Source organism: Pelecanus crispus, chromosome 10 (assembly GCF_030463565.1).
Source record: "Pelecanus crispus isolate bPelCri1 chromosome 10, bPelCri1.pri, whole genome shotgun sequence".
In the NCBI taxonomy this organism is placed as follows: Eukaryota; Metazoa; Chordata; class Aves; order Pelecaniformes; family Pelecanidae; genus Pelecanus; species Pelecanus crispus.
Window position 1 is genome coordinate 4104079 of NC_134652.1, and position 144179 is coordinate 4248257.

At 40.2% G+C, this 144179-nt stretch overlaps 5 protein-coding genes across 6 annotated transcripts; 3 read left to right on the forward strand and 2 right to left on the reverse strand.

Moving 5' to 3' along the window:
- Positions 1–661: 661 nt before the first annotated feature.
- Positions 662–27550, forward strand: DHX32 (DEAH-box helicase 32 (putative)). The gene is made up of 11 exons (XM_075717771.1): positions 662–931; positions 3735–3928; positions 5588–5960; positions 8672–8917; positions 11189–11288; positions 11402–11560; positions 21655–21846; positions 23533–23682; positions 24784–24974; positions 25869–26050; positions 27358–27550. The coding sequence occupies exons 1-11, from the start codon at positions 662–664 to the stop codon at positions 27548–27550; spliced, it is 2250 nt and encodes a 749-aa protein (XP_075573886.1).
- Positions 27551–27621: 71 nt separating this feature from the next.
- Positions 27622–40428, reverse strand: BCCIP (BRCA2 and CDKN1A interacting protein). The gene is made up of 7 exons (XM_075717930.1): positions 40276–40428; positions 36102–36176; positions 35342–35422; positions 34121–34219; positions 33392–33579; positions 31870–32047; positions 27622–28193 (listed from the first exon to the last, which is right to left on the reverse strand). The coding sequence occupies exons 1-7, from the start codon at positions 40411–40413 to the stop codon at positions 28023–28025; spliced, it is 930 nt and encodes a 309-aa protein (XP_075574045.1). The 5' UTR covers positions 40414–40428; the 3' UTR covers positions 27622–28022.
- Positions 40429–40769: 341 nt separating this feature from the next.
- Positions 40770–65535, forward strand: UROS (uroporphyrinogen III synthase). 2 transcript variants are annotated; one of them, XM_009485873.2, is made up of 11 exons: positions 40770–40936; positions 46471–46560; positions 47372–47455; positions 48424–48520; positions 50273–50347; positions 51613–51687; positions 57753–57836; positions 58330–58415; positions 60447–60545; positions 61180–62613; positions 65512–65535. In XM_009485873.2, the coding sequence occupies exons 2-10, from the start codon at positions 46498–46500 to the stop codon at positions 61324–61326; spliced, it is 810 nt and encodes a 269-aa protein (XP_009484148.2). In that variant the 5' UTR covers positions 40770–40936; positions 46471–46497; the 3' UTR covers positions 61327–62613; positions 65512–65535. The 2 variants fall into 2 exon arrangements, with proteins under 2 accessions (XP_009484148.2, XP_075574043.1); XM_075717928.1 differs by having other exon boundaries at positions 57756–57836.
- On the reverse strand, positions 65454–95085 carry EDRF1 (erythroid differentiation regulatory factor 1). Its single transcript, XM_075717927.1, has 25 exons — positions 95023–95085; positions 93134–93342; positions 91603–91669; positions 90591–90716; positions 89951–90075; positions 89327–89486; positions 87951–88052; positions 87538–87659; positions 86415–86526; positions 85536–85683; positions 85353–85461; positions 84906–85017; positions 80450–80710; positions 78940–79011; positions 78674–78824; positions 76208–76396; positions 74967–75167; positions 74358–74576; positions 72984–73207; positions 71931–72089; positions 71493–71642; positions 70682–70835; positions 70284–70399; positions 69368–69531; positions 65454–66281 (listed from the first exon to the last, which is right to left on the reverse strand). The coding sequence occupies exons 1-25, from the start codon at positions 95083–95085 to the stop codon at positions 66110–66112; spliced, it is 3687 nt and encodes a 1228-aa protein (XP_075574042.1). The 3' UTR covers positions 65454–66109.
- A 3751-nt stretch (positions 95086–98836) lies between these two features.
- On the forward strand, positions 98837–104050 carry TEX36 (testis expressed 36). Its single transcript, XM_009481160.2, is given in 5 exon segments — positions 98837–98887; positions 99668–99799; positions 102408–102488; positions 103804–104024; positions 104026–104050. Coding segments are annotated over 5 exon segments (510 nt in total).
- Positions 104051–144179: the final 40129 nt, after the last annotated feature.

Sequence of the window (144179 nt, forward strand, 5' to 3'; positions counted from 1 at the left end):
CTGCAAATAACGTAAAATAAAACCACCGGCCCTTCCTGACGGCCGCTTTCACGCAGCAGTTACCTCCCGTTAACTGCACGCGCGCAGCCCCTGCGCTGGTTTTGCTGCACCCAGGGGTGAAGCCCACGGTGCTGGGATTAGCCGGCCACATGATTGCTCTGCAATCACAATAATCGCCCTGGAGCCTCCTATTCACGGCCGCTGGGGCACAGGCGGGAGCGATAAAGGTCAGGCTCAGCGTGCTCTTTCCCAATTATTCTCCAGCCCGGCCGAGCAGTAGCAGACAAGAGCACGAGCAAACTCACCGGCTGCTACTCATGGTCTGCCTTTAACGTGCTACTAAAGTGCGAGAGCTACTCAGCTTCTGTTGAGCATCTTTTGGTTTCATCACCTCTGCTTTGAAGAGTTTGGATGATTATTTTAAATATATTTTCTCGAGGCTCATTCAGGTTATTAAGCCACCTGAAGTGTGACAAACAGACCACAAAGGCGGCAGCTGGAGCCCAAGACTGAACTTTTAAACTGAAGAGCTGGGAAATACTAATCCTGAAGCAAGCAGAAATGGATTTCCTCAGGGCTAGGGGGCCTGAATCATCAAGCAGCACAAAGGACCCCTTCCATTACTAATGCGTTTTTGCTAGGAATAATATACGTAAGAAAAATGGAGTTTTTAACCTTTTCTCCAGAGATCCACTGCTTTTCAGAATTACTTGACTGCAGCGATGGTGATGAAGAGGAAATAATAGTATGTGGAGAAGATTTAGAGCTTAATCCTTTCGATGGCTTGCCTTACTCTTCCCGTTATTATAAACTTATGAAGGAAAGAGAAGAACTTCCAGTATGGAAAGAGAAATATACTTTTATGGAAAGTTTGCTTCATAATCAAATTGTGGTTGTGTCGGGAGATGCTAAGACTGGCAAGAGCTCCCAGGTGAGTACAACATACTTGGTTGGGGTTTTTTTAATTATTTTTAGAACATTTAATGTTGTACACTTTTCAGACCTACCACTACTATTTTACTAATATTACATTTTTAAAACAGAAAAAACTTTTAGCAATTAATTTACTATTCACTGCTGTTGGACTTTATTTACATTAGGCACATCAATATCCAGATTTATATTACACTAGTATCTGGTTTCTGTTAGTAGTGGACTGCTGCTATGCTGAGTGCTGTACGGTATTGCAATATAATAACATCCAGTCCTGAAGAGTTCAGCTGCGGTGTATGCACACATAGTTGTATTGAGTTTACCAGTTCTCAGTGTAGAAACAGACGTGCAGCCACCTATTCTAATCTGAGGTATGAAGCCCAGAGAGGGAAAGTGAAATACAGAAGGTGTCAAAAGATAAATGCAGTCAAATATAGATTTTAAAAATATATATATAAGCATACATTTAAATAACTTTCTTCAAATATTCACAAACAATTGACACTTACTTTATGTTTGTCCATTACAAGCCATTTTTACTCGGTTGATGATGTCTTTTGGGCTTCAGGGTAAATTGAATACTGAAGAGTAACACTTCTCAGACTGTGATTGTCTGACACAGTCTCATAAACAACTAACAAATATCTCAAACTACAACTTATTTTTGTACTAAATACTAAATTTAAAAATATCAAGCCCCTTCTGAACACTGAAGACCACATGCATTAACTACTACAGTTTAAATTTCAGAACCAAATGTACACATAACCTTAGAAAAATTCTGTATAAAATTTTCTTGTATCTATCAGTATGTGCACGGTAAATTATTGCTTTGTTTGTGTATCAGAACATCACACATCATCTTGAAAAACTATCAACTATATACTTGAAAATGTATTACAGAATGTATCAGGTAAATCCTTCCCTACTGAAATCACAGGTGTATTTCTACTGTCTTCAGAGAAGCCAAGCCTGAGTGTAAAATACTTGAGGACCTATTTCAGATTGCTTTAGTATTTTATCAATAAATCATTCCTTCTGCATATGGCTGGCCGCTATTTTGTTCCACTAGAAAATTTTGTTGCCTCCTCCCTAATATTGACTAAACATGTCATTTTATTCTCCTTTTGTTCATCATCACATTGAATGCCCAGGGGAGATGGTAGACTCTGTGATGCCTGTGTTGGATTCAACGTGTATTTGTACTTGCAAAGCATGTTTTGGTTCTGATCAGTGTTATATCAGGAAAGATATACAGTGGATTTGCAGGCAGGTCGCAAGAGAAGGTGAAAAAGTTCTCAGCAAATGACGGACTGAGATCAGTAGGGCTGTTTCTTAGGGAGAAGTAATGGTCTTTTCCTCACTTCAGCCAAGAGCAAATGCTTTTTCCAAGAATACACAACTACTTTGCAGAACTCGTGTTAAAAGACATCACTGAAGCCAAGATCTCAGTTGACTCTAAGCACATAAATATCCACTAGGACTATCCAATTCTGGTGTAATAATACATAACAGCCTAAGTCTGTTACCACAGTAAGCAGAGAAGAATTTTCAAGCAAGTGTTATAATCCAAGACGTGATTGTTTATGACTGGGATCAGAAGAAAACTTTCCTGCAGGTAAAGCTGTAGGATAATTACTGTTGCAGGGCACCTCACATCTGCCAGGCTCTTTGATGCTGGACACTGCTAGAGATTACGTATTGAACTAGAGACAACATACTTCTAATTGAAAATTCCTATGTTCCTATAAAAAGGATACACACCCACCTGGTGCCTGGAATATTTTTTGGAGTGCAAAGTCTTTACCCCTTGTTGTTGACTGCAATTTATACAAAACAAACTTTGTATAACAACAAACTACCTGCTAAGAAATATTAGCTTTTTAAATTGTCCTTAAACAAGTTTAATAAGATGTAACACATTGCTGGCTGTTTTTTAAACATTTTTAGAAACACAAATAACTATACAGAAATAAACGATATGTGGTTGATGCACCTAGTTTATATATGTTGATTAAGTAAAGGATTTCAAACCTAATACTTTCACTAAAATAATATTTATAATGTAATTTCACTTTCTCATGACAATATTTTCTAGTGTTGATTTTCTACTGTAAATACATAAATTAGAGAGCTACTGCATAAGTTTCTGGAGCAGTTCAGTTTCAGTTATCTTTGCTTACAGAGTAATTAATCTGAAATTACATATATTTGCTGTGGCATTTGTCAGTTGGAAATCCTCCTCTTCCTGGGACATGTTTCTCGCTTCAAGCACCTGAGTAGCACGGGCAGGTTTACCACCGAGCCAGCTGAGAAGCCCCTGACAACAACTGCACTAACACTGTTGGATCATTCAGGAGATACTTAAGAACGATACTGCCGGTGTTGCCTGTCCCTTCTGCAATATATTTTAGTCTAGTCTACCCTTGATTGGCTTAGAGTAGACTTGGTAGTGTAGGTTAATGGTTGGACTGGATGATCTTAAAGGTCTTTTCCAACCTAAACGATTCTATGATTCTATGATATTCAAATTAATCTGAGTCCAGTTGAGAAATTCCCAGGCAAACCTCCCAGCCCATGTCACTCCACCTCTTGACTACTTAAGAGATTCAGTGTCTTGACTTTTACCAAGGCAGATAATTTCTGTGTCAGGTGCAGCTCATCCATCAGTAGTCAGTCAGACAGTAAGGAGCAGAAGCTCAGGTTGATTTAGTTCTTCCACACTGCCTACTTCTTTTGCATTTCAGTAGCTGCTAAATGTGTTAAATACCAAATACATCTGTTTTCTTATTTACTTACAGATTCCTCAGTGGTGTGCCGAGTATTGCCTTTCTGTCCACTACCAACACGGTGTAGTTGTATGCACGCAGGTACACAAGCAGACAGCGGTGTGGCTGGCACTGCGCGTAGCCGATGAAATGGACGTCAACATTGGCCACGAAGTGGGGTATTTTGTCCCATTTGAAACCTGCTGCGCAACAGAAACTATCCTGAGGTTTGTGTGTTTGGTTTTTAATGCCTTCAAGCTAACACGTAGCTTACAGTTCTTTGCAAGTGCAAAAGTTTGCAGCTGACAGCACTCCAGTCCTTAGGCTCTTCACTGCATCGCTCCACTAACGCAGTCAGGGCAGACAGCCTAACAACCGTGGGGGAACATTGCTATAGACTCATGGAATCATGGAATGGTTTGGGTGGGAAGGGCCCTTCAGAGCCCCCCCAGCCCAGCCCCTGCAGTGCCAGGGACAGCTTTAACCAGCCCAGGGTGCTCAGAGCCCCGTCCAGCCTGGCCTGGGATGGTTCTGGGGATGGGGCCTCCACCGCCTCTCTGGGCAACCCCTTCCAGTGCTTCACCACCCTCACTGTAAAAAATTGCAAAAGTTGCAAAAGATTTTTGCATACAGTATGAAAACAAAAAAACCCACACTGCTTTATAAAGTTGTGTATAATATTTAAAAAATATTTTAAAATGCAGATACTGGAGATTTTGTGGTTAATCAATAAGCTGTAAAAGGCTTGAAGGAGGTATCTGGTGCTAAACTGTAGTAGATATTTAAGTGGGCAAGCACCTCAGTAACCTCCATATCATTCTACTTTTTCTTTCCCTGTTTTCCAGTACAGGAGTGTTCATTACCATAAAAGAACATGGGATAATCTGTTACAAAGTAAAGCTGGAATTTAAAAGCAATCACAAATCAGGGCTAGAAAAGGGTATACTCAGTTACAAGAGAAAAAAGCATTTAGGAGGATTTTTAAGAGATAAGAAATGCGTTTAGTGTATTAAATATAGGCAGGTGACAGCAGCAACACAGGGATTCAGATTTTGAGCCTCTCTGAAATTTAGGAGAGTTATTGTCTCTGTTTCCTTAATATGGCAGGCACAAAGTATAAAATCTAGATCATAAGCCTTTTTCCCAGCCACTGATTTCCAGTGGAGAAGAGGATACTCACCACTTCTGAAACTCAAGTTCAACCGCTCTTCCTTTTGCGTGTCCTTTCTCTTTCATGGAGAACTCTGTAAACTTCATCCGGCAGCACATCTTCGTGCAGCTGCTCCTGATGTGAAAGGGAGATGAATCCTAGCCTCTCACACATTGAAACCTGGCTCAAGAATTCAAAGTCCTGCTGAGCAACACAGCAAAAAAATAATTTCCTTTAAAAAACTTTCAGTAGCAGGAATAATAGGAAGGAAGGAAGTAGCAGGAAAAGTGAGGAGGGCCTTACGGTATGAATTAATCTCTCACCTTGGTTCTGCCACCGCCTCAAGTGCACATGTACACCTTCTTTTCCTCATCTAAAAGTATTAGTTCCTAGCTCAAGAATTGGTTATGGCATGCAATATGCTTAGCTAGTTTGGAAGATGAAAGGCAATATAAGTTATGATTTTAGGGTAGAACTTCTTCTTTTGCCTAGAGCATCCTTTCAACCACATTGCCACTTAGTGTCATTGAATTACACTGAGTTTCTAGCTACTTAAGGATTTAAACATGTTGTTGAGACTGTGATACTGTCTACAAAATAGACTCTCTGTTCTTGTCAAATCTTTCTTGTTAGAACAGAAAGAACCAAGCTGTCCCCAAGACCCTGAATTAATTTCTTACAATCAAATCTGAATATTCCAAGAAACTTTGTAGACTTTTCTGTTTGCACGTTGCAGATACTGTACAGACGATATGCTACAAAGGGAAATGATGTCTACGCCTCTTCTGAACTATTATGGTGTTATCATCTTGGATGACGTGCACGAAAGATCTGTTGCAACAGATGCGTTACTTGGCCTTCTTAAAGATGTCTTGATATCAAGACCAGGACTGCGGCTGGTAATACTCACTGCACCTCATATGTCCAGCCAGCTGCAGAATTATTATGGCAGCGTCCCCTTTGTAAGGGTGGAAAACAAACACCATGCAGAGGTTGTATACTCTTGCAGCGTTCAGAAAGACCACTTTCTGTCTGCACTAAGGCTGCTCTTTGAGATACACCATACAAAGGAGAAGGGTGACATTGTGATCTTTCTGGCATGTGAACAAGTAAGTTAGTAACCGATTCCAATATTTCTGATTTTAATCAAGAAACAATTTACATCTGTGTTTTTATATGACCTATAAATACCTTGTTGACAGTATCTAAAACACTGGACATTGCCAACAGTTTTTAATCAATTCAGGTTTTTCCTACAAAGAAGTTATGGTATAAATAATGCTGTATTTATATATATATATGTATATCATAAACTAATACAAGGAACTATCAGATTTTCTGTAGGCTTAAAGAAAGGCCATCATCCTTCTGTGTGATGCAAAAAGTAGCGAAAGCAGCATACAGGGACAAAGGCCATAGATGCAGGGAGTTAATACATTGCAGGCTATGTTGGCATTGGGTATATCGCACTTGGTGTTATCCCTGTTTTGCAGGAATGGACACGTATTGAGTTTGCATAAATGTCCTACTTCACATGTTTTTATCTTAAACCTGTTTACAAGGTGTTTCCATTTGCATTCTCCTTTACGGCTGCAAACTTCCCAACCGTTTGTGTACACAACAGCAGGAGGCAAATATCGCTCCAGAGGTGCAATGGTAATCCAGGAATCTGCATGGGCTTGGCTATTCTAAATAGAGGCATCTCTGAATCCCTGAAGACAGCAGAGATGACCTAAATTCACTGCTGCCAGGATTGCATGGTCATGTCCCTCTTGGAAACATTTCACACTACTTTATAGCTGTCAAAGCAATCGCCCATCAAATAAACTTTTTAAGACTTGAAATTCTTATAAATTATTATTATTACTTATTTCCCAATAGTGATCTGCAGCCTTCCACTCTGTATCATTAATTCTGCTTTAGAAGAACAAATTCGCCTTAGTAGCTCCAGGAGATAATGACTTTTCACACGCAAAGCTAAATTACCATAAACTACCCAGGTAGTATTCCTTTTCACTGTAAAAAGGGGGATGGATATGTAACACTTTTAATAATGCTAATAGTCAGTTGTAAACTTTATAGACAAAAATTTTACAAATGATGAATTAATGAATTCTCTGTATCAGTTCCCGTATTTACAATAGGTAATGTTAGAGAGAAAACACGTAGTCTTTCCATTTCAAAGGATTGGGAACAAAGTTTTATTTCTGCTTAAAAGTTTTTTTTTGATGGGCAAGTCCCACACAATACTAAAATAGTAATTTCTTTCTTGCCGAGAAGAGATTACTTAGTTTTCTCTCTCGTGATGAACAAACACTCCTTATGAACTGTTACCGCACCGTTCACATTCCATGCGTTCTTGCTTAACTGTGATTTAAAGTTTCATATTGCTAATGGCTCACTGTTCCCTAGCACTCAACTGTCTTTTAAACTGAACAAAAATATGAATAAACTAAGAACATTAAGATTACGTGTTGTCTTGGTGACAGCCTTGCTATTAGATGCCACTTCATATCTTTATAAGAATTTTTATGGAACACTTTCAACCTATTACTACTATGAATGTAGTGGCACTCTCAAATAGAAACTCAGTCTGGTTTTTCAATTTTCAAAAATGTTCTCTAATAAAAATGCTTTAGAAAAAAAAAAAATCCCTTTCAAACTGAGCAAGTCTATGAATGATTTTTGTATACCTTAAAAAAAAAAAATTTACAATCCAAATGATTTTATATTTTCAAAAGACTAAAACAACAAAAAAAAAAAAACCCAAACCCTTTTACAATTTATATTTGACCTCTGAATTTGTGGACTGTTTTAAAGGAGATGTTCCGTTAACACAGCTTATGGACATTTTATGGACTTTATGAAGTTTTTATAGAGTTCATTAATCATTAGGGAAAAAAAAAACCTCAATAAAAACCTTTACAATACTTACATCTTCTTAAACATAATAATTAAGGTAAAGTAGGGAGGTTTCTGCATACTTTGATCTTTTTATGTATTGTAGTTGGCCTAAGAACATAACAGCAGTTTCCAAAGTGACACAAACAGGGGCTGTGCTATGTTAGCCCTTCCAGCGATGGGGACAGTAGGGACTGGAGAGGGTTGGAGCAGTGACCTGCTGTCATCTCTTCTGACTCCAGGAGCACCCGTGCACATTGCACCGTGGCCAGCAGCGCAGGTCACCCCGCTGCCAGCCCCGGGGTGCACCCTGCCCACCTAGAGAGCTGTTTCCCAGGGGACACTGGCACTCAGGGCACCCACGTGCGTAACTTTGGTTCCAGCGGAAGAGAAAAAATTTGGGGACACCAGTGGGGTACCTCAGTATCTGCTACAGCACTACCAGCCTATGACAAATTTGCACCAAACTCTTCGGCACTAAATGAATGATGTGGATACATCCTACCTGTCCTAAATACATAAAGTTTAGTGACCGTTTCATAATTTCGCAGCCTTGTTATTCCTGTACTACATTTTTGCACATCTGTCTTCCTCTGGTGGTTGCTTTGGGTATGATTAAAGCCAGAGAAGACTATTTTGAAAATTGCAGAGGAAAAAAAGACATTTCAAAAAACAGCCCAACCTTTTCCTGGCCTATGGTTAGTGGATACAGTTGGTAAATTCTCATACATAGTTCTTGTCTCTTTTTTTCCCTTAAATTATTAATCATGTAAGATTTAAATGTTGTTATACTTTGATGCATAGTTAAAATTCATTTTAGAATAAAAAAAGTTGCTTTAAAATTAAATATCAATATTTCTTTTTCATACCCATGAGAAAACAGGGGGGAAAAAAAAAAAAATCTTTCTCCTGATTACAGGAAATTGAAAAAGCTTATCAAATGATCAGACAGGAACAGTCTAATTTAAATCCTGACCTTGGAGAACTCATCCCAGTTCCTTTATATCCCACAAAACAAGACCTAATTCCCAAGCCAAATCAAGACAAACAGCAATCCTGCAAAAAATACAGAAGAAAAGTGCTACTCACCACAAGCTTTGGAGAATCTTTGATTTGGATTAAAAACGTAACCTTTGTCATTGATGTCGGCGTTGAGAGAAGAAAGGTTAGTAAAGTTAACCAAAATCAGTATGCAAGAATGAACTATGCATAACCTCTTTTCCAGGGTGGGGGAAAGGGAAATGTGCAGCTAATAGATTGGTGCAAATGGTTTCTGAAGGATCAAATATCCTTCCATTCTTTCATAAGTCAGATTCTGTAACATTTTTAACATTCAAATTACCAACTTTCATAGACATGGGATAACCAAGCAAGAAACCACAATTACTTCCTAAATGCAGTCAGAAAACAAAATTTTCCAAGTTTCTAAAGCCTAATTAACCCTCCCAGCTGAAACTGCCAGTCATTTGGACACCAAACTAATCACATTCCATTTGCAAACTACGTCTCACCTTAATTTTGGCCTATCATTCCTAATTATGTCTTCAGTATCTTATAGACAGAGCGAAATACAATCAGTTCTTGGCTACCTATTGGCAGATTACCTGGTTTAGTAGATTAACCTCATCCATTGCTCAACGTCTTTGTAGTTAGTGTAGCGCCGCAGATCATATAACGCCAAGGGACGCTCACACAGGGAACCACTTCTTTTTAAAGTTGCTTGTGCTCCTGCCGGATACATGCTTCCCTCTAAGTACCTCAAAATGCTGCATTTTATCAAATTAATCTTTGACCTTTTACAGTTCATTCTAAGTATGTCCTCAGTTCTTGTTTTCCACCCCATCTGGGGAAGGACTAGTGCAGCTGCAAACACATCTCTTGTTTCTTTCATTTATATAAAACTGATGTCCTAAAGAATGAGCAACTATGTAGGAACAAGTCATTACATGATTTGGAAAGCTGCACTGCACTACAGGCTTTGTAATTGTTCAATGCGCTCTGCTAGTCAAAATAAATATTTCAGTAATAGGCAAAAGAAACAATACAGTACAGTTCCTTTATATAACCCAGAACTGAATCACCAAAATGGAAGTTAAGTGTTCCTAAAATTTTGGAAGGATGATCATTAATCCTGATTAGCCTTGAGAGCAGTTCAGTACCAGTACCTCTCATTTTCATGGCAAAAAACTGTGTCTAACTGTCATTTTTAACGGTTCTCATTTGGAGGTTATAAACTAACTCAGCCTCAAGTCAAGGGTAAAAAAAAATAGTCATGTTTTTGTGTGAAATGAACAAAAGCCTAAAAGCAGCTTTCAATTAGACCATGCATAACCCAACTTATTTCTGAAACTACAGTTGTCCTGGATGACAGAAATTAATCTCACTTCCACAGTAATCTGAAGCCCGAAGTAAAATTCAGTGCTTCCAGACTTCTGTGAATCAGAAATACAAAGTGATAGGAAAAAATAATTTTCAACACAGTCCTGATGGCCATCGAATCACCAATAGAGGTTGCACAATTTTTATCCTTTAATTCAATTATTTTGTCCTAATAGCTGATGTTTAGTCCTCTAATATTCATTCCTCAGCAGTTCAATTACACATTCAATCCATATTGCTGGAAGTCAGTTGAACATGGAGGCAACACTCAAAGCTTTGTGCAGAACAAAATCCCATGTAAGTCTTGCAGTTGGGATATATAATAAATTTACCTGGAGGAAAAGAAATTTCTCCCCTGCACTGAGGCATATTTTATCTTTTTTATTAAAGCCCTGCTTAAAGTAGACAAGGTCAATTCAGATGACATGACTAGAAAGTTGCCTTATCCAGATATTGCCTGTCTTGCCATATACTACAGAAGCTTATGGACATCATCTGGTGGTCAGAACAGTGAGTGAATCTGCTCCTCAGTTTAATCAAAATAAAGTACAATTAAGAAAAAAATAAAATAAAATGGGGCATTGTACATCTTTGTTGCAGTCCTTGTCTCCTGTACTGAATTGACAGGTTTATATATATATATTTATATATATATATATATAAAAACAATACTGAAGTATTAAGACAAAAATCTGGAGTTACAGAACAAAATGTTGTCAGACAATGTTGGGATTCTGTCACTGGAAAAAATAAATCATCTTTTTTTGATGCTTTTCTCGATGATGCCATAGATGTACATTTTGTGCTTTAGTAAGGTACATTTCTTCAGAAAAAGACATTTATCTTAGAGTATACTTACAGAGTTATTGCAAAACCTAAGTGTCTGTCTTAAAGCGCTGACTGCTCTCATTTCCACACTGGTAAAATACGCAGGATAAAAATGAAAATGTTACTACACTTTCTGTAAAATGACCTAAACAAAAATTCAATGCAGACTATTAATATCTGTGTAGTCTTCTCTTACTTATCTGATGCTTATTATCTCTTTCATTTAAAGGTGTACAATCCTAGAATCAGAGCAGACTCTGTTATAACGCAGCCTATCAGCAAAAGTCAAGCAGAGATGCATAAACAAATTCTGGGCATGTCTTCTTCAGGTAGAATTATTAGCTCAAATCCATTAGCTCAAATTATTAATGGAATTGATGTAGCGATGAAAAAAAAAAAAGAAAGAAAAAAAAAAAGGTAATTTTCCTGAAATCTCTTCCAGGAAAACTCTTCTGCTTGTATCCTGAAGAATTTACGTACAAAGAAATGAAACCACATCTACCAGCCAAAATACAGGAATCAAAGCTAACTAGCATGGTTCTCTTCCTGAAGAGGATGGATATAGCAGGCTTCAGACACTGTGACTTCATAACCAGGCCAGGTAATGAAGATGCACCAATTTTCCATATTTTTATTATTATTTTTGCAGTTATTTAAAGATTAATTTTGTCCTGTTATTCACAGTACAGTTTTTTATTGAAGTACTTGTAATAATATTGCCACTGCTTTTACCACTTACTTGCTAGAACAGTTCACAATGCAATAGTTGCACTTAGAAAAATGGTACCGTGTATGAACTGTTTGCTCTGAAAAAGACCATAAAGAATCTGGATGGAATTGGAAAAAAAAAAAACCCACCAAACAAAAAACCCCCACCCAAAAACCCAATATTCCAAATATCTTCTCATCTAGGTTTCATATTGTTTTCCTGGAACCCACAAAGAAAATTTGTGTCCCATTGTACAGATATCTAACAAAATATATTCCTTTAATCAAAAGTTTACAACCCAAATAAACTACTGTTGTTACCTAGGAGATATATTTGGAGGAAATCAACTTTCTTCTTATCCTCCTGCATCTCCCACCTCAAATTTACAAGAAGCTGTTACTTAAGGACCGTATTATTTATAAAATAAACTCAAACTTTCAATACTAGACAGGGAATACTCTGAATTTTGAGGTAAGAGTGTGAAGAAATTGGTTTCTTTTTTTTAATTTATTTTTCTGGCTTCATATTTTAGGTCTTTTTCTATACGAGGATATTTTCCTCTGTTCTGACCTACTACAAAACCCAAGTACCACTGCAAATTCTGCTGTTGATTTGAAGCCAATTAAAGTGAGGGAAATAGCACTGATTTCATTGGTTTGGGGATCATGTTAGCTATTGCCAGCTTCATTTATTATAATTTTCCAGTGCAAACAGGAACAATTCTTATATTATCCCTCCCTTTCCTCATGCACATACATGAAATTAGAACGATCAGTTGTCTTCTACACGTTGTGCACTGTCATTAACCAGTAATAAAGAGTTTAATTCCCACTGTGGGATGTTGTGATAGATTGTAAGTGGAATTATAAAGTAGAATTTATTCTACTTTTCCCTTGTCTGCCCGTTTAGCAGAAACATGCCTAAAAGAAATGGGGAAAAACATTGCCAGTCTGAGTGGTAACTAATTCAAGACTGATGAGAATCAGAGTATTTTGGCCTTACGAATGTCACCTCCTGTGTTGAATCTAGAAAACCTTCATGGAAAATGGTTATGGAATACAGTTGGCTTCCACTCAAGTTTAGAAAGTATTTTACTAAAAAAAAAAAATATTCTAAAACATATTAGTGCTTTTACTGGATATGAAGAAAGTTGTTCTTGAACTGTAGAATGAATTAGTAAACTTACATTAGGAGAAGCATTCAGTATTTTCTGATTTAAAGGCACAATGGAGACGGTATTCAGAGAGAATGAAATGCTAGAGGCATTTAAGGATTTCACAGATGTAGGAATTCTAAGTTTTGTCTGTATTTTTGTGATAATGCAGCTGAAGAAAGCATCTTGCTGATGCGTCCAAAATTGTAAAGGCATTTGATGAATGCATCAGCTTTACTTGGACGGGCATCAAATACGAAAAAGTTTTTGCTAACTAGATCAAAAATGTGAGGTCAAGGTATTGAAAAGTTTGAGGAATTACTGAAACAGTGCGAGGAATGTTAGACAAACTATTTGAACAAAGAAAAAATCCCACGAACACTGTAGGAGTCCACTGAAAGGAGATGAGAAAGTCTGCACGATTTCCTGGTTTCCTTCCTGTCTTAAGGCCCCACACAATTAAACATTTGAAACATTGCTTTAATTGTCTCGTACAACTCTTCCTTTACCCTAGGATAGATCACACACTGGCTTTCTTTGCCTTGGGGCTTTCTTCTTCCCACTTCTGAGCGGGCAACGAACCTCTTTCCTACTAACAAGTTATATCCCTACCACAATTCTCCAGAGACGACTATAAAGTTCACACTATCAGAACACAGACAGTTTGAAGCACCTGGTGTGAAATACATTTGTCTGAAAGAAACAGGAATTCTGAAGTAAGCAAATTCGTAAGGGGAGTTAGTTATTGTATTGGACCAACTTACAGAACTCAAAACAGATGTCCAGATTTAAGCACATAAAACCTTCTTTTGGGCCCTTCATCCTCCCGAGAGCTTCAGGTCAATGATCTCAGCCTGTGAAAGCCCGAGTTTTCTCATTCTGTGCTGAGACAGCCCCAACCTGCCATGCACGCTCAATGCCACACTGGTCTCCAGTGGCTTAAGAAGCAGGACGTCCTCCAGCAGAAGCAGAGACTGACCTTAAAGTCACACCACGGAGTCCTTGCTGCCCAGCTCCAACTACCTCTGGTTCCCAGTTAAAGGGTAGCCCTGAAGGTTTTTCATTGCGAGTCAAGGTCAAATAGATGTTAGACCTTTCTGGATTATGTACTGCAGGAGAGTGTTGCAGAGGAGGCAAAGAGAAGAGCTGTCAGAGATGGAAAGCGTCCTCTCTTGAGCAAGAGATTTCAGCTTCCCCAAAAGGTTTCATTGTCTTTGCTGCAGTCAGTTTAGTTGCATAAGCCTTCTGTAACCTGAAGTGATGAGAAAGGCTGAGGAAGAGGAGGAAGGGTCTCTGAGATGGTATACAGACCTAAGTGATGAGCAGCAAAGCTCCGAAAAAAAGCAGCGTGGCTTTTCTGACCCTAAGAAAACTCCTGGGTATGACAGTTCTTATTCACACCTACCACCAATGTATACAAAGCCAATTTGCCCACCCGCAACCAAACACGGCACAAGATCAACTGGACCAAAAAAACCCCCTCACAAACAAGCAAACAAAAAGACATGGCAGAGTTTGTATATGCTCTCATTTGGCCTGGCCAAATCAAGAGCTGTTCAGAGCATACAGGTACTAAAACACAAATAGCCTTTCTGTTTCTCCCCAGCACAGTTTGTCCTGGGCTTGACTATTCCCTGTCTCTTCACCTCCTCGGATTTGATTTCCCTTTGAGCAAAGGGAGTCAAGACACGGCAGCATCCCCCGTGTGCCACACATGCCACAGGCTTCCCTATGCACCGCTTCTGTTCAGCTAACATTCTCAAGTTTTCTTTGCAATTGAAACAGATGGAGGCTTTGGGGTTTTTTAACCCAAGGTGAATTTCTCCTAAACAAAATAATGTTTTCACTGAGATGACAGAGTAACTTATGGGCATGAACTGGTGAACAAACAAATCAAAAGTACACCAAAATTCATAGCAAGAATTCAGAGAGAAGTACTTCACAGTCCACTCCCTGTACCTGAAGTAGAGAACATATAGCAGATAAGTAAAGAAACAAAAATTACATCAGTAAAACATTTTATTTCTGCTCAACAACAATGTGAACAAGTTTTTTTTTTCTGCAACTCTTTGAGGAAAAATAAAAGCCTGGATTAACTCTGACTCATTACTGCATTATGAAAGCAACAAACATGTCAGGCTTACAGATGCTGCATTTAATTCACGCTATAATCGAGATGAGCAAATGCAGCAGACTTGTTACCCTTTTTAGAATTCATGAGCCATGTGAAAATGTATTTGGCACTGCAGTTCTGAAGTGCATTATTTGAATTCCTGTGCCACTATAATAGGGATGTGTTTACATTTTTATCAGTTAATCAGCTAGTTCTTTACTGTGTTATATAATGGGACAAAAGAACTCCGTTCCCACAGATTGCAGCAACATTATGTATTTTTGTAAATGACTGGAAAATCCTTATTTAAACTAGCAAATCAGTATAAAGATGAAGTCTTGTAAAATTTCCGTAAGAAATCAAGGTGAAAGCAGTTTGCAGATTCTGCATTCATGCAGAATTACCATAAACAATTGTTAGATTAAAATATTTGTTGATGGTCATGGATACCATGAGATTTGAGAGCTATGCTATTATAACCCCACTGAGAATATATTTCTAGAATATCCATAATAACAAGAGTTGTATAAATGCATAGAATTTCAAATTGTTTCAGAAACAAAATCTGTTTGTGTATTTTTTCATTAGAAACAGACTGGCAAAGACAGAAACTCAATATGTGATGTAAGGTCTGCTCAACAGAGATCACTTCATGGCAGATTTATTATCTTAAGTTCACTTGTTGATTCTTTAATGTTTTAATTTCTGATTTTCATTGATTAAATAGTATTATATATCTCCTAATGAAAAGCTTTCTGATAGCATAGACATGGCCACATACTTCATAGTCTGTAGCGCACATACCAGTGGAAAAGCATAAAAGGAACTGGAGGAGGTAAGGACCAGACAGCAAACAACCACAGGAAGCAAAGTATGGACTGGACAACCTGACCCTTAGCAGCAGCCCCATATCCATGGGACAAGAGGCATCGGGAATGGGAGTCAGGGCAGTATGAGAGCAGCCCTGCGGAGAAGGACTTGGGGGTGCTGGGGGATGAAAAGCCGGACATGAGCCGGCAATGTGCGCTGGCAGCCCAGAAAGCCAACCCCACCCTGGGCTGCATCCCCACAGTGTGGGCAGCGGGGCGAGGGAGGGGATTCTGCCCCTCTGCCCCGCTCTGGGCAGACCCCCCCTGCAGCCCTGCGCCCAGCTCTGGGCCCTCGGCACAAGGACACGGAGCTGCTGGGGCGGGTCCGGAGGAGGCCACAGAAATGCCCCGAGGGCCGGAGCCCCTCTGCTGCGGGGCCAGGCTGGGGGGGCTGGGGGTGCTCAGCCTGGAGAGGAGGGGGCTGCGGGGAGGCCTGAGTGCGGCCTGGCAGTGCTGACAGGGGCTGCAGGAAGGGGGGGAGCAAGCTTTTTAGCAAGGCCTGTTGGGACAGGACAGGGAGTGATGGGTTTGAACTACAGAAGAACAGATTTAGACTGGCCATAAGGAAGAAATGTTTTACAGTGAGGGCGGTGAGGCACTGGAAGGGGTTGCCCAGAGAGGCGGTGGAGGCCCCATCCCCAGAACCATCCCAGGCCAGGCTGGACGGGGCTCTGAGCACCCTGGGCTGGTTAAAGCTGTCCCTGGCACTGCAGGGGCTGGGCTGGGGGGGCTCTGAAGGGCCCTTCCCACCCAAAGCGTTCTGTGATTCTGTGATTCTATGTATAGCCCAATAACTGAGCACATCCCACGCTGAATGTAGCCAATTGCTTAGAATAGGGAGCTGGTATCACAAAGGGCATCCCAAAAATGAGAAGGGGCAGCCCAGTACTGTTAAAGCTGGACCACTCTCATGTCATTTACTAGAGAGTAACAAAAGAAACCAAAGTGATTAAAAATATTTTTTATGCCATTGTAAAATATTCTTTAAATTATACTCTGTTGCACAGTCGTGTGTGTGCTTTCAGGATGACACAAAACTGATAGAAAACCAACTTCACTACACAGTCAGTGCTGCCCCTGGTGTGCAGATACTACTTGCTGTATTTATGTTATTATGTATTGCCTCTGTCCTGGCTGTCCCTGCGGGCAGAAAATCACAGTAGGGACCATTACCAGCCAGCCTGGAGGAGTAAAGAAGCAGTGTAAGGGAGAACGGAAAGACTGCAAAGTATGAGTTTAGAAAAGTAATTTTTAATGATCAACTATAATTTCAAAATAATAGTTCTAGAATTGGTGGCTTCAGAGCATGACAGACTCAAAAAAATCGTACTCTCAGAAATTATAGGGGAAAAAAGAGAATCAAGATTCTGCACACAGAAACTTGTCCTTGCAGAAGAAAAATCTTTCCATTATTTGAAGAAAACTTGGCACTAGATTTCTCCATATCTTCAGTCTGCTATCCAAGGAGCAATGTTAAAAAACAATAACAGAAAACACCATTCCCCAGAACTATTCTCCCTGCAGTAATTAGTTTGGCAGTTCTTCATGCTGTTAAGCCTAACAGAAGCTGGAAAAACTTGTGGTTTGCCAGGCAGTGAATCAGCTTTTTAAAGACAACATCCCTTCACCTGGCATTCCTGTCAGCTCTAACTTTATAAGTTATTTCTGTGAAAAGAGAAGATCTATCAAGAAAAAGGTATTTTACATACTCAACACTTTCATAGACTAGGAGACCAGAACGCAGGACCTGTAGATCCTCCAGATAAGCACAATATAGTAGTTAAATGGACTATTAAAACCCAGGAAATTTATGCTTCATTCCTATCTCTAATATTCACTTATGACAGAACTTTGGGCAAATCAGTAAGTCACTTACTTCCTTATGCAACAAGAATAATACTTTTGTATTTATTTTATCACACCTTATGCACTTCAATTTCAGCCATGGAGGATGTGCTACTGAAAAGATTAAAGGCACAGCTACCTTTAGAAACATAACTTACTCTGTTCACGTCAAAGTTACAAAAAAACTGTGAAATGAAGAATATCATTTTAAGTCAGCCTGAAACTCTCAAATAAACAATTTCACTGCTAACAATAACATTTAGTTACATATTTTATGATATTTGCTTTACTAAGCCTAAGTATGATCAAGAGTAGGATCTGGATTTATATAAAACTGGTCAGTCCAGAGCAACCCAGTCTTAAGTACCCAGAGAACACAGGCAAGGGAAAGAAAATATCAGATAAGGAAATACCTGTTAAACTTCCAGGGATGTGACAGGTTCTCGCTGAAAGCACAGGACACATCTTGAGAGCTTCTTTTTAACTTTGCTCCTGTGAAAGCAGCAGTCAAGTCACAAAGCCTTGCGGTTTGCCTCGATGGCAGCAGTAGTTGGCGTTGGCAAGCAGCCCTGAAAATAATGACGCTTGCTAGAAATCATTATAAGACAAGGCAGGTTTCTGTTCTTTAAAGAAGAGCTTTCCATATCTAAACATTTACACTACTTTTGTTTTATCACAGTTTTTATTTAAATAGGAACCATATCATAAAGAACTCTCAAATGAGCATTTGCTCTTCTTACAATGGCTTTTTATTGATCGAGTTTGTGCCTCAAAATGCAGACCCATATCTGAAAGCCCTGTTGTTTTGTTTTTTTTTTTACTGTTCCTTCACCTGCTCTCATCTACCTTTACTATCTTGTCATCTTGTCCCTTCTAGCACAATAAAACTCCAGGAGTCTTCTTTCTCTTTTTTTTATTTTCTTTTTTTTTTTTTTTTTGGTAACACTCATAGCAAAATAGGAAAGTAAATTGTGCTTATAAATCTCAAGGCAACTAACTCTAGGGCATAAAAATGCAAATTACTGATGCTATCAGAGGATTGAAATTGGCTGCCATATAACCATATATTTTGTAAGTTCTAGCACAAACTACTTTGCTGATTTCTGGAAATCAGCTTTCATGATCTCCTAGTAATTACTATATGTCTGAATGACTATTTTACTCTCCCTGTATTTTCAGTCACTGATCTCTATTTCCTGTCACTGACTCTTATTCTTCATAAGCTGTTACTTTTCATTTCTTTAAACTTCCTAAGTATTTTCTTCTCAGACACTTTAGCTTTTGCAAGGGCTCATCTTTTATCCCATGAAATCTCGTATATCTGATAACAAATGTTCTCTCTAGACAGAAAGCCCTCATGTTGTACAGGCAGAGATATGAACCCTAATACTGAAATGAAACAGGTCTACAGTTTTAACAGGAGTTTACAGATTCCTGAGAGAATGTCTCTGAAAACTAATAGTGTTTTAAAATTAAGTGAAGACACAACACTAACAGATTTACATGCTGGAGAAGTTCTGCAAAAGCTCATGTAAGGGGAATTAATAAACTATTTTTCCCTTCAGATATTAGTAACAGAAAACGGTTAAAAACAACAGGTGCTTGCTTGCTTCCCATTTTACTTTTTTGTTTACTTCATTATAACTAGTTAATTACAGAGTGGTGGCAATAAACTAACAGTTCACTGCCAACGAAGTAAAAACCCAAACTCAAGATTTTCTTGCAGAAAGGCAGGGTGCCTGCAGTGCGGCGGTATGGCTAAAGGTGACCCACCAGCTCCTTACAGGCTGGCTTTGCTTTTAATCTTCGTGATGCAGAAGTAGCCTGCCAAAGACAAGTTCCCATTCATAATGAATTCAATCAAGAAATTATTTCTAGTCATCTACTAATGAAGATTACAAGAACAAATACACACCCTGCCTGTGTGGGTAGCTGTGGTTGTGTTTTGGTTTTTTTATTTAGAGATTTTTTCGACATTAATATGCAAACTGACAGCAGCCCACAGAAGCCTGAAAAATTGCCAGTGCAGTCATTAGTTTCCCAGTGCTGGGTACGCTTGGCTGGGGATGAGGCCAAGTCCTGCTGTAGCGGAATTTTTGCCACCAGCTTCAATGGGACTAGAATTTAACTTGTTATCCATAAAACAGAGATAAAATATCAAACAGTTCCTTCAACTGGAATAAGGAGAAAGTTGCTGCAGTGATAGGAAAGCAGTTATGAATTTAAATGACCTGGCACTCATAAAAGATATTGACCATCACAATAAGACCTGGAATAGAAATCTACCTTGAAAAGAGCTGGGAGGAAAGAGCCTTCACACCTCAAGAGTTCCCAAATTTCCACCAATGTCTTTCACGCTCTAGCAACTACTTTCTGGAGAGTGTAGGCTTGATAATTTCTACTCAGCCTTCAGGTTCACCCTCTCGAGCCCCAGAACTGTAGACTCCATGGTTGTACATAAAGCTCTTCTATGCTTGTTTTGCCAAAGGGACCTACCTTCATCAACAGCAGATTTCCTACAGACCTGCTCAAGTTCTCATTTGAAGTACTTATTTGCTTAATCCTGTCCTTTCAGACGTGTTTTCTTATCACTGCAACTGCGAGGGTCTGAATTCATTACACCATTCTTTTAGCAGAACAACGTGTCACTGAGAAAACACTTGACTAATTTTTTCAAAATCTGAAAAAAATGTCAGAATAACATTTCATATTCTTCTGACACCATCCATCAAAAGAAAAACCAGCCAATAATAGTAAAAGGGCTAGGTTATGCATAAGCTGATTCTGTCTTCCACTGCCTCAGATGCAGAAAAGCAAGAGAAAAATAGTGAAAAAAAGGTAAAGGAGAAATTCAGCAAGATACTTAATGAGAAAGGAGAGTCTTGGTCAAACTTCTTCGTTATTTACTCCCATCCAGCTGAGAGGTTCAGAAGAGCTACTGCAAATGCCACCTTTTGGGCTACTGAGAAATAACTGAGATGTAATGATAACTGATGAAAAAGACGTATTTGTGTCTGTGTGTATAAGCCATTTTCTGTATCTTCGAATCTTGTATCGCTGATTGATTTCAATTCCCTCTCATCCATGAAAGAGGAGGATACACCTATGATTTGTGGAGGTACTCCTCGTAGACTAAGCTTAATATGCTATTGACCAAAACTGAATTAATTGAACAATTAACTGAATTAATTGTTGATACTCCAGCAGTCTTCAGAAAAAGCACCTGTGGGCCACTTTAGCCTGAAAGCTTGGTGTTCAACACATGCAGAAGCAAACCTCCCTACCGAACGCTCCCGGCAGGGTTTCACTTGTGTTTATCTAAGACACAAAACTTACCACTTCAGTCTTCATTCTCTTCATTGATTTAATTTAGTGCAGTGAGAAAGTACAGCCAATTGCTGGGGAGACATTTTCTTTTAGTATGTTACATTTTTCTTCTGACATCATGAGAAACTATGTAAAAACATAATAATAATTAAAAAAAAAAAAACCAAAGCAACGAAGAGAACTCCAAATACCTGCAAGAATAAAACAGCTACAACTTCTGTAAATGCTTGTCTTTTGGTTATAATCCTGTTTCCTAGAGCTGTTGTGTATCTCTCAACACCCCTCAAATGTGACCACCCCTCTTCAAAAAGAATGAACATGCACCCAATTACCTGAAGACTGCCAGTAGTGGAAGTTTTTGACATAGTCTTGGTGCAATACATTACTCAGCACTCACCATGTCGTAACTTTTGACAAAAACTGCTCTGACAGAAAAAATACCAACAAAGTTATTTGCAGCCCTGTAATTGTTATCCCTTATTTTCTTCCTCCAGAATGTTCTCAACCTTCCGTTCATCTCATCTATTACTTTTTCTTCTGATGCGCTGTCAAATGATAGAAGCTGACTTCTATCATTTTCACATAGGAAATACACAACTGAAATCTTAAAATGAGAATTAAGGCATTCATTTATATGTAGCTGTTCTCAAGAATTTGAATTATCTTTCCTTTTTATTAGCTCCTGAAAGCCTGATGCAGGCTTTGGAAGATCTCGATTATCTAGCAGCCCTGGATAATGATGGAAACCTTTCTGAATTTGGAATTATTATGTCAGAATTTCCCCTGGATCCACAACTGTCGAAGTCAATTCTGGCTTCATGTGAATTTGAGTGCGTTGATGAAATGCTCACCGTTGCGGCCATGGTAACAGGTACTCATAAATAACGTCTTCCCGCATGGTTTGTGTCACCTGCCAAATCCACGTAGACTCTTTCAGTCTATTCACAAGGGCAACGCAAAGGCAAACTTCTGTTATTCCCATCCTGCTTATTTCAAGTAAATGAGTATATTTGGCTGTTTAAGTCTTTACTTTAAGTATGCAATGAAACACAAGTAATGAATTCATAAGTAGCACTCCAATTCCATGCTTCAGACGCCCCATTAACTTCCAACCTTTTGTCAGAAAGCATACACAGAACATCCCTTCAAAATGAACTTTCTTATTTCATATTCATGTACATGTTACAGAATGAAGCAGCAAATTAGGGGAAGTTCTAATTACAAACAATATTGAACTGTTGACCTACGAAGAATTACTTTGTGATCTTGTTTCTCCACTTTAAATATTTTATAAAACTAACTAACCTGAAGTATCCATACCATTCTGTTCTGATGTGCCTGCTCCTCCATGGCACTGTGAGACAAACCAGCTGGCCCCAAATACTGGACACGTGGACTCTGGAGCAAGAATATTTACATTAGGTGGTTGATAACTATAGAACTTCCTTCATTTGATGTGACAGAGCTTTCAAACCAACACGTAAACCCCAGATATTTAAAACCTATTCATTTGGCAAAAGCTGCTATTGAAATCTTAATACATCAAAGATGCAAAAACCTGAAGATTTCGGGATAACTAAGAGGAGGGTGACTCTAGAAGCAGTTCAAATAGCAAATAATGACAATGACTTCTCAGGATCCTACCAGACAGTGCAGGACAGGGCTAGACTTAGATTCTTTCAGGTCTCAGTGTTACACAGTGATGTTGGCTCCAGCAGCATTTAGCTGTCTCATTTCTCTCCACAGCAGCCTCCTAACCATATAGCACTATGCTGTTGGTTTTATGGCATAACCCTAGCACAGAAGCAATGCTTGAGAGCTATCTACTGCTCAACAGCCGCAGCTTAACCTTGCCTGTACAGAGTGTTTTGGCATGGCATTATTGTGCTCCACCCAGAAGCAATATCCTAGGCCCAGAAATCGGTGAGGAGTCTTAGGCAGCAAGAACATGAACCCACAGGACACCAAGCTGCATTAGTTCTTCTCCTTATGGAACAGCTTCGGTTTATGATCAAGCTGGCTTCATTTTTTAATAGTGGGCCTAAACTTGTGATAAAATTTTTAAGTACATAAACCAAATGTAAACAATTGAGCATAGGCACATTAGTTTTTAAAAAGCTCAACCATCTCAAAAGACACAATTATGTAGCACAGCACGGCAACAGAAGTAAAATGCACTGCAAGGCACAAATTTAAGCATATATGAGCAAATTAAGGCATTACATCCATACATTTAGTTTCTTTCTGTATTAAAGAAACCATATGCTTGGATTCTGGATAAACTGGATCATGCCATTATGAAACATTTTTGGCATCAGTCTAGGAGAAAGCTTCTCACCTTATTTTGTGTTTACAGCACAAATTAACTAAACAAGAGATTGAAAGAACATCCACATAAATAAAACCTTAGTGAATGCAATACATTCTTCAGCAGCAATTCAACACTGAAGATTAAAGGGGACTGAGAAAGGGAAAAAAAAAGAAAAATATCAGTGGAGTTACTATTTGTGCATGCACCTACATGTCTTAATAACCACTGGCTTGATTTTTTTCTAAGCTCCTAATTGCTTCTTACACGCACCTCCTGGAACAGAAGAGATTGCTCTTACTTGCTGGCGAAAATTCTCACACCCTGCAGGAGATCACTTTACTCTTATCAATGTCTTCAATGCCTTCAAGGAAGCCAGTGCAAACACTGCAAGTCAATGTAAGTGTACCCATACCAGACAAAATGAAGCACATTGTTACCAATTTGGAAAAAAACAAAACAAAAAAACCCTGAACGTTGTTGGCATTTCGTTCATAAACCCTTTTTGAATGATTCTTTCTAGAATTGCTCCTTTGCAGAGAGAACAGAAACCTGATCGTAGCCATTACAAACAAATATTAGTTTTAGTTTATTAACTGGAAGTGACCTAGGACAGGGTACCACATTGAACAAGGATATGGCAGCACTATCACTATTGTCATTTGAAGTGATATTGCTCAAAAACAGAAAGATGGTTCCTCCTGTAAGAGCGCATAATCCAGGTTTAAGATGTGAAACGACACAAACGCAGTCGAAAAGGGATTTGATTCCCCCAGCAGCCCAACAATTCTGGCATTTTACTGATAGCTGTCAACTAAAAGGAAAGTTTAAGGGAAAAAATCGAAAGTAGTAAAGTTCACATTTACAGGAAACCAAATGAAAGCCAGGGGACTGCACAGCAGACAGAAGCTCTTCGCAGTATTTTCCTGTGCTCAAGCACCTTGCTCAGGTTCATTTAGCCCAACTCCAGTACTTTGACACTGGAGTGACAGATTTGCATATACTAAATAAAAACTTAGGACAGGACAGTAGGATTGTTTCACATTCAGTCATACTGAATGCTGGAGAGAGGTCCAAGAGAACCTGTCCTTTACCAGCATGCAGGATCATCACCAGCACTGCAAATGTGATTTCAGTTCCATATCCTGGCCTGAATCCAGAAAGCCTAAAAATAGAGTTGCCACTCATTCTATTCGAAGCTATTACTTTTTACAGACCAAATAAGGGATTCTGAATTTTTTTAAAGTATAGCTAAAATTCCATAAAATTAAGTAAGGATATCATGAATGGCCCACTCACTTTACAAGCAAGATCTAGGAGCCTAAGCTGTCCATACGGTTCTTGTAATCAGAATTTTGGACAGCTCTGACACAGCTACTCACTCCAAAATGTTTTTAATCTATTGCACCAGTCAAAGAGCATTTTATAGAGCAGTATCTGTGGATAGTACCTATCAGTAAGACTTTGCCTTAAGCCAAACCACTGTTTTTTCCTCCACAGACTACAGTAATGAGAAATGGTGTCGTGATTACTTTCTAAGCTGTTCTGCACTGCGGGTGGCAGAAATTATCAGAGCCGAACTAGTAGAGATTATGAAGCGTATTGAACTTCCCATTTCAGACCCGGACTTTGGATCAAAAGAAAATATACTAAGCATTAAGAAGTCTCTCTTATCCGGTTACTTTATGCACGTAAGGAAAAATATCGTGGTTTCATCTTACTGCATTGTTAACTTATATAGAATGCTTCCAGAGAACTTAAGGTAGGTGGTGAAATCTTTTGATCATCAGAAAGGATAAAAGCCATGTTTTTCCACAGTGTATCAGACAAACACTTCTGCCAATTCCAATCTTCTCTCTGGGGTTCAGCTAATACAGCATGAATTCCACACAATTCACTGCAAGAGGAAAACTGTCACTATGCCTTTCACTCAAAGAACTCTTTTACCTCAAAAACCTCTTTAACTTGTAATATTCTCTCAGACATTATTTCCTTTTTGAAGATGTTTCTTGTGCAAATACTCTGGAAACAGAGAACTGACTTATTGAATATGTTTAGGTATATATAACACACAGCTTGCTTCATCTCAACCAAATGAGGTACTCTAGCTGTAATTGTAAACATAAACAATAAAGATTAATTTATTCCCGCTTGAAAACATGCTTTCCTTCATATCACTATGCTCCATCTAAACACAAGAATGACCCCTCCAAACTACACTACTTCAAGTGCCCAGCCACGCATTGTATTCTAAAGTCTTCTAGTTCTTTAAGAATACATGTTTTCATACAGACTCTTCAAAGCCCACCGCCAAATTCAGATATTTACTGTGTAAGCCTGCCCTCATTTGTTGCAGACAGTTTCCTTTCAAACATAGAGACGGACATTTGCTTTAAGCCTCGTATCATAGTATTCTATCCAGTCCCTAGGTTTCCCACAGAAATTTGGGAAGAGTTTTAGGCTCTCCAGTTTGAAGTATCTGAATACAAGTTTAATTCCTGGTTTTAATATAATAGGCAAACACTGATCTATGCATCTTGTACATTCAATTAAGTAATGGATAACCCTCTGCATTTTTTTTTTAGATTGCTCGTGATGTAGATGGCTCAGGTAACTACTTAATGTTAACACACAGACAAGTGGCCCAGCTTCACCCCTTCTCATCATATTGTAACACCAGAAGGATTCCTGAGTGGGTTTTATTCCACGAGTTTAGTGTATCGGAATACAATTCCATCAGAGTCGTCTCTGAGATATCACCCGATCTGTGAGTTAACAATGATGAAACTATTTCTTCACTCATACCTCTAGCACAAAAACATAACTTAAGGCACAGACAGGGTGAGGATGTGTGTGTACATTGAGAGCAATGCTTGGAAAAGTCAACTCTGGTTGTCATCTCCATTTCCTTTATCTCTGTCATAAAAATAGCTCACCTTCTGGTTCTGTTGAGAAAACATTCCAAGCATAACTGATTCACTCTAGGTAGGGATGTTGGTTTACCAAAAAAAAAAAAAAAAAAAAAAAAAAAATTAAAAAAAATCAGTAAAATAGACATAAGAGAAAAGGACAATCTTCATACCCAATCAAGCAAGAGCCGTTGGCATCACCGGAAGGGTGAAGAAATTGTTGGTTTTCACACTTTTTATATTCACTAGTGAATATATGTGGAATAAATTTTATTTCTTTGTTGCCAGTATTGTTCGTCACCATGTGTAGCTTTGCTATATGACTTCATTTTCATTCAGAATACTCACTGATTTAGAACTCAGAACTATTAAAAAAGGGAGGAACTGTGATCTCATGCCCTTACCATTCTTTTCACGCCAAACACAGCATCATTTAAGTCAGCCTTTTGTATTTCCTAAATGTGTGCTGATCTGTCCAGGTACGGAAGTAAGTCTCAATGTCTGCCACTGTAACTAATCAATTCATCCATTGAAAAAACACCTTACAAGTAGCCAAAGTTTCTGACAAGGTAAAATATACGGGGGGGTGGGGGGGGCAGGGGGGGGGGGGTGGAATCAAGGAAGAGAACACAGCAGTGTACTCATAGATTAATCTACCTGGAAATTTCTTTGTTCCCTGAAAAGCTATCTTCCAGCAAATATTTTCCTCGAGATGTTTTATGTACTCAGCCAGCTAAATCACCCCATATCAACTGTTCATGGATTCAAGAAAGGACTACAGTCTTCCTTCTGCAAAAATTTCTTTACACTGAGAACGTACTTCTCACTGTTCTCTTTTCTATTTTCAGTGTTTATAAGAAAGCCTTTTTTATACTTTTATTGAACCAAAAATATGTTCAAATTCAGAAAAATTACTATTTAATGCAATCTGCAGCATTGAGAACTGAACGACAATCACCTGAAGTGTAGACTGAGTGCATTAAGTAGAAGTCTACTGAAAGCACAAACTACTACCACATCTTGCAGAGTTTTGGTTTTGAGTTGAAATACCAGCTTTGTAGCTGTATGCATCAGCATGTTGCTGGTGTCTTTTGTACAAGCCTGGAAATAGCTATGCAAACATTTCAAGTTAAAAAAATAATATTTTGTCTTATTTCCTCACCAGATTCGTGGAGCTGGTACCTCAGTATTATTTTAGCAATCTTCCTCCTAGTGAAAGTAAAGATATTCTGCAGGAAGTGATCAATCACTTGTCACCTGTTTCAGCCATGAAGGAGGAACAGAAAATGAACAGTGACAGCAAAGAAAATGAAAAATTTCCCCAAACTCCCACTAAACAAAGATGTATTATTCAGTGATTTTAGACTGAACTATCGTATATTGGACAAATATAAATAAAAACAGACCATACAATATACATCCTCATCTTAACCCGTGTAGTTATTTTGAATTTTTGACATAAACGTATTTAACAGAAGAAACATATAAAAAAGGCACTTTTCTTAACAAAAGGAGTTGCATGCATTGTTTTGTAACAAAAATGTACGACCTAGGTTTGGTTATAAACATATTGAGCAGATCTTCAAGTTTCTTTGTAACACTGGGTTTTTATTGACTGCTTAACAATGATACCAAAGTATAATAAGATACAATATTGAAAAATATTGATTTGATGGATATTTTCAGTTGTACCACCTACTTGTCTTCTAAGCGTACAGAGGAAGCATTTGAGCAGTACAAAACCACTAGCCCAATGGCAGTCTTCTGAAAATATTGTGATGTCATAGTTCTGCATGGCTGCTTTATAAAAAACGGTGTTTATAAGAAAGTTCAGAGTGAGAGATAGTCTTTGAGTTTATCCATAATTACATTAATCCCATCAGCTGGAACTATCATAACAGTCCGCAAAGGTTTCATTGGTACGTCATCAAAGGACCATCTGCCGCCCAAACAGGTGTCACTTTCCTCTTGCACAGAGTAGCTGAACTTCAGAAGGGCTTTCTAAACAGCAGAAATAAATGCATTAGGATTAAAATTTTTAATTAGGATGAAGATAATACATCATCTAAACAAAGTAAAGATAATGACCCTATTATGCACATGCTTATTAAGAAGTTATTTTCTTCCCTCTGAAAAGGTCCACAAAAAAAACCTACAAGAGAATCTACTATGAAGTGTTTTAAAGTATTTGCTTTTCACAGAATTTATATAATTCATACTAAATTCTAAAATGATTGCTATCATTATAGTTAGGTATCAGAAAAAAGACCTAAGAGGACCAAAAAAAAAAACCAAAACAAAACCAATACCCCCTTTATATGCTTACTGTGCCTCATTTTAGATGGTTTTAACACAGCACCTCGTTCCGTATTATCACATTAAGAAATGCCGACTCTTAGAAGCTATTGTGCCAGTTAGTAGGGATCCTTGACCAATAACAGGAATATCAGGCTCTTAATAGACCTTCAACCCCGGAACAAGAGCAAACCACTATATATATTTATATATATATATATATATATATATAAAAAAAAAAAAAAATATATATATATATATATAAAACCACTGTATAATTTTGAGAACTAGCAGATCAGCCAAAACCCGGATAAAAGGAACAGCGAGAGTGTGCAGGTAGACTAGAGCCTGCATTCAAGACGATACCTCGATGTGGGCAACATGTGGAAGGCCTGTAGCAATGAACAGGCTCTGCTCTTTTCGTGGCCTACTCTAAAGCTGCTCAGAGTCCTAAACATTAACATATCTATAAGAATATGTAGTACAGTAATCCCCTCTTTCAAACTGCCAGTAGAAATTAAATATTAAGGGAACAGGCATTAATATGAATCCTGAGCAGAATTTCAAAAAGCTCTTGGGAAGTCTCTAGATGGCTGGAACCACCGAAAGACATATTTATAAAGGATGCTGCTTCAAATAGGTAGGTGTCCATAATGTGTGTTATTTCTTTTCAGTGATATATACTGCACAGAGATAGAACAGTCCTTTTTTATTAGCTTTCCCAGACAAAATGCCTGATGGGTAAGAAAAACTTCCCTAACAAATGTTTCCAGTTCTCACACAAGTCGGACTAAGAAGTATGACCTGAACTCCTAAGTAGAAAAACTTACCTAACCTCTTCCTTTGCAGGGAAAGTTAAGATCCAGTCTCCTTTTAGGATTGCTATTTACTAACACTATCTCAAGGCTGTAAATTTAATTTTGGAAGAACCATCAAATTAATTGAGTGGCTTTGCTCAAGAACAAACAATTTGAGCAATGGAGGCCCTAAACCTTTTATCAATTCCAAGTCTGGTTATAATAGAGCTTTTCTTCTGTTCCCTCAATAACATTTTAAGGAACAGAATGAAGCACAGCAAACTGACAAGTGCAAAAAGGCTTCTCTCTGTTTTATATGGCTCTAAGCGTCTGCCTCGCCGCATTTAATACTATTCTATGGCAATCTAATTAATGTTATGTGTGATTGGGGGGTTATACTCTCCAACACTAATTTAACATATATACACTAAGCAGAGAGACCCACTTAATCTAATATCTTCCATAATGCTTATAATGAATTCGTTAAAAACGCTAGAAATACTGTTAAAAAGAAACTCACGTTTAGTTTGAATCTATCCACTTGAGTTGAAAGTTATTGCAATTTAGATAGAAGCACACAATTAGTCTTTAAAATGCCACTCAAAATAACAAAACAGAGATAAATACAAAACAGGCCTTCTAGAACATAACACCCGTGGACACATGCGCATCACAGGCTGCTCCCCTTCAGTTTTTCAATAACATGTTTACACAGAGTTCAAGTTCAGTTAGTAAAGCTACTGTGGCAGAAACACAAAAAGAAAATCCCAAACTCATTACTGCACAGAGGCTACAACAGTATTCCCTATCATTAACAATGAATTCACCCACTTACATTTTCCTTCTTCCCAAGAAATAAAATTACAGCCGTATCATAGCCTCTAACAGAGAATGTCATGAATGATTACAAACAGGAACCTTTGCCATTAACTATATGATGCATGCGCAAGCACTTTATCCTGTAGGCGCTGCCAGAAATGAAAAATAATGGGCTCTCAACAAAGCAGCAATATGGTAGAATAATATTTTTAAAGCTTTGGAAGAAAAAAAAAAAAAGAACAATGAAAAAGTCTTTGCATTTCAAAGTGCATTTTTAATTTCATTTCCTGCATCTTCCCCTCTCCTGATTTGGCTTGGGACCAGCAGAATTGTGTAGACTGGTTGCCTTAGGAAATAGTATTTTCACCTCAGTAGTTTAGCACTGTTTACTAATATACTTGTCCTGAGTGGAATAGAGACAGAAAAGGGAAGTGACAGGTACTTGTATGGATCTTCAATAGTTTTTTATTCTGAGCATTTTTTGAAAGTAACAGGTATCCGAAAGGAAACAGATAGATCAGCTTTCCATATAACACCAACAACGACGACACAAATGCAGAGCTTTGCATGTGGTAAGTTTCTTGGGAAGAGATCTCAGAGAAATGCATTTAACTGCATTACCAAATCCAAACAAAGCCTCAACAGCTGCTTTTTCTGACACCGGACCAGCTATGTAGGGGCAAGAAAAAGAGATCTGTGCATTGAAGTATTAACACTCATTGTAGCTGTATTTAAGTATTAACACTCATTGCAGATGCCGATTGAGACTCTAACAACAGAGATGCCTCTGCATTTCTTTGAACCTTTATTTTTCTAAGTGCTTAAAGCTGTGACACATGACTAAGTTAGAGCACCCTTGCAAGCTACTACAGGTTGTCTGAGCTGCCAATCTTAAACACCACTTGTGATGTAAATCATGTTAGCTTGAATCTCACTGACAGATATTCAAGCTAACCTGCTCCTCCTGCAGTTCACACAGCCACAGTCAGTCTTCTCTGTTCAGCTGACACTGCAATTTAACAAGTCTTTCACATTTCTTATTCCTGAGGATTAGAGACGACAACTGCGCTGTTCCCAAACAAAAGGAATTTCAAACTTTTGTAAAGTCAGAAAGCCTGGGACATGCTGCTAAATTCAATAGCCAGATTTATTACCGTTTGTTTGTCCTAAAAATGTGGACATTCCATTCACAGTATTTCAACAAGTCTGACAATTATTACATTCAATTCAATCTCTTCAGCATTGCTATATAAGTAAAGAGATGAAGTTTGTTAATTCTCTGAGGCCAAGGTACTGGCCTCAAGAGAAAGTAACACCTGATTTTTCTCTTAAAGTCTCTGCTTATTTCAGGTGTTCTTTGAATTTTTCCATTATCCTCATAGCACTGGAGACCCTATCAGGTAGCAGCAACGCTGCCACAGGCAGTCTACGCCATACCATGTTATGGTCAGGTTAATTGTGTTACAAATAACATATTAGTAAATTCATGCCACTACAGAGGATTAATTTAATAACTTGGACTTATGGATAGCACACCTCTCCATGATTCTCTAAATATGAAAGGTGTTGTGTTCAATACTCAAAAATAGGTTGCTCGCTCATCTCTCGACACCACTCTAAAAAAAAAAAAACCCCACTGGATTTAATTTAGAAGATACGTGACCATATCTTTTTAAAAGCCTCCCTTGAATTTAAGGTGAAACACCTTTTTTGCTGATATGTAAAGAAAAGTAAACATTTTAAATTAAAAGAATCACATATGTTACCTCATAAAAGAACTCCTCCTCTGCATTTGCAAACATTAATTCTTCCTTTTGCTGATTCCTCCCTTCCCTCCTCTTAGAATTGCTCTTTGTGGCTTCTGTAAAGGTCTTGCTGATAAGAAGATAGTAGTGGCACTTTCCACAAGGTTTGTTTGTTCTCTGTGCCTCAGTCAGCTCTTTCCTAAAGATAAATAAATGTTTACACATGCAGTTTAAATCCTCAACAAGTGTATAAGTAAACCTTATAATATATTAGTATAGAAAGGATATTCATAGTGCAGCCTATTCTTTTACGAGTGCCTCAGAAAATGAATTTTGGATACGTATTCCTAGTACTTGAACATACTGTTTGCACTTTAAAACAATAGAAGTATGGATGTCTTTCCACATCTCACAATATAACCCTTTTTTTCCCCAGAAACTTGATCATGGTAGAGAGTTGTGAAATTATTCTAAGTGCAACTCTCCTGAAAATACATCACGTTATCACTTCCATGAGGAACTATATAACTGAAGAGCCAGAAGATACTCTTGCTCACCCTGTGTTAAACATGTTGTCACTGCAACACTCCAAAACCTTTAAGACAAACAGGCTGAGACCGGATTTGAGTTGTGACAAGTGCTAAACCTCAAAGCCAGGCCTTCAAGCACCTCATTTCTTTCTTTAAAAACCTTCCTGACCAACCCTATCAGCACAGTTTCTTTCATATCAAAGTAGTAATTCCTTAAAGGTCTATTTTATTGTTTAAATGAGCCACGACAGCAGTCCACTTAATCTGACTTCTAATCTCACCTCACATGAGAGAAAAGAAATAACCAAAAATCCCTTCATTTGATTACTGGAGTTCCTTATCCAACATAATTTCCTGATTCTCAACATGGCACTAAAACGATATACCACTGTATCTCAGTGGATTCATTTACCTACTGTCACCCAGCCTATTATACAAATCCATGAACTGGTAGAGTTCAGCCACCACTTAACCTGCTTCATTCATTTACTTGAAACTAATCAAAACACTGCATATGGTTTTCATGGTCCAGAACTCATCCACTTTATAAGCCTGTCCCTCAATCCAAATCTTCCATTCCAGAGCCAGACATTAACACACAAACAGAAACACCCAAGCTGTTCATTATCAGCATGCTATAAAAAAGTTCTCATTTTTAAATTTTCCTAGATCAATATGAAAATAATCCGCAATACAAAGATAAACTACAATATACACACAGCTATTTCTGCAGTAGAACAGTACATATTCTTAAATTATTTCCTCTACCTTAAAGCATAGAGTGTGAAAAGCCTAAAGATATAAAAAAAATTAAAAAATTAACTGAAGACCTTATATGAGATGAAAATAATTTTTTCTGTTCATGTCTGTCTTAGTTCTACAGTATCACCTGTCTTAACATAGTTCTAGATACATATGATTTCTGAAAAAATATGAAGAAAACAACATCACATCAAAAAATTCAATGTCAAAAAATTCAACATAAGGTCAAAAAAACCCCCAAACAAACTTACTGAAGCTGCTGGTGCATGGGTAGAGCAATCTGCGGTGGTACATTAATGAACCTTTCACTTAGTAGAAGACCCACAGGCTTAGTATTGTCATTTAGGAGCTTATTCAGTTGTTCAACTACATGCTGTTCACAGCTCTTCTCACACCGACTTAGAATCAGCTCTTTGATCTGTTCAGCACACTGCGTACCCTAGAATCAAAAGGTATGTTTTCTTTCCATCATAAAACAATTATTTACAGAAGAAAACCTTGAATGTGAACTTCAAGGGAATATTCTACAGGCCTATTGGCAATTTCCTTAAGTGGTCTCTAAAGCACTGGACAATTTCTCTGAAATTATTTACCAATCCTGAAGCTGAGGGCAAACAAAGGTTCTTCACTGATGGGAACGCAGCTAGGCGCTGCAGCACCAGTACACTCAACAGAAAAACTCAAAAGCTGCGAAAGATGAAAGTGAAGAAATACAACAGGCCAACAGCTCAGTTACCCTGGAACTACTTATTAGACCTCGCTTTAACTCTCTGTTCCACTCTTCGCATTATGTTTGACCTTCAGCAAGTTACGCAGGACTAAATCGAACAGAAAGCTAAGTGATGTGCAACTTTTAAGACCATAGTCCTCCATGGTGGAATTCAAAATCCTGATCTGTCTGTCTAGGCTTGTTATACAAGGCAGACAAGCAGGACACAGTCTCACTTATTACTGCCTAGATGTTACTGAGGAATACCAACCTTCCTTTCCGTTAAGTTTAAGCAGCTTATAAAACCGAAGACTTCATCCTCATCATCATCATCATCATCGTCACTACTGTCTTCTTGGACTTCTGCTTGCTATTTAACGAAAGAAAAATCAACAACTAGTATTGACATTCTATTTCCACTCTCTGCAGCAGGAAATGTTTTTCTTTCCAGAAGATGCTCAGCACCTGACAACCATCTAGGTAATCTGTACAAACACACAACCTACAAATTCTGGTTACGGTTATGAAAGTGCCGCATCATTGAATGTCTCTGTGTACTTAGAGCTAGCTATACAGAGAGCCAGGTCATATATCTTCTACAGCAGGATCTTTTGAAAGGCACTAAAATTTGATAGCTCACATATAATAAGCAGCATCATGGTACAAGGGATGGCAGTATCTTAAGAAAAAACAATTTTCTTCAGTTTCTAACGTAGAGAAATAAACCTGCAAAGTCTTAAAAACCACAGAGCAGCAGAGCTTTGATAGAGCGTGAAACAAAAAATGCAACAAAACTCCGCAATGAAAAATTTGGGGAAAGAACTGGGGGTTGTGCAGTTGTAATATAAGGATCATATTAAACTTGGGCAGAAAAACTCTTGGCACAGGAGAAAAAGGGAATGTATAGCATGCAACATGGTACAACAGCACAACTGGGGCATGGGGGCAGCTTGTTTGGGTTTGAAAGCAACGTGGCCATGACATCTTGAGCACTATGCAGTACTGAACAGCTTCCTTAGCCAGGAGTAACTCAGGAGCCTCTGCAGAGTGCTCCACTGCCGTAGAAGACTCATTTTCAGGATCCTTTCCTATGCCCAAAGAACTCTGCACAAAAGGAAACTGCATGCGGGTTATTTTTGGTCTGTATCTCTGTACTTCCTGAGAACGGAGGGAAATCACAAGGTCCTACTTCTTATGGAGATGGTAACAAACTTCTTCACAGCATTTTTACTCTACTACACCAAAATTCAGAGAGGAAAGTGAAGCACCTTCCATATATAAAAAGAAACCAACCAAAATAATCAATCAAATTCCTTGCTTGCTTCAAAGTAGGCATGGAAAATTTCAGCTCCCATAGAAGAATTATTGTCAAAGCAAAAAAGCCAGAAAGCCTATAAATTACAAAGACAGGATCCTCTTCTGAAAGTCTGTTATGTCATTTCAACATAAAAAGTATTGTACACTTCATTTACAAATGTAAATTCTGTCTTACCTTGATAATACTTCCAATATGATTCTGTTGTATTAATATATCAGTTAATTCAGCAGTGTTAACAGGAGCTTTTAGAAACAACTGGAAAATAAGAAAAACGTATTAAGTTTTAGGCCTGATGATATATCATAGGCCCCTTAGTAGAAAACAAAGTCAGTAACTTCTCTAAGTTGTCATGCAATACTCTGTTGCATGTTTAATTTCCATTTAGTGAGTTTGTTTGTTTAACTTCCTTTGATATAATGCTGTAAAGACTGAAAATAAGCTTCTTGAAGCGCTTGCTTCTCGACTCTCCACAAGCTGGCATTTTGCATACCTGGTATCCTTTTGGGTTTGGTATGATCTGAATGCTTGCTGAGCACAGCTTCACAACAGAAACAGCCAAAAGATGACTGGAAGCTGCCATGTTGAACGGACACATTGCTTGTTTATCTGGTTTTTAAGGGCTGTAAGTTACAGAAAAAACCTCCAGGAAGCTGATTAACATCAAATGAGGTTTTCTGGGCAGCAACTAACACAATGAAGATGGAAAGATTATACACACTGTGGAAGAACAGCCCTACAGTTCATTGGGTAAAGTTCTCGAAACCATGGGTTAGGAGACACAGTTTGCTGTGGCTGTAATGATTTAATCTTCATGAGCTGAAGCACAGCAAAACTATGAATCAATACAGATAATGTGAACTGATGACTTTGCATAACTCTTTAGATATTATTTATTAATGGACATATCAACCAAGCTAACAAGAATTCAAAGTACCTGTTGTAGTAATTTCTTTATCCCGTTATAGTCATTGTCCGATATGGAATGTGCTTCGAATTCCACATTCACTTCCTATGAAGAAGTAAAATAGAGAATATCAAACACACCTGGCAAGAAGCTATATCAAAACAAAGCTAAACTATAAGAAACCTGAAGACAAATAATGGTAAGCATCAGAAATGCAACTTATTTCCGTATTTCAGTAAGTAATCTCAGCAATTGTTACACTTATAATTTCTTCTGTAATCTTTAGAGAGCATCTGCAAAAGTAACTTTTTAAAACTATCTTAGAAGTTGTGTTGTGAACAAACCTTTAATGCTTTGCTCCTGCAATCTGGTTCACACAATTACGTTTACTGTAGCCACACAGACTCTAACTGTAGAGAAGCTTGATCCAGGCAGTTAACTCTTAAAACCACAGGACTGGAGCATAATGCCTTGGCTGAAGACGAAGCTTGCTGCAGACATTTAAATAAATACATCCAAAACCAAACTTCTATCTCCTCCGAATCCTAACGGTATCATTAACCCCATTCTGGAAGTCTGCTCAGTAAGCACATAATGAGACCCAGTCACAGCACAAACTGAACGTGAACTCCTGCTTCTTGGAGAACAAGTCTGATGAGGAGCAGCTGAGGGAACTGGGGTTGTTCAGCCTGGAGAAGAGGAGGCTAAGGGGAGACCTTATCGCTCTCTACAACTACCTGAAAGGAGGGTGTAGTGAGGGGGGTGTTTGTCTTTTCTCCCAAGTAACAAGCAATAGGACAAGAGGAAGTGGCCTCAAGCTGCATCAGGGGAGGTTTAGATTGGATATTAGGAAAAATTTCTTCACGGAAGGGGTAGTCAAGCATTGGAACAGGCTGCCCAGAGAGGGGGTGGAGTCACCATCCCTGGAAGTGTTCAGAAAACGGGCAGACGTGGCACTTTGGGACATGGTTTCGTGGGCATGGTGGTGTTGGGTTGGTGGTTGGACTGATGATCTTAGAGATCCTTTCCAACCTTAATGATTCCTAGTTTTACTTTCATTAAAAAATAATCTAGCCACCAAGCCAGGAAACATGGAATTAATTATGACTCTTCCCTTAATTGGTTTAATGGTGGACTTGGCAGTGTTAGGTTAATGGTTGGGCTGGATGATCTTAAAGGTCTTTTCCAACCTAAATGATTCTGTGATTCTCCTTCCAGAACAAATGCTGTGTGCCTACCAAATGTTTTTACTGGTATTCTATATTAATAGTACTGCCTGCCAAGGTTGCCTTGCCTACCTATTCTGTGAACCAGTGTTCAAGATCATCCGAATTTACTTTGCCTTTTAATTGTCAATTTGGATTCCACTTTCTGAAAAATCTGAACAACTGAGCCTTACTTTTGTCACCAATTAAGACTCATAACTCTCTCCAATCCCATATCGAGGTCATGGTCTTTATTGTCCCCTGGGAGAACAGCATTAAAGGCCTGTTAACAATGTAGAAAACAGGTATACAACCCCTTGGGGGTGGGGTAATAAAAATCAGGAGACATGCTCAGATGTTCTTCTATGGTCTAGTAAAGCAAGGAAGATATATAGCTATAGAGATAGAGGTAACTGAGAGCACATTATTTACTTGAGAAGCTACCTATATAAGAAAATAGATTGTATCTTTGCTGTATACAGCATTCACTCCTGGCATCCAGGAACCTTCTGACTGCTTTAAAATTCAAGGATCTCACTGAATGATTAAGCCAGTAAATTTTGAACAAAACACAGTTTACAGTGGTTCTGAATGTTGTGCAAATCACAGCCATAAAATTGATCTAAACCACAGGAGCACTGGATGTTCTAACACTAGTTTTGCTTCATGGCTTTTCCACTACCCAAAATAATAGCCTGGTACGAGAGAGTTTACAAACCCTCCATCTTTCATCTATTAAAAAAAAAAAAAACAAACAAGGCAAATAAAGACTCATCATATATTTTGGTGTGTCCTGCCTCACTACTGTGCACTCATTCTCTTCCCCTTGCACTGCATCCAAAACAAAGCAAGAGCCCACAGAGCAAGCTGTTACATGCAACAATGCTCTGCTACATACAACAATACATCAGCGAGCAAAGCTCCTTCTCAGCAACCAGGCCCCATTTGGTGACCAGATTGTTGTTCTCAGACTGACAGAACTAACAGATGCTCCTTCGTATGAAGCAAATATCTGCGTAAAGGAAGAGGTGGTTCTTTTTCCACCTGAAGTGGGAAGAGGCAAAGGGAAAGGCTGATATGGCAAAAATAAAAATGCTGAGAATTACAGGCAAATACCCTTTAAGTACATGACTGTACAAATTTCTAAGTTCGTACAGTTACAAATGTTCAGTACATTTCTTCAGTATCAGCAATGCACACCTTGATGTCTTATACAAGAATTGAGGGAAACTCAGTATATCTATCAAGACTTCCAAATCGAAATAGATGCAATAGTGATAGATCATCCTCAAATTCTGCACTACTAAATTAAAATAAGCATCATGATGCAAATTTTATCCAGTGCACAAACAACTGCAAAGAAAACAAAGTAGTGCACAGCAGTGCAGGATGCACAGAAACCATCCTCAAAAGCCATCACTGAAGTCTCAATAAACTTCATCCACAAACACCACAATAAAAAACACTGGCCTACCTACATTATGCAGGAATGCTGAACATTTAAAAAAAAATGAAAAAAAAAAAGTATTATTGCCATTAGCTTTAATTTCATAGTGTCTAGACACTAGTACAACATCTTGTATCAGTTTACAAACACTAAACAGTACACAAAACACTAGCAGTGCTATTCAAGAACTTCACAGATGTATGAGGTCAAACTAAGTCAGTACCGATTCACCGTGTGTCAGATTAAATACGCTTTTCCATCATGTTATTATGCCTGACGACACAATTAAACCTGTCCTTTTTAATCGTGACATAGTTTTTAAAAAAAGATACTTTTTTTTTTAATTTGCTAACAAGCTGAGGCCTCATCTAAGAAAGGGAAAGGAAGATAATTAACTCAAAGTGAAATTCTAGTGAAGACAATGAAGTTACCAAAATATTTAATCTGAAATGTACTCCCTGCAAGTGTTCAAAAAACGGGCAGAGGTGGCACTTTGGGACATGGTTTAGTGGGCATGGTGGTGTTGGGTTGATGGTTGGACTGATGATCTTAGAGGTCCTTTCCAACCTTAATGATTCCCAGTTTTTACTTTCATTAAAAAGTAATCCAGCCACCAAGTCAGGAAACATACCCTAAATTGTTTTAGTGGTGGACTTGGTAGTGTTAGGTTAATGGTTGGACTGGGTGATCTTAAAGGTCTTTTCCAACCTAAACGATTCGATGATTCTAAGTTAAATATCACAGACGTTTCTGTTTTTTCACTCCTTTAAGCCCTGTTAAAATGACGGATTGCCTTACATTCTAAGATTGTAATAAGAGTTCAAAGTCAGTACATATCTCTTCCTTTCCTAGAAAGGGGGACATCCCCCCAGTGCTGTGTTTCACCACTAAATGCATTTTCACATCTATCCAGGTGCAGGTATATACACAGAGAGCGAGCTCAGAACATAAATTAAAATTTGTTTTCTGTGAGGCCGGCTGTTTCTTCTTCCCCGCCCCCTCTTTCTTATAGAAAAAGGAAACTAAAGGGAATCTTCTGCGCTGAAGGCATCATTTTCAAGCGCTGCCTCCAGTCCCACGCAAGCACAGATGCAGACGGGCTACACGCAAGGGCCAAGTCCGAACAACTGACTGCGGCCTCAGCGATTCCAACGTTAAAAAAAGAAGAAAACAAAAAAAATTGAGACTCCCAAGGACAATTAACCGAGCACATCACCGATTACGGACACACGCGAACGAGTCACCGCCGCCTTCCCACAGGCGCTGGAGCCCACGGCCCCACGCTGGGCCCCGGCCGGCGGCTGCCTCGCAAGGGGCGGCACAGGGGCCCTTCGCCCCTCCCCGGCAGCGCCCGGTCGCGGCTGCCCCAGCCCGCTCCTTATTTCCAGCGTTTTACAACCGACTGTAGCCACGGGGAACCGGGGGAGGCTCTGGAGGAGGGCGGGGGTGGCCCTGGGCGGGGGGGGGGGGGGCACCGCGGGCCGTGAGGGGAGGGCGGGCGCGGGCCCTGCGTGAAGGCCGCGAGTGCGGGGGGGGGGGGGGGGGCGCTCACCTCATCGATCCTCTCCTCCTCCTCTTCTTCCTCTTCCTCCTCCTCCTCGGAGTCCTCCTCGGAGTCTGAGTCCGGCTCCGGGCCGCTGTCCCCGGCGAGGGGCCGGGCCCGGGCCCGCCGCTTGGCCGGCGTGGCCATGGTGCCGCGGCGCGCAGGCGCTGCGCAGCCGGAAGGCCGCGGCTCAGGCAGCGGCCTCAGGCAGGCGCGGTGCCCGCTGAGGGCGGCCCGGCCGCCGGCCCTGCGCCCAGGTGAGCGCCGGGGCGGGCTCGGCCCTGCTGCTCCCCGCGGGAGGGGCCGTGGGTCCGGTCGGGCCGGGGTGGCGTGGGGTGTGGGCTTGCACCGCCTCCGCCTGTGTGGTGAGCGTAGTGCGGCAAAGCTCTCCAGGCGGGAGTCGGGATATGTCGTGCCTGTCGGCGGTGAATCGCAGGGAGAGGTTGTGTTAAAGTGCGAAGGGACGAGGGTTCTGGGGAGGGCACCCGGGCCCGCCGGGACGTGTGGGGAGGGACACGTCCCGGGCCGCCCCCTTCGCTCCTAAAACACCCCGGGATTCCCTCTTGGTGCTGCTGCTGTCGCCTGCTTTAAAAGAAATATTCTGGGAAAGTCATCCGGACTCTGCCGGGACTCAAAATACCGCTTGAACACCCTGCGTGGAGAAGCCTAGGTGCGTGTCAGTGGTTGCTGCTCCCTGCCCTGCTGAAGCACCGTCTGCGGAAAGGCAAGCAAAATCACCGTCCTGGGCAAAAAATGCCCTCCCGTCCCCTCTGCCCTCAGCACCTCTGGCCTTGGCCTGCTTCTGTTGCACCTCTTTACGCTGTTGTGAAGAAAAGCAAGCCAAGCAGGCTGAAATACAGCGCTGGGGCCTGTAAGTCTGTCCTGAGCATCTATGACAGTCAAATTACGGAAAGCCAAATTAAAAAAGGAATTGGGTGCTTACTGCTTACTTAAAAAAAAATAATTCCCAGGCTAGTTACAGATTATTCCAGGCAAACGAAGAGAAAAGGCAGTGAGGTAGAATACAATAAACACAATGTAAATGTGTTCTTTATAAAAATACCGATCAGGAAAATGCGTTGAAAAATCCTGAGCTCTAAAAGTATGGAAGTGGTCATTAATGTTTGAGCTCGTTCATGCGGACCATGCTCCATTTAAGTCTTCATGTGTAGTTAATGAAGAAAGGGAGGTGTTGAAAGGTAGGTGTTAATGAGCTCAGTGTTAATGAGGTCAGTTGCAGAGGACTGGGCAGGCGTTCCCTGTTGCCAGCCAGAAGAAATGCAAGGCACAGGGCCTGGGCTGTAATTTTGGCTTTATAAATACAATCCAAATAGGTTAGAATTTGCATGTCTCTTTAAAGTATCAAATGTGTCTGTGTTTATTTTTTTTTATTATTTTTTGAGAGCTGTGTCTGCTCTGGGAGCACTTAGGTCATTGCCAAAATATGAATACTGATACACAGGGAAAGAGCACAGTGTGGCGAAAGATGTATTGGCAAAGCCCTTTACTGCTGCAGTAAAACTGCCTCTGTCGGGACGCAATCTGCATCTATATACAGTTTTCCATTTTATTTTTGACACTATATCAGTCAAGAATGACACTGATTGCTAACATTGCTTTTGGTAAAAATCCATGATGTAGTAGAAAGGTCTGAGTCCTTTGCTGCTCCTCTGGATTGCCATGTCAAAGAACTAGTTTTGTCATTGAGTTTTGTGACATAGATGCCCAAATAGCAGGAATTATTCTCAAATCTTTTTTTGTTGTTGTTCCTTGATGATCTATGTATTACATTATCTGTGAATCTGGTAGATTTCTGAACCATACTTCATGGCAGCCTTACAGGTAGGCTTTTTTTCTTCTCTGGTTATTAAACCCGTCTAATTATAGTAAAAGAATATTGGTAAGAAATGCATAGCATCAAAAATCCTAGCCCAGGGATTTTTAGAGGTTTTTTAAAAATCATATCTCAGTAGTGTCTTATAATTCATCTCCATTTATTTTTATGATGGAACAGACAATTCCCTTTGCACTGGGCAATCAAACCTTATTGTGTGACCCATACAGTTGCTTATAATCAGAATAGTATTAGAGAAGTTTAATATGTTTTGCAGTCACTGAGCAGCACGAAACAAAAGGACCCATTTATTTCTTTTTACAAGTTGTCGTCTGTATTAAAGATAGTTCGCCATTAGTTTGGGGACAGCTTTTGAAATCAAAGTTGAGTGATCCACAGAGATGTTCTTTCTGTACAATGTTTTATATAAAAAGTCTGCAAAGGTTTTTTTAATAGGAGACAGTATTGCTCATTTTTACTGTACTAATACCAGGGATACACATTCTAATCAGCTTTATATTTTAATTGAAGGCACAGGGATGTTGAATTTTACTGTGTGATGCTGTGAATGGGAAACATTTCAATTATGTCTGTAAGCATAATATTCTGAATACGCAATGTGACCTAAATTAAGTAAGGTGGACTTAAAATTAAGTAATGTGGACTCAGAGAAATAGCACCAAGCTGGTTTTAGCCTTCAGTCATGATGTAGTGCTTCAGACACTCCAGTTGCTCTTGTAGTTAATTGTCGGAGCTAACTGGGTGGTTCCCAAACCTCAGGCTGACTAATACAAGTTTTTCTTCATCTTTGTGTCTGTGTGCTCAAGAGAGAAAATCTGTTGTCCTCTTTTTAGCTGTTTGCAACCATAATGGGTTTTAAATGGTATTTTTTTAACATTTGAAGAACAATCTTTTTAGGGTTGTTACTGGTGCTTGGCACAAAGTGCTTGTTTAGTGAGCCAAAAGTGGGTGGCCAGCATCATCCTATAAACAAAGACTTGGCAGTGGAAAACTTATTAAGGTTATTCGTACACATTCTGGTTTCCAGATGTAGATTGAGCACTGCTGGACTCTGCTAAATCCATTCATTGTTCTAAATAGAAACTTTTCATGGTTGTTTAGAAGTTTGTGCATACCTCTCTTCATTAAATACACAATATAGAAGATATAACTTACAGATAAAATAGATAAGACAGATAAAATATATCTTTGTATTTTAAGTTCTTACCTCAGAATACATCAAAAATTACCAAAGATGCTGCATGTCTTATTTATGTGCTTTCTCGTAATGCTCTCTCAATAGGAATGTTTGTCAAGAGTTCTTGACTCTTATTTAGCAGAAAGCTAGCTGTTTGGAAAATTGTATTTCAGTCATTTGTAGGGCACTTCTTAGTAACAGCTCAAGGACACAAGTAAACCAGTAAAAATACTGTATTTCTCTTACCGTTCCCAGTGCAGCGGGACCCTTGCATCACTGCAGCAAGTCATAAAAACTTATTTGTATGGTTTTTCCCCAGAAGAAGAATCCATCATGGAGTTTGAACTTCTTCACCCCTTTAATGTATATTGGTGTATTTTTGGTTTGAAAATGTGCTCACGTGTGCTTGTCCCTCTTTGGGATCTTGTCTGCCTTCTCTCCTGCCGGCCTGTTAAGATGGCATTTTGCCCCAATTCGCAGTGATGTGGTGGTGGTGGGGCACACTTGCTAAGGAAGTGGGTTTGGGTGGGTTGCACCCATAGTGTTGGATGTGCTGACGTGGCGTTTGGAAATGGGTGTATTCCACCAGTTTTCATTTGGTCACACCTGTCACCACATCTGTGTGAACCTGCCTGAACTACACAGGCAGAAAAAACAGAACAGTCTGAGAGGTTTATGGCTGCGGAAAGAGAGACTGATTTTTTTCAGCAGTAAAACCAAAAGCAGTCAGAGGGTAGGTAGTTGCAGATGAAAATACATGTTAGTCATGAATGCACAAACTTGCAGATTCCCTAGGTCAAATTTGTCTTCTGTTGGACACTTGCAGCCCCTTTTTGGAATCAATAAACGAGCTGCCTTCTGGCAGCATTGCAAATAAGCCAGTGGCTTCTAGGAGCACCTGGGCTCTATGAAGAAATCGTACAAGCAGTCCAAAATACAGCTTGCATGATCTCTTCGTAGAGGAGACAGCTAGGTAATTGCATCTTGCAGTTCATGATATTTTATGAGTCTGTAATTATTCTTTGGTTTCAGTATATATTTTGTATGCAGGATCTAAACAAAATAATTAATTCGATTATCGTAAGTCACCTTGTTAAGCATGGATGTTTACCCGTTTCTTATTGTTATTCATTACTTGACACAGTAATAAGGCATAGGATGGGAAGTTAATTCGTTTCTAACTATCTAAAGTAATTAATTAGAAATCTGCTTTCCCCAGGTGTACCTGAATTAACTCTCTCATGTCGTCTGGGGTTTTTGTTAACAATACTTTTGGAAATTGCTCTTTCCAAAAAGTAGTATTTTCTTGTATTATAAAGTTTGGAAGGACTCTTTTTTTCCCCCTTACATTCACATTTTGATGACTTCGTAATGTTATTAAATGTTACTTATTTTGGAAATAGGAAGGTACAGTAGGTTAGAGTTAACATCATTTTTCTTGGTGCTGTTAGACTTTAAGAGTACTAGTAGAAATGTAAGTGTATCATACTTGGAGCATAAGCACTAAAGGTGGTTATAGTAAATATTGTTAGTAACTTCGGTATCAGAACAACAAACTACTACAAAGAACTGTGTGCAAACTAGATTTTTACAAGAATGTTGGATTTTTAAAGACTGTTACAGTGTTAAAGTGACTGAGAAAAGTCACTTAGCCCTACCTCCTTCAAGGTACCGGCAACTGGGTACTCAAGAGTATTTGGGAGTCTAACTCTTGAAAGCTGTGGATGGGATCTGCTGTGGCATTTGCTCTAGTTTGAAATCAGCAAGAATTGCAATTTTTGAGAATATGGCCATTGACAAAGTCCTTGTTTCTTCTTCTGTGCGTGTTTTAGTCATTCCCTTTGACTTCACTGGCCTTGGTATTTCAGAACTGCAAAGCCCTACCAGTTCCCATTGTGTCAATTTTGGGTGCTGGAAGTCTTGTGGAAATGACCACTTCCATGTCTAATGGTGAGACATTCAGAATCAAACACCTAAATTATGACACCACATTTTAAAACCTAGATTAAAAAAATGAAGTTTGAAATCCACAAATTTAACGTAGTATCACAGTCGGATATTGAGTTTGTGGGGGTGGTGCGTTGGGTGCCCGTTTCAACCCCTGCATTTTGCAGTGCTTCTGGCTACAGATCAGTGCGTGACACTGAGCTCTCGTTACTTGTACCAGATCATGTTTTGTCCGCTGTTGTCTAAAGCTGCCTTTTCTCTTTTCTCTTTCCATTTTTGTCTGAACAGGTTTTTTTGTCTTTGATGAAGTTTTGAGGATTTCAACGCATGTCGTGCAAATTAATAAATTTTAAAAAGTTCTGTAAGTTTGGATATTCATAATTACTCATTTGAAAGAGAATTTACTAGTATGTCATCTGTCAGGAAAGTAACACGTAGGTAATTAAGGTAAATGTGCAGTTAGAGAATGGATTTCTGTTTGTATTATTGCATTTGTTTACTTTGGTGCTTGGTATATTTGCTTATGTCTTGTAACAGGCTTTGGATTCAGCACCAAAGTCAACTTTTAAGGAACCAAGAACTATCATCTTCCATTTTAATGGCAGAATATATTTTTTCAGTCTTGCCTTGTTTACTATAGATATATCAAAGAAAGCATATGAATATCATATATATATTATATTCAGATGTATAAATGTGTGTATATATACACACATAGGTTTGTATTTTTTAAAAAAATTTTGTGAATGCTCCCCTGCATGTGTTTTCCCCCATGAAAAGGGTTAGACTCCAAACGCATCAAATTAAATCACTTGATACGTAACCCCTTGCATACACGTTAGGATGAGCACAGGGTGGAAACTAGCATGGAAAGGAATTGAATAGAAGACGTTTTTATAGATAGGACCTTGTTAGGTTGCTGAACTTGACTGCGTTGTAGGGGTTGTTACTTCTACAAAATACTCTCCTTTAAAATGTATTCTTCTTGATGACTTTCATTCTAGTTTCTCCCTTAAGCAGTATTATCTAAAGAGAGCAGGTTATTTGGTGACCTTATCAGGGTGGATATGCATGCCCGGAGAATGTACGTTAACTGCTTACTCATTGTGTAGAGAGCAGTGCAACTGTTAGCAACCCAGTTTCTTTGAAGCTGAGCTATTAAAGTCGCTGTTCAGCAGAAAGTCCTCTAGATCTAATTTAGATAAATCCCATTACTGTATTTCAGAGTTCTTCTGCAGTTATTTGGTAAACAATGAAGGTTCTGTTGCTGAAGGATCCCAAAGACAAAGATTCAGGACCAGATCCGTATATTAAAGTGAGTAAACTTTGAAGCAATTGTGTCATTTCACTATTAAATTATAGGATCATGCGTTCAGCAAGATAGACGAGTTTAACTGTTCCAAGTGAAAAATGTGCTTAATCAAAATTACGAGTGCATATCTGAAATTATGGTATTTTCTAAGAAAAATAATCAAAATCAGGAATGCATGTCTGAAGTTATGCTAAGAAAAAAAGTATGCTAGAAAATGTGCTGTTACTGAAAAAATTCTTTTAGTTATGGGGCATTCGTACTGAATTCACCGTTAAAGCTCTCAGCAAAGTACTGATATTAAAACAATTTCATTTAAATTAATTAATACTGATTACATTCATATGGATAGAATTAAGATTACAAAAAATGTTAGTAGTCTTACTGGGAAATGTAATGTGAAAAAGAGGTTACCTGTTGCTGTGGTCCTTTCTGCTGTTGCCTTTAGTCATGTGAGTAGGTCTTACTCATAAGAGCAGTTCTATTGACTTGAAACAATTACAGAGATGTAGAAGAATATTTGCGGGACTAAGTGATCATTTGTCACTGAGGGAGTTCAGGGTTATGTGCTGCTGTATAGTGCAACTCTTCAGTAGCTATGTAGGAGGCCTCAGTTCCACAGCTGTTTGTTTAGTATTATGCTCTAATACTAAATAACTAACAAAACCAAACTGGACTCCCTAGTAAAAGCAAATAAGATGCCTTCATATTTTACTTTAGTAAAAAGAAATATTTGTGCCGACTTAGTCAATTCTTTGAAAAAGAAAAAACTGCTGTTTGAAATCTCTTTCAAGAGCTGTAAACCTCTTTTTGATAGGAATTAGGATTATATGGATTTGAAGCAACTTTGGTTCCAGTTTTGTCATTTGAATTCATATCTCTTGAAACCTTATTTGAAAAGGTAAGTTTTAAATTATTTCAGTTGTCTTACTTTCAACAGAATTTAGGCCATGCTTGCCAAGATGCCGTGTCTTATCTTGATTTAATAACGCCCTTTGTAGTACCTCTTTTTGTGTTTCCACACACACCGTTGTATACAATACCATATTGTATACAACACAATATGATATTGTATACAACATCAAGTATGTTGCCCATACTTGTTAAAGAATTAAGTTGGTCAGATAGAATTCACATTTAGGCTGACGGACTGCAGATGGTCCACAGGTATTGGGGCATTTTGTCACAACAAAAAATGAGAAGACTGCAGTGACAACTAAAGGTTACCTGAGGTTCACCATTACGTTGTGCTGAAATTGTGTACTGCATCTCCTAATTACATGGAATAAAATTGCATAATTGGTGTTCTCTTTCTTCAATGTATCTATTTAATTTTAAAATGTTGAAAAGGTTTTCTGAGGGAGGTTCCCTGTATTGACAATCTCCAACAGCACTGAACTTTGTTAGGTGTTTGAATGTATCACAGTCTGCATTTACAAGTGATCCAAGAACATTTTTGCTTTTTTTGTACTGATCTTTGAGAGTCCATTAGTATTCTTAACTGTTCTTTGAGGAGGCAGGGGGCAAGGGGCTGCCTGGGTAGTAGCCTCTGTGTTACTGCTTTGTTCTGTTGTATGAATTTGTAAGTACCTCATATGTTGTGACAGGAATCCTTGTCTGTTCCTACAGATTCTCAGAATTAATATAATCTGTGCAAGTTTTGTCCTGAATTTGAGATTTGTTATACATTTCCCTTATAAATACCCTGGATAGTGATTGTAATGAAATGTTTGGCCATGTTAGACATTTATTCAAGCTGTTCTGTTCTTCACAAGATTATGAAGAAGTGATCAAGTTAATTTTTTAATTTATTTACTGGTTTGGTTTTTTTTTTTTTTTTTACTTCTTTAATTTACTGTTTGTAAGTAGCTCTCTCATCCAGAATGTTATGGAGGCCTAGTCTTCACCAGTCCAAGAGCATTAGAAGCCATCAAGATATGTTTAAAAGACAACAGTAAAAATGAAGGTAAGTGCATGTTTATATTCCTTGGTCTTTCTATTTCAGTATTTTGTGAAGTTTGTAACTTTATTTCACCCACCCGTAGGTGTTTGGAGTATCCCTTTTTCAAAAAAGCTTTATCTCATATCTCTGTTGGCATCATAAAGGCATCATGCTAAATTGAGCTCTAAGGGTTGGGTTTTCCGCACTTACGCTGTTGTTAAAAATGAAAGGACAGAGCTTTTGGTGCAAATTACGAATTAGCGTGAGCTCTTTCAGTTGTGGTTATCTCACTCATAAGGAATATTTTGCTGCAGTGCCTGGTTTTGCTTACTACTTTCCTCCCTTAAAGAGAGGAGCATGTTATAGAAACTGGCCACTGCTACTTCTGTGCCTATATAATTCATATGAAGTCCTTACAGACAAAGAGATTTCTCTGTCTTGAATATAAAATTTCTCAAGTGAATTAAGTATTGGCTAAAAAGCAGTGAAGAAATGGTGATACATAAAAGCCAACAGATTAATTCTAAATAAGAATCCTGTGGAGTGCTAAACAGAAATTACCATACCAAATCCTTGTAAACTCTTCTACTAAGTCATAACTTCTGCCTTTGAGTTTCTATGTACACTGAAATTGTTTTATTACTTTATCTGCTCTGTATTTGGGCTGTAGTCATACTAATCAACGTACAGTGAGTAAGGTTACACTCTTGAGGAAGCAGTAAATACACTGAGACTGTTAGCTTATTTTAGCATTTTCAACAGCAGAGGACTATATTCTAGGACTTTTGGTCAAATGCAAGCTTTTTATCTAGAGTTCATTCCTAATCTTGATGAGCTGCTGCAATACATATTTTAATCAATAAAATGAGTCTTTAGGTCCTGTTTGGGTTCCTTGCAAAGGTAACAAATCCTTATCATTTTCCTTCTTTAGAATAATTTCCTCTGATTCTTTTTTCTACTGTTGCAGTTTCTATTTCTAATTTTTTTTTTTCCCCCAAGAACACTAGGAAGGGACTCAATGTCCTATGCTGTACTGTTTTAAGACAAGATTGTAAAAGACTTAGTGTATCTATTTGTGATCCATTAGGATTTCAGACATAGGGATCAGGTAGCTGGAACCAAGAGGTGTAATCTATAACCTACTTGCTGCCTGAAGGAGGAAAACCATTTCCTAGTAATTTTGTTTTGGTCTCTGGTATGTTTTATTTCTGAGCTGATAACTTTTTTTTGGTGTATGTTTAAAATATAATGAGTTTCTACATTTTTGTAGAAAATTGTGTAAGAAGGAGTTGTGTTATAGAGTATTGTAGTGCATGGGTATAGATTTTTACCCTTTTATTTGTTGTCATAGAAGATTATATTTGGTTTTTGCCTAAGACTTCCCGTTTTAAACCACTAGTTTGTATGTCAAAATCTCCCTTTGTACTATGTGCTGTCTTTTCCTGTGAGTTTTGATGCTTTTTTAAATTCTTAATGCCAAAATGTAAATGAACATTGTGAGTTGCATGTGATCTGGCATGAGGCAAGTGTGCATTAAAAATGCTACTTAACAAAAGCGGCTAAGAGCTATTTACTCAAATTGAGCTTTTAAAAACACATTGTAGACTGCTGTTTACACAATGAAAAAATACATTAAAAATTAATTTTGTACATCCAGATTTGCTGAAATATGTAGTGGAGTATTAGTTATTATTATTTTGTTGTATTTGTAGATTAAACAGAAGTCTAAATATTCATTTATCATTCATATGTTGTTGCCATGTGCTTAAATTTCAGCCTGGTCAAAATCTCTTAAACAAAGATGGAATACCAAACCAGCATACGTGGTAGGAAAAGCTACAGCTTCTCTAGGTAAGCTGGGGTTTAAAAAAAGAAATCTTAGATAAATCTGTCTTGTAAGTACAATTTTTGGAGTATTAGCTGCTATTCAGGGGTGCTTAGAAAAAAATATAGGTAAGTTTTATAAATGGATAATTTTGAAAGTGGGTAATGGTATACATATTAGAACTATACGTGCTTACTTCATCTAAGGATCTAGCTTCTGGTTTTTCATTACTTTTATTGCAGTGTGGTGGTAACGACTTTAAAAATTTGGTCAAAAAAGAAAAAAACCCTTTGTTCTTAATTTACATTTTTTTTCATTCACTTTGCAAATTAAATTACATGAAAGGGTTTATAACATGATTTTCTGAGATTGTGTGAAGTGTGATGCACCGGCCCTTCATTCCCTCAGTGTTCCTGTGAGGCATTTGCCAAAGAGAAGTCAGCACTATAGATCCCATTGTCTTCGGTGGGTCAGCTGCTTTATTTGTCTTGACACTGGTTTTAATCTGATGCAATACATATTTACGTGCATAACAAAAATGCAATGTAGATTTTAGTTTCTGAAAGCCTTTCTTATTGTAAAATTGCATTGTAGCTTTAGCTTCCACTGAACCACATAGGAAATATTATGAAAAGACTAACATTAGAGAATTTTAAAAGTCTTGATATTTTTCTGCTTCTAGCCCAAAAAGAATTTGGGTAAGGACTGGCTACCTCTATAAAAAGCGTATTTTTTCAGGCAGGCTGCTAACAAACAACACTGGATCACCAACTGGTGGCACCTAACGAGCATCTTGAATCAGTAAAGTCCCAAATTGGTTAACTTCTTGGGGATTCATCTTATCCCTCCTTACTTGCTTAAATAAGAGCAGCATTGTACTCTCAGATTTTCCGATAGGATTTCAGCCTTCACTAGAAGGAACAGTGATACGCTCACTGGGAAGCGAGCTGCAATCAAACCGTGCCAGGAACCGCAGCCCGTTCAGCATAGTCAGACAGTGCTTTCTGTTTCACCGCTTCAGGTACAAGAGTTTAAAAAAAATCTCCCAAAACACCTTAGCTATCCCCATAATTCTTCATTTGTACTATTTTCATGTATGTCTTTCTAGAGCCAAAATCGAGTTTTTCATGACACGTTACTACTTCAAGGGCTCTAATTTTTTTGCTTTTCAAAGAAGTATTTGTGTGCGTGGATCAAGTTGTGTCTCCCTTTTCAACCCATGTTTCTGTGGCAGTAAATTGGAATTGTTCTCATTGATTTAAATGTTTTCCTTTGCTACTTTTGATTATAGTGGAAGAAATTGGCCTTATTCCACAAGGAGAAAAGTCTGGAAATGCTGAAAAATTAGCTGGATATATTTGCTCAAGTAAGTATCTAAAATCTGCTACTTAAATTAAGCTAATGAACCTTCCATTGTTTCAGAATTTCCTGTGAATAAAATCGAGTGTACACTGAAGCAGAGAAGTAAATGCTGCATACATCTCGTATGTAGAACCCGTGAATTCAATTTCTGGGAATGCAGGCGAGATCTCTAAAAGATGATAAAAAATACTTTGAAATACCTATACTAAATATTAATTTACATGAAATCTTAGACTCTGTAATTGATTAATAATACTTTTTGACCCAGTGGACAAAGTATTTTTTTACTAAAAGATCAGAGCTGTAAGGATCGGACTTGCTGCTTAATCATAAGATTCAAATGCTTGTGACTATACGTGTGCTGGTCCTCTGGGAATTTCAGGTGACCTGACTTTCCTTGCTTCAAACCAGTTGATGCTGAGGATTTTTCAGCATGCCATAGTTCAAATTAGATAAGGGGAACTCTTTTCCTCAGAATGAACACGTGGTTTCAGAGGAATGTATTTTTCAGCACCAAAGGAGAGTGGTTTTGAAGAAATTGCGGAAGGGGTTAGTTAAAATGATGGTTTATGTTTTGTTGAACCATTTCATGGAATCATAGAATCGTTTAGGTTGGAAAAGACCTTTAAGATCATCCAGTCCAACCATTAACCTACACTATCAAGTCCACCACTAAACCAATTAAGGGTAGACTAGACTTAACCATGTCCCCAAGTGCCACCTCTGCCCGTTTTTTTAACACTTCCAGGAACGGTGACTCCACCACCTCTCTGGACAGCCTGTTCCAACTCTTGACCACCCTTTCCGTGAAGAAATTTTTCCTAATTTCCAATCTAAACCTCCCCTGGCGCAGCTTAAGCCCATTTCCTCTCGTCCTATTGCTAACTACATGGGAGAAGAGCCCAACACCCACCTCACTACCCCCTCCTTTCAGGCAGTTGTAGAGAGTGATAAGGTCTCCCCTCAGCCTCCTCTTCTCTAAGCTAAACAATCCCTTTTTTTTTTTTTGTTATGGTTAAACCTGTAATGCTGATCTGGTTGCTGCTTCTAAATGTATTTTCAGATTGTTGGGTAATTTTAAAAGTAGTTAGTCTACTTCCTCATTTTTTTTTACTGTAATTTGTTAACATTTCCAGTAGTATTAAGAAACATTTTTAGGCTTAGGGGCTGATTATTTTTTGAGTGGACAGGTCAGTACAAGCTGTGGAAAAAAAAGAGGCTGTGTTTTTGTACAGCCTGGGCTGTAGAACGTGGGTGAAGGATAATGTCATAAGCAGGAGCTGCCAGTGCAGCGAGCTTGATCTCGGAGCTTCTGACAGACGTGGTGGTGTTCCAGGGGATCCACGACTGAGGTCCGTGCTGCCTTCAAAGTGGCCGTCTGAGTATCGGCTGGGAGGAATCGCTATCAAAAGAAGTCAGCAGAATTAGTCCCCAAGCTCTCTGAAACTCACTGCTAAAATAATCTCTGTACCAGCTGAAAATCACCCCCAAGGTTCAGTATCTCAGCAGCAACCTGTTAGCTGGCAGATCCTTCTCTGTATTTTTAGACGACCTGGGGGACATCCCTGCTCATGTGAGAAAGCGGGGAGCTGTATCGTGGAGCCTCGGAGTGCAATTAGAGGGTGGCTTTCAGTCTGATACTGATGGTATCAGAAGGTATGGCATTTGCTGCAGCACTTTCTGCCCCAAATTTAAAAAGGGAAACAGAAACCTTCATCTAGAGGCTCATGCAGCGTCCGCTAATTGAACAGAGAATGACCAGTGCTTTGAAAAGCCGTGTTATTCAGCCGGTCAAGGTAAATAGTCTGCCGTTGGCTAACCCTAGTCAGAGAAACAAATGGCAATCAGTGCAATTATTCGAGATGTTGGGTGGATTATTGTATCTGCTGTTTAAAAGCCCTACTGCTGACCACACTTCATGAACTTGCTGAATAAGGTGCTAGGTGCTTCAGTGGTAGAAATGATGTTAAGAACCCTGACACGTTATTTTTGGCTGTTAGGCGTGACATTAGATATGAAAGAGCGTGTTGATTAGCAAAGCCCATGTAGTAGCAGAGATTTATAGGTAAAAGCACAATTGATTGGAGCTGGCAAGTATTGTTTTTTATGGGTAGAGCACTCTGTAATTCATTGGCAAATAAAATATTTTAACTATATGGAATATTTTATGATAAAAATGATAGTTGTCAACACAAAATTAAATAATAAATTCTGAAAATTAAAAATGAAATTGTCAATGCAAAAGTGTCATAAGTGAAGAATAACCTGTATCTACTGTTCAGATATTTTAAAACAAAGACAGGTTTTAGTTGATTTTTTTAGTGCTAGGAAATCTAGTTTTGGTAATGAATTAATGTTTGCCTGTTTGCAGAGGGAGGTTTTTTTGAGAAGGAAGATGAGAAAAATACCTGTCTCTTCTGTTGTATGAATGTGGGGGGGAAAAAAAAAAATAGGATCAGGTCTAAAGGAAACAGGGCATCTAATATCAGGGGGTGGAAAAATTCGTCGATGGTGAGCCTGTGGCTGGCACAGTTACTGCATCGTAACCTCTTCTTGGTAATTTTCTCAGTCCAGCTGAGGATCATCCTGGCTCTTCCTCCTCCCTCGGGAGCTGCTTGGTTCACAGACCCTGTTGCTTCTGAGCGTGTTTGATCCCGTGGCCCGTTCCCCACTTGGCACGCACGCTCCTGCGGAGTTAGGAGCTGGCAGCCACGGAGGGAGAGAACAGGGGACAGCACTTTCCGGTGACAGCAGAGTTCAGTCCAGAGCCAGCAGCAGCTTCTGATAGCCACCACAGGGGAAGAGAGATTGAGTGTTTTACAGCCTTTTACACAGAGTATCCTGAGGGCGGTTTCACACCTGAACAGCAGCAGGCTATTTAAATTAACACAATGCTGCAATGCTTCCATTAACCTTGCAAAAATGACTGCCTTTGAATACCCTTCAGTTTTGATAACCGACCAGTGAATTTCAGTCATTGGAGACCGCTTGTTGTTGATACTGTCCTGGTTCAGCCCCAGCCCGAGCTCAGCACCACGCAGCAGCTCAGCACCACGCAGCCGCTCGCTCACTGCCCCTGCCCCGCTGGGATGGGGGAGAGAATCGGAGGAGCGAGAGTGAGAAACACTCCTGGGGTGAGATAAGAACAGTTTAATAATTGAAACAAAATGAAGTACGATAGTAGTAGTAATAATAACAATATAAAAATAACAATAATAGTAATATACAAAGCAAGTGATATACCATGCAATTGCTCACCACCTGCCAACCGATGCCCAGCCCGTGTGCGAGCAGCAATTGCTGCTCCCCAGCCAACCCCCCCCAGTTTCTATACTGGGCATGAATGCCGTATGGTATGGAATAGCCCTTGGGGCAGTTGGGATCAACTATTCTGGCTGTGCCCCCTCCCAGCTCCTTGTGCCCCTGGCAGAGCATGGGAAGCTGAAAAGTCCTTGCCTGGCATAAGCAGTGCTGAGCAACAACTCAAACATCAGTGTGTTATCAGCGTTATTCTCCTCCTAAATCCAAACCACAGCACTGTGCCTGCTACTAGGAAGAAAATTAACTCTATCCCAGCTAAAACCAGGACAGATACGTATAATCATACTCGGGGATTTATTGGATTGTGCATATTCATGCGCTCTCAGTTTATCAAGTGGTTTATAACAACCTCTGAAGTCCAGACTGAATTACATCATGTTTCCCTATTATGTGTATATTTATTTTCGTTCATGCATAAAACGATAGGTAAATGAAAAGAATAGCTCTGAATTTTTTTTTATCATTAGAATTTATTGTCAGAATAAAAATCTGAAGCAGTGATACTTCTTTTGTTATTCACCTTTTTGCTTTGGTACCCACTTCAACTGAAGTGAATGGGAAAATAAAGGAATTTACTCCTTAACAAGCTAGGTAGCTTTACTCTCTATTCAAGGCAAGTATTTTTTTAGTTTTATTACAGTGTAATATTTGTGTGGGTTACAGAAGTAGGGGATACCATTAGGGCCAATGCTTGTTGTGTTGTTCAGGCCTACTAAGGAATTTCTCTGTGCTTTGTAAAGACAAGTCAAAAAGGATTAGTGTTTCTTTACAGATATCACATTGACATTTCATTTAACTGACATGAGTTGTAGGAGGATTACTGCTGAAATATTTGGGTTTTATCTTATTATTTCAAAATCTCTTTTACATTCTGTCCCAAGTTCATTCTTCCTTCCTGTAATTTATTACAAGCATATCTGTGGCTTCTAATAAAACTTCAGTGCGCATTTAGGAAGTCAGATACATCTGTGTTGACTCCTGCTAGGGTCTTTCCATTTGATTTTTACTATGCTGTCCTTTTTTTTTTTTTTTTTTCTTCCCCCGAGGCATCTCTGATGCTTACTGTTAAAAACCAAGAATCTATTTCCAGCACTTAAGAAGAAAGCATTTCGTTTTCTAGTAGTTGTCGCTTAAAGATATGTATTAACATATCTGAATTTGTGATAAAATAATGGGTTGAAGAACTCTCATTTATTTTGGAAGATGAATGCCAAGTTGTGTGCAGCTGTGTAGAATTTCATCTTGAAATTTTCTGTGTTATTTCTAGAAAAAGCAAACTCTGCAAGTCTGCCCTTAAATTCCTATCAAAAATCGAATTCTTCCTCGATTAAAATGTGAATATTCACTTTTCATTAGACAAAATCTAGTAGTGAAAAACTTTCCAAAACAATTAGTTTAAGTCCTAAACCCAGCAAATTATTGAGAATCTCAGATAGACAGCGGTATCTCCTTCTTCCCGAGCCAGGTGTTTGTATTCACAATGTGATGATTATTGTCAGTGTTTGCGCTTTCCCGTCTCGGGCGCGTGGGCGTACGCGGACAGGGCGGCTGCCCGGGTGGAGGAGGTGTAACCCAAGGGATGGCAGCATGAATACGGTCACCTGGTGGTATTTATTTAAGCAGAATTTGTTTACTCCTCTGATAATGTATTAGAAACTTACCAAACGTGCATCCCAGGTGTATCGTGTCCTACAAGAGGTAAGTTATAAACAGCCATGTATCAGAAAGGTGCTTCCAGAATCTCCAAGGGGCTTTCAGGTGTTGGCAGTGTAATGATAATTAAGGTTGGAGGTCACTTCCATTTTAAAGGACAAGAGCAAGTGAGGCTATCCACTTCCACCCTAGCAATGGAAGTAAATAATTTTTCCTTGGGGAAGCAAGAAAATCACAGAATCATGGAATGCTTTGGGTGGGCAGGGCCCTTCAGAGCCCCCCCAGCCCAGCCCCTGCAGTGCCAGGGACAGCTTTAACCAGCCCAGGGTGCTCAGAGCCCCGTCCAGCCTGGCCTGGGATGGTTCTGGGGATGGGGCCTCCACCGCCTCTCTGGGCAACCCCTTCCAGTGCCTCACCGCCCTCACTGTAAAACATTTCTTCCTTATGGCCAGTCTAAATCTGTTCTTCTGTAGTTTAAACCCATCACTCCCTGTCCTGTCCCAACAGGCCTTGCTAAAAAGCTTGCCCCCCCCCTTCCTGCAGCCCCTGTCAGCACTGCCAGGCCGCACTCAGGCCTCCCCGCAGCCCCCTCCTCTCCAGGCTGAAAATAAAGACTTTCAGATAGATTGAAACTTTTCGGCAAAGTATTTCTGTCCTCTTCTTTGTCTGCCTGAACATTCTTTTATATAGAGCACACTGTCACATATTGCATGGGACTAAGATTTTTAAGTATCAAATTGAGGAAGATTGTGTTTCTGAGGAGGAGGAGAGAAAACAAGTACTGTGCAAGTTGCTTTGTAGAATGGCAAGGGGAATAGAAGCACAGTTTATCTTTCGTGAGATCTTTTTAGCCAATGTATTCATACTATAGTTATGGAATATTTTTTAATTTACATGCTAAGTAGCCTTTGTCCTCTTGTGGATGCAGTTGCACTGCAGATGTTTTCAGTTATCTTAGGGCTGCGTCTGCAGTGGAGCGTGCGGCATTTACTGCAGCGTTCAACATTTGATACCTTTTAAAGTGTATTAATTGTATCATGTTTGCTCTTTAATAAAGACGTAAGTTAATTAAAGTTCTTGTTTGTGTGTTTACAGGAGAGAAACCTAATTCCTCAGCTCTTCTTTTTCCTTGTGGAGCCCTGAAAAGAGAAGTACTTCCTACAGTCCTTAGAGAAAAAGGTTGAACTTCCCTTGGAGCCTCATTTTAATTAGTCACTTATGAGAGAAGTTGTATGTAAAGCTTGTGAACCAAATTTGAATAAGTAAAAATTGAATTTGCTATTACGTTGGTGAGAAGTTAGAGGATGGGAGTAAAAACTGTGAGGTCGCATTGCTGCCCACAGCCCTGGGACCGAGCTGTAGCGTGACCTGAGCAAGGTTATTTGCCTTGTTCTTCACTTGCGTTCCCTTCTGTGGGATGGAAGGTAACTTATTCACAGAAATGTTGCCAAAGTCACCAGTTCTCCAGTGTGCTTCAAGGTCCTCTGATTACAGATGCTTTAGTATATCTTGCAACTCTAGAAATACCTACAAATCCTTCACAGAATTTTTTCTGTACCTATTTAACTTAAAATAGTACACTTAAGTGCAAGTAGTATGTTGAGAGTGTTTTACTGAAATAGTAGAAATTAATGAAACCCTGTTTAATTAGGAATGTGTATTCTGATTCCAGGTATACCTCTGGAAAGCCTTACTGTTTATCAAACAACCCAACACACTGACCTGCAAGAATCCTTGAGCAGTTATTTCTCACAACAGGTATTGGACACTGATGTAATTTGAGAGTTTTTGAGGTATATGATAATACCTAGCAGAATATACTTTTTTTTTCAGCTGTCTGTAAAGGATACTTGTGGTGATACAAGAATATCCTGTATAGGTTTCTTGTTTTGTTTCCATGTCTACCAAGAAAATCCTGTAGCAAAAGTTTCAGACAGAGAGTGTGAATCCCTCGGTTATCTGTTATGGCAATTGTGAAGAAGCCTAAAAGACACGGTGCCTCCGTCTGAAGAAGAAAACAAAACCTTTCACGTTTTGTCTAACTTTCAAAACATATGTATGTTTCAGAACCACTGGGAGATAACTGCATAAATAATTGCATATTCGGTGTATTCCTTTGAGCTGGACAAGAGCGCTTTTTATGTAATACGGTGTCAGAAATTACATTCAGCGAGGACACTTATTAAACAGCTTCATTATTAATTTTTATTAGTGGAATTGAAGTATCACTGGATATCTTTGCTATATATTACAAATCAGAATCCAGTAGTATTTACCTGCCCTACAGAGTTTCTGTGTTCCTTCTCTGATTATCCAATTTATGAATGTAGTAATCTCGTTTTAAGTGTTAGAATTCGAAGTGACATGCTGTTGACAAGTGTATTGAGATATATTTGCTAGAATTGTTATTAATGTTTTTCTCTTTTTAAAACCATCTAGTAAATGTCATTAATTCAGGAGCAGGGCGTAGTAAAAGATTGTAAGGTAGTAATAATTGATTTTATTTTTTCACCTGGCTTTCTTCAAGGTCTTTTCCAGCCTAAATGATTCTATGATTCTGAGTTTTCCATTTGTAGGAGCCTATGTCGTATGTAGGATTAATTTTATTCCAAATGCAGTCTTTCCTTCTCACAGAAACTTGGCCTCCTTGAGCATGTTGCACTTCTTTTTAAAATCCGTGCATTAATGTCTTGTTAAATTACATATTGATTTTTAAAGTTCTTTTTCAAGAGGTCCTAAAAGATTATGGCATGGGCAGTCTGACTGATACATTGCGGTATCCTGGCGTTCCCAGGTGGATGTTGCAGCTCCGAACGCCACCGTATTTAGTTTACAGCAGTTACAAAAGTGAGCCAGTAGTACATCCGCCTTTTGTAACTTTCTGAACTCTTTTTATGGAGCTCCTTGCTTGCTGCAATTAGATGTTAGTTTCAGCGTGAAGCTGTTGAAATGTGTTTCCCATGCACTTTTTAGTTGTTCTTAACTGATGATATTGTGGTTATATATTCAGTGCATGGAGAGCTGACATCAAATGACAAGTGTTTAGCACTTTGTGAGACAATGAACAGCGCTCCGTTAAACTGTCATTCTGGCCTCCATGAGCTAAGGCTAGCTTCCAAGTCATGCACTATAAAATAACAACAGATGTCGTTCGAGTAGAACTAGTGTATCTTGTCAGACAGAAAATCGTGATAAAGAAAGCATGTTCTTTGTGTCTGCAGCTCAAGAGCTTGGGACCTTCACTCCAGACAGAATTTTGCAATTTTATTTGGCTACAGAAGATTGCTGCTGCTATCTTAAGGCAGGCTTATTCTGAGAGAGAAAGCCCTTCCAGGCGTCTGCAGTTTTAAGGCATCGCCTCATCTTTGCCAGAGCATCTCGGGGCGGGCAGAACTTAGGGTAAACCACATGAGCTGGGAAACAGAGAGTATGTGCAGACCTGAGATAGATGGGAATGGATTTAGGGAAATAACGTGCTGAGTTTTCTTGCTAAACAGGAAAAGGAGCACAGCTCCGGAACACTTTCGGTACATTTATCAGCAAGTGCTTGTTTGACAAAGTATTTGTTTAAAGTCATACCTGAATTTCAGCATTCTGTGGCAGAATGGGGGTTTGGCAGGCTGTCTGCACCACCAGAAACCCTTTCTGTTGGCTTAACTGCTGTTTCTCATCAGAAAAAAACACTTCATGTCCATATAGAGACAGCTGAAGGGACTTAACATGAATGTGTACTGATACGCTGCTGGAATAGTGAGTAACCTATGCCAACCTGTGGTTACTTTTACTCAGGGAATTCCAGCAAGCATCGTGTTCTTCAGCCCATCTGGTGTCAAATTTTGCCTCCAGCACATTCAGAAGCTTTCGGGGGATTTTATCAACCATATCAAGGTATCTTCTCTTTAAAAGTGCAGAAATACAACAGGGAGTAAGTTTGGGGTGGGCGAATGAGAGATAGGAAAGCTGTTACAGCCATTACAAACCTTCATGTTCTCTTTTGTTTGTGTTTATTTCTCTGAAAAAACAGGTCATAGCAAATATGTAGATAGCAAATACCAATGTTATTTTATAGCTGAGAGCCTTTTTTAAAAAAAAGAAAAAGGAATTGTTTTCACCTCTCATTTTTTTCCGCAAGTAACTTGCTCAGTCTCCACTGGGTATAGGCTTTATTTTCTCGTAGCGATGCAAAGGTGTGAGTAGTTCTTGCTTGAATCAGCAATTACAGGCTGAGGCGTATTAAAATTCCTCTTGCTTGTCCTGTTTTGTGGGACTAAGAGCTTTAAATGTTTGTAATGGCGAGATAAATAATCCTTCCTAAGTAATTTCTAAGTAGCTCGATTGATAGGCGATTTTTAATACTGAAAAGCTTCGTCCTGAAATGGTTAGTACAGTTCAGTAAGCTCAGCCATGCAAGGCGATACGCCGACACTGTCGGCGAAGAAGGAAGGCTGTGTACCTAAGTAACTAGGAAGAGCTGATGCCCTACCCAGCTGCGCTGTTATAACTGTAAATAATGGCCTTTCAGTTTGCTGCTATCGGCCCAACGACTGCTGAAGCCATGGAAGCAGCAGGAATCCCGGTTAGCTGTACTGCCGAGAATCCGACTCCCCAAGACCTCGCTGCTGGGATCCAAAAAGCACTTCACTTACAGAACTGCTCTTTATCTAAATAAGAGCGCAGCGTGCATTTGAAGGTGAATACGGTGCCGTAGAAAGTTTTTCCATTTTGCAGACCTGTTTTACTGCAAGAAAGTATTTTTGAGGAATGTGCAACACTGTCCTTGTCAGGGCCTGGCATGAGAAGCTTGCATCTAAGTAAGAAATCTAGAATTTGTCCCGCGTCTCTTAAAGCATCTAGCTGTTTCCCTTTTCTTATGTGTGCAGTGCAAATGTTTTATGTGGACATCCCTTGAAAACTAGTTGCAAGAGGCTGATCTGCGTCAGAGTAGTACATTGAAATAAGTCCGGTGTATCACCTCAGGTACCGCCTAGCACACAAGGTCAGGTTTTCGTGTGTCTGTATAATCAGCTTTATACGCACATCTTCATCTTTTGTAGAAGAAAAGCATGTTTTGAATGAAGTATTTTCTGTTGTAAAGCTTAACTGGTTTATTGTTCTGCTTTTGAAATATTTCTGTTAAAATGGCGATTGTAGATTCTCAATGGAACAGGATAGTTCTTGCAGTGAAGTTGCGCTGTGTGGAGTTAATAGCAGGTCAGCTATTCCTGCTAAATATCCTTACAGTACAGGGTCTTAAAATACTAGGTTTTGGTTTCTGTTCTGTAACGAAGGAGGATTTATTAACAGAGAAATAAACTGGCTTATCATCATTAAGAATGGCGTTAGAGTTGCCTGGTTTGCATGTGGTTTATGTTTTCAGTGTTTATCTGTGGAAGGAGAAAAAGTAATCCTGTTTAGCACTAATGCTACCTTTGCTAATGCTAAGAAATTCATAGAAGATTTAAATCATAATATACTCAATTATAATCCTCCTGAAAGTCATTCATGTTGTTAGTATGGTGCTGAGGTTCACAGAATCCTTATTTGCTCTAAGTTCCTATTAGCTTAATTCTGAGTATGTGACCTGAATTTCCAATTGGGTAAGATGCTCCGTACCTAGAGTAAGAGTTATCGGAACCCAATTATGTTAACATAAACTGAAGGAATTTAAAATTGTGTATTTGGATGTCAGTCACACTGGGCACAATAAGACGACTGTTTTGTCTTATAAAGCAGCTCCATTTCTTGAGATGAAATAGAATCTCGCAAGTATACTAATTGCTGGAGGATAATGTCGAACAGTGGGAGGAATACTTCATCGCTGAAGAAGAACATCCTCTGGGATCCTAGAATCGCCATGGTAACTGGATGTAGCTGCCGGACCGTGGAGACACACCCCAGGGAAAGAAGGAAGAGAATGAGTACGCAGCAATTGTTGACTTTGCCCCCACCCCTTTGGGTTTGTTGGTTTTTTTTTTTTTTTAAAGATGATTGAAGTTGGTTTAGTGTGGACTTGGTAATGTTAGGTTAATGGTTGGACTGGATGATCTTGAAGGTCTTTTCCAACCTAAATGATTCTGTGATTCTATGATTCTAAGTTAAACTGTTGGACATTCAGATTGAGCTGGGTATGTTTGAGTTAGTCCTGACACCGCTTCAGCCCTTCTAGTACATCCTGCTTCCCCTCAGAGATCCGAAAGGGACTGAGGTAGCCCACTTGCCAAGTTCCCCAGAGGCCCTTTCCCTTCCGTAAGCGGAGAGGGGGTTCTCCCAAGGGATGCCTTCCAAGCCATATACGGCACAGCCTACAGGCACCGACTACGGGCAGAAATGATGGTGTTGCACGGTCCCCAGTGACAGGCCAGCCCCTCCACCAGCTTCTTTGAAAAGCTCTGCACCCCCTGAACGACCACGCTTCACGTGGAGCCACTCTAACAGATGCTCCCACTTTTCTCCTTCCGCTGCTGCTGCTGTCGGAGCTCAGCGCGTTAGCGAATCTACTTGCTTATTCCGAATGGGGGCTGGGTGATCCCCCTTTCGATGTGCAGCCACCCGTCCCACCAGAAAGGTCCCCTGTTTAGCAATGTTGAAGATTTCCTCCAATTTTTCTCGCTGCCGCACCGATATGCAATTAACTTCCCACTGGTTTTGGTTCCAAAAACGGGAGCCATTCGGGACACCCCTTGAACACAGTGTATGAATCGGTGTAAATAAAGACAGGTTCTTCTTCCTCAGCACAGGGACACGGAGCTGTTGGGGCGGGTCCGGAGGAGGCCACAGAAATGCCCCGAGGGCCGGAGCCCCTCTGCTGCGGGGCCAGGCTGGGGGGGCTGGGGGTGCTCAGCCTGGAGAGGAGGGGGCTGCGGGGAGGCCTGAGTGCGGCCTGGCAGTGCTGACAGGGGCTGCAGGAAGGGGGGGGCAAGCTTTTTAGCAAGGCCTGCTGGGACAGGACAGGGAGTGATGGGTTTAAACTACAGAAGAATAGATTTAGACTGGCCATAAGGAAGAAATGTTTTACAGTGAGGGCGGTGAGGCACTGGAAGGGGTTGCCCAGAGAGGCGGTGGAGGCCCCATCCCCAGAACCATCCCAGGCCAGGCTGGACGGGGCTCTGAGCACCCTGGGCTGGTTAAAGCTGTCCCTGGCACTGCAGGGGCTGGGCTGGGGGGGCTCTGAAGGGCCCTGCCCACCCAAACCATTCTGTGATTCTGCAATTCTTTGTTCTCTGCTTCCTTAATAATTGCGCTCCATACGGCTACCAGTTCTCCCACTTGAGCGCTTCCCTTCCGTTACAATTGCCTCTTCCAAATCAGCATGTAAAGCTACAGCTCGGTATTTCCATACCTTCCCTTCTTGAGGAGGCATCGGTAAACCACACATTTTTCAGGTGAGGTTTGAAGGGAGGAGCACTATACCACAGAGTTCCTCTCTTCATTCAAAAATAAATCCGTGGTGGAGTGGGGATTTGGAAGTCTGTTCAGGTCCCCTGCAGCGCTACTTGCGTCTCTAGTCTGGCACAGAAGGGAGCTGGGAGAAGATTTGTGTGAGCCGGTGCCCGAGGAGGAGGAGGAAGGGGAGACAGGCGCGAGAGAAGAAGAGAGCAAGAACTGGCAGCAGACACCAGCTGCGGGCTTGTGCTGTACAGCATTCGTTTGCTAGCCGGAGTTACGTCTGGTTGGTTGTCTTGCTCCTCAGCTCAGGCCAAGTTCTGCATGTCTTTCCAGCAGAAGCGATCGGTAGCCACTGTTGTCAAGTAACGTGTACTTAGCACATTTAATAGAACGATATAAACCCAAGACGGAAAAGGGCTCTGGTGGGAAATCAGGTTGCCCTGTGTTGGCCACAGCAGCCAGCGTGCTCCTCCTTGGCCGGCAGCAGACCGTGGTGGTTCAGCCCGGCAGGCAGCGAAACACCGCAGAGCTGCTCGCTCCGCTTCCCCTCCCCAGGGGGATGGGGGGAGAATCAGGGAAAAAAAAAAATGTAAAACCCGTGGGTTGAGATAAAGGCAGTTTAATATGACAGCAGAGGAAGAGAAAGTAATAATCATGATAAAAGAATACACAAAGCAAGCGATGCATGTTGCAACTGCTCACCACCCGCCAACCGATGCCCAGCCAGTTCCCAGCAGCGATCGCTGCTCCCTGGCCACCCCCCCCAGTTTCTATACTGGGCATGACACCATATGGTATGGAATGGCCCTTGGGGCAGTTGGGGTCAACTCTTCTGGCTGTGCCCCCTCCCCGCTTCTTGTGCCCCTGGCAGAGCAGGGGAAGCTGAAAAGTCCTTGACTGGCATAAGCAGTACTGAGCGACAACTAAACCATCAGCGTGTTATCAGCATTCTTCTCCTCCTAAATCCAAACCACAGCACTGTGCCTGCTACTAGGAAGAAAATTAACTCTATCCCAGCCCAAACCAGGGCACAGACAGAAGGTGACTCACTCTGCAAGGGAAGGGGTTAACCGAAGGGAGCAGTAGCTGGCGTTTGCTGCGGCACGCAGAGGCCACACAAAGAGTTGCTGCGACTCCACTGATGCCACATCTGAGACTGAAATTTGGCCGTGCTGTTTGTCAATGAAAACCACCAGCTTGAAAAGTACCGAGTTGAAAATACCAGCTCTGAAAATGAGGCTCTGCTCATTAAGGGAGATGAAGACTACACACAGTTGTTAGGTCCCATTTTACACGTTTTTTTTCCAGCCCCCACTCCCTTTCAAATAGTTTTAGTTCTGTGGAGCAGTTTGCTTCTCTGCTGAGGGACATTAACAGTCATAACCAATAAAACCAAAGCAGACCCATTCATGAGTTTATATTCAATAAATAAAGTTTTATTTAAAAATACACTCTCATTTATTCACAGTTTCAAGTCTGAAAAAGATACTCTCCTCGATCAATTCAAGCACAGCTAAAACCATTCACTTTTGGGGGGAAATGCAATCCCAGTGATGGCCAACATCTGCAAGAGCCTTGCACCAAAGCTAGGAAGGCACACGGTTTTGTGCAGGACAGCAGCTGTGACAGGGGCAGCGCGTCCGTGTGTCCACGCAGTCAACAGAAATTTCCTTCTACGACTTCGGTTCACGTTACCAGTTAAAGTGTTCCAGTGAAGCCTTGCTTACAAAATATATTTCACTAAATATGAAACCAGAGCAACTGTGAGATTACATTTTTTTTTTTATGCAAAATGTTTATAACCCTGCAAAGCCCATTACCTGTAAGAGAAAAACGGTTCATTTCTCCAAGGCAGAACATGGTTCTCCAGAACCCCCAACTGGAATTTCAAACACTCGTAACCGAACCGCTACAGAGTCATGGCAGGATAAAAAGGAATCCCTGTTCTTTCCCAGACGTACAGCGTAGGCGATATTATCGCCTTCAATACGAATATCACATGGGAAGACACGCCACTGATCCCACGCGTCGCAAGGCACCGCTGCGGCTGTTTTGCAGCATTTCGGTCACTGAATTCCTCCGTTCCCAGCTTCGTTATTTTGAGTCAGCTGGTCCAGTAAATTCAAGATTACCTCTATTCGTTCTGGCAGAGTCAGGCTTTTGTTAGCAGTCGCTCGCAACAGCAGGGAGTACACTTGCTTGTTTGTTTTAAGAACAACTTCTTCTTCATTAATGCCCCTGGAAAGAAAACAGATAATACAAACTACTAACCCAACTGCGATATTTTATTCTGCAAATTATCAAAACTGTTATTAAATAACAATGTTGGTGACTATCCCCCTGAAACCACACGGCTGGTGTTTTGATTCCAGTCTCTTATTTCCTTAGCTCCCATTTCCCACCATTTCATGGCACTGCAGTCAGAGCCGCTGTTTATTCCGCGGGAGGGATGTTTCCGATTTTTATTCGGCTCCAGTCTGGCCATTTTATTAACTCCTGATCCCAAGTCACATCGTAAACCCTCTGAAATCCAGGTCTCCGTGCCAGAACTCCATACTTTTGTGTAAGCTGGCATCTAATCTGATCGTGCCAAATGCAAGCGGACACCTGAGCCCTTGGGAGACGCCGTCAATTTGCTCCCGTGCCGCTGCCCGCCATTCCATCTCCCCTCCAAACCACTACGGACGTCATTTTCCCGTTCAAGTCTGACGCCCGCAATCTGCCCTCGGTCTCTCAATTCCGCACATCCACGCTGTTTCCCTACAATAGAGACTTTTCCACGCCTTTTCCAAGACCTCCACGCAAAAGAGCTTTTCCTCCTTCGCCAGTCTGCTGTCTCAGCTCCCACCAATTTTCTCAATTTGACAAATACCATTGTAAATCACTTCTCACCCACATGCGGGCATTGTGCTGCAGTGCCGTCACCCCTCCTCTGCTACACTTAATGCCCAAGACTAATAAATAAGTGACCCAAACTAGAAGAAAATAAAAATAAAAAATGCTGCCATTGGCATTATAAATAAATTAAGCGTGTATGCGTGCGAGCAGGAGTCAGTTTAATTGCAAATGCTTTGGGAATTGCCAAGAGATGGTGAAGCAAATTAAATTCATAACACTTGGCAGAAATCAGACAGGTTTGTTTATTAAACAGAACAGGTAGTCAATAAAAAGCCACTGAAATGCAAAGTATTTCCAGGATAATTTACAGGAATTCCCAGAACGAAGTATTACTTTCAATTACTTCTTCCCTCTGATTTACATAGCCAAGTTCGGTTACGCTCACACATTTCACTTCCAGAGGGTCAGACTCTGATTTCATCCAGCTTTATTGCTGCTCTGCAAGTTTCACCATCAAACAGGAATTTTACCACGTTCTCTGCCAAAGTGCAGCTGAGACCCCAGAACAGCGTTTGCGAGCTCCCATTTCCTCCCTTTTCAGCCCATTATTAAAACCAAAGGCAGGTGTTATCTTCGCCTTCTACAAAGCAAAACTAAGGAAACGTACGGACGATGCACACGAGGTACGCGCAAGGTGAAGCGAAAGGTGGTTTTCAGCTTAGCCTCGATCCACCGTTGTTTAAAAACGTTTAATGCGTTACAGGAACGCTCCCGTCTCACAGCGTTCAAACCGTTAACGGGTTCCCTGCATGGAATCCTCGGTGCAAAACCCCATCCAAGAGGTAACATGAGGTAACAGAACTAAAGCAATTTACTCGGTTACTTGGACATCTACTTGGTTCCATACAAATCACACTTTAATCCCTTGCATTTCACATATTCAGATTGCCACCTTGTGGAAGCTCATTTTTAAAGAGCGAAAGCGCTGAACAACACGTCTAAACCTAAACACGCGGGCTTTCTTCTCTCGTGTTTTTCTATTACCAGTCTCCTATCAGCACACAAGTTACTGCGCAGAATGAATTCATTTCACCGTTTACTTTTAGCAAAACGGCACTTGCCTCAGCAGTGCTTTGATCTGAAAAACTAGTAACAACAGCTTCCAACAATAAAAGAAGTCTCTAGAACTATATACTAGAACTAATGACATTTTCTTAAATTAAGAACTAATGACACATTTTCATAAATTAACTTTGTATGGCATTAGAAACAGCAATAGTATGCTGCTGTAGCTTCTGCAATCAAACATATTTGCTGCCGAGGGAACAAAAAGTATTTTCCGGATCCCAAAAGCAACAGCACACACACTCAAATCTAATGCAGCAGCAGTGGTGTAAGGGATGACGCCGCCACACCTAATCCCAGCAACACTTCAGGGTCAACACGAAAGGGAGAAGCCACACTTGTTCTGAATCTCAGCAGCAAGACAGATTATTTCTTCGCTGCGCTCCGTTAGACGTTAGAAAATTCATGAACACCAGCGAGCGTCTTCCCCACACACATCCCTCTCCATTTACAGCATTACTGCTGTGCCTATACTGACTCTTAAGTATTTCGCTTGCTAAACTACGCTGTCTCATATATTTTCTCATCAAGATACTCCAAAAGATCAGCAGTACACAGTAGTTTCTCCCCCCGTAACTTTCAAGTGCTCTGTCACTGATGAAGGCCAACGTTGGTTAAGATAAAGGACACCGTACGCATGTACCTCATTCCCTGAGCAAACTGTTCAATTAAAAGGAAAAAAAAAAAAAAGAGAATGAGAAGTATGCCAGCAAAATGATGGCAGTACAAGTCAGACTGCTTTATGTGTGAATTTCTACCTATGGAGGACACAGGATTCGTATCCTCCAAAGGGTAAGTTAGGTATCACAGAGCACGAAGAAGCACCAGTGATTCATAACTGTACCACCCATTTCCGACGATGATTACAAACTATTATCTTCCTATTTGAATACAGCCATTCATGTCTTGACTTTTTTGTCCTTGCTCAGCCCTGCACTACTATCAGGAAAGAGGAGAGAAAAAAGCTGCCTAGACACGCTCAGTAAAGACGTTTCTTGGTCATTCCCTCAATTACACACAACCCCACAGAAAACATGCAAAAGTTAGACATCAAGGCGTATCTCTGCTGTTCCTCCACACAGAAGCGTCACCTCCATAACAGAATAAATCTCACGCTTTCTTGCATGCTTCAGAGTACGTAGTTTGTATGGATTTGTATGTTCAAAAAACGGGCAGACGTGGCACTTCGGGACATGGTTTAGTCTAGTCTACCCTTGATTGGCTTAGAGTAGACTTGGTAATGTTAGGTTAATGGTTGGACTGGATGATCTTAAAGGTCTTTTCCAACCTAAACAATTCTATGATTCTATGATTTATGGATGAGAATCACATCTACGCACGCATACCAAGGTTCAACTTACCCAATTTTTTTTTTGGCTGAAGTTAACAATTTAATGGATTGGAGGAGAAGGAATGACATTCTGGACTCAAAAATACTAAGCAGTTTCAATACTTCTTCTTTGTTAAGACCAGTAGCGGAATCACTAGGTGACATATTCTCAGCACTACTTTTATCCTTGCTTGTCTACAAGAAGAGAAAAAACAAGAACCATTTCACTGAACGCACTTCAGCTACGTCAGACAACCACGCTTGCAGGTTAGCTTACTCCTTACAGGAGTGGCACCAAGACCACAATTGCTGCGACGCCCGGTTTACGAGGCTTCAGTAATTAGCTCATGTCCACACTGTACACAAGTTATGCTGACTGCCTATGTTGCACATTTATATAAATATAGTAACTTTTAATTATTAAAAAAATATCAGGAAAATACGGACTCAACTACTCAATCTGTCGCTCAAATTGTCAGCAAGGGATGAATGTATATATTGCAAGTAATTATTTATTTAGGCATCAAAAACCTATTAACACTAGCTACAGATAAACTTCCACACTTTAAATATTGAAATATTTAATATACTATATACAGAGAATTCCCATTTATATTGTACATGCATTCTTAAGTTCTTAAAGGCAGCTGTTAAGGGATAATAGAGAGTTGCACAGACCCCCATTCACTTAGTCAGCCTACATCCATACATGAGCATGTTTTAATCCATCTCTGGATGAAAGGTTTGTTCTAAATTTTTTTTTTAAATCCACTTTCACTTAACAGCCAGAAGTGAACCGCAACAGGTTCAAACCCTGTCCACACTATTTAAGCAACTAGCTCTACTGAAAAGTAACCAAGCAATATCTTAATTGCCAAACGAGCAGTTTTATGTCAATGCAAAAGATACAGCAGAGCAGATAACCAGACCACTTGACTTTTGTTTACCTGTTCGCTTTCTGCCACGAGCTCTTTTCTGATGAGCTGGAATGCACCCTTGGTTTTGGCCATTATATCTAGGGCCCCAAACAAAGTCTTTAATTTCCCAGCACTGCTGTTCTGACCTAAAAAACAAAACAACCCACGCAAAGGTAAAAATCAAGGACAGAAATGGCTTATGTTACGGATTGCACATTTTGTTCCATCTTCAAGAGTTCTTACAAGGAAACTGTACTGTCCTAATCAACTGAAAACCATTAAGATAAAAATGTCTCTTTTCTCTTGAAAAAGATTCTATTCTGTGAAGCAGATTACTCCTACTCTTGTATACGAAGTCATCTAAAAATGAAATTAAATAGGTAAAGGTAGTTTGGAAAGCTGTCGTAGTAAGAGAGAGCTAGACTTACTCGCCATCTGGAATTCTGCAAACGCCACTCTTTCCAGCTGCACACGGAGGAACTCACAGGGTGCATCCTTCAAGAGTTGGAAGAGTCGAACTGCTTTACTATAATGAAGATCAGCAAGTACACGGTGTTGTTTCCTTAAGTGTTCATCACCAACCTGCAAAGTAGGGTACATAGTAAATCCCAGACAATGTCTATGTTCATGAGGTAACCATTAGAAAAAAAAACCTGCTTGTGGACTACACGAGCTACCAACAATCATTCCCCAGCTCATTTCATAATGGTTCAGCTGAATGTCTGCACATTTCTAGAATACATCACCAGCCTGTCATCTTTGAAGCTACTGTAATTTCATAGCTAACAAATTCCCATCAAGTAGAACTAAGTTAATCATAAAGAATAATAATTTCAAAAAAAAAAATCAGAAAGCAACAAACAAGTCTACACTGAGGCTTTAATAAATCATATGCTAGTGTTCTAGCAGAAGGCTGCCTGCTTAAGTATCAGAAGTGTGTCTTGGAAGCAAAACCGAAGAAAATATTTGTCATCAATAGCTTCTGTTACGACAGCATGGAACTACTTAGAACAGACAGAACCATAAAGCTCAATCCACTCTATAAAGGACAGACTGCTCTTAAAAGTAACATTGTATTTCACAATGATTTGCAAATAAAGCACCGCACATTTCTTTGGTTAAATCATTTAAATAAATCTATCCCAACTCCAGGTAGAAGGATGAATATCAACCTCCCCGCACACTGGACATGTTAAGTGTGGAACCTATACAGAAAAAGAAAACAGTCTGTACTAGTACCTGGTTTCTCAGGCAGCTGTGGTACATGGAAGCGAGCCTGTGGTGGATGGTTGCAGCCCGGTACTGGCAGAGCGGCTGTCGTGCAGACACTGTATCAACATCACAGTACTTCAAGGACTTCATCATGGCTTCACTGACTTCCTTCTCTATCTACAAGAAAAAACAAGAAGATGTTGTGTGATTACTTTGAAACTAGAACACCACTGTGTGCAAGTGTAAGGGTCAAATCTCGATTTGTGGCACTATCTTTTCATTAAGCAAAACCTTAAAAATGCAAGTGACTAAACATTTTATGGTTTGCAAGAACTACTTCACAAAAGTTCTTCAATCTAATAAAGGTTTACAAGTTATTCCAATACCAGTTTTGCTCACTGTGTATTTTTTTCAGGAAGACAATAGCTTATTTTACCACATGTTGTCAAAAATGCTCTCCATTACCTGTTCCTGAGCCTTCCGAGACAGTGGAGCATAATCCTGCTGTAGAGTTGCCATAGTGAAATATGTAGTAGACAGCTCCCAGTTCACAGAATCCCAAACAGCTGGATGCACATCTCTCTTACCTAGTGATCTTAATGCCTTCAGGTAGTAGTCAATAGCCTACAGATTATAAAAATAATACACGTACATGGTTACTGCTTCACTTGATCTCAAGGAAGCATTCAAAACAGTTTGTCTGAGCCTTCTTCAGTATTTTCCTTACACCCGTTTCGGTCATAACTTTAGTCCTGACCATGCACACATTGAGGTGCTGGAGCGTGTCCAGAGAAGGGCAACTGAGCTGGGGAAGGGTCTGGAGCACAGGGCTGGTGGGGAGCGGCTGAGGGAGCTGGGGGTGTTCAGCCTGGAGAAGAGGAGGCTGAGGGGAGACCTGATCGCTCTCTACAGCTGCCTGACAGGAGGGGGCAGGGAGGGGGTGTTGGGCTCTTCTCCCAAGTAACTACCGATAGGACAAGAGGAAATGGCCTCAAACTGCGCCAGGGGAGGTTTAGATTGGAAATTAGGAAAAATTTCTTCACGGAAGGGGTAGTCAAGCATTGGAACAGGCTGCCCAGAGAGGTGGTGGAGTCCCCATCCCTGGAAGTGCTCAAAAAACGGGCAGACGTGGCACTTGGGGACATGGTTTAGTCTACTCTACCCTTAATTGGTTTAGTGGTAGACTTGGTAATGTTAGGTTCATGGTTGGACTGGATGATCTTAAAGGTCTTTTCCAACCTAAACGATTCTATGATTCTGTCTCCCTTGTGTGTGATACTGCTGTCTGTTAAACATCAAGATCTGAATGTCACAGCACTTCATGTATCAGAGCAATGGAATCACACCTCAACAACAATACTGAAGCCTATACAGCGAGGATTAGGATACTAAGAAAGCAGGAGCGGTATCCCAAGTTATTACATCAAGACTTACAGATATTTACAAAGACATTTACAAATATTCTACACTAAAAGGCATATTAGGGTATGTGCCATTCTAAAAATAATACGATGTTACCTTATTATAATAAAGGGCCTCTTCTGGGGAAAACTCTCTTTTGAAGTCGCCTTCAGCTGCACAGTGCGCTTGGGCACAAATTCGCATCAGCCTTCCTGTATTGCACAGCAGAAGAGCAGCATTGGTTGCATCATTGATTGACTCAAAATTCTGAATTCCTTCTTCAAAGCAAGAGAAGCTTTTCTTCCAGAGTTGCTGCTCTGTCGTCGATACGTTTTTACTCACTAGGGTTAAGACACAAGGCTTACCATCTCATTCACATTCTTGAAAGATACTGAACAAACGTTTCCATTATGTTCTTTTTCTTGTAAACCACATTCTAGAATTTAGAAGACCCAATTCATGGAAAATACTCTTAAGAAAACCTCAAACATATGGAAGTCCTAATACCTAAAGTGCACTATTACACATACCACACTTTCAAAATTGTGATAACATGACACACAAAAAGCAGGGGAAATAACAGGACAGAGCACAGATCTCCCCCCCCCGCCCCCCAGTAATATTCAGGGTATTGCAGTTACTTCTATAAACTTACAGCATGAAACAAGTAAAAAGTGACTTTTACAGACAAGTGAAATTCAGTATTTGAGCTTAGACTTCGGCTAAATAGCAGTTCTGTAAAAACATGGAGATTATGAAAAAGTACAAAATTAAAAGTCCAAAAATCTTTCAAATATTAATTGGACAAAGGTCACAGAAAACAGACAGTATCTGGGAGACTGGAGCTGTTTACACTGAACCACCACCATTTAATTTGTTCTACTGTATATAACTCGTACCGGTAGACAAGACACTATTGGTTTTGCTTTCAAAAGCAAAATCCCACCAAACACCTAACCCTACAAGGAAGCTTAGGCAACCTCCATTTCCTCAAAAAAAACCCCACCGAAAGTAAACCAGAAGCAAAGCTTCCAAGGATTTATTTACCAAAAACTTCATAGGCTGACTTCACTGAAACTATTTGTACACTTAAATTAAGCTTACACTTGTTCACACTGTGCTAAACCAAACACATCATGAATGCAACACACCCTCCCTTTTATAACAGAGCTGGTTTAAGGTTTCCATCATGTGTTTTGAGGCCATTCTACACACTTTAAAAGAACTTCTCCAAAGCTATAGATTCCATTATTCAGTTTAGGCTCAATTAAGTACAGTGTGCAAGCCACAGTAATCTACTGTGGACAAATACTTACAATGGACATTAAAGTTACGTAACATCAATTACAGAAAAGTATTTACTATGAAGTTCTTTAAATGTCTTCTTTATAATCAGAAATACTCAAGATTTCTCCCACTGTTAGTGAACATGATCATTGTTGTAGCTCTGTGATATAGTAAGAAGTGGAAGAAAAAAATAAAAATACTTGCCCACTCGCTCAGTCTGCACTGCAGCAGCCTGGTTCATGTAAAACACTCCGATCTCGTTCCTGATATTGCCCATCCTCTTTAGGACCTGTATACGCTGCTCTGGATTTTGGTTTTTTAAATTACTGAAAAGTAAAATTTCATAAGCTGCTTCATAACATTTACAGCTGACAGAAAGCTGGCATTCCAAGTCTGTAGACAAGTCAGTAGCCCAGGCAAACACTAGAAAACAAAAAACGCAAAGCCCGCACGTCAAACAGTATTTCCAAACAAACTTAAATCTGTGACGGTCATCATTCTGGGTGCTCTCCTCTAGACTAAGTATGAGAACCATGTCAGAATGATCCTGCAATTTCTACAGATAAGCACAATTTACCCATTACTTAAACAATTACTGTCTTTAGTTATTTTACAGCTTCAGGCATGTCATACAATATCTTGGCAACCTCCTTATGTATGACGGGCACGATAAGCTTTCCCTGAAGAAAACAGAACTGAATGGTAATAAACCTTCCTCCAGAAATGATACTAGTGCCTGGTTTTGAGGAAGCACAATGAAATTACTTATGTCTGTCATTTAACTGAATTACAGCAGTTTTATCAGTATCATACCTTGGCACCTGGATTCTCTATGAAGACTGTGTAGTATTTCCTGATCTTCTTTTGTCTGGTAATTATATTCTTCAAGATATGCTGCTCTGTTGTTCGCATTCTGAGCGAGCATCAATTGGATATCTCCACAAAGGGTTAAACACTGACAAAGAAATACTAATACTTCGGGAAGCATGCTGGCGCAGAGGCAACAGTAGGTATCTATTAGAAAAAAAAATCCCATGGATGAGGGAGGGGAAGACAAGAATTAAACATCAAAAGGTTTGACACAGACTGACAATGTAATTGGTTTTTATGTTACCTGTCACTTATTCTCTGTACGCAGACAAGAGATGTCCTCCTAAGAAGAACTACCCTATTTTAAAGTCGTAGTTTCTCTACACAGCTAACGGTTTCAAAAGAGCAACGATACTGTTCAAGATGAGCAGTGACTCTGGTAATTACAAATGCTAATCTCAGATTTGACTGAAGGAAAACTGACTTCCTACAGATTAACTCAAGTGAGATATCGCCTGAAAAATTAATTTCCAAAAGGTACAGTTTAAACTTGATTCTCAAGTCGTTAAAGGACTGGAAGCCAAAGAATGCTCTGAGTTACTGAAAAGCATATTGATGCTTTGTGTTAAGATCAAGCTTGCTTTCTTTATAAGCCTCCCCTCACCCCAACCCTACAAATACGGAAGCAAAACAGCAGTACTACAGTACTAAGCTAATGTCATTTTCCGATTAGATATTAGTGTAGTAAGAGTCTAAACAGCCTGATTCTGCTTCCTTTATTTTCTGCAGTAATACCTGAAGATGTATTTCATTTTAGAGGAGTATCCAATTCACCTGATGAACAAGTTTGGTATTTCTGAGAGTCAGGAATATTTTTAAATGAAATGGGAACCATCAGCACTTCCAGGGAAAAAAACATCTGCTTGCAGCAATAGAATACTATCTTGGTCTTGGCACCAGGACCAACTCTCCCGACTTCAAGCGCTCTGAAGCTCCCAATCTGCACTTTTAAGTTTCCCAACCTGTCAAAATGGGAGCACCTTTCTACCAAACAGGGACAAGAGTTATTCTTACTACAGATTTCCCTCCTGAATAATGAGCTGGACACAGTTTAACTAAACACACGGTCGTCAGACTTGTCACTGCACGCCACTAGGATAAATCACGCACAAGAGAAGTATTTGATATCGTGAGAGGTAGATACAGGCAATGGTACGGATGACAAATACATTCTAGCAACTTACCATGGCACTGTAAAGCCAGCTTGATGTATCGTAATGCTCTCCCGTATTTCTGTAGAATCATAGCAGCATCAGACAGGACATAGTACGCCTTCGATGATTTCAGAATGAGCTGGAGTTTCATTTTATATTGCCACGATCCAGGAATCATTCCTGACTGACTGGAATGCTTACCCTTCTGAAATGAGCCCACTGTAACACAAACAGCACCTCATCAGTAAATCTCATCTCCATAACATATGCCAGAGGTTGGACATAACTTCATCAGCATACAGACAGAATGTAAATTGCCTTATTACAGCTCTGTACAAGTAGAGTTATGCCAACTTGTCTGCCACTACATTTTTCATCTGCAAAATGGACCCAATGCTTGGAACTTTTCCACGTACTCCGCCTGATAGGGGGATGCTCGAATACAGTGAGCACAGCGACAATGCAGCTGACCCCTCGTACTTTAACCAGCTTTTCAAATACGGGTGCTGCGGCCAAGACTATTCCCTTAGGTAGCAGTAGAAAAGAATGGCAAAGCCACAGGCACAATTTGTTATGTTCTCCACCAAGTCCTCAGGATACATGCTCTGTTTCTGTGTGAACAGTCTCAAAGTGAGAAAGCCTCCATTTGTGGGTTCAGCCTCTAGCACAGAAGAACTAAATAACCTGGTCCTTCCCGCAAGGAAAACTGACGTCTTTCTCACACTAGTTTCAAGACATCCTCAGCATCAGATTATGAAGGTTCCTTCTTCGATGCTGCCGTGGTTATGGAACCAGAAAGAACAGGCCACTGACTTTAGGCGTACCAAAGGACAGAATTTTGTTCTGACGTTATTTGCACACAGAAGTGAGTCTCTTGCTTACAGGTGGACCTACAAGGCCTGACTTGCAAGCCCCACTATCTTCAGTAAGTTCTAGAAGAACTACAGGTTTATGTTAGGACAAAGACAAATCTAATACACTAACACCTCATGCACTTGAAGACACAGAACACACATACACTGTATCTATATACTGTTCAGAAGTAGTTCTCTTCAAGAATTAAGAACACTTATCCTTCCTATATGTATGTAAACATATACATGTAGCAGAGAAACTACGTAAGCTGCATCACAGAAAACAAACCAACCCACATACCAGAGAAGCAAAAGTTTCTCCCTTCTGTTTGATCTATTTTTCGCTAGGCTGAATTCAATCCTTAGGACCTAAACAAGCAGCACCATTGCTACTTCAGGGAAGAACTCCAGAACAGCTCCAGAAATCAACTAAAATATTTTTTTTCTGATCTGTGCAATATTTATCTCCCACATTCCCCCCAGGAAACACTTGTTTCTAAACAGGAAAAGTTAACATGCGGACATTCTCCTTGCCAGCTGGCAAGCAGCTGCAATGTGCCATCAGTTCCAAATCGTGAAGGCAGAAGACAAGAGCCTGCCTGCAGGAGAGCTGAAACAAGCACTGTTCTTGCTGAGCTGACCCAGGTAAAATTTCTCAGTAGGTCCTGGTAACAATTAGTCTCACAGTCCATATTAACAATACCGTGCAGAATTTATGCAAGTTCAACACGGTGTAGCTTTCTGATGGAGGTGTTAAGTTCTGTGGTCACATATCTGATAAAAACTAAGAAAGTATGCATACATCTCCAGGTCACTGACATTCAAGAGACAATCACAAAATTGCACGAGAAACATGACAACACATAAATAACTCAAAACTGAACTTGCTTATTATTTAGAGATTTTCAAAGGGGGAAGGAAGGAAAAACGAAAGAATAAAGAACTGTAAAAATACTCAAGACTTACATTTCTTTCTGGGTTATTATGCTTATAGGGCTTCCCACCCTACAGAGAACTCTACTACTTTCAGATGAAGAGTCTCTCCTACACCCTTTTATGGCACCCCAGAGAAAAATAAAAAAGAGACAGACTATAGTCTGAAATTTCTGGAGTTTGAGTACTTAAGCAAACAAAACATCTTTTATTTACGGCTTCCCTCCACAACTGTAGAGGTACAAGAAAAAAACCAAAATCCTAGTTAACATTTTATATGCACTTCAGCAGCAAGCATCATGTAGGAAAAAAACCTGCCAGGAGCAAGCAGTTCTTCCACAACACTTCCAAGTCATACAAAAAGAATGAAGACTGTTTTAAAATCAACCCACACAACTTACAGTGCTCCACATACCAAACCCCAAAATACTAAGCCCTTATGGAAGTCATCTGCAAGCCACATCTAAATAAGGTCCAGTAAAATTGTGTGTTTACTAATAAAAGATACTTTGATATGCAAAATATCCCAAATGAGCTATTCTTTTCATATTTAAAAAGGGACAGACTGTTCTCCAATTTTCTGTATGCTACTTTTGCTTATGCAATAGCGTAATTAGTGACTTATAAGTACACTATTTTGACAATCAAAATAAAGTAGCGGTTTGTGCTGGCACTGCAAAGGCCTTATTTGCACAACAATACAACTTACTTTTGTCTAGAAATAACGCCATCTGTTTTTCCAGACACTCGGGACCACCACTGGTGGATTCATCTTCATATTTCAGTGGGATTGGTGTGCTGGGGTCAGCTGCAGGAAGGTCACCCTCTTTTTTAACACTGCTGTCAACAGACTTCAAGCCCTGCAAGAAGAAGAAATCATTTAATTCACCTTGAAAGCAATATTTAGCAATTACAGAATACATCAAGAATTGGGTACTAGGTGAAACATCATTAGAAAGCTGATGGTAAACTCACCTCCAGGACATAGTTGAGCACCAGCCTGCAGCGCTCCTCAGTGCCATGGCAGACAGGAAACGCACAGCTAGGCTTCGTTGGGGGGCAGCAGGGAAGGACGAAGAAGAGAATAAAAGTTCAACACATGAAATGTCAAAATTACTGGCTAGAAGACGCAAATGAGAGATAGCATTAGGGAACACCTGAACTCCACGCTATAAATTGTCACAGTATTTCTTTCCTTTATCTCAGTGAGTGATTCGTATCCCTGGTCATCTACACTTGGTCTCTCCTGGTAAGGCCAAAGACAATGCAAAGAGGAGAAGAGATGAGATGACTCTATTCTGTAACAGTAATTACAAAAGCATCCACAGATGGTCTGCGATGCAGACCCAGGAACACAAGCAGATTCAATACTATACAGAAATAATTTCTTCAGCCTATACATCAAAGTTGCACTTTCGTCACCTTTGAGCAACTCAGCGCCTTGGGGGTTTTGCGGGGGGGAGCGTGTGTTGTGTTTTTGGTTTCTTCTGGGGTAGAGTCGAAGGGGGAGACAAAAGGGGAAATTGACTGCTTCTGCATCTGTACAAGCTGTTGTATTTTTAGCTGATGGACCCTGAAGTGTTAGAAATTAAGACAGCAATCAGAGTCACAATTTTTTTTAGGATATCTTGCTCTTTGCTACTTGGCACAGACATTAGGAAAAAGGTTTAGCTTTTGACCAATGAGAGTAATTTCATAATCATATCCCTATATAGGTACGACAAGTAAAACATCAGAAGAAAAGTAAAATGCTATGAACAGTTTCTTCACTGATCTTCCCAGTTTCTCGTATTCCTCTATGTTGTTTTTGTTTCAATAACAACGCACAGAAAGTGCGGCGAAGGTAGCACTTCTGCTGATTTGTTGGTGAAGCACATGTATGCCAATGAAGTTTCAGGAATACTGTGCTTATGCACCCAGTTGTCCCCTTAAACGCAACATATGCACATGTGCAAGTAAAGCTTCATGTCTTTTTAAAAATTAACTATAACCAAAGTGTCAAGGAAATAAAATTGCTGCATTCTGACCAGCTACCTTGGAAAGACAAATCAAAGAGGGAAAATCGAAGACTAACTCTGTGGATAATGAAGTAGCTGATGCTCCACAAAGAAAAGATACTAAGATAACCTAGGTATCCACAGAAACTTGTGGTCATCTAGAGCTCTTACATAGGGCCACAGTTGGCAGTATTTTCTCTGCTGCCGTGACACGAATAATTTTTTCTGTAGCCAGCTATGCAGAATCATGCCACAAAGGACATGGGCAAGATGGTAGGGGAAAATCTATGTTAAACCTGCTACACTGTAAAACTCACAGACCTCAAATTTTATGAGGAGTTCATGAAAAGTTTCTTCCCCCGCTGCCTCATGCTTCAGTTAGCCTGAAGACAAAACTAACAGATAACTGAATTGCAACAACAAACCTTGCTACATAAACTGAATCTTTCAAGAAAACCCTTAAAAAAAAAATCCCCAACCTCACTTACACGTATTCGATGAACAGACTTGTATTTTTCTGGTACTGATAACTCTCCAACAGATTTGATTATAGCCACTGCTTTATTGTCATCTGGTGGATCAGAGCTGTTACTGTAAGAACCGTTTTCATCACTGTCTGGCATTTCTTCCTCTTCCTCGCTATAACTTTCATCAGAATTTCCATTTATAGGGAAGTCTGCACTGTCTTCTTTTTTAGGTTCATCCAACTGAAAAAGCTCTGATAACATGTAGTTTGCTGAAGCAATAATCTTTTCACATAAGAGAAAAAAAAAATCAGTGATTTAAGTTAAATTTTTCTTTTGAGAGCCAATATCAATACAATTTGTCTTAGAATAAGGAATAAACTGTACATGCAAGTAGGTATTTGATAAGCTGTAAATACAGCCTATAAACACACACACTGTATGACCGTATTTTTGAGCACTGAATTTTATGTATATTTAAGAAGCAAATGGCTGGAGACAGAATCTTACCAATTACCCATACAGGTGCATGCAGCTCCCGCAAACAAGATTGCTCACACTTGGTTTTAACCCCCAGCTTACAAGGTCTTCACCTCTTGTTTTGCAAGTGAGGGTATAAAGGTAAAAACTGGGAACACAGGCCACCACGGCCCAAAATTATTTTGGTTGTTTTTCTTAAAAGAAAAATAAACAAACATGGGCAGCTCTTGATCATCCTATTGACTTCTGAGTGCAATCCTAACAAACTCCTTGTTTAGTCACATCTTTTGAGTTTTACAGATTCTCTCAAACTGCAGCTATGCTGCATTCCAGAGAAGCTTTTCCCTTCTCCACTTTTGTTCTAATTCAGACAAGAAAGGTAAAATCTGCCACAAGAAAAAAACCCAGCAGCTATCATCTTAGTTGACAATGAGGAGGTAAGTACCCTTTCTCTTCTCTAGACTGCTGTTGCATGGAGAAAAGTGAGGAAGTAATGAAAGCTATGTTCTGCTGAGGCTAAGCATTCAGGGATCTGCATTTCATTCCTTCCTGCTTCTTCAGTTTATTCATCTATGTACGTTAACATTATACACTGCTGGAGTTTCAAAATACATTGATTAATGAGGAGATATCGGATACAAGTATTTAAAAGCTATCCTTTCGCAGCAGCAACATTCACAGTACTAAAAATTTAGAGCACAAAGAAATTAATTTCAACTTCTCAAAACCAAAAACACCACCAAAACTGATAACCCAACAAATATGAGATTCAAACTGAAACTCAAGAGGTCAAACAGGACACCAGGGCACAAACAGCATGTACCTGTAGAAGTAACTGTAGCTTGCTTTTTGTAGCGAGAAAGGAAATAAAACTGTACAATAAGCCAGGAGAAATCCAACACACACTGGTGATAGCCTAAAACAAGCACCATTCCCCCCTGCTTCAGTTTGGTTTTATGCAGAAGTAAAAAGCCTTGAGGCAAGATGTACCGAAGTTCAACCTCGTTTCTTGCCTAACTGCATGAGGCAGCCCGGTGCACGTTGCTCCGCAACCTCCCCTCCTTCCACGCAAAGGAGAAAGAACACGAACACCTGGAAGCCAACCTGGTCCAGCACCAGACCACGCTCCAGAACACTTCAACACTCGCATCCAAGACTAAGACAGCAAGATGAGAAATATGTATACACGCTATATAGATATATATGCTATATATATATATGCGCTTTTTTTCCTCTAAGAGCAGAAGTGCTTAGAGAAAAAGTTATTTTGGAACCATAAACACACCTAACAATTAAGCCAGTAACAACAATACAATAATAATCCTCACAATAAGTGTTACGCCCTTTTCTTTTTACCTCAGGTTTACTTGAAGACTGACCTCTTGCTCAGACAGCTCTCACACTCCTATCATGAGGAATTTTGACACTAAGATATTAGTTGGCTGTAAGAAGTTTGGATCAGATCTAAATACACACACATACATGCCTTAAAGTGACCCGCTTTTGGGCACCTGGTCCCTGAATTGGAATGAATAATTTTATACTAAGTGCTTCGGCCCCACCTTAAATTACTGACTCTTGTGTAGCTCCAGCATTATGCAAACACTAAGTAACAGCTTCCAGGCTTGAACTTGTGGATTTAGGCACCTTAAGAAGGATCTCATTGCCAAAAACTTGCATTTTTGCTTCATGCTCACACAGAGTGATTATGACAGGGCATACGTTCTAGAACACATTTTTCAGTGAAATCTCTTGTTTTCGAGATGCCTTTTTTCCCCCCAATGCCGAGTGAGCATCAAGTGAAGTCACTTAACTTCCCTGAAATTCACCTTGGGGATATCAACTCCTGCTTTTTACTTCCTGAACATTCTGAATATAAAAAAGTGTCAAGAGTAATTTCTAAAACACAGCATAGGGTAGCCGGGGAGAGGGAATTAAAAAAAACCCAATCAGTCACACAAAAAAAATTGCACCCATATTCCTTTCTTCAGCTTCCCAACATCCTCTCTACTTCTGACTGTTCAAAAAAGACATTATATTTAATGCCACTGAAGCCCTCTATTTAGGACAGCATGGTTACTTACAGTTCCTGGTTCTGGTAATAAAGGGCACGTTCTGGCTCCTGGTTCTGCTGGAGTCTAGCGAGACCGGACCAGAGTACGGTCCAGCAATTTCATACAAAGCAGAATCGAGATGCAAGCTCTCCACAGTAGCACTGCTATAGCACGTAAGCTATGTTAAGTGACTTCCCATCAGAACCGCAAGCTTTTGGCATTTGACATTTGTCTGAACTGCCAACCAAACATTTTACACTGGAGTATTTTTGGAGGGCTTTTTGCAGAGGTGTTAAAAAAGTATCCCAGAAAATTAGTTATTCTACCAGGCCGTTTTCTGAACCAATATATAACTGCAGAGAAGGCAAAGGAGGCCACCACTGTGCAGGAGTATGAATTCAATTAACCAGCTCAAATAAGCAGTCTCTCCTGCCCTACTAAAAAGTTACTTGAGGAGTTAAAAATCCCATCTAGGAAAGGGAAAAGTATTCAAGCCCGATCAAGTTTAGAAGAGAATAAAAACCAAATGGTAAAGAATGAGTATTACCTGTTCTAAAAGTTCACAGATCACAAGAGGCAAACAAGAGAAGGGTCTTACGCAAGCAAAAAAGATAATTTTCAAGAGCTTCTAGTGGGATTTTGACAGCTTTCCACAACTTTAGAATAAATCTACAAAACCCTGATTAATTTAGTTAATATATGCCATGTCTCCTCTTGTAATCCATTTTAAATACAATTCAGATTTTTCAGATCACATTTCTGGGATCAATTTTCTGTTGAAAACCGCTTAGATCTAGACTACTTACATGTAAATTAAGTTATGCTTTGGATTAGATTTCAGTTTCAGTATAGGTATTTCTTTTTGAATTTATTATGTGTTGCCTATAAATAATAAAAATGTTAAGTTACCATGTTAATGTACCATAGCCTGCATAAAGGAGCTCCTGCCCAACCGACTTCCAAGCCTCCTGCAGTATCCCAGTTTACTTTTTTGGTTAAATGCACTGATACTCCCCCTTATACCATTCTGGACCTACTGATTTCTCAATTTAAGACAAGAAAGAGATTGTGAATAGACTCAGTCAAAATTCCAATGAGAAAGCAGCACACACCATTATCTTCTGCAACTAAAAAGGAAGCCAGCACATCTTGCAACAGTAATACTTAAGTTTAAGACATACACACCTTCTGCGTAAATTTTAATAAACTACTTGTCTTTCAGAGCAATTAGATTCTTGTTTTTCTTAGAAAAGAACGAGAATCAAGTATCTGGAATAAAGGATGTCAATACAGCTTCATCTCCTTTTCATTACTTTTCTTACCGCTACTGAAAGCGCGGAGCATCTCAAGGTACCGATGGCCGATACAAGTCTAATGAAAAGATCAAGGGTTTGAGGTTCTTTTTCTGACTCTCCCACCTACCACAGAATAGCTGAGGTTGGAAGGGACCTCTGGAGACTGCCTAGCCCAAGCCCCTTGCTGACGTCCCATCAGGCTTTGAGGATCTCAAAGGACAGAGACTCTATAACCTCTCTGGTTGACCTGTCCCAACATCCAGCCACCTTCAGAGTAAAAATGTTTTTTCTTATATTCACGTTTTACAACGTTTAGCTAAGATCTGCTTCAGTGGCTGTACAGCTTCCAAACACAAAAGGGCTCTTGGGGAACGAGAACAAAAGAGCAAGTGTAATGACAAGTTCCTTTTTAGAGCAGGACAGAAGACTCATGCAGCAATGCGGGTCAGTGAAGGCTACTAGTTAAAAAAAAAAAAAAAATTGATTTATGTTTAAAGAAACCCCAGACAATTTCCAAGTTTAGAAATCAATTTAAATTTTCTCTCTTGCAGAGGGAGGAGGAAGTACCACATAAAATATAAGCAGGTGCATTACAATGACAGCATTTCCATTATATTTACACAAAGCTACAAGAAAACATGCAATTCTTACTTGAGGATGTCTGCCATTGTCCAGTAACTTAAGACAATTAAGGAGCAACGTTCTGATAGTGCCATAGTGTTTCTTGTTCTGGTTTTTCTTCAGCATCATATTGCAAGCAACTCTAAAAGAAAGTTAAACAAAATAGTAAATCCCTGGATAATTTCTTTGTGCTATGGGAAAAAAAAAAGCTTTAAACAATACTACTGCAAATGTAGATCTCCCAAACTTTATGATGGGTCCACAAGACTTACTCAGTAAAAGTGTAGTTTACATGGAGAAATGGTGAAAAGGAGAAAGTCTGTTTTGATTTAGTGGGACTGAGGCTTACCAACCTTACGTGTAAAAGAAGATTTTCATTTCATGCATTTTCATTCCCTCATAATTTTTGGTCTGTATTCTTAACAAATACAACTGCACCAAGAATTAAGTATTAAAACAAAAATTATAAAAACTCACTTGTATAGAAGAATTGCCACTGGCATTGTAAAAGGGTTTTGGTATTTGTCTTCTGTCTCTTCACAAAGGGTGGTTAGGTCATAGAGCTTTACTATATCACTCCCACTTGCTGAAAGTTAAGACCTTTCATTAATCAACATGACATTAACATAAATCTTTTTAAATTGATCTAAATCTACTTACCCTTAAATAGCCAATAAGTATGTCCTTCTTTGGTGCAATTTGATTTCAGAAAAGATAAGATATTTTGAGCAATATCTTTTATCACTTTGGTAGAAAAATTAGAGTTTTCTAAATTGGGAATATCTTCGGTCTTGATCATTTCATATTTCTGCAAGGAATGTACGTTAAAAATCAAGATTAGGAGGGTTTTCCGCCATCTACCCCCCAAAATCTATGCATCGGTGTCTCTTATCAACCGCTAACAGAAACAAAGACTACTATTATGATACAGTGGCGTGATAGATTGGGTTAATTTCTATGATTTACTTTAAAAGCAAGCACATCTTGATTACACCACTCAATAAAAGTGTTAAAGAGGCCTCATTTCCATGACAAACATGGTAAAGTAAAAGGAGAACAAGAGGTTAAAAAAAACCAAACCACAAAACCACGCAACATCTATTACTTCAATGAAACCTAGTCAGCCTAGTAAGCAACTATATGCTACCAGGTACAACAGAAACTCAGCTGGTATGTGTGGTCTACTGTAAAATAGTAACTACAAATAAAGTTTTAAAAAGCATGCATCTGTCTTGGCAAGCGAACACTACGAATTTAAGATGCAAGAAACAGATGTATTTCTGCTGCTACATTATTTTTGCCTTCATTCATACATTGGGGGAAGTAGGAACCTTGCATGCATGGAAAGGAGGAAAAATAGAACACAATTGTTTTTGGATGACTGTTGCAAGCTGTGTAGACGCTTCTCATTCTGCAATAAAGGATTCTTGTAATCTTTTTGTCAGAAGAGTAAGATTAGAAAGAGATCTGTTACAACTGGAGCAATTTCAGAGACTGAAGAACGGATGAACTAGGCATAATGCAAAGAGGCATTCTTACCTGAACAATTCCATTAACATGAAAGCACATCACAAGCTCTGGTACATTGCATATTAAGTTGTCCAACCAATAGTCAATTCCTGTTAGCACATTTATTGGCTTGTTGTTATCCCTAAAACCAAACATTTCTAGTGTTAAGTCTTTATTTACTCTTCAGAAAATATTAGGGATGTTTACTAATGGGATTTAGATTTAAGTCACCTGAGAGCAGATGGATACTGAAACAATTTTTTGTGAATTGTTCTATTTTAGAGGCAAACAAGGAATTATATCAAACAAACCAGATGTACTGATCGCTCCAACAGAATACACTCACATTCCCTCAGCAATTTTGAATTTTTGCCCACAGTTATACTGAAACTTTAACAAGCTTCAGGTGTCACACTATTACCAAGATAACAAGTACTTAAGAAGTTCTAAAGCAAAAGCAGTATTAGCTGCAAGTAATTATAGTGCAAGCCTTCTCCCAGACCTTCCAAAATTCCTTGCAAAACAAAGTACTGTTAATTCCTAGATGTGTCTTAAAAAGATGACAAATACATCAAGCAAGTTTCAAGTTTTTGCTCATTCTTTGCCTACACGTAGGCAGGAACAGAAAAAATGGTAATCAAGTGACCAATGTAAAATATTAGCAAACACTAAGACAGTCAGAACTTAGAACTACTACAGTCATGAATTTTAAGTGCTTATGAAGGGCCCAGCTAGCAGTTATTGAAATTCAGAATCCCAGTAAGAGAAATATTACTGCCCTCTTATAAAAATAGCTATAGAATGAAATTAAGGACTAGATGTACAGAAGTGTTTTCACACTCAACAATCACACCCAACAATGGAGCGAGGAAAGGCTGCAAACCACCAGTACTTTCAAATAAAAATTTAGTTACAGAGCCAGAAAAAGCAGCAGAGCATCTCAAGTGCCAGTGAAGTGGCACAGCTATGAGACTGTTTCTGTTTCCCAGCGCTTTACAGAGCCATCACCACTTAAGTCTAAAGCATGAATTTTATTCTTTAAACTGCAAGCAAAACTAAGAGTCAACCAAACAGCATGCAGGTAGCTAAAGAGGAAGCAAAGCAACAAGTCAGTCAAGGCTGGCAAGTGTATCTCATTAACTTCACAACTCACCTGAGACGCAAGCTCACAGCAGGGTATCTCCCACCTCCAAATATAGGCATATTTGATCCCACTAACATGTGGATATCTTCAAAGGTCCACAAGATGTTACGAACAAAGTCATTTTTAAGTCCCTTCATTAACAGAAAAAAATTGGTCTGTAAATCACTGTTATAAAACACGTTCCCTATGACATTCTGCGGAATTATGAGAAAGCAAGAAGCGAAAGCAGCAAATAAAAGACAGCACATAATGAACTATGCTACGCATTCACGTTAACTTAAAAGACTGAGATCACAGATGCCACAAAAGCTACTTCTACAGGGGGCTTAGTTTTTCTCTTGGTTCCAATTGAGACCAAATTTTAAAATATTTTATTAAATTGGGGGTTCAGTGTTTGAGCTCAAATTTCACACATAGCATACCTGACTGTTTTCCCCGTCATTGAACAAAGTAGTCAGGTTTTGTTCTTTGGGGGCTGAGGCCACATGCCCCACTATATATGAGGGTTCAAGAGGCACACTGCCCTGTGAAAAGCACAAGGATAAGGAGTGATTCTGCTGCTGAGGTAAAGTTAGGCCATTAAAAAAAAAAATCTGAACAATAAAAGCATATAAGGGAAAAACCTTTACCTCTAACATCTTTAAATAAATATGTATTAAACTACAAAAAGCCTCTAGTCAGTAACTAGAATGCTTCTTTTCTACAGCTAGTACCAAAATTTTGTACTTCGTATTCCCCTAGGCTTTGGAAAGAAAACGGAAAGTTTCTATAGAAACAGTTTATTACCCCAGGGTCAGCACCAGATTATCAGTCTCCAGAATGTAAAACTTCTATCCTGATGTCTTATTTATAAATTAAAGAAAATGACACTGTACAACTGCACAACAGCTTCTTTATGATAAACAAGCTGCCGTATTAGGCAATAGTTCCTCGAGAAGGTGGAAGAGAGTAGTCATCCTTTTCCTAAAAGCTTTCAAGTACTGAAATATTTCTCTGCTTTAGAATATTACTACACCACAACACATCAACTTATGATTTTGTGGATAATGTAGGTTAGAGCCTTCCTAAGTTACCTGACCCAGTCATCTGGCATACCAGTTGGTAATACTGTCTAAGCATTAACTATTACATCATTATTAATGTAGACTGAATACAACAGATCTTTCAACCTCTCAAAAATTTAATCAATTCCTGTATTATGCTACTCAAAAAAACACAGGAATTAACAGTTTTCATAAATAAGCTTAGCCACAGACTGAAACCCTGGATTAGGGTCTAATACTAATCATAATTTGTTGCATAATTACTACAAACATCTCTCCCTTCCACTTGCATAATCTCATAGCAAGTGTTTGTAAATGTTGCTTAACTGTTTTGCAACTTTTTCATGGATCTTCACTTTCCTCTTCACCTAATAAATTCAGGGCCACAACAGATTCACTTTAATGGTAGATTGAAAAAGAAAGGCCAAAACCTTAGGCTTCCATACACACCTTCTGAATATCAGATTTTCCTACTTTTAGGTAAAGTCACTGATGACTACTCCTAGTCAAATGTTTTGTTCTCAAAAATGCATAGATAAATATGTATTTAGTATTACAGTGACAGAAAAAATAATTTCTGAAATTTGGAGCTCTGAAACACTGGCATAACCTAAACCACACATTCTGCCAAGTGTTTCTAATGCCTTTGTTCATTTCTTTCAGCAAAGAGTACTGCAGCAGCACCTTTGAAAGCCTTTCAATATATTTGTCTCTACAAGAACTAAGGTGTCATTTAAAACATTATATGCACTAACCTGGTTAGAGGCACCTGGATCTTCAGATAACGAAGAAGGCATTTCAAAAGGAGCTGGCCAGGAGGCCCTTCCTGCTTCATCACTCTCACCTGAAACAGGACCCTCCTGGTGTTGTTTTGAAGTAGAAGGAACAGGCTGAGCAGCTCCATCACCATTAATGCTGACAAAACAACATTAAACATTTCAGTCAACAATACGCAAACAGAAGCCATTTTAGAATTGGTACATTTAATGCACTGTTCTCAAAGAATAACTTTGCTAAGTGGCTGAAAGATTGCTATATTGACAAGTTGCTCAAACTCTTACAATATTACAGCAAGTGTCACAATCTACCTTGCATATTTTAAGTTGTTCTTCCCTCAAATCCAGTTCTCAGAAGGAATATCGAGATATGCAGTTAATTAAGTCATCCTGTTTATTTTATACTTTAATACTTAAAATGCTTCAATTCCTGTTAAAAACACCTACATGTTATTTCCTGATTTCATCCCTCCATTTTCTCTGTGTAAGTATAAATCAGTAAATTAGACAGACCATAATGCAATTTTAACATTTACTTCAAGACAAGAAACCAGGCAAAACTAAGTGGTACAGAATTCAAGATTCATGCAGACGTAAGGTTACCTGTAATACAAAAATTTAGAAAGTATAGCCTTCTGGTACCAATGTTCTTTACTCTTCTTTTTTCGTTGCCACTTCTGATCGATCAGCCTTTGATAAAACTCTTTCAGCCATGTCCAGTCCCCTGTCTAGGCAACATCATAAACATGAAATTAATCTCAAGAAGCATCTACAAAGTAAACCAAGTGCCTTATTAACTTATGAATACTTATCCACAACAGCACAAAAAAATCTCAAACGCCAAAAACCTGAAAATAACTTCACAGCTAAAGCCTTGAATTAGTCATTTATTGAAAAATGTATCTTCTAGAAAAGTTACATTCCTACTGAGAAGTTGAATTCATTAGAAAGTCAGATATACGGTAAGAGATTACACAGTAACAAATACTTATTAATAATAAAATTAATAAAATAGTGTAGCAATACCAAAGTAATTACAGGAATGTGGGACCTGGACTTTTAATCCTACAGTAACATAAATATCGGTGTGTACTGGACATCAGATGCAGTTCATGGGTAGACCGATTGCACTCGCATATGGTTCTCAGGAATTTTGATACATACCTGCTTTCTTGCTAGCTACACTATTCCTGAAATAATGCACTTTGACCATACGACATACTTAGAAAACAAAATGGTTAACCTGAGATGATCTCATGAAGAGTTCTTGAATATCTAGCTCATCCAACAAAAGTGTCCGCCCAATGCGATGTACTGCCATGCTCACATGTGACTTGCTATAAGGTATCTTCAGAAGCTTTTTAATATTCTTGCAGGAGAAAAGAGAACAGAGATTGCATTCCAGGTAATTATTACTGCATTGTAAGACAATTCTTAGGAAATTGTAAGCAAAGAATACACTACTAACATTGGAGAGGCATGGGCAGGCAAATAAAACCTTATAGTGCCAGTGATTTTAAGAAGGCCATTCCACAAGAAGTTGCATTTGTTGAGGTCAAAGAACATGAATGACAGCAATAAGAGACACCAAGTAGTCGGTATAAACCACACACATGGTTTAAACATTATCTCTCTTTGGATCATCACAATCAGATATAGTCAAAAGTAACAAAAAAAATGCAAGTAAATGGTTTGGATTTTAAAAGCTCTATCTTCACCACAGGAACACCAACACTTTGTCAGATATCCAGAGCAATCTGGACAGAGATCCAAGTCTGAACAGAAATCTGTCAAATACATATGTTTTCCTCTTCTGAATAGCCTCATCTGAATTCTGAGGTATTACCAGCACCAAAAAAGCTGGCAAAAATCAGAGGAAAGAAGAAGTTTGGATGGGGGCTATCTCTTCTAGGTAAGACTAGAACAAAATAATCTTATGTCAAAAGAATCAATTTCAAACACATAAGACAACGACACTGCAAGACTGATGTGCTGCATTCACTAAACTGCATATTTTAGCTGACGATTATTTGCAGAAATCCACAGAAAATACCACTTTATCTATAAATTTCTCACCTGTGATCACAATTCCCTTAAAAGACAGAGCAAAAGTTAGGTGATCTGTTTGTGTTTCACTAGGGAATCTTTATTTTATCTCAAAGGGCATAAAGATGACAGAATCCACGACAATATCTTAAAATAAGGTTTATACAACATACGAGTTTGAATGACAGAACTTAGAAAGCTATACATACCTCTGAATCAGACACAACATCGACATCATTTCCAACTGAGTCAATGAAGTCATATGCCATCCCAAAGCTATTTAGAAAACATCACAAGTTAAGACAAACGCAGTGTGACAGTAAAGAGAGATCTCTCTTTTCCCAAAGCTTACTAAATCTTTGAAAGCTTTTTCTTCATCAGAAGAAGAATCTAGCTAAACATTACCAGGTACAACAATCTAAAGTTCATTTACAAAATCATTTTTGACATCCCCCAGGTTTTCCAAAGATATCATTGGAAGTGCTCAGATCCAATTTCAAGTCTTTCTTGATTTCAACAAAACTTAAAATACATTTTTGAACATCAGAACTATTTAAAGTGTTTGTTAAGGCAGCTATGGGAAATTAGAAAAATTGTTTGGTTTTTTTTAACACTAAAAAGGAGAACAGTTTTTCAAAGAGTTTATCTTTAAGGCATTAAGCACATTAAAGTCCTTCATTTTAGCAGCTGTCGTTTCATTTTACCTCTTATTTATATTTTCTAAAACTGGCCTACATGTTTCAACAAACACATCCTTGTACTTTTATCCACCTTTATTAAGGCCTCTTTAAATTAGAAGCTATTAAATTAGAATATTTCAATGTACAGATCATTCTTTCAAATTAAACCAGATATTAGTATAACCCAACCAAATACATGGTGCGTGTCTGAAGTTATACTTTCACTATTAGCTTTTTAACACTGACACTGGAGAGAGAGGGATTAAACTGCCAGCCTCTATTTGACAAACAAACAAAATATCTAAAATAAACAGGAAAAATTCATAAAGCCCTGAGAAACATGTTACCCTGCTCAAAAAACTTACACCTCCTAAAACAGATTATGAGGATTTAAACACAGCCCCTCCACAAACTGTTAAATTTCACTGACTAGTTGACTCAGTGTGAATTTGCTTGCTCAGTACAGGATTTAAGCCTCCTATTTATAAACACTGTGAAATCAACTCATCCATCTCTTTAACAGACATCCATACCGAAAGCTAACACTGCTTTTTGGTTTTGCCCCTTATTTCACCTTCTGTGTTCACTCTCGACAGGACTATGAAATTTCTTTTGCCGTGAGTTAGCCAGGTCCAGTTTCTAAAGACCCAAAAGAGCTATAAATTGGCTCTGTAACTTTCAAGGGGAACCACATTTGGTCCATTTTCACCTGTTATCAGAAGCAGAATGGCTGGCTGAACCAGTCTAGTTTGATTTTGGCCAACCGACAACAGCCAACCAGGGAAGAACATGAAGTCAGTTTGACTGTCTCGGGCAAGGTGTCAACATGCACTTGAAAAAAATAATCAACGGCATTACCAGCATCATTAATTGTTTACAAAAGAGACAAGACTATAGCATACAGGCAAGAACTAAGGATGAAAATGTAGAGGGAGAACGGTTAAGAAAAAGCAGCAGCTAGTGAAGTCTGTACTTTATACTTCGAATTACATAGGGTCCAAGTTCACTATTAGAATTAGTCTTAAAGGCCTAGAAAAAAATGGAGCCTGCTGTTATTTACCTGGAAAAGGGTTTACTTTTTTTGTTGTTGCCAAGAATGGTTGTACCTGCTGGTCCCAGCTTAGCGCTTTCGCGTAACCAGTTGGCAGGTGGAAGTTTCAAGTCCGTTTTCTCCTGCAGACGGGCAAACGCTGCTTGCGGCGGGGCAGATGAATATTTCACCACAGCGCTGCTTTTCACTTCATTGCCTCCAAGAAGCAAGACGGACCCCTAGTTTTCGAAGAGAAATTAGTCTTCCGTTTCTAAAATAATAGCAATTAAAACTATCAAAGTAGAATCATAGAATCATAGAATCATCTAGGTTGGAAAAGACCTTTAAGATCATCCAGTCCAACCATTAACCTACACTACCAAGCCCACTCTAGACTAATCAAGGGTAGACCAGACTAAACCATATCCCGAAGTGCCACATCTACCCGTTTTTTAAACACCTCCAGGGATGGTGACTCCACCACCTCTCTGGGCAGCCTGTTCCAATGCCTGACCACCCTTTCCGTAAAGAAATTTTTCCTAATTTCCAGTCTAAACCTCCCCTGGCGCAGCTTAAGCCCATTTCCTCTTGTCCTATCGCTAGCTACTTGGGAGAAGAGACCAACACCCACCTCACTACAACCTCCTTTCAGGTAGTTGTAGAGAGCGATAAGGTCTCCCCTCAGCCTCCTCTTTTCCAGGCTAAACAACCCCAGTTCCCTCAGCCGCTCCTCATAAGACTTGTTCTCCAGACCCTTCACCAGCTTCGTTGCCCGCCTCTGAACACGCTCCAGCACCTCAATGTCTTTCTTGTAGTGAGGGGCCCAAAACTGGACACAGCATTCCAGGTGCGGCCTCACCAGCGCCGAGTACAGGGGGACAATCACCTCCCTGCTCCTGCTGGCCACAGCATTCCTGATACAAGCCAGGATGCTGTTGGCCTTCTTGGCCACCTGGGCACACTGCTGGCTCATGTTCAGCCGGCTATCTACTAACACCCCCAGGTCCTTTTCGGCCAGGCAGCTTTCCAGCCACTCTTCCCCAAGCCTGTAGCGTTGCATGGGGTTGTTGTGACCCAAGTGCAGGACCCGGCACTTGGCCTTGTTGAACCTCAAGTAGTGCTACGATGAGCTATTTTTAATGGTAAGCGACCGAAGCCCAGCCCTGCACTCGCTCCTAACTCTCTCCTGCACACATCCCCAAATATCTGAGCCGCCCTGACTCCAACGCTCGCACCAAGCGCACGCGCCGCTTCACGAGTTGCAAGGCTAAAGCGCTATCGAGGTCCGCTCCCCGCAGAACGTGAAATTACTCAGAAAGGCCAGAACTAAAACATAATTCACATTAAGGCTGCAAAGGTCTGTGAAAGTAAGCATTCACTAACAAACACCGACTTTAAAGCGAAACACGTTTCTGCCTTCAGAAGCCAGCCTTACGACTGCGCGTTTCTTTTCAAATACACGTATTCTTTTCAAATACGTGTTTTACGCAGCTGTCACACTTGCATTAAGAGCTTTGATCTGGTATACATTAAGGGAAAAACAGATCCACAGGATACTACTTATGTAAATACAATGCAGCACACCGCACTTAAACCATAACAGCAGCAATACTGCTTGCAATTACAGCTTAACCGTAATTAGCACGTTCCCTACTGTGCTCGGCCCTGACTGCAGCATTCCCTTACTCGCCAGACTGGAAAGCGGGCGGCACGCCTACGAGGCAACTTAAAGCATTACTGTGGGCTGTGTTTACCGCGCCCCGCTCCCCCCCGCAGCTCCTCGGCCCAACCGGGGCCGGCTGAGGCGGCGGGGCCGGCTCCGGGGGAGGCTGCGGGGCCCCTCAGCCGCGGGACACCCCTTCCCCGCCGCAGGGCGCTGCGGGCAGAGCCGCGCCCGCTCCCCCGCTCCCCGCCGCTACCTGCTTGGGCTCGTCCGCCTCTCCCCTCGGCGGGGCGGCCCCCGCGGCGCGGGGCTCCTCCATCTCCCGCCGAGCGGGGCCGCGGCCCGGGCGCTCCCTGGGGCCGGGGCAGCAGGCCGGGAGCTGCCACCTCTCGCGAGACTTCCCGAGAGGCCCCTGGGGGCGGGGACTGCGGCGTTGGCCAATAGGAGAGCGCGGGGGGCGGGGCTAGCGGGCGGGGCGGGGCCGGGGCGTGAGGAGAAGGGCGGTCGCGGCGGGCAATGGCGGCAGTCTTTGTGGCGGTCGTGTCGCTTCTCGTCTGGCTTCGGTGCTGCTTTGACTTTTTGGGCGGCTGCTAGCCCCGCAGGGGTGCTGAGGCGAAGCTGGTGGCTGTGGTGGGGCTGCACCGTCGGCCACGCCGCTCTGTGCCGTACCAGGAGGGCTGGGTGCCGCGGCCCTCAGGGCTGGGTGCCGCGGCCCTCAGGGCTGGGTGCCGCGGCCCTCAGGGCTGGGTGCCGCGGCCCTCAGGGCTGGGTGCCGCGGCCCTCAGGGCTGGGTGCCGCGGCCCTCAGGGCTGGGTGCCGCGGCCCTCAGGGCTGGGTGCCGCGGCCCTCAGGGCTGGGTGCCGCGGCCCTCAGGGCTGGGTGCCGCGGCCCTCAGGGCTGGGTGCCGCGGCCCTCAGGGCTGGGTGCCGCGGCCCTCAGGGCTGGGTGCCGCGTGCTGGGGAGCAGCCAAGCCTTGGGAGCCTGCTCATGCCCAGTGGTCCTGGAACCTGGCTGGCCTGGGTTGTCCCAACCCTGTCCTGAGAAAGGACTGGGATATTGGTGACTGGCATGTTGCTGTGTTAGGTAGCTTAGGTAAGGGAATGGGCTGGTAGGGCTTATTGATGGGGTTTGCAGACACACTGAATAATTATAACCTTCATTAAATCAGTGAATGCTTGGTGATGAGGCACCTTAGAGGATGGGGTGATGGAGAATTAGAACAGAATCATAGTGTGCTGGCCTCTTTTTATGTGCTGAATTTCACAAAGATTTAGCTCTGATGTCCTAAGCAAGCAAATGGTGCCATGAAGAGTGCCCAAAGGATTTTTAGTATCTATTATTTTCATCTTAAATGATATTCTTTATTCTCCATGCCACAAGGGACAGCATGTGACTGGTCAGGGAGTACAAGTGCGGAGTGGCTGTCATCCTCCTCCCAGACAATGTACATAGAGCAACTGGGCCAGGGCCTGCCTGCCTTTGCTGGGGTACTTTTCTGTCCTGCCACTGATCCTCATGGAGCTTAGATGATCCTAGTCATCTTTGAAATTCTTTCTCTCAAAGTTGATTGAAAATGGCCTGAAGATTTGAAAATTATTGTGGGACCTCAGAGACAGAAAGTGCAGTTGCATAAGCCTTGTTTCCTTTGTAAACCGAGCTAAAATACTCTAATTTTCCTTATTGTTACTAAACACAAAGCGTATCTTTTAGCAGTAACAGCAATACTATAAATACAACAATATACTTTGGTATGGAAATACACATATAGAATCTATTTAAGAAATATAATTAATTAATGTTTCAAAGCAGCTTCAGTCAAACTTTCATTATATGGGACCTATACCTACTGCCATTGCAGACTGGCACAACTTTTCCTTAATTTAATTATTTATTCCTTATGTTCCTTTAGGATCCGTTTATGGGGTTAGGAAGGGACCTTTTTAAGTTTCAGCCTTAGAAAGAGATTCTAGTGGAGTAATACTGTGAAAGCCAAAGTGCTGTTTGTTTGAGGTTTGCAGTAATGGGCCCCAAGTTACTGAATATGAAAATTGAATAGAATGGAATGAAAAGGATTTGTAGGTTCTGCCTGTCATGCTCTTTATCCTTCTCTAGTTGTTTCTATCACTGGCTTACTCAGTCTTAAAAATAGCATGAGTTATCTCTGCAGCCTTGTGATCTGCTCCTGGCACATTTAGACATCGGCACAGTTCATTACAGTCAAGGCTGAGATGACAGTGCAATCATGAAGGTGTTTCAAAACATGTTGCTCTTACAGCTTGCTTACATTTGTTGGTTTATTTTTTTCCTTAACCAAAGTTGCATTATCTGGAACAGCTTATTTTTCATGCGCAAGGTTTACATTAGCCTCTGTAAATCATCATTTACTACTTTTCTACTTAAAAGTAGCTTGCAGCAGGGCAGCATTAATAATAGCAAGTTCCAAATAGTCACTCTTATCTGTATTATCACAACTTCAACAGATACTTAGAGAAACAAAGTAGGTCATTTAGAAGAAAGCCTTGAAAAACTCCACAATGGCAGCTAGTATGCCCAAATATCATTACCTGTGTTTGATAGTAAGATGGAAAATGAGATTTTCACACAGGAACTTTGTAATTGCACTTTGTAGATGGCTATGACTGTCTGAATCATTCATACTTAACTAAGACAAGTACCGTATTTTTTTCTTGTTCCATTTGCCAGCCATGCTATCCGATTCGCACGTAAGTTAGCCTTGAATATCAATATACTGGCTTACGGTACGAGTGTCATGTTCTTTACAGTCTGTCAAGGCCCAGGAGGCGAAGTCTTGGCTTGTACTTGGTTTAATGAGTTCTGCCTTGTCTACAGCTCACCCACAGGCTCATTTCACGATAACTAAGGGCTTTGTGCCTCAGTTTTTCTTTCTGTGAAATAAGCCTTACATTTTGGTTGGTTGTCTAGTTCCACATCTATAAAAACACGTTACAAAATGTTAAACATAAAAAAACCCCCCAAGCCTGCTGCATCCATCTTAGGGACTATATCTGTAATACGAATGAATGGACTGGGGACTTTTCTGGCCAGCAGGCAAGTGGCATGGTGTGGACGGCATCCATGCTCCGGTGCTGCCAGCCCCAAATTCTTCGAGGGACACGGTTCCCCCATGTGCTTCCTTGAACCCCTGCTTGGGCAGCGCTTGCTGGCAGAGTGTGCTGGCAGTTAAATAGAATCATAGAATCGTTTAGGTTGGAAAAGAGCTTTAAGATCATCCAGTCCAACCATTAACCTAACACTACCAAGTCCACACTAAACCAGTTAAGGGCAGAGGAATAATTTCATGTTTCCTGGCTTGGTGGCTGGAATATTTATAATGAAAGTAAAACTAGGAATCACTAAGGTTGGAAAGGATCTCTAAGACCATCAGTCCAACCATCAACCCAACACCCCCATGCCCACTAAACCATGTCCCAAAGTGCCACCTCTGCCCATTTTTATAACACCTCCAGGGATGGGGACTCCACCACCTCTCTGGGCAGCCTGCTCCAATGCTTGACTACCCTTTCCGTGAAGAAATTTTTCCTAATATCCAATCTAAGTAGTGTGGATGTGTACAAGTCAGTGCTCAAACTTGAAGGCAAAAATATCCTTAGGGTTCTGTCTTTTTCTTTTTAAACAAATGATGTTTGTGTATGCAATTAAGATATGTGTATGTGTAAAGAAATTTTTAAAAGAGCATGAAGTTAACATCTTAAAAATAATATACCTAATGTCCTTATTTTTTTCCTCAAAAATGACCCTCCTTTCTTCAGATATTACCATTCAGGTTGTAAAGCGTCATTGAAGGAATTGTGCAGAATGAATTAATTTTTAAACGGAACTCCATTTCTCTCCCATTCCCCCCCCCCTTCTGCAGTTGGTGGGTAAGAGCAGCATTGCCTTTGCTCATCTGGATCTTACCGAAACACCAGAATCGCTTAGTGATGCAGTCAGGGAGGGTCTGAGGTCATGGTGGGGGGTTCCGCTTTGTGAGGGTGTGTCCCGCTTTCGGAGTTTTCGAGTGGCCACCGTGGCAACCGCAGAGCCAAGCCATGCCCAAGGGCAGGCGGTTCCACCCCAGCCAGCAGCACGCTGGTGCCTGGGTGAGCGCTGGGAGCCCGTGTCCCCCATGGAGCTTTTTTATTCTTAAACTCTCGAAAAAATGCCGTGCTGAGGGTGACTTTGTCCTTTAGCCGGAAAGGAGGGTTCCTGTTCTTAATGTTTATGAGGAAAAAGTGCCCTGGGTATTCAGAAGAAACCTCTGGCAGGATTTTTTTCAAGTTTTCCAGCGGTGCTGGAGGTCTCTTATTTTATATTTAGCCCTAGCTGATTTTCTTCATCTTCTGCAAAATGCCAGCAGATGTTTGCCTCATTTCTGGCCCTCAGGAGCAGTGCCGCAGCGCCCGGCGGAGGCCCTGGGCTGGGACATCTCGGCATCCCAGGGCGCTGCGACACATGGCTGGCACAGCCTGTTCTTCGGTCTCGGAACCCGTGGGCCTAACGTTTTGCTGAGCGGTTCCCCAGAAGTTTTGTGCTTTCAAACCTACGGTCGTACAACAGCTGAAGCAGCGTGGGGGGAAAAAAAGATGTCACAGCATGAGTGGCTTTGCTAGATGGATTATGGCTAGATAAACAATTTTTGGGAAGTTCCTGGAGAAATAACATTTTTATCTGTTTTACTGATCTGTGTCGTAAGGTCTTTACGGTAGTGGTTGTGTTGTGTGTGGAGGCTCCTGATTTTCCCAGAGGCCGCTAGGTGCTGCTGCAATCCAAATAATAAAAAATAAATAGGAAAATACAATTTTGCCCACATTTCTGATTTATTTGTTTTTGTTGTTGGCTTTTTTTTTTTTTAATGGATCACAATTTTCATTATTTTCTAGTTTGCTCATGTTGGAGTATGCCAGAGTCAACCTGAGTCAACTACAAGCTCTGCACTAAAGCAGGTCCAGGACTCAGGAGCAGCTCAGTATATTGAGGATAGATTGCCGCTAGCATACAGAGCTCAGGAGCAGGTGAGTTACTGTGGGAATACAGTCAATTTACAGAGCTCCTTTTTGCAAGATATCACTTGCTAAGTTATAAGTAAGAATAGCAGTTACGGTAGTTAGCAAAGCAGTCGTAGTGGACTGGCAGACTTTGTGCCTCAGGGAGTAAAATGATTGCTAGCTGTGCTGAGGAAGAAACATATTTTGCTGTTGCTCGGTTATAATTTTGGATACTCAAAGTCCTGCTGTAGTTACTGCTGATTTCCATCATCAGTTACTTTTCCTTTTTATTAGCTACTATAGCTGTTTGCAACACATTTATGTGCCAGAATATATTATGATCGATCTCAGTCCAAAATCTGTGTGTAAAGCTCTGTAAGAATGTTTAATTGAAATTTGATGATCTGTTTTGAATTGAATGTCAGAAATATCTGTATATTCAGGCAAAGGATTATTTTTTTGATCATTAAAAAGTTAGAAGCTTCCCATTTGAAACACTTTTAAGGCTTGCTTAAAAACGAGGAGATTTGGGACAATTTTGGAAACAAAATACAGTATTGTAAGAAACCGAGTATTTAAAATGTTACAATTTCATAAGCACATTTTTAGGTCCTTATTTTATCATCTCACTGAGCTTTGCTTTACCCACCCGCTTTGTGCACAGAACATTTTCTATTTGCATTTTCTATAAGCATAGCAATTATATTGAGTTCATTTCACAGATGTTGCTACAATGAAGAGCAGAAATGGGCTAGGAAGGAATGCCTGAAAGGGAAGCTTGGGGCTAGTGAAAAGAAAAGCAGAAGATAGTACTGTAACATGAGTATACATTATGTTGATGTTACATATACCTCTCTGTGGAGCTTCTGGCCTTAGCCACTGTCTGAAAAGGAGAACCAGGTTAGATGGACCTTCTGTCCACACTGGTCTGACTGTTCACCTGGTGGTTTATGCCTTGTATTTACCAGCCCTTCACTGTTAAAAAGAATGAGTGGAATTCCTATCTGTCATAAATCAAGAATTAAAATGAGGTCAGCGGTGAGAGTACGAAGATGCATTAAAGGCTAAAATGTGATGTCGCAGGAACAATCTGAGGAAGTTTGTTTATGTGGCATTTGTAAAAAGTGCTGGTAGTGTTGGAAGCTCGCTGCATGTGAAGCTGGATGTCTCTAATTTCTTTGTACGAGGGAACTCACTGGCTGTGAGGTTAATTAATTTTCTCAGAAATATAGTACTGTTTAAGTTTATATTACCTCTTATTTCTTACTTCATGATAGTCCTGTAATTACTCAGTAATAGATTTTTTTAAACATTATTTAACATGGGGAATCCTTCCAAGAGATGATATTCAATATTTACCATCTTGGTTTTCAATTTTCCTGCAGCATACAGGCACTGGTAGTAAACACTATTCCTAAAACGTTAAGATTGACATGTAATTGCAGTAGGATATTTTAGTAAGTCTTACATTTTACTGACTTAGATGGTACTTATTTTTAAACACATATATGAGAATGTGTCCATTGAATTTACTTATCCATTGAACTACAGTCTGGTTGAATCTGTATCAGAAAACAAGTGAACGTGTGGCACGTACCTAAAAAAGGTAGAGGATCTGCCTAGTATGCCACATACCCTAAGATATGGTCATGCAGTTCACTCCATGCAGGCAAATTTTGTATTTGGTGATTCTTCTTTCTGGATCAGGCCTCCAGTTACATTTATCTTAGAACTGATTCAGATTCACTTACTCTTGAAACACGTTTTTTAAATTGTTACATTAAAACTTGCTCTTCTGTTTGGAGGTGAATATCGTAGCTGGAACATGACAAATGTATTCCACAATGTTTAAAATAAAAATTGCTAGAGCATTTATAGAAAAAACATAAAGTTCCCAACATGAAGCAGGAAAATAATGCTTGGGGAAGAACAGAGGCAATCTAATAGTCCAGAAGAGTTTTCAGTGTTTCAATTTTTAGCTATTTTAATAACATTGCAATCATATATAATAAACAAACTTTAACAAAATTAAATATGTTCAATTACTTTGAAACTAGTTCTTTTGCAGTTGTCCTTTTTTCTTCTAAAACTCTAGTTTCATTTTAGAGACTGGATGAACATTGTGTTAAAGAATGAGATTATAAATTAGGTATGCAATTAATACCTCCTCCACTTCCCCTGCAATAAGCAGCGTACATGACATTCAGTACATAAATCATAGATTAATTCAGGTTTGAGGTCCCTTTGTAGTTCATTTTAATTAGCTTTAGGCTTACTAGTGAATCAAACAAGGCAATCCTGACATGTAACTAGTATTTTGCTGCTTGCAGACAGAATGTGTCATTTCTTATATGAAAATTCACACTTTTATATTAACTATGTATATATTCAGCAAGTCAAGGGTACACAAATCATTCTTGTGATTTTGTGGGGGGAAAAAGAAAAAAACAGAGGGTCCACATTACCCCTATAAAATTATGTGCACTTGAAGATTTAACATATGCATATGGCTTCTGTATTAGAACATAGGCAGCTGTAATTTCAGCACCTGTCAAATATAAGAACTAAGACTAGTAGACTCCAAACAAGGTATGTGAAAATTCATTTTTTTTTTGCTATTATTTCTTTCTTTCAGAGAGCAGCAAACAACAATTTCCCATTTTCTTCTCATGACAACAGACATTGTCTAGAGAACGTAGGAGAGTATTTTGATTTTGTAAGTACCCAGCACTGAGAAAAATCAAGCAAGTTCACATCTCTCAGTCTGCCAGAGATTAAACACAGTATCTTTTCTCTCCCCTGCAAAAATTATAGATGCTAAAAATTGTGAGAAGAGAAAAATGTAAACAGCAAAGAAAACCACACTTTTTATTAGTATAGGGATGGGACTCCTCTGGGGCTGGCACGGGTACACAGAAGTACACATGGTCATTGAGAGTGGCAGAATTCAAGGGGAACAAAAATTTGGGTGATTTGGGTCTCTGACACGCATTTTCTAGTCCTGGTTTTTATGTCTTAACATGGTTTTGAACCCAGTTATATGTCCTCTTAGTCTGCTACAAGTGGTTGGCCTTGTGATGAACTTTTGTAGGCGTCTCAGCCACTCATAATTCACAGTCGCACATATTTGGTTCAGACTCATCCTTATCATAAGTTTAACCAAAGTCCATAGGACACCCACAATATATCTCCAGAATCTATTATTTTCCAATCCACATCTCATTATAATATACCAATGTAAATGTACGTTGCAGAAGCCACAACTTTGAATAGAATTTAAACTGCTTTGAGCTTTTCTGTATGTTCAACTGTTTCATGTTTTTCCATTTTTCTTAGATTGTTGACATTTTTCTAGGCAGCAAAAGAAATAGTGCAGTTCACAAGATGAGTAGAGGAGGAAGCAGCGAATCGTGATATTGAAAGTTGGTCTGACTTTGGGCTCTCTTAGACCTAGATTTTTTGGTATTCATTATTCACTGAGTAGCCTCCATTTCTGCATGTTGTAGAGTCTCTCATAGTTTTAGTGATACTGATCAACCATAATTCCAAATAAATTTCCTGCAAGCTATGGAGTGTGAAAATCAGGCTCCGTCTCTCTGTGTTTGGACACACAAGGGATAGTTCTGAAGAATCAGATTTCATGCTCTGTCTCAGTTTCTTTATTGCAGTCCAAACATAGAATTATTAACCTATTTCTTTGGGTTACTCTTAAGATTAATTTGGCCGAGTATAGCTAAATAGCTTGGGGTATATAGCATGCTACAGAAATGCAAAGTGTAAGTGGTTTATTAGTACTAAGAGATGGAAGGTCAACAGATTTCCCATTATATATGCAACCAGAAATGTTCATACAGGCAAGTCTGACAATATTATTTTTAACTTGCTAAAGATCAGCCATGAGTTCTTGAAATCACTGTGGTAACAGCTTCGTTAACTTCCCAGTGGGGTAGTGACTGTTACAAGATTCATCTGTGAAACTGTGATTGTAAGTCATATGTTTACATGAATTTTTCTTTCTTTTTTTTTTCTAGGGTATGGGCCGGAGGAAGGTGGAACCAGAGAGACGGCAACAGAACTCACAGAACTTCTTGCTATGGGCTCATGAATCAGTTCCTAGCAACAAGGATGGCTTAACCATTTATCAGACATCATTTGTGAAAGAACAAAATACTGAGAGCCCATTTTGTAGGCGGTACCCAAAACACCACTCAGAAAAACGTTGCGCTAACAAACCCCTTCCTGAGAATGAAAAAACTGCAGCCAAATAAGTCATCTTAATTACAAAAACACCTTTGTGGCACTGACTTATCATCCTTAGAGCCTGTTCTCGAGATCTGAACTACTTGTTACTCAAATGGATGATGAAATAAACATTTGTGTGAAGTGAATGGGGTAGTACAGTTGAGAGTTCATTAAAATCAACAATCGTATGTTACTCTGAAGACAAACATTACTTCAAAAATTTTAATGAGGAGGAGCATCGCAAGGAAAAGCATGTTTGTACATAGTTTTAGAAATACCTCTATTAGGAGAACAGAGGTAGTGATTGTACTTGTGTTATTTGATACTGGTTGACCCTCATCTTGATACAAAAGCTCCTTCAACTTCAGAATCAGTGGTGTGGCTGTACCTCAAGCAGCTGACAGCACCTGTGTTGCCAGAAGTGTATAATGGAACTGGATCCTTGAGGGTTTACCACAACAGGGAGCCAGAATGCATGTTCAGGTAAGAGATCAACTTTTCTGAAAGGTTTCATGGGTATGAAGGCAGGTTACTAGCCATTAGAGAAACTAGATAAAAAAAGAAGCTGCGCATTGGACTGCTGTGCAAAATAACTGTAACGTTTGGTTATAACACAGCAGTTGTATAAGTAAAGAGAGAAAGGATGTTGTAAACAATGTTTGCATGACTGTGTGTGCCCTCACAAAATGTGAATGTACGTATGTATGCGTCATTCGTGGCAGTAAGGGGGGAAAAAGCTCAAGCTGCAAGTGGAAGGCTGCGTGGGGGTTTGAGTTTGAGGTGGACTGGTTCTGAAAAGAACTTAGGATTTTATAGTTACGTGTCCCTAAGGAAATGAATTCAGAACCAATCCTCCAAGCAGTCTGCTCCCAGAATACTTACGGTCTTTAGGATATGGAAAGCATTAGAGTCAGGCCTCTAAATAATGTGTTTTCCTCCTCTGGATCATTTCCATTAATATCAATAAAATAATAAACCAAACTGTGTGTCTTAAAATATACCAGAAATAAGCTTGTTGCTATGCAAAATAATGTTGACTAAAAGAATTTAAGCATAAGTTTATGGGATAATTTCCTTTGTTTACAAGATAAATGGAAAAATAAACCCTCAACCCTTAGAATTCCCTGCATCATAAGAGATGCATTGAAAATGAGCTATGTTAAGAAATGATTTCGGCCTGTCAGTGAACAGAAATATCTTTTTGTATCAGCATGGAATGGTGACCTTTTTGCGTGCCATCAAAATAGATTGTATTAGAATATTTCCCCAAACGTGCAGCAATTTTATTAGCACATGCTGAAATAATAAACTTTTTTTTGGTATGAATCTCCCCCTACTAAAGTTCTTGGGGTGCTGCACAATATGTAGAAATGCAAAACATCATTGAACAATGTAAAAACAGATAAAAAGCCAAGTAACATAGTGTTATTAAGAAGAATTATTTTTTCTTAAAGTAAAGACAGCCTGCCTGACAACTCCAGAGTCAGAATTTCCAGAGCTTTAGCCAACAATTTCATCTCCAAACTGATTCAAAACTGAAGTGTGTGCCAATCACATGGTAAATGAAGTACCCCATGCTGTTTGGCATACTCAAGAGGGCAATCTTGGACCTCCATCAGAAGGAAGAAACACATTCTTGCTACATTAGTAATGTTTATCTGTGGTTTAGCGTTACAACTGGATATGGTGAAATAAATTGCTGTAGTTTGTTATGCCTTAAAACACCAATAGAAAGATTCCAGATTTCTTTTTTCCCCCTCTTTTTTTTTCCCCTCACATTTTGACTCAAACATGGATTTTTTTTTTTTTTTTAAAGTAACTGTGGATTAATATATGTTCTCAACGATACTGTGATAAAGATTGCAGAGGAGAAACTGGAAAGCTCATGAAACCTCTATACAAACTGAAATATACTGTCCTGGGTTGAACAAAACAGGTGATTCCCATATATCTCATGCTCTGGCTGTGTTTCTTGGGTAAATAACATGAGATACAAGACACTGAATTTTGAAATTAATGAGAAAAGCCCCAGATGAATTCCAGAAGGTCATAGCCTTGTGTACTTTGGATAGAAACCATTAGTTTTGTTTAATCATGTGATAATAATGTCTCTGAGAAGAAGGCCCTATTGCGTGAAAATATTTTTGCAGTATGGGGTGTTTTCCTTCTTGGGGGACGGAGGAGAGGGGAGGAGGGCTGTTAATTCCCAGAAAGGTTTCCTAGTCAGTGCAGGAAAGTGCTCCCAGCTGGTAGTTAATTAGGATCAGATGGGTGTAGGTAGGCTCAGCAGAATGAGCATACTGTAGGTTAACTCAGCCAAATACTGCTCTGGAGAAGTAGAGGTGCTGGTGAAGATGGACTTTTTTGTAGCTTGTTTTCTTAAAAAAAAAAGTGAGTTTGCTGCAAAATTTCCTTGAACAGTATCTCAACAATTTGAACGCAGCCAAAACCTCTTTACAGAAACAACAGGCTTGGTACTATAATCCTTTTGAATAAGTAGCTATCATTGCCCTCTGTTTTTTCTCTCAAGTCTACATCAATTTAGGGACTGTCTATACAGCTTTCTTAAGAAGTCTCTTTTGTGTTAATTTAAAAGGGTTTTCTGCATGTTAGCTAAATTCACAGAACTCAAGCAAAATTGATTAAAAAAAAATTAAACCAAGGGGATGGGTGGATGGCTGCATGTTCCTTTGGTTTAATGAGTTGATACTTCCCAGCTGAACCCAGCAGCAGGCTAAGGTTGGTGATTAATATGGCTGAGCTGGAGAGTAGCAACTTTGTCACTTAACTTCTCACGCCCTGGTTGAAGACAGCTTGCTTCTCAGGCTGCATCTGTTCAGCTGCATTGGAATACAGATTTATGCTTGTGTCCTTGCGGTTATGTCCACTTGTTTTAAGTGTGGTTTTTTTTTTCTTTTCCCCCCTTTTTCTGCCCTGGTTGCTGATAACTAGATCTGAGAAAATGGTCTCGCTCAAAGCTGCTGCTTCTTGAACCACGTGGCCTCCTGGTAAGCTAGATGTCAGCTTTCCTCCTATAGCTATATTTCATTTATGAGATGCTGTGACCTATGAAATGCTTTTAGTGGTCATTTTGACCCTGATAGACAAACTATTGACGTTGTATGATAGTGGATTGGTTTTGGTACAGTAGGAGGCAAGCTTTAAATTTTGCCTTTTGTTTACTTGGTGCGTAAAAAAGCTTAAAGAGTTGCTTAAAGCCTGAAGTGCCTGGCCTGTGGGGAGGGTTGGGTGGAAGGGGGAGCGCTGCTGCTTGTGGAGCTAGTAATTCAATGGGGGTGCAGCAGTTTGACTTCCAAGTCATCTGCTGCTAATCTAATCACTCTGCGTTCATAATCGAATCACTCCATGTAGCTGAAATGTTGTTTCTTAGCGTGTACTCTCAAGGTTAGTCTGAGTGAAGTAACTTAATATAAATGTTGCACTGAAGATGAGTCCTTTTCCTTCCCTGGGCTATGCAGTAGCAATGCTGTTGGAAATCTGTCTAATCCCAAAACTGGTGCTGATTTATTTACAGTGATATAGTGCAAGTGTGGATAATATTAAACTTCTACAAATGTTCTTATACTGGTTTAACTTTTCCCTAGCTGAGCAAAATATTGGTGTAACTGTGACGGTGCTAGTGTTGAACTGAAAGTATAGGCCTGTATCTACTAGAAATGTTTATGATGATACAGTGGCCATGCTGGCTGACAAGAAATAAAATTTCTGAAATTAAGTAGAAACTTTGGCTTAGGCATCTCTATCTTTAAAGCAGAGTCTGCAAATTTTTTTTTTTTTTTAATTATTATTCCCTACGCTTCGCCCTGCTGCTGCTGCATTATCTAATGAGCAGTAGATGGCAAGTACAGAGACCCATTCCAGTCTGGAGTGGGAAAGGCCTATATAGAGCTGCTTCATCCTAAATTTCTTGTTTTATGCCTGCCTCCCCAACGAAGTAATAACATAATGAGCTGTTAAAGCGTTATCTCTGGAATATCTAATTAAAGGGAAGTCTATTCACCAGGGAAGTAGTCCTAACTGACCTTAATTTGGACGTATGGCAATAGTGGGTGTGAGTGAACCACTAAAGCACCCAATTTATGATTCAGGCAGGCAGCTGGGTAGCATTTATGGAAAGCACATTATCAGCTTGCTCTCTTGTCTGATCATGGTTTGTTATACTTCAGTATATTCACCTGAAAGTGAAGTACCTCAAATCATCATTTCTTAAATGTGGTGTACAGAAAGAAACACAGTTTGAAATAGGTAAGTTTTAGCCCAACAGAATCAAAGCAGCGCTGCTCAGAGGGGACCTCTGGGACACACCTAATCCAGCTCCCTGCTCAGGCCAGACCCTTGTCAGTGCAGGATCAGCTCAGCCGTGGCTTTGTTGATCCGAGTCCAGAAAGCCTTGAAAGAGGGAGCTTGCACAACCTCGCCAGGTGACCTGTTCCAGCACTGCAGGGCAGTGCTAGAGAAAAACGTTTTCCTAAAATCCATCCTGAACCTCCCAGTCTGCCCTCTGTGACTGCCTCTTAGCACATCATCGGGCACTATCAAAAAGTTTGGTTGCATCGCCTTTGTAACTATTCCTCAAGTCATGTACCTCTGACCATCTTTTTGCTGGATCCTGTCCTGTTTCTCTGCAGCCCAAAGTTGGTCACAGTATTCCAGGTTCAGCCTACAATACTGAGGAAATAATAATGTCTCTCAGCCTGTTCATGGGAAGCGATTCTCAAAACCTTAATGTCTCCTGAAGCCAACGGGTTGAAATCATCTGGACGGTCTGTAAAACAGGGGTTAAAAAAAAAAAAAAAGCTGGGTGAGCTTGCATTTTCTCCTTCTTTCTTATGCAGCTAATTCTGTATGTAGCAAAAGTGGAAACTTTGTAGAATTTACAGAGACTACATATATTTGAAATCCTGTTAATCTGGTGGCAGATGCTGGAGATGCCCAGGTCCCAGAAGTCTTCCATGGGCCCTTAAAATGCTACTTCTGGACAAGTTGAAAGTGCCTTAGTCTTGACAGCACCCAACTCAAACCTGTATCGGGGAAAAGCTCCACAAATTAATTATTCTCTTGTCACCACCGTGCTTTAAATTGGGAAAATGCTCAACCGCATCAAGTTTCTTCAGAGGGTACATGAAGAGCAGCTATTATCATGTCTGTGTGTAAGAGCTTAATTATTACAACACCCATTTGAAATTGGTTCTGTTCTTTCCTCTGTTCTTGCATTGTTTCAGGGAGAGGGTTAGGGCTTATTACACAGTGGTGCAAGTTTTCTTTACTTTCCTCTTCCTGAAGCTGTCTCATGTGTATGGAATATTTAGACGTTCATTAAAGCAGCAAGAGAAAGTTCACATGTATACATGAGTGAGCATGATGATCTAGCCCAGGGATTAGGACACCCACCAGAGAGAGGGGGTTGCCTGCGTCAGGGTCCTTGTATGGCTTTTAAATTTGAAGTAAACATTAATTGAAGCAAGGACTGGAACTCAGGTCTGCCTGCTCACAGATGAGCGCCCAGACCACTGAACTAGAGAAAACCCTGTGCTTTCTTTCAAGCCCAATGTTTAACTATTTCATACAAAATGTAGATGCTCTGGCAGAAGGGGTATAGAGTGGTCTTTTCTCCAGACTACCTGAACCAGTTCAGAAAATCAGAAGAATCTTAGGAATGCCCTTCCCTCCCCCCCCCCCCTTGCTGTGGGATGTCTAGAAATAGTAATATGATCATAAAGCACTACCCTAATAGCAATGAATTAATCCTTCCAGTAACCCCATGAAGAGTTTAAGTAGTAGTACTCATTCGGCAGATGACTTAATTGTGGCATGCTGTACTGAGGGTGATTGCTCAGTCAGCAGCAGGGCCATGACTATGAAATGGAGGAGTCCCTGACTCCTAGGCTTTTGCTGTAACCAGCACTTCTTTCCCTGTGCATAGATTTGCTATAGAGTATTTAGAGCTTCATTAGAGACCTAGTTGCCTGCCAGTGTATTATTTTAAGAAACTAATGGCTGTGTGTATGTTCTTATGATACCTTTCAGAGTGGAATGAGACACAAATTTTGTAACTCAATGCATGCTATTTCTGAAACGGAAGTGTTTTTTTAAATTTAAAATTAACATCCGCTCTCCTTCTCTCATCCCCCACACCCCCAAAAATAAAGCTCATGTTTAGATTGTCCAGCATATTCTAATACCTACAAATGGCAGTGCCTGCTATGTAAACAGACCAGCAGAAGTATCAAGTACTGTGCTCAGATGTAAATTCTTGTGGGATCAGGCTCTATAATACTAACCAGACATTCATGCCTCAAATGGCATTTTAGGCATGCATTAATGACCCTAAGCGACAGACCTTCTCATCTTATTGCTTAATTAATCAATGGCCCAGTGGCACATTGGCAGTGCTCTTTTTCAAGCTGTGCCTCCCCTCAGATGGTAATCAGATGGTATATGGCTGTATCTACTTATGGGAAAGTCAAAACCCAATAAATAAAGTTTAATTTCCTGATTCCCCTGGGATATAGTGATTCTTTTTAACAATGCTTCTTCAGTTGAGTTGAAATTAAAAACCAGCATGATCAACATATTGTGTAATATTTCATGGATGGAGTTAAGTACCAGGTTTAAAGACTTAAAGAAAAAAAAGAGGACTGGTGAGGGGAAGACTGTTGATACAGAAGCAGAATTATTTTCCATCAAAAATGCCTAATCCTATTTTTGTTACTGGTGTTAAACTTTACATTGTCAGCTTTTAAGCATTACTGTGAAGGTTTTCTGTGCATGTGTGTGTTAATTTTTATTCTAAATGAAGCTTGCTATCATTTGGAATAGAATTAACATTTAATCTTAAAAATATTTTGTAATGTGCAATACAGTGAGGTACCATAGGAGGGCAGATGTGTTGAACGGCTTTATTTTGATCAGTGTTACATTAGTGTAAGATCTACTGTAGTGAGTTGAATTATCGGATTTATACTGGTATGAGTGAGCTCTCAATCATGTCAGAGAAATGCAACAACTTGATTTGGACACAAATGGAAATATGTAAGTCTCGTGGGTTTTATGCATTTAAATATCTTTTTCCAGTTGTTCATTTTTGATGCTTACAAAGTTCAAAGATTTTTCAATCCACAATTATGTTGTTTTGCCTCTGAGAGCCTATAATCTGACTGCAGTTACTTATTTGTCACTGGCAATATCCAGAAAATTAGCAAAATTAATTCTTTAGTTTATTAGATTTAATTCAACTTTTTGTTTTTCTAGCTTCAAGTTTTCAATATGTGCTAATTTGTGCTACAGTTTTGTTTAGGCTTCAAGATAAATTCAGGCTTAAATATAAAAGAGCTTTAGTGTCTGGGTTGAATAATTCCTTCTGAAATTTGAAATTCCATTCAATCCATATTTGCCTTTTCAAGTGAGTGGAAAAATGAATGAAACTTGCTTTGTTAGAGGAAGCGTGTGTGTACTTTCATGGCTTAGATGATCCCTTTTTGCGGAGTAATTGGGAGGGACCCTGCCGCAGTGATGGGTTCCTGAGCACTGAGCTTGTGCCGAGGTCCCCACCGGCAGACTGTTAGGTTCAGAAACGCCATCTCGGAAAATAGTTGTGGTCTCCCCAGTCTGTCCCTTTGGCTCTGTTGTTCCCAACCCCTAAGCATCACAAGAGGGAGAACCCTGCTGAGTTGTTAACAGAGGCTGTCCTGCAACCTGGGAATCTTGCTTTCCTGTAATGATTGTAGAACGAAGGCTTTCAGTCGGCACTTCTGCAAGTGGAGAAAAATTTCCAGCATCTTGAGCTGAAAGAATAAGATGAACGTTTCATCTATCTCGTATAATGAAGTCCCTGAAGTAGAAGAGGGCTTGTTAAGCAGTGAAGACATTAAGAGGCACAATTTCTAAGACAAATCCAGTCCTTCAGGTGCAGGAACGACTGTGGCAACCTGACCTTTCTTGCTGTTCAACTGACCCCACTTCTTCCCTCTGACACTGGCCGAGTCTCTCTCCAAATACACCGTAGCACCTGCAGAAGGGATTCCGGCAGCATGAAGCAGCTCTAAACTGCTGTGGAAACAAATATTCTCAGGTCATGGGAGGATGGTGTGGAAGAGTGGTCTGCTGTTGTCCCCATCCCTGACAGCCCACAGAAGGCAAACCCTACTGTGCTCTAAAAGATGAGTTGTCACAGGGTCTGTTAGCGGATGGGTCAGCCCTTGCTTGCAGAAGTAGACACTTTTGTTCCATATCCTTCTTCTACAACACAGCTTTGGGCTATCAAGTTGTCCCAAAGTAGTTTTGGGACTATACCTTAAGAAGGAAGATCCTCCTTACCTCCATTCTCTCCCTTATTCTCAGGTTGCCCTTATATTTAAACTATCTAGAGTCCGATCTTACTGCCAAAGTAGATATCAGAAGCCAGTATGGCAGCTGTCATACAGGCAAATATCCTGCTGAGATCTGTAAGAATAATTCATGTGTTGGAACACAGGTCATCTGATAATTTTATGTATCTTGATGGGTGGGTGTCGTCTTGGATAAATTCAGAATAATCTCAGCCTGCTGCCCAGTGTATGGTCTAAATGCTGGTATCCAAGACACGAATAAAATCTGTCACAACTGTCCATGTCCCTAGTACACTACACATAGGAAGTTTGTCTTCACATTTTCTTTGTACTCTAATAACGAGTATCTACAGCTTGCTTTGCATAATGAAAACCTCTCTCCCGTTTTCCTGAGTGGCCTGACTGTAGGGTAGCATGCCAACACTGCTCTTTTACAAAGATGCAAAAACTTTTACAGCCAGCTATGTTTTGCTATTTCTTCCCTGCTTCTCCCCACTCCCCTTTAACTCCCCCCAGTAGGTGTTTGGCAATACATTTCTCGAAATATTGTATGCACTCTGACACAAGACAATATCTTCAGCAGTAATAATAAATTAGACGCAGTGGGAATTTAGGCTTGTTCTTTTGTCCAAGGTGATATAATGGAAGTCATTCATAATGAAGAAAAAAGTAATTGTTATGCAGCATTTTTGTATTAAACGTGCCTCCCCAAATTATCCAGAGTATAAAAGAGAATGTTTTCAGAGCTTTGTTACGACCATGGTTGAGCAAAATGCATGCGAATGTCCTCCTATTTGCATAACTGAGATCTCTTAAAATACAAGCCATTTGTATTGTGTTAAGCTCCCTCAAGCCCTGCTACCTCACAAGATATATCATAGTTTTATCATTAATCAAAACAAAGCCCAAATCAATAAACATGCATAATCAGGAGTCTCTGATTCCAGTATGCAAATACACTACATATTGATGAAATGTTTCTGAATCTAAAATAGTTTTACTTCTTTTTTTTTTCCTCTCAGAAGTCCCTGAGCCTTTTAATTTTAATATTTTATGCATTGCAGTGCAAACAGTGTAAGAATGAGTTCATGTATCAGAGATAACAAGTTAAAAGATAAATGCTGGATGAATCTCCTAATAGTTTTTGTTTACGTTGTTGACTAAAGGCAGTTTATGCTTCTGAAAGGCTGGTAATTATTTGACCTTTAAAGGCCCAATCCTGCACTTAGCCCAAGCAGCTGCTCCGCTCTGGGCTTTCCTGCCGGTACCAGAGCACGGGTGGCCGGGTCCCCCAGCTCCATGCCAGGGCCGTTCGTTAATTAGTTAAAATCAGTTGTTCCTTGTGTGCAGGGCAATGGAAGCGTTACATTACAAGGGGACAGAAACGACATTCAGTCAGGACAGGCGTGTGGCCGAGAGAGCGATCGGTACCTGCAGCTCCACAGAGCAGGGGCACTCGCTGTTCGGGGGAACACAAGCCGTGCTTCAGACGCTGCTGGAAGCTCAGCTCTTCTCACACGCTAGCAGATCATTACTGATGTGTATTTAGTGCTGCCCTCTGTAGTTTTGAATTCATAGAATCGTTTAGGTTGGAAAAGACCTTTAAGATCATCCAGTCCAACCATTCACCTAACATTACCAAGTCCACAGTAAACCAATCAAGGGTAGACTAGACTAAACCATGTCCCAGAGTGCCACGTCTGCCCGTTTTTTGAATGCTTCCAGGGATGGTGACTCCACCACCTCTCTGGGCAGCCTGTTCCAATGCTTGACTACCCCTTCCGTGAAGAAATTTTTTCCTAATATCCAATCTAAACCTCCCCTTCCTTACCAAATGGATGTGTGTTATGATACAAGGAACATTACTGTCTGAAGTTGCATTCAAAAAGAAACATTTCAACAAGAGACTCAATAATTTCATAGGTTTCAGGGGGTTTGCATCACTACAGTTAAGAACCTCTGTCAGTGCATGGCTCAAATTAATGCTGCAAATTCCTTTAATCTGAATCACAAATTTCTAACAAGTGAGCTGAGATGGGGTAAACCAGCAACTGCTGCTTACCTCGTTCTGAAGCTGTGCATTCCCCATGGCTAGTACAAAACACAGACCCAAGAAATGGGCACATCAACAACCAAAGGATTAAAATAAAACAGAATTCTGTGAAGGCCAAAGTTAAAGGAAAAGAAGGATGAAAAAGATCAGTGGTAGAAAAGCCAGGCTGCAATTAAGTTGAAAAAGTTCCTTGTTTGCTAGTCAAATAATAAGCCGTGTCAGAGCTGTAGAATTGGCTATTCTAGCATAATTGCATCTCTTGTGTATCTGTGGGACTCTGCTAACCACAGGCACGATCCTCTCGTGAGAGTCATCCCCTCTGAGCTGATTTATTAGCAATGTGAAAAGTTTAAAGGTGTGATGTTTATTTTATATCGTAATAAAATAAATGTGGCAGCCATCATAGATTAGGAAGCAGAGTTTCAAACTGTGAGAGTCTTTCAGGCTTATTAATTTGCTGTGGATGGGTTTCACAATGGGTATGTCTATTTGCCAAGTCATGCTTATTTACATTTGCTCAATGCTTGTTTTCACAATCATGGAGTGTTTAAAAAAAAAATGTCCTATGCCTTTGGTGGGAATAGGTGCTCACCTGAAAAGAAACAGCAGATCCCATGTGTAGCTGCACTCCTTATGTATGGAAGCAGCCCCGCGGAAGTCAACAGAATCGTGTGTATGTATATAAATATATATACACACACATACATATAGATAGATATATATAAGCTGAGGCATGCAGTGAACTCCTCAGAAAGTCAGGTACTTCTTGACTTAGGTTTGCTACAAGGATAGTTTATGGGAAATTCGGTACTTAGGCTTTTTTTCATTGATTCTTCAGTGTTCCGATCTGAAACTTTTCTTTTAAAAATAGGATAGAGTTTTAATTTTCATGGCAAATGCCTGTGCTAAGGAGTATATTTGGCAAAGGGAAGAATAAAGGTTACTGCAGCGGTGGGTTGATGATGAAGAGGAACTGATGTTTCAAGCCAGAACATCTCTTGATGATGTTGTTAACTTAAATCGCTTTACTGCTGCTGCATAGTGCTTGGTACGTGTTTGCCTACCTGCCTGTGCCTTAACCACGCTGCTTTTCAGAGGACAGTGGTCTCTGGCAGCAGTGTGCTCTGCCAGGATAACTGTGTGTGCTAGCAATCCTCCGGAGAGCGCGGCAAGATATTCCTCAGCATTTCCCTCGCTATTCAATTTCCCGAGCCAGCAAGAAGAGTGAGAACTGTTCATCTTTGCTTGAATCTTTGCTTATACAGTCTGAAGTAGAACTTAACCTCTAACCTTTTCCTTCCTGATTTTGGTAATCGTAGTACATTGCTGCTGGACTATAACAAGCGTACAGTGGCCGTGTCTGCTTTGTCCACTGTCACTTACTACATTGCGTGCATGAGATACAATGTTGAGTCTGCTACATATGCTTGTTGTCTATTTTAACTGTAATTTGTCATTTTGGTAGGTCTAAGACTAATGGGTAATTGTTATGACCTGACGTACCCTGCACATGAGTTCTACACTACATCTTTCTATACTCATTTTTTTTCAAAAAGGAAAAAGAAAAATCCATCAGCCAAACCAGGAGAAGCAAACTACAAAGCCTATCTGGGTTTGGCAGGGATGGTAGAGGAAAATATGACTGAGGCCATTTTCTTATTGCTTGTGGGAGGTATTCAAATGAGTAAGAAACTAGGCAGAATAAGAGTAGCGATGCAAGTGATTAATATTTTTAAAGTGTTTGAGTTTCTTCAGCTCGAACTTTCTGCAAAAGGGTGGAGTATTGACTTTAATCACAAGCAAGGACCTTCAGCCTCCAGAACTGTCAGCCTGGCACCTCTTCTTGTTGTTGCATTTAAAAAGGAGGGAATAAAAAAAATTACCTGCAGGAAAATCACAGAGGGTAACAAGCTGTGGAGTAAAGGAAGGAACGATCTGCTCATCCAGGTCTGAGGGCTGGAAGTTTTAACATCAACGTGTACTGCAACTCAAAGGAATGATACCCATTGGGTTTATGAATCTCTACATGGACTACCACTTATATTTAGACTCATACGTTTTGTGTTTTGAAAATATTTTTCACATGAGACTTCTGAAGTGCATTGAAGAGAATAAATGGACCTCTCTCCACCCTGGAGAGGTATAATTAACTACTTGGCAAAGATAGGATTGGAACCAAGGAATCCCCTCGCCTTTATCTCCTTACCCTGCTCTAAACATTTCCATGACCTTTTTTGGAAAAGTTTTGCAAAAGTAATATCAAACAGAGGACTTTTTTCCCATGTCCTCCTCTGTTTTGTTGCACAGTGTGGTCTGTTTTAAATAAGCTCTACAGTGCAGTCATTTAAGGAAATGAAGATATTTCATAGCACGCTTAGCATTTGCATTTGAATATAGGCCACCCTGCTGTTTGATTAAACTGGAGTTTAAGAAAACTATAGGAATCGTGGTTCATATGCAGTGCAGTACTTCACACTCAGATTGCAAAGGTTGTTGAAGGGAAAAAAATGTTAATATCCTTGGAAGTACATGACTAATGAGAATATATATAGCACTTCTGAGACAGCTCAAATATATAATTATTGTAAGGATTTCACAGACACATAAATATAATGATCTTCAGCTAAGTAAATTGCTACCTACCGATGAAATAAATATGGTCCCTTCAGAATTTGAAATAATTCAGTACTGTAGGTGGTGGGAAATGATTCACCTTAGCTGTTATCTCTGGAACAGTAATATAGAAATATATCTGCCAGTACTGTTACATTTACATTGTTCTTCATATCCTGTGGAGTTTGTCAGAAGATCTGTGGTCCCCGCCGATTTCCACCCCCTTATTTTGATAAGGCTTCGCACAGCATGGCTCAACAATGGCTTGGAGCAGCTAATATTGTTTACCACAGTAGGCATCTCAGCCATAATATTTTTCCAAGAAACACTGATGTGTTTAAAGGTCAGGTTGATACTGATTTGACTGCTAAACATGAATTCATTTTTCTAGGAGTAGAAGGGTATACATGCCTCGGGATAAAGGTTAAACTGTTGTTTATGCACTCGATAGGTGGAAAACACGAAGGCTTTAATACACAAATCATAATAGCCTATTCTGGTCAGTCAGGGAAACGCGATGCTGTACTTTTAAATGGACGCTTTGAATCCACAGGCGTTTTCTGACTATTGCTGTAGAAGAAAAGTCACTGAAAACTGCAGTGCTTGCCCGGAAGATCTAGACCTCGCAACCAGTTTGAACTGTTTTCTGGGCACCGTAGTCCAGAACTCATCCAGGTCTTTCAGCAGCACCTGTAAAATTTAGTTTTGCTACATCTGATGAGGTGCCAGAGACTGGCCCCTCCTGCTACGGTAAGGAGAGTGAGAGGAAGGAGGGAGGGAGAGATGGACAGCCCTGCAAGTTTGGATTTGCTGTTCTTGCCATCTTCAGTGGAGTGGGAGTGATGTGGTGGTGTCTGCTTTTGCCAAAAGGAAGGTCCCCTCCCCTCTTGTAGCTACCGCCTCTCCTGTTCAGGTGCCTCTGTCCATGGCAAAGAAATTGTGGTCAGTAAGGCTGGCTTAGCCATGGACATTTCTAGCAGGCAGCTGCACTAGACTGGATTTAAAGGAAGATGTGACATGTTCTGATAGCTTCAGCGGGGCTGGCTGGGCTCCCCAGGAAGGCAAAACTTACCCAGGACATGCTCAGTTCCTAATTTCTTAGAGGTGACACATCAGATGGAAGCATGAGCACTCAGTGCTGAGCTGTGCTCTCTCTGCAGTTCCCTCTGCGCTCGATCTGCGGTGTTCTCCAGGCCAGGTGAACAGGGTAGCACATCCCGAAGCGGAGAAGGAGCCTCTACAACATGAGTACAAATAGAGAGCAAGGGTACACATGAACATCCAGATAGGTGTCCATCTCATCATTCTTTCCTGGCTTACGTTTTGCAGGTACTTGTTCTTATTTTAGTATCATTTCCTCCAGCCTGTAAGAAATTATGCTGCTCGAGAGAGAAATTTTAACGGAACCCCATGCTTGGTTTTGTGGGAATAGATTTTTGCTTCCATCAAAGGGTGTTCTTTGCCAACAGTCTCCTTTCTGTCTTGCACTGTGTCCGTGTCAGTCACCCCCTCCTTTACCATTCCTCTTGTCTTCTCTTCTTCCAACCTCTCAAGGTCTCAGTCACCTCATTTACCCTGTAAACTGTTTGTACCTCTCCTTCCAGCTTTCTTCTTTCTGTAATCAGAAAATCTTTAATGTCAGGTTAGAAAGAGATGACTGTAGCCATGTGGGAGGCTAATGTACTTTTCAAAGAAATAACCAGTGCTCTCTGATCACAATAGATATTTCCTTAACCACACCTTTTGGTGTTTTGGGATAGGGCTTTTGAGGCTGTTCAGGCGTGTAGAGGGGACTGTGCCGCAGGTGGTCGTCTGGTGCTGTTCTCAATACAGTATTCAGCTTCTGTCTTCACTGGGGCAATGGGATGCCTCTGCAGTGGACCAACACCAGCTCTAAAGATGTATTTTAAGAACTCAAGTTTACTGATCAGCATTGATAAGCACAGAATTTCTGCTTTTAACTTTGCTTTGTAAAAGCATCGGTACTTTTCACTGTTTGTTTTAACTTTCATTGATTCATTTGGGTTGTAAACTCTGCTTGAAAGCCTCAAAGTCCATCCAGGATTTTTCCTATTGAATTATTTTATAAATGTTTTCTAGATTTTTTGTCGTATTTTATTTCTACAGATTTTATCTCTGCAAAGACTCCAGTCCTGGCACGGCAGCTCAGGTCACTTCTTTGGGCCAGTTTTTCAGGGGGATGTTCTGACACCTTGACCATCTTGGCATTTGCTTTGAGAACAGATGGAGAAAACAGTCTATAATACGCCTGTTGGCCTAAAAGCAGAGAATCTAGTAGTGCCATGAGTGGCTTGCTGGCTGACATCAATAGCACAGGATGCTGTATTTGATTAGCTTTGCTTTCACAAGAAAGACCCACTGTATTGTTTTGAAGAATGTGTTCAGTTCTTTTAGCAAACTTAAAAATCCCCCGTGGCTACAGAAATAGAACATTCAAGTGAAATGGCTGCCATGTCAGGGATAAAAAGCCTTGCAAAATGTTCTGTCTACAGATCGCACTGAATCCTGAAGCTGTATCAGTTCAGAAAAACTTCTGGATTTCTTTTTTTCTTTCGTCTTCTGAAGACAGATAAATCTAGAAACCCTGCAGGAGGATTTCTGACTTAGCAAACAGAGCTTGACTGCATTTTGGGTTGGTATTTTAGCTCAACGTTACAAATACTTGTGTCAAAGATCTTGGCTTGAATCCTGGAATTATTTCAGATGCGATGGTGTGATAATAAGAAAAAAATCCTCCCTAGGCTTTCATGCCTGCCTCTTATTTCTGCCAGGTTGTCATTACTCTTACTGAGGAGGAAAAGTTGAAAAGCTAATGTTGTATTCCTGAGGTTTCTTACGGGAAGATTATTTCCATGGATGTTGTGTAAGGAAACTTCTTTACTGTTCTTAAAAGGAAAACATGGCACAGAAAAAAAGGGGCCTCTTGAGGAAAAACAGCACCGGACTGGAAACGAGAATTTTCATTTTCTCTCTGCAGCATTTTTTCTTTTTCCACCCCTGCTTCTCACACCAAGGCAAAGTCCCATGTCCCCTTTCCTGTCCTTAGTATTAATCATTCCCCTGCACCGATATCTTCTAATTGCTTTCTTAGAAAGCCATCTCTCTGACTTCCTGATAAGTGGTGCCTTATCCCTTAAATGTTGAGCAGTAGTGACAGCCACTTGTTAGATTAATTCCAAATGGGTATTTTGCAGAGCTAAGCCCATGGTTTTTAAGCCTTTTAATAAGTATTTAAAAATATTATTTAAAAAAAATAGCTATTATATCTAATATTTACTCTTGTTGGTCCACCTTTAAGGAATTCAAGTGAGTGTTTATATTTGATGGTTGTTTTAGAAATATAACCCTACAGATTTTTCTAGAAATCAGAAAATTGAAAAATATGAGATAGACATCATTCCATGTTAGGGTTGTTTCAAACCAGAAAGAAGGAGGAAAAAAAAAAGCTTAATCTGTTACAGAGCTGCTAGGTTTTCTTTTTCTTTTTAATAATAAGTAACAGATATTCACCACAAAGTGTTAGTTCAAAATACTAATTGAACAAGATACAGGATACAATTTGATTTTCTGTTTACTAGTGAATTTTATATCATCTTCATTACCACAGTGCCTGAGTGGTTTTGAGTCACCCTTTAAGTGACATAACTGACATCTGTCATGGTTTTGATGTCTCTTCTTATGGAGACTTGTTCGTGCACTTGATACTTTGGATTGCTACATTGATTAGGTACTTTTTTCCCCCCTTGAACTGTACTCACCAGGCAAATAAACGGCATACCAGGTACTGAAAGTAGACCGTGAAGCGTAGGATGAATTTTTGGATCCTGAATTGCTGATCAGAATAGTAGGTTGAGTGACACCTTGAGTCTGAACACTTCCTAGCTTTGCATCTCTTTCTCACCAGAGGATTTATCATTGTTAGATAAGCTCTCTCTCTCTAATGGAAACATAGAAAGCATAATGGGTAAGGAGGGTAAGGAAGACATAAAAATACAATATAATGCCTGGTTGTATAGGTTGAGACATTGTATTGCACAGCCACATTGAAACTGCCTTGAAAGGAACTAAAAAACCCAGTGCTTTCTCAATAATAGATAATACAATGCTTTAACCATGAGATGTTGCGTGGGCAAGTTTAAGGCCTATGTAATAGTAAAAGGAAAACAAACATATATAAAAAAAAAATATTTAAAAAAAAAAAGTGGTTCTGGTTAATAGTATAAGGCAAGGGTTGTAGACGCCTTCAGATTAAAAAAGGCAATTAATATTTATTTCATATCAAAGTAGATTGCTAATTAGGGCTGTGCTCTTCCCATCCCCCAGGGAAATAATCAGATGAGTGAATCTCATCTGGAAGGTTCACATATGGCAATGAGAAGCTCATCATGAAGATAAAACCAGAAAAGAACCTGGATGACCTGATGAGATGTTCAGGCTACCTTACAGACTTTGCTCTCTAATGGGGTTTAAAAGACCTAGTATTAGTGAATTTATTTCACTGGCTTTCTGGTGATACTTCCTAAAAGGCCACGATTATATATAGCTCAGTCACTTGTCAGTGTCCTTTCATTAACATGCCTAAAGAATCTTAATTGCTCAATCAGAATAGCAGATTTTTCCTCTGCTGGTAAAGTTTAAGAGGTTATTCAAGCCAAACAGAGAAAATGGAAATCCTGCCCAAACGGATCCAATAGAAAGACCACACTATTACAGGAAAAAGTCAAGCAAGACTAAGAAAGAAATTGAAGAGCAAATAACTGAAGATAGAAAGATAAACAAGAAATTATTTCAAATATACCAAAAGCAAGAGTAGCAGGGAGTAAGGGACAAAGGCAGTGCTGGTTATAGATATGTCAAAAAATGACAGAGCTGAAATAAACCAAAAAATTGAAAAACAACAGATAAGCTAAACTAGATGGACTTCAGCATCTAAATGTTTGAACTGTTAAATAAACTATGCAGTCTTTCCTACCTGCTGGGTACAATGCCGTATTATGGGCGTTCAGTAAAAATTGTGTGTACCTTGATGTAAGTGCCCAAGTGTTTAAGTAAGCCTGTCTTTGGTGTAGGGATATCACTTGAAATGATGAGTAAGAATGATGTAAAATTTTCTGTTAATGAAGAATTGCTCCCTTGTCTTTTTTGACAAAATCTTGTCTGTATGTGTGCAGAAGCAGTTTGTTTTCCTTTGGAAAATCTCAACTCTTGCCAGCCTTTCCAATAGCACCATCAAGGTCCTCTCCATTGAAAACTGAATGTTTGGGGTTTGGATAAAAAAGTCTTATTTCTGTCTTAAAAAAAATTAAAGAAAGTTCCTGTTTCCAACCAGATCTAATCATAACTGCAGTGTAAGACATTTGGGAAAAATATAGCTTCTTTGAAAATCATGCCTTTCTGGTCTAGTACATTATTTTTGTTATGGTTAACTAGTTAAGATAATAAATCTGGACTGTCAAATGTCTATGAGAAGCTGGTAGAAGAACTAAATTGTCAGGGAGAGAGCTAATTTTTCTTCAATTTTGTGACTAGTTTTTAACCTGGAAAAAATAAAAACCATCAGAACAACAGTCATCTTCTAGTGTGACAAAAAATTAGCAGAGATGTATGCCAAGGATTCGTATCACGTCTCATTCAATCTCTTAACATTGAGGATATGACGTGAACAAAAAGATGCTAAAATTTACAGATGAAACCAATTAGCTACTTACTGAATACTAGAGACGCTGCTGAAACTTTCAGGGAACCAATATACACGTTGGTGTTTGGACATCATAAAAGAAATGAAATTAGATGTTGAAGTTGCACTAAAGCATATTTAAAAGAATCATTATAACTAACCACACAGATACAACATGGATAGTTTCTAAATTAATTCCAAACCCCAAGAAAAAGATCCAGAAGCCCCTGTAAGAAGATTAATGGATAAGCTTTCAGATGTATAATTTTCAGTAGTTAAATATAAGGCTGTTTTCAGAAATGCATAAAACTGAACTACTATAATATCTTGTATCGATTATGCACAGCATCGCCTGAATTGCTTTGCTTGATTCTGATCAACCTGTATTAGAAAAGATTTAGTGGGAATGGAAGAGCTAACTTATATTATTACAGCTACGGGAAAAAACTTCCCAAAGAATTTGAATGATGAATAATAAACTCAAGTAAACAAAAAACCTTCAAAATAATTCAAACAAAACCTGGTAAATTTAGTAAAAGAACCATGCAATTTTCATGATGTTTTCCTGTGTGCATGTGTATTTAAACTTCTTCAAATTGATTCTTTGATGTTTTGTAGATTGTATTATGTGCTTTGAGGTATTTGTGTGAGGAAAGGTGAAGAGCTGGAATTTCTTTCTTTCCTTTCTTTAAATGCCCTGTTTGCTGTTTCAGATTTAACTGAAAGATAGAGGTTGTCTCCTAGAAGCTTAATGTTATTAAATCAGCAGCAAGATGTCTGACATGGTTTGCCATTGTTCTTAAAAAATAATTAGATGGAGTAGTGGAGTCAACCCCAGGGGAATACAGGTATATCTGCTTCATAACCTGTAAGACTCGAGTCTTAATTACACCATGGCAGTAGTCACTTTAGCACTTCAGTCCATTTTGCTGGGTGTTGACATTACTGAATTATCTCATGTTCTAAATGCAAAGTAGCTGATTTTTCCTAAATGCATTTCTTGGCAACCAAGAGATAAATTGGTCTGGTTCCATTTTTAAGAAGGGCTTTGTCCTTTAGTGGTCCTTAAATTAATCCCGATAATTCCACCTGAGAGGATGGCACTTCTAGAAAGCATAGAACAAAATCATGTATTGTATTGCTTGCACACATTTACAAATACTCTGTAGTCTGCTCCTATTCACATAGGAAAAAGATTCCTACAGTTATTTAAGAACCGAGATATAAATAGAAGAATGTCATTAAAGAGCCGCCTTCCTGTCTTTGAATTTAGTGGTAGAGCTTTAGACGACGTGGAGGACAGTTTGTCCTAGAAGAATGCAGGTTCATTTTCAGCAGAACTAGATCCCTTTAATTAGGTGATAGTGATACATTTATAGGTATACATCATGAGAATCGTTACTACATCTCCACTGCACATTCCTTAGCCTATCTTAATTCTTAGACTGATCCTTTGGATCAAGAGAGTGTTAGTAACCTGTTTTATCTAGTGCAGCTATAAGGTTCAGTGTTTGGGGGTCTACATCCTATTGCCTTTGCTCCTTTACATAAGGCAAATTTTTAGGCACAGAATTTCAGTGACTGTTCTGAGATCGGAAGTGTGTTTAGGGGAGCCAGAGCAGAACCCAAGTCCCAGGTTGCTTATTCCCAGGGTTGCTCCACAGAGTCTTTTGTTTTGTCTAAATCTTTGATCTCATAGTGTTTTACAAGTATTACTTTGGAAAAAAAAGTGGGTGCTGTGTTTGTTCAACGAAAGGGAAGCCATAGCACAAGAACTCTTAAAGAACCAAACCTGCAGGGTACTAATGCCAAGAGCTAGGCTGAATGTTCCCACATCATCTGGTACAGCCAAGCTTTCTCCTTTCCTTCCACGAACATACAGATACCACCTCTATCTCAGCCCATCTCAGTCTGTAGTTAAAGCAAGGGTTGTCTCTTGATACACCCTGCGTGCAGGGAAAGCAGACTGTGTTGCCTGTCTCTTCCTTTCTAGTGACCAGCAGGACCAAGAGAGAGGCCAGTGATGTGCAGCAGCCTGAGCAGAGAGATCTTTACGTAGCACTGACTTCATGAAGGCCCCTCTGAGTGTCACTTGCAACAGTGGACAATGTCTACCCCTTGAAACTGTTGTCACAACTTTTCCTTTCCTTGCTTTTTTAATATGCAGCAAGAATATGCAGGGTGGTACGGAACATAGGGAGTTCTCCAGTAGATGGTGCTGCTGTAAACTTTTGCATAACTCAACACTCAATCATCCCTCGGGAGGTACAAAGGGGGCAGTTCATGTGTGTACACGTGCTGTCTTAGGGCATGGATGCGTATCACAAATTTCCCAAAGAGGCCTTTCCAGCTGAAAAGACTCCAGAAAAAACCCTGCCTTTATTTAACATAGCATAATGTGTTTTGAGCACCATAATTATAGCTATGTATGCCAATTAATAAATAAAGCAACGCAAAAGGTCACTCAGCAATGTACCAGCTCCATCATTTAAGATCAGAAGGACATGAATCTTGGTGCCTGAAAAGAAAGACTTCCTCTACTGGCCACAAAAAGACATTAAATTAATATAAACTATTCATAAATCTGTAGTAGTGTATCAGAAAAAAAAGAAGGGGCTATGCATGCTCCCTTTCACTTGGTTATGGTATCAGTAAATCTTTATAGTGTGGCATACAAAAAAAAAAAAAGAGGGCTTGAAGTGTATCTGTACTTAAACCCCTTTTCTTCTGATTTCTATAAAGGTAATTATTTACAACTCTGTGATTCCAGGCTAAGACAAATAGGTAAGGTTGATGACAGTACTTCAAGCTCTCTTCCCGAATGCTTTTTCTCTGAAAATTTTAATAGTAAATTTCCATCTTGGCCACACAAGTAATGAGGAAGGAAAGAGCTTTTAAGAGAGTTAAACTTTCAATTCAGTATCTGAACCTTTCTCTTAAAATCCAGGATAGTCAACGGAGATGTTAACACTGTCCTTAATCAGCAGGATCCTGTTCCTTCTAGAGGCCTCGGAGAATTTGAATTTGAGTATTTGTCAGTTAGAAGATTAGTGGTAGATTAAAGTGTCACCTGTATCAGACTTTCACAGTTATTGTAGATAAAGTAACATGATATGTGACTTTTCAATGAATATGGTGAAGTCCCACCATACCTCACTTTGAACAAACCTCCTATCAGAAACTGAGCTGGACTTTAACCTCTTGCTGAAATGCCTATTGCAATGAGGGCATTTAAGTAAAAAGCAAAAGCCACAATATTATTTTCACTTCTGTCTTCCTGATTTAGAGTTCTGCATTCATTCCTTTGGGAGTGGAAGAGTTTGTATGGAATGGCACTGAGACCTGGGAGCAGAGACCTGCCCATGTGGAATAAACCCGTAGAGATAGGCAGAGCCAATACACTGATGAGAGACTTTTGTGTGTGTGTTTGTCTTCCTTCTTATCTTTGATGGGATCAGGGCAATATTATAAAGTAGTTAAGAATATATGTTGCAACTGAATTAAAATGGTTTAAGTCCATGATGCTGCCAAAAGCAGCGGTCTGGGCTCTCTTCTGCTTCTCAGGCACATGGTCCTGGTCTGTCTAGCACTGTCAGTGGTGCTCGAGTAATTATGCAGTCACTTAGGTCAGCAAGCTGATGTTGCTGCAAGCGCACTCATCTGAGAAAGGAAAAGGAAAGTTAGTTTCTTGCATGGACCACTAAAGCTGAGACAGAAGCAGCACTGGAGATGCGCACTCATGATGGAAAGAAGGTCAGGATCACCCCTTTCAGAGCTAACCTAGTCTTAAGTACGCTTCAGCTGGCTGCCACGCTGTACCCATAGGCAGTGTGGACTTGGTAGTGTAGGTTAATGGTTGGACTGGATGATCTTAAAGGTCTTTTCCAACCTAAACGATAATATGATTAAGTAAAATTTAGTGGCTAACTCCAAAATGGAGTTCCCAAAAACTTTAACTTCAGTAGACCTGAAGATGCCCAAGTCTTTAAATGCTTCTGTTCCTTACCCATGTTTGCTAACTGCCTGAGAATCCTCCTTGATCTGAGTATCAGCTTTGACAAGACCAAGTGAAGAGCTCCAAGCATAACTCAAAGCTGATACCCAAAAAGATTCAGAGCTGTAGCTGGGGAAGGGTGGAGGGACAGCAGAACGAGGAAAGTGATCTGAACACCAACATGTCTTGCAAATAGCTGTGATCGGAGTACTTATACAAGTTAATGTAATATGTTGCATAAAGAGAGATGTATGTTTGATTTCCTCCTTTGAATGGTGAAATTCAAATTTCATCTCTCAAGTGATTTGTTTGAGCTATAGATTGATGGGACAGGAGCATTACTAATTGTTGCTGCTCAAGATTCATTAGCCCAGTGACCACTAGTAGGAACAGGAGTCCACAACCCAGTATGCAGGGCACTCAGTTTGAGAGGGAAAGGGCTGAATGGGATGTGTCTTAAATCTAAGGACTATGTGGCTTGATGTACAGAGGAGAGATGCTTTAAAACCTATTATATATTGAGCTGCTGTGTCTCTGGGAAGTTATCAAATCCTATTAATCCTAAAATCAGACTAATGTAATTTATCCAAGGATCACAACTTGTGCATTTATCTGCTTGTCATACTATTTGCAATTTAGAGCTCTGCCTTTTTATGACCCTCTGTGGTGGTATCATCTGACCAAGAACATAGCAAGCACTTGGACAAAATGAATGCTGTAGGTTAGCTTTCTGCTATCGTGTGTGTGTGTGTTTGCACTCTAGCTACTCACTGTAGCTGAATTAACCACCTACCAGGACAGCAGGCAGCTGGAAATCTCAAATTTCAGGCATTCCTGTGTAAGAAGTGCATGTACAGAAATGGTTTTGGTTGATTCTGCTGAACGATTATTTGGTTTGGTCTGAACAGGGACGTTTTTAAGACCAAATGTGCTTTGGAAGCATTGCTTGAGAGTTTGAGGTTAGAGAGTTGGTTGGTTTTATTTATGTGGGGTAGAGATAGGGGAGATTTTAGAAGGAATGGCAGTATTTGCATAATGATGTTGATTTTAGTACAAACTGAACTCTGCATCCACTTCTGGAAGATAATAAAAAAATGGGACTCTTCCCATAATTGTGGTTAAATAACTGTCCTGTGGCTGCATTTCTGGTGTCTAAATTAACTAAATATATTTTGCATTTCTTTTATTGCAACTGGCAAATGAGCAAGTCGCTAATAGTAACAGAGCCATTGTGTAATCAAAGCTAATCCTTACTCATGGTAAGAATCAGAGTCAAAAGCCTATAATCCTACTGTAGGCTACATTCCTCTGTAGGTTTCCTCTTAATATCTCTTGGGTTTTGCTCCTTGTGAACTATTTTCTGTATTTTTAGATTAAATTCTTGACCTAAAATTTGTATTGTTAATTTTTTGAGGATTTTTTCCAAGGGGAATGTGGTCTGAGTTTGCCTTGGTGCCCTCTTCATTGCATAGCAGCCTGCCGTTATGTCTTCAAAGACAATCATATACTACTGGCAGCACTTCTACATTTCACTGCAAGCCTTGCTCTATTTGCTGCATTGCTCACATTGCAGATTTGTAGATGCCTTCTTTATTTCCGAGAGTCTCGGCTTTTACTTAATACAGTCAGAGCAAATAAAGTCTTTGTGGCTATGGAGAAAGGTCTACCATAAAGGCCTATAAAACAGAGAAAAATAAAAGAACTTCGAATTCAGTCCTGTGTGTTTGCAGACTTCACTTGGAAGTTTTGAATACTTCCAGATTAATATCTTAACATTTGGTTTACAATGGATTATGGTTAAAAGGGACATTGTGCATGTGCACACGTAGGTGTTTGCAAAGGCTTTTCCTCTTTTGCCATCGTTGAACAAGTGCATCGAAGTCCTCTGCACTGAACTGTTCAGTGGTTAGTGGTTCTGGTAACAGTTGCTGGAGATTAATTATAACTCCTTAGTGCCTGTATATGCTGATTTCCTGGTGTACAGAGTTTATCAAATCAGTAATTAATAAGTAACAGCTGTTCTGTGGCTTCTTGCACAGAGTTATTTTTTTGGAATAACTTACACCAGTTGTGATCCCCAGCTTTAATGTATGGCTTTGGTGCCTAAACTGGAACGGACTGTAGATCCAGGCAGTTTGCTAACCAGTCCCTACCAGAGCTAATGTCTCAAATTGGAGAAAACAGACCGCAGGCAAACCACAGCGCTCCCAGGCTATTCACCCGCTCTGTGCGTGGCTGTGTGGGAAAATTCTTCCCTGAGACCTCTCGGCGATCATCTTACGGCCTGGAGCATGAGACTGAATACTTCTTATTATCTTGATTTGAATGGACACAAGCTCTATAAAAGGTAGAGGAGTCCCCCAGCCTCCCTTGCGCGTGTGCCTGACCCGGGGCAGGAGGGCCCTCTGCGAGGGCGGTCTGTCTCTTTGGGCAATAAGATGCCCAGAAACAGTGGAAGCGGCACAGCAAGCCAGCCCAAGCGGGTCTCGTTGCTCTCTGTCGTGAGTGGATGACCACTGTATCATAGACCGTGGTGCTAAAAAGGAGAATTAGCCAGCAAAAACGTTGTCCTAACTCAAACGGAACATTTTCCGTGCAATTTTTTTCTTCTTCCTTTCTGCCTGCACATCTCTGATTCACTGATAGGTGGTATGAGAAATCCAATCCTGAAGCAGCAGCAGCCAAAGCGGTAGGTTACTTTTGTGCCTCTGTGTATACGATACGATTCAGCCATTAGGTCCCTTCTCCCCTGCCCCTGGAGGCAGCTCTCAGAGGTTATGCTCCGAAGCACGCTGCCAAGCCTCTGCCCTGCCCTGCTCCGTGCCCAACACTCCTTCAAGCTGGGGAGGTGATCCCTGGACAGGACCCTTTGTGGAGGGGTCACAGTTCCTGCCTCTGGACTGCCTTTGCTATTATCCTTGATATGTTTGGGCTTGGTGTCATTTTTCCTTTGGGAAGGAAGCAGACTGGCAGTGCAACTTGGTGTAGCAGGTTACAGGTAGGGTCAGCCCCGTTGCACTGGAAGGTCTCAGGTGAACTTTGAACAAGGGCAGATGGACCAGAGCTCTAGACAACGCTTAAGCCTGAGATCAGGCCTTCTGAAATCACCAAGAGTCAATTTATTGTTTTTCTCTCCTCTTTACCTTTCTCCCTTCTCTGTTTTTCCCACAAACTAACTTAGAGTTGCTCATTTTCAGGTATTTTCCTTTCTGAAACTTCGTATAATTCTTGCAAATATAATCTTGGGTATTGAAGGACACTAAAAGGAATCACAGATCCCTTTCTAGCCAAAGAATAGCCAGCACGTGGAACAAAGCTGCTTTAAAATGCTTTTTTCTGCCTAAAATAAAAAAATGGTTAAATCTGAGGGGAGACTACAGTGTTGATCAATGATTAATTGAATGAGGACATTTGTAGATGGACATGCATTGGTGATTAATTTGATCAGAAAACAAGATGTATGACCAGTCTGCAATGTACTCATACTGGCATAAACAGTACTGAAATGATTTAATTTTGTATTAAAGTTATGCAGTGCTGGTGGAACTGAGATCAGTATCTGTTTCACGCTTGGTTTTCTTCTAGTTGTTGTAGGTGGAAAAGAATAATAGAAAAAAGTTTATTTATGAAGTTTTGAGCTTGTTAGAGCTTCAGGTACCAAACTCCCAGTTGGATACAGTGCCATACTCATTCTGTCACCTGCAACAATCAACTCTTCATTATCACTTGCCTTATAATCTGGTAACTTAATTACTACCATTAATTACTACCACTGAGCAACAATTCCCCACCACTTATCCTTCCCTAACACCATGCTCTAAACTACGCTACACCATACGCTAAACTCCATGCTCAACGTAGAAATTAAGTAGCAAACTTTCCATGGAGTTGTAGGCAGGTATTTTGGATCCGTCCATTAGGAGTATCCTGTAATACCACGGTATTATTGTTGTTATATGCTGCCTCTTCTGTTTCCAGATAAACTATGGTAGTGAAGTGTGAAACCAAAACCACTTGGTACGCTGTGTCTTGAAGTCACAAGGAATTAAAATGAAGAGCTTTATTGTCTAACAAAGAATGCTTATTGCTTGTCATCAGCAACAATAGATTTTTTTCCTTGCTTTTACAGTTTGAAAATCTCTGCCAGTAGACAACCATGAATGAGAATGAAGAGTTTTTACACAGACCAAATTCTTTTTTTTTTTTTTTTTTTAAATTAGTAGGACTTTTGTCTATTTTGGACTGCAAAACTTCAAGTGAAGCTTTATTTTAAATAATTTTAAATCTAGAGGGGCTCTACAGGATGAGTGGTACGCAAGGCATTGGAGTAGATCTTATAAAGAGGTTGTGGTGTCTCCATCTGTGGAAGTTGGTTGGCCTCAGAAGTTAATAGGTATTGTGATCCTTTTTGTGGCTTGGGATGAACTAAATGACCTTGAAAAGTCCCTCAAACTTCTATTGTTTTGTGATTAAGCAGTAATTTGCCCAAGTTAGCTCTCATATGCATCTTATATAAACCCAGGCTCATGCCACTCAAGTGAGATGAGGCTTTATACCAGAATGTCTCATCAACCTAAGTAAGCTCAGCAGCGATATTTAATAAGCACAGACCTTATAGAAACACTAAATTAGAGGGAAGAGAACTTCTCTTGAAAGCAAAGGCAGTGTGTGCCAGACCACTTCCTTGTGGGAAGGTAAGGTATCCCAGGTGAGGCAAGTGCTATTGCAAGCAATTACAGGAACTGGTTGTTAAGTTCTTGCGTATTCACATAAGATATGTAAATTGTATTATGTTCTGGAATTATACCTATTAAGGAATGAGGGGCTGTTTAGGTAAGAAGTGAATAGGATCCAAAAGCAAATTAGGAAGTCCTGGAAAAATCCAATAGCAGTTGTCTCTTCTGATACCACGTTTGATTTTTGACTCTGCAGTCTTAAGAGGCAATGAAAAAAAATAGAAGACACAGAACTATAAATACAGAGACATCAGAGGAAAGACGCAGTGGATGTGTATAATGAATGGCAAAAGATGATTCAACAGGGAGGAAATGTCAGTATGTATTATACATAGGAGACAAATAGTGGTTTAAAATCAACAGTTTATTTTGCTGAACTCTGTTCATTGCAAGCATGTAAGTTAAAGGATCAAAACCAGTTATAATGCGCTTCATCTCTGTTAGCATCTGATAATAAAGATTGAATTAGCAAATACTACAGTGAATTTCCACCACTTCATTGCCTCTGCTTTCACGTCCATACATTTTCTAAACCATAGCAATTAACACTTGTGATTCTGAACAACCCCCTTAATGTGAATAGATTTTTTTTTTTTTTTTTAAATATTAAACTGAGTGGCATATAATACATCTCTTTTGCAGACGGAGGTGCTTTGGATAGCAATAAACATCCTCTTCCTGCTATCAAGAGTTTGGCCCTGTGATCTGTCTTCAACTTGTAGCTGTCTTACTCTTGCATAGCTGGTGATAGGCATTGCTATTTACTAACTCCGCAGACAAGGTGAAACACTGAGATCCAGTAGAAAATGACAGAAGCTCCACTGGAGGCTTTGCAGCATTTTGCACACATTTTATGGTGCAGAATGGTGTTTTTACTCTATTCCGGCTTTCAAGAACTGACTGAAGAGTAATTTTGTATTTAAACTGGCTAAACCACTTTATCTGTCAACATTTGTGCCTCCTGTCAAATGGCTAAACCTTGCCCTCCGATGTATTAGCAATTTCCTTTTAACTATCATGCGTTTGCAGAAAGTAGATGGCCCATATGCTACTTCCGGCAAATCTGTTACTTCTTTTAAGCCAGAAAGGGTCATTAGATCTAGTTTAGTCTTGCATGTAACGTACTCCAGGATTTCACCTGGCTATCTTATTTTTGAGTGCAATCATTTTTCATTGAGGAGGAAGAATCTGAGTTCTGCTTATTAAAACAGTCTTTGTTCTCACGTAGGAGGAGAATATAGTCAGAGATAATCTTTATCTCCCAGTCTCTTGATATTACAGAAAAGCAGCTATCTTGAGAGCTGGCTTTCAAGTAGGATGGAAAAATCAGGTTTTTTCCTCGTGAAATTTCACTTTTAATTATTAAGTAATTGGAAAATATGAACAAAAAATAATTGGAGGAGGTCATGCATTTGTGATCACTGCAAATAAACTTTAAATAAATTACAGATGGTCTTTTTATTAACAAAATGTTCAAAATGCCTCAATTGACAAATGTATTTAGCTAGAGTGTATGATAAAGTGATGAGCAAGTAACAAAGCAAACCAAAACCAAGAGATTATTCTCTTTGTAAGGGATGTACACGAATTGCAACTGTTGATAGAGGAGCACAGTCATCAGAACCAGCAGATTAATCTGCACATAATGAGGACTAGGCTCAGAGCAGGAGGAAAAGTTTCAATAACAACAATGGGAGCATTGTTGGGAAAAATGCAGAAACCCCATCTGCTGAAGACATGTGACTGAGTCATACACAGAAATGCAGAGGAGAACTGTGCATCCCAGAGAGCAATCTGGTACTCAGCTGAGAGAAGATCTGAGCTAGAGACAGGCTGGACCTGCCTTCTGCACACCTTTCTGATGGGGAAAAAAAAAGATGCTAGAAAGAAATTTCAAATAAAAAGTTCCCACTTGTTCGGTTGATGGAGTGACCTTTCCAGAAACTCTTACAAATTTCCAACCTCTGAGTCTTAGGTTTGAAATATGAATTTAAAAGGGGAGGTGGGGGGGGGAGGGAGAAGCGGAGTGTGTCATTTCTTTTGGTATTTTGTTTCCAGCTCTATCCTTTGATCTCTGCAGCAGTGTAGTTCAGGCAATCTGTAGAAATATTGCTAAACCAAGTTACTTTGTTATATTTTACTTCAGCCATTTGTCAGCATATGCCATAAAAATTTTAGTTTTCTCTCTTGATCTTTATCAGAGATTGCTGTTTCTCTTTGATGTCTCCCTCCTTATTTGACATTTGGGTCTGGTTTCCCATTTAATTATCTAACTCTCTATTGCTATTTTAGTTTAAAAGTTCACTGCAATATTTTACTTCTCCTGTTTCTCAGTCCATTCCTCTGTGCTCCAGCTGAGGCACAAGAAAATGATGAGGGTAGTTCACCATGTCAAGGAGTTTGGTGCTGAGCCCTCCTGTGAACAGAAGGGAGCACAGACCTGTTGGTCAGTGAGCGTGGGCTGCAAATGTGAGCTCAAATGCCGGGTCTCCTAAATCAAAATTTCCAGGGGCTGTTCTTTAATTAAATGGTAAACTTAGACCATTTCATTTAGGTTTGAAAGTCTGAAATGTAAACAGCAATGCAGTCAAAATAGCTGTGAAATATGTCAATACAGTCACAGTTCCTACAAACCACCTTATGAAAATACCATCTTCACTGGTTAGCTGTGTCAGAAAGCAGGAGGAATTCCTCACATTTTCTAGCCTAGCCAAGAAGGAGATTTGCCCTCAAGACAAGCTGAAGCAGGGTGGACATTTCACCTCCCCTCCGAATTTCTAGGAGTGGACTGAACCGGTGAGGAGCTGAGACTCAGTGCCACAGCTCAGCAGACATTACGTGGCTGTTGTACAGACTTATTCCAGAAAGATGTTTCTTAATAGCTGGAAGCTCTTCAGGACAGCTGGTTCGTGGGGCTGTTTTGCAAGCTGTAGGCCATTGAGCTGGGTGGGGATGACCAAAGAACGAACGATGACTTGATCTAGTCAGTTTATTGCTGCATGGTGTGGCCACGTGAATGTGATACATGAAGGACTTTCTGTCTTGTGGCACGGCTGGAGAAGTGCATGTAAACCGGTGAGGTGACCATGCCATGTCACTGACCTGATGAAGTCCTGGTAAGCTGCTACGGGCCCAGCAAGTGGAATAGAGACGTTTCAGCTTCATGCAGAACATGGCAGGTCAGAGGAAGAGAAGAAATCTGGGCACTATTTCTTGCTCTGAGGTACAAGGCAGGTTAGAAGAACTTCTGTGCGGGTGCTATGAGATAAAGGATGAAAATATTTCCATTGATTACTATTAAGAGCAGAACTGGGGCCGCATACAGCTACAGGGTAAGTCCTGGCATATGGGCTGAGGGTCTTTAGTGGAAGGTGTGGAGCTCCATCTGGCAGGCCCAAAGAAGCATATCCACTGGGAGCCCACAGCAGGCTGAACATATTGTGCTTCTGGCTGGGTGACCTCCTCGCGCACCCCGAGTTTGGCAGCCAGACTAAAACAGTGGGAAATACTAGATTTGATCAAACCATTCTTCTTTTTTTTTTTTTTTTTCTTTTTCCCCTTTTCAAATAAAATCTTTGAAAGCAAAGAAGAAACTAGGGAAGTGATGGTCCCAACCTGGTTATGTTCAAGAGTCAGTCTTTGTCCAGAATGAAGTAGACCTAGGTTCAACTCCCTCTTTTGCATGAGAAGGCTGGAGTTTGCATTTCCCACCATTAAGGAAAATAGCCTGACTACTGAGATATTTGGAGATGTATTTGGATATGTGGAGATATTTTCATGTATTTGCCCTGCGTCTTTTCTGTTAAGCCAGTTCTTTATAGGAAGTACTCAAATATTGATGGAGCAGAAGAGAAAGACTGGGAGAGTGACTCCCTGGCGTAACATTTCAAGCCAAAAAGTATTTTCTGCTCTTTGCACTGCAATAGCTTATTTTTGTCTACCAGATAAGTCACTTCCCACAGTGCCTGCTGCTTGGAAATACACTCCTTTGGAGACAGGCAGAAAATATTCTCTCACCTTTCAGTTCCCTGGACATGTCCAAGGTTGGAAAACCCCATGTACCACATCCGATCAGGGTTGTGAGTCTGTTAGCTGCCTGCATGGAGATGAGACTCTGCATTTGTCTGCCTCCCTCCGATTCACCTTGCCTCACAACGTGAACTTGATTTAACAGTGAAACAAAGAAAATGTTTTAAACTCAAGCTAGATTTTTGGTAAAAAAAAAAAAGGTAAGAAAGATAAGTAATTATACAGTCTCGCTCTATAATTGAGAAGGCACTGTTCCCTAGCTCTTCCCTCTTTTTCATCTAGATTGTTTTTTGGGATGTTTCACATGAGTAGATCTTCTTGGGTAGTACAAGGAACTTGATCCCAAGCCTTTGGGTGTGAAGGAGTGTCCTCTTATCTTCCCATCAAGTTTTATTCTAGCTGAACTTGTTCAAGATTTCTTTGGCAGTTTCTAGGTTATTCTTGAGTTCAGTGCTCAGGGGTTGGGGAACAAAGTTGACTGTGTTAATTAGGAAGAGGTTGTGATTTTATGAAGCATTTTTTTAAAGTACAGGGAGGAGTTTGAATACTGGGAGAGATTTTCTAGCAGTTACGGGTAATAAACTGGAATAGCCTTCCAAGAGAAGAGAGGGAAACTTCGCTGACATCAAGCCACTTAACGTTAGACTGGACAAGGCTGTATAAAAACCACCTCCACCTTCACGGAGGGTGTTTTCAGTAATATTTTCTTTTCCTTGGTGTAATTCTGTTCAAGTCAACTTTCAGCATGGATAAAATGCCTTGCTTCTAATGGGTAGCGGCAAACAATGATACACTGTCCTGGTTTCAGCTGGGATAGAGTTAATTTTCTTCCTAGTAGCTGGTACAGTGCTGTGTTTTGCATTTAGTATGAGAAGAATGCTGATAACACACTGATGGTTTCATTGTTGCTCAGCACTGCTTATGCCAGGCAAGGACTTTTCAGCTTCCCATGCTCTGCCAGGGGCACAAGAAGCTGGGAGGGGGCACAGCCAGAAGAGTTGACCCAACCTGGCCAAAGGGCTATTCCATACCATACGGTGTCATGGGCAGTATGGAAACTGGGGGGGTTGGCCGGGGAGCAGCGATCGCTGCTCGGGAACTGTCTGGGTATCGGTCGGCGGGTGGGGAGCAATTGCATTGGGCATCACTTGCTTTGGATATCATTATTATTATTATCATTATTGTATTGTTATTATTATCATTACTGTTTTACTTTATTTCAATGATTAAACTGTTCTTATCTCAGCCCAGGAGTGTTTCTCACTCTTACTTTTCCGATTCTCTCCCCCATCCCACCGGGGCAGGGGGAGTGAGCGAGTGGCTGCGTGGTGCTTGGTTGCTGGCTGGGGCTAAAGCACGACATACACCAAAGACATCGGAAAACACCTTTTTCACTTAGCATGTCAAAATGCAGGAAGTGTAAGTCTCGGGGATCTCAAACTGTTGAGTCATCTGTTCTCCTACTTAGGGTCAAATTTAGTCTCATTCTTCCTGATAAACCAATAAGCCTTTTCCTTCTCTGGCACACAAATCCTTAGCAAGTGGATTTTTGTGTGAGGACCTGCAGGGGAGTGGGAGAAGGGACTCGCCATGCGTGGATAGCTGGTCCGTCCCCACTGGCGCAGGCAGAGGAGCACTGCAGCGTGGGAGGCCCATGGGTGGCCCATGCAGTGACGATGAACAGGTCCCGGGCTCCGCATTTTGGCAGATCTCTTGGCTTGCTCTAACAACGGGCTTTGCATCCTTTGCACGGAAAGGATTGTTCAGCTTCAGGTGACTGCAGAGTTGTATTTACTTCCCTGGCATCTTGTGTGTCCCCGTGGAGGAAAGAGTTTGTATTTGATTTGTAGCCATGCATTGCTTTCAAAAGACCACTAATATCTTTCTAAGGTTCCTTTCAAAGTTATCACAGGGGAAAAAAGAGAGCTAAGGCATTAAGGACTTTACACGCTCAGAAGGACAGCAGGAGAAAAACAAAGAAACTTAATCTGGGATACACAAAGAAGAAGTCGGGGGGAGCATGATGTAGCTATAATGAGAAACGGCAAGATTGACGTGAAAAAGATGGGACAGGCAACAGAGTATAAATAGTAGCTGCAGTTTATTTGTAACTTTCATTTTTAGGTGGGGATGATTGACACATGGATGGGCTGGATGAAGGTAACCTCCCTGATCTTTAACTTGCAGGTCACATGGAGAAAACTTTGAGAAAATACTCCAACATGTAGATGTCAAATTGAGTGACAGCCGCGTGTGAGGTGAATTGCATTTACTGGCTTTTTTACATGCATCACTTCACAGAAATGATGGCTGCCATTTGAACAAAAAGACATCCTTCCCGACCGGGGTCAACAAACTGACAGTGCCCACCCATTAATAGAAAACACTGTCATTTAAAATAAAATGCTATGGAGAAAACTTCAAAAATCTATTAGCCAACACAGCGGATAGTATCAGTTTAGGCACATGAATTACTGTATACCGTTCCAGTGTTAATGTACAGCGCAGTGTGTGGTACAATTTTCATCTGTAACAATATATATAGAATGCCATATGGCTGACAGCATGTACTACACATGTCAGGCTCTTCTGTTTTCTAGCTCTGTACATCTTATTTGCTTCTGTCTAATTATCTTGTTCTGTTGAGGGGAGAGAGAGAAAATAATAAAAGCCAATGAGAATTCAAAAATCAAGGGCGACAGATAGTGCCAGTTACTTAATTCCAGTGTTAATGTGTTTCTGCAATATTTCTTAAAAGATGCAATTGGGCATCCGTTGCTCGAGGTGGAATGTGGTGCTGTAATAAAGGCTCTATCTGTGGCATTTCAAAAAAAAAAAAGCAAATGAGAAAGAACAGTCCTGCTTTATGTTGTCCGCTTATATCACTTAATTCTGGGCATAGTTTTTACAGCTGCTAGAATGTCCCCATATTTTTTCCTGTTCTTAACTCTGTCTAAAAGTATTATCTGGGTTTTTTTCCCCAGCAGAAGCAAAATAGTGCCGAAAAGGAATGCTATAAAATTGGACCCCAGGATCTGAAATGGTCTAAGGAGCTCCTCAGAAGTTTAAGCCCTGAATTTAAGTTTTTTCTGAGGGGCTTTGTATTGTTTAAAGGTCAAAGCCCTAAGATTTGTCTTCAGAGATTTAGTCCTGGCTCATCTGTCAGTCACTCTCACCCTCGTCAAGGCCAGAGGCGATTGCCATCTCCCCCTCCTTGCTGCTCTCCTCTCTGGTTGAACAGTTGCTCCACTGAGAAGTATCTTGTCCTAGACTGGAAGGAGGAAGCTCCCATCTCTTCTGTAATGGGAACTGGAGATAGAGAAGGAAAAACGGGACTACCACCTACTTGCAAAGATCCTGAACGGGGCAGACCTGCTCCCTCCGCTCTGCTCCTCCTGCAGCGGTTGCGGTGATGGCGTTGAGGACTGGTAGAGAGATTGCAGGGCGGCTGCAGAGCTGCTTAGAGGGGATGGGATGTGTGGGTGCCCACCAGCCGCCTTGGATTTTTACCCGTTTACAAAGCACATGTATGTATTTGCCTTCAAGTGTCAGGCTGCAGAAATCTATTAGATCTTGTATATGGATTCTGGGTAAATTCCTTGTGATAGCCCTTGAAGAAGGGCAGGTATTACTTAGCTGGGATTGAAACGAGCTTGTATTTCATGTGTGAGGGGTAACTTGTCACGTACCGAGTACTTCTAGGTGGTGCTGCCCAAGCGGGGCATGGAAGGGACTGGAGAGGTTGGGGACGGGTGGCTGCTGCAGCCTTCAGGCTTTGTGTTCTCGCAGGGCTGTGAAGCAAAACCCTTAACTCCGTGGTTGGAAATGATTGGTTGGTCCGCCGTGAGCTTAAAATAGTAACATTTTTGGATCATTAACTTTTACTAGCTGCTGCTTTCAAAATGAAGCTCAATGCCGTGCTGAAAAGTCAATATAGTTAGAAATGAATTGTAAAATTGGTCAGGAAAAGCAAATGACACAAACAACTGGCTTGGTGCACCGATTTTAGGCTGACAGATGCTAAATAGTACTAGTTAACATTAGTCTGCGTATATAATACGTTCATGAGTTAGGGTTATAAAGTGAACTCCATTTTTAATCTGCACAGCATGGTCTTCCAAACAGGAAAAAAATGCTTAATCCATGAATGTGGTGTTCAGAGCTGCCTTGATGCGGTACCTACGGTCTACGTGGTTGGGACGTTCCAAAAGGGGGCATTCTTTGATCACCAAGGCAATTTTTCCTTAATGTTTTCAATGGCAAAACAGTTTTTATAGTAGAAATCTCATTGAAAATTCAGGAAGCAGCCAAAGTTAACAGCACTCTGCTCTGTTGTGTGAGGATCCCTTGCCATATTTTCTCTTAAACCTAATTAAACATGACTATCCATTTAGGAAAAGAACCCCTAGTATCATTTTCCAAAAGTTTTCTTAATTCAATATATTATCGCCTTATACCATGACATTTTGCTCAGTGATGGGGCCATTTCTGCTAAACTTATAGCATGATTGCAGCTGGAGTTTCCTACTCCCAGAAATGAGTGTTCTTCCTATGCGTTGTCGTGATCTTTGTATCGATTCCAAGTACATGATATTTCATTAACACACATTTCTCCTCGTTCATATTTTTGTTGATTGTGTCAGATTCCTTCTGCACGAATTCCATGGTAATTATGAGGAAGAAGCATGTTCCATACTCCCATTTTGGTGTGAAACCTGTTCCAGCAAATGGCATATAATTCCTCTTTCCCAACTTTAAAGGGGAGATTTAATTTTCACAGCAGAGGTGTCTGAAATTCCAAAATAGGGGCGTAGTGCAGCAAGGCAGAAATAGAAAACTTTTAACATAGAAAACAGGAATATTTAATACAGTGAAAATCAAAAAATCAAAACTCTTAAAAAACCACTCTGAACAGTGTTTGGTTTCCCCGCTGAACATGCCTTCAGTGAGATTTGAGGCTATCTTGAAGCTTTAGAGACAACAGCCCCGGTCTCGGTGATGGACAGGCCACGGCAGAGTTTTCTCTACATCCTGCTGGCTGCAAATACTCTGGTATCTGATAGGGGTGAAACACAGAAAGAAAGATTTCTTATGGATGGAAGGAGTCCTAGTCCTAGTTTTTATATTAAAAAAAAAAAAAATAGTTGCTGCAAAGTTGAGAAAGATATTACAACAGCATTGAAATCCTTTGGGGGAGAAGAGTGAGGACAGGGTGGCCCTGGAGCCACCGAACGGAGAAGCGAGCGGTGCTCACCCATGTGTGTGCTCGCTCCAGGACACGGACAAGGTTACCTTTGCTCTGCATTTCTATTTTTCCCCCTAAAAAAAGGATAATTTAGAAAAATCAAAATATCAGTACATGTTTGAGTCTGAGCATCTTACTGAATAACCACATTGTTATATACATACTTCTACAAATGTTATATACCGTGAGTTAAATTCAGCTCGTTCACCCATAGTCATGGAGATTCAGCTCTTCCAAAATGGATAGTTGACAAAGATGTGGCATGAATGGAAGAAATAGCTCATTTATCCATGGCAGATTACAGGATCAAGTTCTATGATGTGTCATTAGTGCGATCCATGGTACTTCAGCTATTTGGGCATCATTTCTCCGGCTTTCTACCAGGGCGACTGAAGCAGTGGAGTATACCATGCTCTAATGTCTGTCAGACTGATCAGACTGAGGAGTATTTTGGTATTGAACAAATTATTTTTATGACGTCTTGAAAATAACACCGAGCTAGGTTCCCCTCTAGGCTCAGGCAAGTGAGGCAGTTGCCTGGAGCACGAGACCATACGCGAAGCAAGGTGGCCGTGGCCATGGCCCTTATCCACGACCTGCTTTGCTACAGCAAAACCCCTGGACAGCCAGAGCGGCTTCTGCTGCTAAGCAAACCATGATCCTGGAGGGAAAGCATGGCAGGTACGGCCAACGGGAACAGGGTGTGAGGAGTCCCCCCCAACAGCTACAGCAAATCTCTTTCTTTTCCATCCCGTGGTCAGCAGGGAGCCAGCCAAACCCCCCAGGGCCCTGCTCCCCTTCCTGTTCCCCAGTTCTCTGTTTCAGATATGCTCTCTGCCTTTTTCCCTTGCTCCTCACAGATATGGCGTGGCTGCAGCTCTGGCCAAACCCTATGCTCGTATCTCCAGGATATGAACCTTCAATATTGCTGGTGCTGCTGAGAAACCTGTGACATATACTTGCGATGGTTAGGATGCCAACGCCATGGCCATAGATGTCATTTTGTGACAGTAATATTGCAATAAACTGACCTGCAAGAATAATATCTCCAGTGCCTCTCCTGGAGTGTATATGCATACCTCACGTAGCTAAAGCCAAATGTTGCCTACCTAAATATTCCCTCCTTGTTAGTTGATCACGCTGGGTTTTTTCTTCCCTCCAGTCTATCGCTGTGAAGAGACATTACAGAGCATCTCTGTTTCTGTCTGAGAAAATGACTGTACGCGTTGGTGTTTGCTCTAGGGCTGGCTTCTGGTTGATATTAATCATTAATTCTAATGAAGTTAGTGGTTTGGGTCCCATTTCTGTATTGCAGTTTTGTAAAGAACGCTTATATTCTTAGGATGAAAGGTTCAGAATAAATGTGAGGTATAATCTGTAATGGGTATGAATAGCTCACTTATTGAAAACAGTGTGAGTGATTAGCTTTGGCTGTTTGGTCATTAATTTTGGTCACAGGCACTTACAAGAAAGCAGAAAGCCTGCAGGGAAATCATGCCAGGCCTTTGCATATGGCCTTTCCACCAGAAAAGACATTCCTGCTTCCTCTCCTTTGTGACTACGAGAGCTATTCCATATGTGGAATGAGTTTCCCTATGGATAGATTCTAGTTATGTGACCCTGTACAATTGTTAGTTGTGTAGGTGTGTATAAAGCACGTATAGATCTCAGTGGCTTCCTCTGCTGCTGCCAAATAACTCAGTAGTGGTGGGGATGGGGAGTGGGGAGCCCATGGGACTGCAGCTCTGAGGGGCCACGTGGAGACGCTTCCATGGTGTCCATATCTCCTGCTTCTTGGGAGAAGCAGCTTCTTACCCCATAGGCGTTGCAACCTAGTCAAGCTGTTTCCCATAAAACCTCTACACTTGTGACCAGGGAGAGGCTATTGCAGAGGGGAGAAAACGCCTGTCTTCTTGTAGCAGGATCTGCCAAGTGGGGCAGCCTCAATGAGATCAGCGTGAGACAGGGCCTGAAAAGAGGCTGGGGGGGAAACGTTGGGTCTGTCCAGTCCGGAGTCTGTGGTCCTTCTCTGGCACTTGATGTGCAACATCCAGAAACCAGGTCCTGCGTCAGCCTTTGCTCCAGGTCCTGTGGCTCAGACTTCCAGGAGATGTCGTGGGTGCACCGGGAGCCGTAGAGCTTGCCTCTGTTGCTGCAATAGGCTGCGCGTTGTAGGTTACACCTCTCTGCTTTTGTTACATGTCTGCAACACTCGGGCCCCTCACACCTAGGTCATTTCTGGGGAGCAGAGGTGTTGCTGCAGGCCAGCTGTGTCGACCTCACTTGTGCAAGCATCTCCCTATTTCTCCACAGCTGAGCCCCAGGCTGAGCAGCGCGCTTCATGCTGATGCCTCTGTCTGCGCTGTCTCCTCTTGACTTTGGTTGCATGTGAAAATTCAGTTCTATTTCATTCCTTCAAGGACACGTGTCTGTTCTGGGACAGGAGGTGTATTTGTGCTTCTCGTTCTCTTTACCCAAATACCACCGGGTTTCTATTCTTTCCGTTAACTTTTAATCTACTATTGGAACTGCCTACCCTACAGTAATATTTCCAGCCTCGTGTATCTGGCTACTCAGTGGGAAAGACAGTTCCCAGAGCAACTGCTGCAATAAATGCTTTTTGGCATCCAGATGTGTATTCTTTCATTTCCCATGCTGTGCATGTGCTGTCTCTCGCATCCGTGCATCAACAAGTGCGGACAGGTATAGAGGCATATGGTGGTGTTATTTCATTGCTGACACCGAAGAGGGGCTTTCTCATAAGAAAGCAAGCAACTCAGCTACACCTGCGTCGTTACAAAGGAGACCTCTTTAAAGTCAGCGGCAATTCTGTTCTTTGCTTCACTATCGACTGCCTCGCAAGTGGGCAATTTGCTATCCATTTCAGCCACAGATATGGCTGAAAGCATCCCGCCGAGAGATTGTGGGTATACACTGTGCTGTTTGTTAAGCAAATGATTCCCAGACAGGTACGCTGGCATAGGAAGGCAATCTTGATGTGACAAAGCCAAGCTTACAGAAATGTGCTGTCAGTAACCCTGCTCTGTGTTGGATTGCTCTTGCAGAGTGACCCTGAGTAACAGAAAGTGAGCGCAGAGGAGATCTGTGATTCTTGGTGGTGCGTTATACCTCGTTCCCAAAACTGCAGAAAACATTTCATCCATTTTATTTCAGCAAAATGAAATTTAGATATGCAATGAAGAAAAATGCCTCCCATGGGATTTCCTGCAGCCCCGTTAGCTGGATTTCTTTTCTGCTGTTATTCTCTACAGGTGGTATGCCAAAATTGTATAAAGGATCTACAGATTCAGAAGCTATAATGGGGGACTTTTAGCTCTTTGCATTACTTTATGATCCTTCCTCTATCTGTACCATATGCTAAATAATGCTGTTAAATTTGGCTTTGCTTTGTACTGTTTTGCAGTCTTGTAACATTCATAATCTTGGCT

Bases quoted from the DNA above. Each gene is read 5' to 3' on its own strand.
- BCCIP (XM_075717930.1), bottom strand. From the start codon at position 40,413: ATGGCCACGCCGGCCAAGCGGCGGGCCCGGGCCCGGCCCCTCGCCGGG. The intron at 36,177-40,275 runs GTGAGCGCCCCC...ACTTCTTCATAG, and splicing joins AGGAGGAGAGGATCGATGAG to GAAGTGAATGTGGAATTCGA. The intron at 33,580-34,120 runs GTTGGTATTCCT...TTTTGATTCTAG, and splicing joins TAAACTTAACGGAAAGGAAG to GGTACGCAGTGTGCTGAACA.
- EDRF1 (XM_075717927.1), bottom strand. From the start codon at position 95,085: ATGGAGGAGCCCCGCGCCGCGGGGGCCGCCCCGCCGAGGGGAGAGGCG. The intron at 88,053-89,326 runs GTTAGTGCATAT...TGCTTTTCACAG, and splicing joins ATCCAGGTGCCTCTAACCAG to GGCAGTGTGCCTCTTGAACC. The intron at 71,643-71,930 runs GTAATGGAGAGC...TTTTTCTTGTAG, and splicing joins CTCGGAAGGCTCAGGAACAG to ATAGAGAAGGAAGTCAGTGA.
- DHX32 (XM_075717771.1), top strand. From the start codon at position 662: ATGGAGTTTTTAACCTTTTCTCCAGAGATCCACTGCTTTTCAGAATTA. The intron at 11,289-11,401 runs GTAGAATTATTA...AATCTCTTCCAG, and splicing joins TCTGGGCATGTCTTCTTCAG to GAAAACTCTTCTGCTTGTAT. The intron at 23,683-24,783 runs GTAAGTGTACCC...TTTCCTCCACAG, and splicing joins TGCAAACACTGCAAGTCAAT to ACTACAGTAATGAGAAATGG.
- UROS (XM_009485873.2), top strand. From the start codon at position 46,498: ATGAAGGTTCTGTTGCTGAAGGATCCCAAAGACAAAGATTCAGGACCA. The intron at 48,521-50,272 runs GTAAGTGCATGT...CTTAAATTTCAG, and splicing joins AGACAACAGTAAAAATGAAG to CCTGGTCAAAATCTCTTAAA. The intron at 51,688-57,752 runs GTAAGTATCTAA...GTGTGTTTACAG, and splicing joins AGCTGGATATATTTGCTCAA to GAGAGAAACCTAATTCCTCA.